This window comes from Bos indicus, chromosome 24, assembly GCF_029378745.1.
Source record: "Bos indicus isolate NIAB-ARS_2022 breed Sahiwal x Tharparkar chromosome 24, NIAB-ARS_B.indTharparkar_mat_pri_1.0, whole genome shotgun sequence".
Classification (NCBI taxonomy): Eukaryota; Metazoa; Chordata; class Mammalia; order Artiodactyla; family Bovidae; genus Bos; species Bos indicus.
Window position 1 is genome coordinate 33,831,831 of NC_091783.1, and position 144,179 is coordinate 33,976,009.

Sequence of the window (144,179 nt, forward strand, 5' to 3'; positions counted from 1 at the left end):
CCTGGATCAGGAAGATCCCTCAGAGAAGGAAATGGTGACTTGCTCCAGTATTCTTGCTTGGGAAGTCCCATGGACAGAAGAGCCTGGTGGGCTATAGTCCATGGGGTCACAAAGAGCTGGATACGACTTTGCAATTAAAACAACCATAACCACAAATTAGCATTAAAGATAGTCTGTTGAAAACTTAAAAAAATTTTTTTTCTTATTGTGATACATAAAAGCTACCATTTTAGCCATTATCTTAAGATTTTTAGCGCAGCTTTTAGCTTCCTTCTAGTGTAACTTCAACATGTGACTGACACCTTGAGGGGAAAGCTGAAGGAGGCTCCTCAGTCTCCAGTTCTGTCACTGCAGCCTTGGGAGACCCCCGGTGGTCCTGTTGGGCTCTCCCCTCTTCATGGAAGAGACCCTCTGGTTGGCGAGGTCTGGAGGCCTCAGCCTCCTCCCCAGGGAAACACAGATAGCAGAATGCAGCTCCCCTGTTGGCATCTCATCTCTCTAAAACCTTAGTATCTTCAGCCATTGTCTCTTCAGCTGCTCTAGGGCACTTAGAGATGGTATTTTTTCCAATCTGTCCCACTTGGAAACCTGAATTCCCTTCTCTCATTTAAATGTAGAGGATTTCCCTAGCTTGTCTTTCTCTCTTTTTCCAAGAATTATTGACTGAGGTTTGTTAAACCATTGCCTGGATTACTGGAAACCCCTTTCACCCTTATTTTGAGTCCACTTTTTTCCTCTCAGCTATCTTACTGAAGTAGATCGTATTGTCTGTATGGTCAGGCCACTCAAGATGGCTGTTGTCTTGTTCTTTGTATGGACTAGCATCCTGCTCACATGAATGGGATTGCCTTCTGCCCAGGCTAGTGATCATTCTGGTCTTTAGGCCAGAACAACTCCACCTGCTAGTTTTTGAAAGGGAAATATCTACCCTTGTGATGGTAGTTAACCTGAGGGGCTGGGAGAGACCTGCCCTGGTAGTTTGCCCTGGTAACTGATGAGCCAATCTGAGGTCAATCCCCCCTATAAATAAATGGTAGCCTCCTCCCCCAGGTGGCAAAGGTTGCTACCATGGCCCGCCTGCCCGGAGAGGGTGGAGAGTCACTCCAGGACCCTTTGTTTTGGACGTGTAAGATCCCCCTGTCTGATAAGTCATTGTCTCTGGGCTTTTTCTCTAGCTTCAAGTCTGGACAACCATAAGGCTTTCAGACCTTTGGGGGTGCAGCCCAACAATTGGTGAGCAAATGGGAGGCTGAGGAAACTTGTGTAAACCCTGAGATGGTGGGAAATAAGGATGGGGAATGGAACATTGCTGGGAAAATCCTGAGGTGGCCGTCTACTAGCATGTGGGGCCCTGTGGCAGCTGACCACGATGATGGAAAAGAAAGCTCTTCCATTATACTGATGATATCCTGTTAACCTCAGAGTCTCTTTGAAGTTTAAAAGTAGCAGCACCATGGCTTGTGGCTCATCTGACTGCAGGGGGATGGCTGGCGAATACAGACCAAATGCAAGGATCTGGACTGTCTATCAAATAATTGGGTGTTCCTTGGTCAGGTGAGACAAGCATACTCCGTTAGACCCACCATTCTAAACAATTAGACACTGGCTTTAGGGATATTAACCCAGGGCCAGGCTTGTGGGTGTGGCCAGAAGGGTCTGGTGGGGGCCTGAGGCAGTGGCAAAACAATGAATGCGCACTCTCGGGCTTCTGGTCCCACCTGTGAAATGGGGCAGAGCAGCAAGAGTGCGATGGGACAATGGCCATGTGTTGCCTACAGTGTGTCACAACAGGTGAAAGACGTTACAAAAGACCTGCTTGAGCTGTCGAGCAACACGAAAACCCACCATGTGGGGTCTAGAACAGCTGTGCACGACATATGGGACCCCCCTCCACCCACCACCACCACTGCGGACATAGACAGGGACCAAGGAGCCCACTTTACTGACCATGAAGTTCAGGAATAGGCTGATATTATCCCCCTGCTTCTAGGCAGTGGATGGGCTGCTTACTGAGTACTTACTGATGAGACAGGAGCCCGGCTCTCAACATGAGACGTGTCCCAGCAGCAAGAGTCCAGGAGCAACAGCCTCCACTGCGTTAACCCAGAAGCAACCTGTCAACACAAGCCGAGATCACCCGTTGACCACTGAAGGACTGTTGCCAACTGTTGGTCAGGACCATATCTTACCCTTGTCCTCGCTGTAGGCCTACCCCCCAGGGGAACATGTTATAAAGTGGCCTTGGGATTGGCAGGTAAGTCCCAGTGCTTTGTGTTTGTTGCCCCAGAGGAAGAGGATTAGAAAGGGACTTACAGGTTTCACCTGTCTTCTCCTCGGCCCCACGTAAGACTGCTAAAATAACCTAGGTCCACTTTGGGAGAAAGGCGCCACTGTACAATATTAGCCTGTGGCTGGTTGTTATACCACCTCTCTAGCCTTCGGACTAAGGGTGGATGAAATGTGAGGACTAAGGGCAGCGATCAATGCAAAGAAATAGAGGAAGACAATAGAATGGGAAAGACTAGAGAGCTCTTCAAGAAAATTAGAGATACCAAGGGAACACTTCATGCAAAGATGGGCTCAATAAAGGACAGAAATGGTAGGGACCTAACAGAAGCAGAAGATATTAAGAAGAGGTGGCAAGAATACACAGAAGAACTCTACAAAAAAGATCTTCATGACCCAGATAATCACGATGGTGTGATCACTCACTTAGAGCCAGACATCCTGGAATGTGAAGTCAAGTGGGCCTTAGAAAGCATCACTACGAACAAAGCTAGTGGAGGTGATGGAATTCCAGTTGAGCTATTTGAAATCCTGAAAGACGATGCTGTGAAAGTGCTGCACTCAATATGCCAGCAAATTTGGAAAACTCAGCCATGGCCATAGGACAGGAAAAGATCAGTTTTCATTCCAATTCCAAAGAAAGGCAATGCCAAAGAATGCTCAAACTACCGCACAATTGCACTCATCTCACACGCTAGTAAAGTAATGCTCAAAATTCTCCAAGCCAGGCTTCAGCAATATGTGAACCGTGAACTTCCAGATGTTCAAGCTGATTTTAGAAAAGGCAGAGGAACCAGAGATCAAATTGCCAACATCTGCTGGATCATGGAAAAAGCTCTTTATTGACTATGCCAAAGCCTTTGACTGTGGGGATCACAATAAACTGTGGAAAATTCTGAAAGAGATGGAAATACCAGACCACCTCACCTGCATCTTAAGAAACCTGTATGCAGTTCAGGAAGCAACAGTTAGAACTGGATATGGAACAACAGACTGGTTCCAAATAGGAAAAGGAGTACATCAAGGCTGTATATTGTCACCCTGCTTATTTAACTTATATGCAGAGTACATCATGAGAAACGCTGGGCTGGAGGAAGCACAAGCTGGAATCAAGATTGACAGGAGAAATATCAATAACATCAGATATGCAGATGACACCACCCTTATGGCAGAAAGTGAAGAAGAACTAAAGAGCCTCTTGATGAAAGTGAAGGAGGAGAGTGAAAAAGTTGGCTTAAAGCTCAACCTTCAGAAAACAAAGATCATGGCATCTGGTCCCATCACTTCATGGCAAATAGATGGGAAAACAGTGGAAACAGTAGCTGACTTTATTTTTTGGGGCTCCAAAATCACTGCAGACAGTGATTGCAGCCATGAAATTAAAAGACGCTTACTCCTTAGAAGGAAAGTTATGACCAACCTAGACAGCATATTAAAAAGCAGAGACATTACTTTGTCCACAAAGGTCTGTCTAGTCAAGGCTATGGTTTTTCCAGTAGTCATGCATGGATGTCAGAGTTGGACTATAAAGAAAGCTGAGCACCGAAGAATCGATACTTTTGAACCGTGGTGTTGGAGAAGACTCTTGAGATTGGACTGCAAGGAGATCCAACCAGTCCATCCTAAAGAAGATCAGTCCTGGATGTTCATTGGAAGGACTGATGCTGAAGCTGAAACTCCAGTACTTTGGCCACCTCATGCGAAGAGCTGACTGATGCTGGGAAAGATTGAGGGCAGGAGGAGAAGGGGACAACAGAGGATGAGATGGTTGGATGGCATCACTGACTCGATGGACATGGGTTTGGGTGGAGTCTGGGAGTTGGTGATGGACAGGGAGGCCTGGCGTGCTGCGGTTCATGGGGTCACAAAGAGTCAGACACGACTGAGCGACTGAACTGAAGTGTTTCACAATATAAATGACGTAAAGCTAGGGTCTCTTCCCATTTCCAGTAGACCCCATCCAACTGATTCTGTTATGTCCCTTGTTACCACTGAGTTAGTTATCAGCTCACTGAGCAACTGTCATATTCATCTTCATATCTTCCCTCAACTGCCAAGTTCTGGTAATAATCAGTAAGTGGTGGCTTAAATTTCTTCCCCATTCTTACTGCCATGTTCTTGGCCCAGATATTCTTCATCCTTGGTGTGCATGCTAAGTCTCTTCAGTTGTGTCCGACTCTTTGTGACCCTGTGGACCGCAGCCCACCAGGCTCCTGTCCATGGGATTCTCCAGGCAAGAATACTGGACTGGGTTACCATTGCCTTCTCCAGGGGATCTTCCCAACCCAGGGATCGAATCCACATCTCTTATGTCTCCTGAATTGGCAGGCGGGTTCTTTACCACTAGTGCCACCTGGGAAGCCCGATTCCTTGGCAGATTACTAAATTTGTTGTTGTTCAGTTGGCCAGTCGTGTCTGACTCTTTGTGACCCCATGGACTGCAGCACGCCAGTCTTCCCTGTCCTTCACCATCTCCTGGAGCTTGCGCAAACTCATGTCCATTGAGTTGGTGATGCCATCCACCCATCTCATCCTCTGTCGTCCCCTTCTCCTGCCTTCAATCTTTCCCAGCATCAGGGTCTTTTCTAGAGTCAGTTCTGTGCATCAGGTGGCCAAAGTATTAGAGCTTGTTTCAGTCCTTCCACCCGGACACCAGTAGCAGTAATGCGCGTGATCACTCCTTGTCCCTCACCAAACTCAGCTTATGTATATGGCGGCCCGATGACTGTATCTAAATGAACACATTACTACCCAACTCAATCTTTTTGTCAGAGAATGCTTGAAAGCTCAGCATGTTGCTATTTAGTTTTTGCTGTTGTCTTAAGCAGTATTTCTTAGATTTGACTCATAATAATCTGAGAATTAAAAAAAATGCTCAAGCTACACCTGAATCAAAATTCTCACAAGACGAGCCCAAGAATCTCTATTAAGTATCTGGGTGACTTTCATAATTAGGTACCTGTGGTTATTATACTAGCAGCATTAGTATCATCCAGGAACAGTATGAAAATGTAAATTTGGGGCACCTTCTCACTTTGGGGTTGAGAAATCTGATTTAATAAATCTTCCATGTGATTCTGATGTACACTAAAGTTCAAATACAGTGTAACTAGGCTGCAACAGTGACTTAGGGTAGTGGTTCTCAGATGTGGCTGCACACTAGAATCACCTAAGGAGGTTTAAAAAAAGACCCAGAAAACTCATGCCTAGACCATACCCCAGATACTCTGATTTAATTGAATTGGGGCACAAGGAGCATTTGACTAGGATTTCATGGATGCTGAGGCTGATGTAACCAGCCGTCCATAATTCATCTCAGAATTTTGTGTTTATCTAACCTCAGTGATTGGGGCTTCCCAGGTGGCTCAATGGTAAGGAATCTGCCTGTCAATGCAAGGAGATGCAAGAGACGCAGGTTCGATCCCTGGGTTGGGAAGATCCCCTGGAGTAGGAAGTGGCAACCACTCCAGTATTCTTGCCTGGAGAATCCCATGGACAGAAGAGCCTGGTGGGCTACAGTCCATCGGGTTGTAAACAGTCAGACATGATGGACGCATGCGCACACACACACCGATTGGATTTATAAGAGGACAGATTGGAATGCTTAACATAAATATGTGCATTTAAAATACTGATTACTGATATTCTATGTAAACTGATTTAATGTGAATAATGGGATCTGCTATTAACAGTTTGAAAACCACAGGACTATGGACTCAAGTCCAAACTCTATATATAAGACTTGCCTTTAAAACATGTTTATTGCCTGTCTCATGAATAATGCCACATGGCCCTCATCTCAAGCTCTAATTTATCTGTGGGCAGTATGCTTCAAGGTGAAAGAGCACCAGACCGAGGCCCCAGACTAGTCTTGTTCCAGGCTGTTAGGACCTTGCAAGTCACTCTTTGGGCTTTTCTTTCCTCATTACAAAGTGAGGGGCCAGAACCAAATTATGTCCAGAGCTCCTTAGTATTTTAGCATTTCCACATTTGGGTTCATTTCCCAACTTAGATTGTGTTGTCTCTTCTTCTCGAGGTTAACTCATCCGAAGGCATGGTTCAAGTTCTAATTATCTTTAATATTTCTTTGGCACTCAGTCCAAGCTTCTTTGACCTCTTGGGCATCTTTGTATGTTGATGTCTGGTCTTCTACTGGATAATAACTGAGGTCACGTATCTCTTGTATATAAATGCGCAGTGTGTAAGTTCAGTTCAGTTCAGTCGCGTCTGACTCTTTGTGACCCCATGGACTGCAGCACGCCAGGCCTCCCTGTCCATCACCAACTCCCAGAGTTTACTCAAACTCATGTTCCTTGAGTTGGTGATACCATCCAACCATCTCATCCTCTGACGTCCCTTTCTCCTGCCTTCAATCTTTCCCAGCATCAGGGTCTTTTCCAGTGTCAGTTCTTCGCATCAGGTGGCCAAAGTATTGGAGTTTCAGCTTCAGCATCAGTCCTTCCAATGAATATTCAGGACTGATTTCCTTTAGGATGGACTGGTTGGATCTTCTGGCAATCCAAGTGACTCTCAAGAGTCTTTTCCAACACCACAGTTCAAAAGCATCAATTCTCCAGAGCTCAGCTTGCTTTATAGTCCAACTCTCACATCCATACATGACTACTGGCAAAAACAAAGCTTTGACTAAATGGACCTTTGTTGGTAAAGTAATGTCTCTGCTTTTTAATACATTGTCTAGGTTGGTCATAGCTTTTCTTCCAAGGAGCAAGCATCTTTTAATTTCATGGCTGCAGTCACCATCTGCAGTGATTTTGGAGCCCCCCAAAATAAAGTCTTTCACTGTTTCCACTGTTTTCCCATCTATTTGCCATGAAGTGAGGGGACCAGATGCCATGATCTTAGTAAGTACATGTTTGTTATTTTTTTGTCAGGACCATGAATTATTTGCCTGTCATTGGTTTAATCAACAGCAACTATGCTGAAAGCTTTTTGCTAAGTGAGCTCACATTACTGTACCAAAGGTTTCTAATTTATATATCCTATTTAGCCTATAAATTTTCTTCTATGAGTGTTCAGCCCGTAGGTCCCATTATTTTCCAAAAATAGCTCTCTTGTGGCCTCTGCTGGTTTGACAGCAGACAACTTCTTCACTAATTCCTTAAGTGCATAGTGAAGAATCCAAGTGCAAGGACACTTCAGTTTTCTAAGGAACCATTCTAACAACATCAACTCAGCAAAGAGAAAGATTTTGAGATGTTTTAAACTGCTAGGGTTGCTGAGAATACACACCTGAATGGTAAAACTTGAGTTAAATGCCTATTCTGAAGTGGCATTTTTCAGAATTAAACTCATGCTTGTTAGGGTGTCAGGAGTAACTGATTCTCAGGTGTGTTCTTTAAAACTTGCCCCATCGGAAAAAAAAAATGTCAAGATTTGCCTGATTCTAATACTTGTATGTCGGAGAAGGCGATGGCACCCCACTCCAGTACTCTTGCCTGGAAAATCCTGTGGACGGAGGAGCTCAGTAGGCTGCAGTCCATGGGGTCGCTCAGAGTCGGACAGGACTGAGCTACTTCACTTTCACTTTTCACCTTCATGCACTGGAGAAGGAAATGGCAACCCACTCCAGTATTCTTGCCTGGAGAATCCCAGGGACAGGGGAGCCTGGTGGGCTGCCGTCTATGGGGTCGCATAGGGTCGGACACGACTGAAGTGACTTAGCAGCAGTAGCAGTAGCAATACTTGTATGTATTATACCTGGTAAAGATAAAAGTGCTTTGATGAATGCTTAAGAAACGTGTTGTTCAGTCACTAAACTGTGTCTCTTTGCAAACCCATGAACTGCCAGGCTCCTCTGTCCTGCACCATCTCCCAGAGTTTGCTCAAATTAATGTCCACTGAGTCGGTGATGCTATATAAACCTACCAGTGTTATGTAATAGCTTTTTGCAACACTATTTCTTTTTGGCAATTACATTATGAATTAAAGACGACCTAAGGGAAAAATCTTTGCAGTCTTTCAGAGTTGTTTTAGAGGGCTTAAGAATGTTCTCCGATTTTTTAAATACATAAGCTAGATGCAATTTAAATTGAGTTACGAATATGTTAAGCCTACTAATAGCTGCCTTTCCAGTTGAATTTGGGGAAATTTTTCAGTACATGAAAGGTGTTAGGAATATTCTTCTGCTTCACTCGTTCTTTTCTCTAGGTAGCATGTTATTATCTTCTGTATGTATCTGGGTACCATGATTAACTCATTTAGACTGCTACCTCTGACAACCTTAGGTTTCAGATGGTTTAATCAGAATGCCTGTCAAAGGCAGGAAAGGTGTTAATCTAATTTTAAGTGCCAACAGAGGTTTTGCATGTTTTCAAAGGTTTAAATCACAGGTCTTCAACTTTGAAAAGCTCACTGGGCAACTTGAAACTATGTAACTGCATACAGTGATTGATACATGTCTGTATGAAAATACTGTTTAACATCTATGATGCTTTACAAATGAAGACAGTCTTTTCATACATATTAAATACCAAACTGCACTTTTCCATTTAAATGTATGTGACAAGTGTTTTTAAAAAGTGTCTGTTACTTCATTTAAAGGTAGAGCTGATCAACGGTGGAAAGAGACCTCAGCTTTCCCAATCTCACAGAGTGAGGAGAAATGAAAAATGCTACTTAAGGGGTTGGAATGCTATCAAGCCACTATCAGGTAGACAATCTCCTATTGTCTCTGCTTATGTTACCTTTTAAAAAACCAAATCACTAGACGCACACAGCTGTAACTGCTCATCCTGTGGTGCCCTGTTCCAACTTGGGTGTTTCTGACTCCCGCCTGTCAGAAGCGCTAAACAAGCTGATTCTTCAATCAGGCAACCCTGAGCTTGAACTTCACCTGTTATTAGAGGTAGCCGAGTCACTGGAAAGGGCCTTCTGGAAAACTTTTTAAAGAGGGACAAAAACAAATGATGTGTGCTTTTTTTCTTTTCTCTTCTACCTGCCTAGAACATGGACATGATGCTAGAGGTGGCATAACTAATAAAAGGATGGAGGCCACATATAAAGAATGAAACAGCAGAAAGCCAGAAGAAACCTGGGTCCACCACGAGGGCACAGACCAGCTTTGGACCACTGATCTCCACACTTTTCAACATGAGAAAAAAAAAACTAGTCATTTGTTATTTAATCTGATTTGGGGGTTGATTTTTTTTTTTTACAGCTTAGTATTGATTCATACATTCACAAGATTATTTGAAGATTAAAAGAAAAAAACTATGTGAAGAGTACAGCACCGTTCCTGGCATATAGTAGGTGACCAGTGAGTGGCTATTATTGGGTGAGATTAGTTGACTGCCAGCAGAGAACAAAAATCAAACACAGGATAAACAATCTGGGAAGGGAAGAGAAGAGAAGTGCTGAATAGAAGCTATGATAGAGCTGTTTATAAAAAGAACTAAGATCACATTCAGAGCCAAACAATGTACAAAGAGGGTCTAGCATATAAGTAGATACTACATATCAGTGATTTCTAACCCTGTGAAAACATAAAACTGATGTCATTTAATTCACATGAAAACCCTGATCAATGAGGAAGTTGAGGCTGGAGTATTATGATCAGAGGATGTTAATCTATAATACATGGCAAAGGAAAGAAAGTTATCTGTGGTCACTTTGAAAGGACTTCACTACAGAACAGTGTGTGCATGCATGCTAAACGTCTTTAGTTGTGTCTGACTCTTTGCAACCCTATAGACTGCAGCCCACCAGGCTCTTCTGTCCATGGGGTTCTCCAGGCAAGAATACTGGAGTGAGTTGCCATTTCCTTCTCCAACAGAACAGTACTTCAAGTTGAAAAGTTAAAGGAATATTAAAATTTAGCATTTTAAAAAAGACTTGAAAGTTGGGGATTAAAATGATCTACATAGGAGAATAAAAATCTGTAATGTTAACATGAAGTCACTGCTGAATGTGAACAGCAAGGGAAGATGGAGTAAAAAGAAGAGAGGAAACAAATCAGACTACAACAAATGTATTTTCAAAATTGTAATTACATGTTACCAAATAAAGTAATGAACAACTCTTAATTTAGAGTGCAAAATAAAAGCCCCTTGTTATTTTCAAGGTGCAAAAGCAAGAAAATACAACATAAACTTATCCACATTTTTAAATAGTTGTCTGTGTGATGAGTAAATGCCATTTAAAAACACTTTCAATAGAAAAATGATTTATAAACCAGTTTACAGGAGATCAAAAAAAAAATCAATGTTTAATACCAACTTTAACTATAAATAACTAAAAAGAAAATTGTCCTCTCTTCTGTTTTTGCTTCAACATTTATGTCTTCTGCTCTTTGCCTTTTGGAGAAAACATTGCATTGTAAGGCTGCCGTCTTTTTGGACGAGGACAAGGATCAAGGTCTTCTTTAATGTAACCTTAAAAATAAATCACAAATTTAGACTATATTTGCAACATACATATTTTAGCATATATCCAGTCAACATCTGTCTCATGTCATGCCTTTTAAGTTCACATGATTTTTCTATTAGCCGCTTGTGATGATGAATGACTTAGCATCAGCTTTCTCATTTGTACTAAAAATAACAGCAGACATTTATCAAGTGTGCTGTATACAACATTGTCTGGGATAACTCATAGTCCTCTGCAGTAGCTTCCACTACGCGTATTTCACAGCTGAGCTTATGGAGACCCAGGGAAGTCCGATAACTCGCTCAAGTTCCTAGAGCTGGGAAGCAAGTGAGTGGGGACTCTGCCAACATCTGACTCCAGAACTGGGGCTGTTCGGCACTTTCCTATTCTACCTCCCATTGGGTGCAAATTGGGACAAGTGTTAAATATTAGGATAAATTTAGGTGCTTTTCAAGAAGACTTTTTTCCAGTAGCTATTAGATGCGATGACATGGTCCCTATACTCTTCAGACTATTTGATTCTCCTAAGGGTGTCTCCTCCATGATGTAGTTTTCAGGGAGGACTGTGTCTGCCATACCCTGATAGGTTCTCAAACACAGGCTCTATCCAGACTAATTCTATCTGATGAGCAAGCAGAGACATCACGTCGAAGAGGACCTGCTAAAAGGGAAAGTGCAAGTATGGTAACAGCTGTAATAGACTTTGCATCTTTTGGAAAAGCTTCTTACAGCTAAGAAACCTGGAGCTTTAAAGCTGCATATGTTCTTTGATTCTATTAAATGTAAGTGCTGTATTTGAAGGAGTGAGTTGCATGTTAACAGTTTCCCAAACAAAAGTCTTTTTTACTCAAATATGGTTTATAAATAACTAGCATTCTTGATAAGTGAAGTTTTAACATCCAAATTCACAGCAGCCTCTTAAAAAAAAAAAGATGCTTTTCAACAATGTAACTTTGGCAACTTTTGTAAAGTTACTTTATTAAAAGTCATTTCGATGACTAGACAGAAGAGAAATTACTTTCTTAAATTTGAATGATTAAAAAAAGCAGGGTAACACATACACAGTTCATTAACATGCTTGTAAACAATGATTCCAATGAAGTTATTTGAAGAGTTAAACGTAAGCCTTTTATCTTTAGGAAACTGTATTTGTGCCACAAAACTGGCTCTCAACTTATAGCAGAAGGTAGAGAACCATGAAGAAAAAGTTCAATGTTTAGACTTGGGTATATATATTATACACAGTATTTTTTTAAAAAGTTCCAAAATGTCATAAGCTATACTCTCACCTCTTTCCATACAAGTCTGAGTAGAAGGAAAACCAACTTCCCAGAAATTCTCTGGTGTGTTGGGTGGAATGTAGCGAAATCGGTGTCTTGAGCAGGAAGCCAACTTCTTTTCTCTTTCTTCTGCTGGAAAATCTGCATAATACTGTAATAAAACTGGTTAGGTTTTCCACTGAGGAATAATAAATGGAGTGTTATGCTTACTGATTAAAAACCAGAAGCTAAAAAAACTACTAAAGTATTCAGCATGCTAAGGAAAATGAATTTCTATGGATAATATTAGTAAGTTATACCACTTACCAGTAAATTACTACCTATAAATTACTGATAATAATTAGTGGTCTGTGAAATGTTTGCTCCACAAAGAAGAGGGCTTGTATCTCACTGTAAGGCAACATACTGTATCCTTCATCAATAGTATTACAACTAAAAAAAAAAAAAGCCAGCTGAACTTTACAGTCAGTGTGCTCAGTGGTATAGCTACATACAAACTATTACATACATACAAACTATTAATTTTTCTCAGACCAGTAACAAAAAAGCCAAGGCCTGTGCTCTGAACAGCACATTTCTCAACTGTTATTTGGATATAGCGTATGTTTTGAAGTGATTTTCCTTTCACTATTTTTTAAAATAAAAGTTAAGCTTTGAAGGTTGTAGGCTTCATGACTTTGCTCTTTTAAACTACATCTATCAATTAGGATCAAAGGCATATTATTTTTTGCAGCTGTGACCAAAAAGAACCTAAACTTCGTGCAAAGAAAGATAAAACTTCTATGTGAAAACTATACAGGTCTTCAAGCTCTAGATCCAAAGAAAACAAAGCAATGGTGTAAAGTTTGATAAAACACGGATGACTGGATCACACAATCCAGCTAATTCTGTTTTACACTTGAGGAACTGAAAATCCAAGTGATATTTTATCAAAGATATCACCTATTGCAAGTGGCAGACTAGGATCAGAATTTTTTTTTAAGTGAGGGTTTTTAACATATTTCTCTTTCACACAGACGAAACAACAGTAGGCGAGGGTGGCTGTAACACAGCGAGCAGGTGGGAGAGCGCCAGAAGATGAAGTCAGAGAGGACATGGGGTGTGAGCTTGTTGTCCTTGATAAGGGCTTTGATTTCATTTCTTAGAGGAGACGACATTTAAGGATTCTGGGCAGAAGACTGACGTGATTTAACTTTTATTCTAAGAAGATCATTTGGAAGAAGAGACCATTTATTGCTGTGTTGAACAGACAATCAATAGGATTTGCTGATAGATCCATTACTGAGATATGACAGATGAAAGAAGATACCTAAAAGATCTCTGGTTTAAACAACTAGGAGAATGGACATATAGAAGGCTCAGAGGTAAGGTCTGAGAACTGGAGGTAGAAAGTGTATGCTCGCTTTATGATGTGAAATTTGAGGTGACTATTACACAGCCACATGTGTATTGCATGTTCACTGAATATTTCACATGGAATATGAAATAGGAAATATTTCAGAACTGTAAGCAGACAGACAGTATTTAGATACATGTGGCTGGCACTTTGACTCCTGGTCATGAAGGAATAACAGGGAACAGATTTACCCTCTATATTAAAAAACTAAAAAAAAAAAAGAATAAAACGCATGAAACAATGTTTTCAGACACTGGATAACAGCACAAAAAAAAAATGATTTCTGAGAAGGAAAGTAAGAGTTACCAGTGAAAGAATCTTTTCTAATTGGTAATTTTAGTTCTAGTTATAAAAACTGGAGGTTCAGTTAGTATAGATCACATTCCTTAGTAAGAAATCATGATATATTCAATTTGTATTATGAAAACTCATGATACGATACATTTGTTTGTTATCTCTAAACTGCTTTCCAAATTAGTGATCTCAATTTACACTCTCACTTGAGTTTATGAGAGCATTTGTCTCACCAAATGCTTACCTGCACTGTAACCTATTCACACATAACTTTAATGTGCTTGTGTGTATGTGTGTGTGTGTGTGTGTGCACGCAGACAAAGTCACTTCAGTCACGCGCGACTCTGTGTGACCCTACGGACTGCAGCCCACCAGGCTCCTCTGTGCATGAGATTTTCTAGCTATAGTTTTTAAAAATAAAATTTAAGGGGGAAATAAATACATTGCTGGAAACAAGTATCCAACAGCTAAAGGACAGCAAGGGAAGAAACAAAAAGAAGAAACAAAAACTGCAAGTTTCGGAAAAACACAGAACCTGCCTAGGACTCTTCAGTAACAGGACAATTAGTACAATCTACTTCAAGATACACATCTAGTCCAAGACACCCAAAGTAAACAAGGGAAATGCAGGTGGGTTCTAAGGATGGAGTGGAATCTGTTCATTGTATTTTTAGAAAGGAAAATGTTTAGGGAAGAAAAAAAAGAGCTTATGGTTGTACTGGTTATTTAGAAAAACAATTATGAGTATACCTCATTTCCTGAGAGTGCTGGTGTTTAAGTAAAAAATATTACAGCAAAGTTTCTGACTGAAATATCGAAAATTTCCCCAACAGTATATGTATTAAAGTCTCCACTATAATATAACATGAGGGGAAAAAATTAAAAGAAATACAAATAAGTAGAGAAAAAACAAACAGCGTAAATGTCTTAAGCTGGAAGTAAGAACCAGTACTGAGGCCCCTCATTCGCTTACAGAGACTCTAAGAGAAATGGAGGCTTTTCTCTCCATTTCTCTCTCAGGTCCCAGCCAGTCTGTATACTCTATGTACTTACTCTGTTATTCTTGGCTCAAGCTTGTTTCTAGATACAAATATGGTTTATATCTATGATTTTAAAATCATGCACATGAAGTCATAACTTCAAAGAAACCCCATATGACAGAGTTTACATTTGTACTTACAATTTCACACTCCTTACATGTGTGTCCAAGCAATTTTCTTCTCTCTTCTTTTTTCCGAACCACCTCAATATGAGGAAAATTTTGTAATTCAGTCTCTCTGGGGAAAAAATAAATTTATCTGTTACTATAGAGACCTTTGGCTTACATTTTAAATTAGCAAACGTGAGCATGCAAAGGAAAAATAATCCCCATTCATTCATTTTATTTGAAATGCTTCCTCAGTATGTGAGAGACAAAAGCATTTCTTCATTCTCTCTTCACTAAAATATTAAGTGCCTACTACATATCAGGTATTTTTACAGATACTTTTTTCTAACTGAAAAAGATAACTATTACTTCCTATTTTTGCCTCTGGCTGGCTGAAATTAGTTATTAGGTTGTGTGGTAAAATATAAAACAACCTAATTAAAAAGGAATGCTGTATTATTAAACTCGGTAACTGGTATTCAGTAACATAACTGAGAGAGACCACTGCCTCTGGTAACTCAGTTTCTAGTACTATGAAACCAGGTATCAGGGCTAACCTGCTTCCCCCCAAATAACAGATTCATTTGTCTGCATGTAATTTGCTATTTTCTCTAACACTTTCTTTTGTTGCTTCTGTCCACCTTAAATTCTTCAAAACGTTAGGCACAACTATCATTTGTGCTTGGGTGGCTCAGATGGTAAAATCTGCCTGCAGTGCAGGGGACCTGGGTTTGATCCCTGGGTCTGAAAGATGCCCCAGAGAAGGGAATGGCTACCCACTCCAGTATTATTGCCATGGAGAATTCCATGGACAGAGGAGCCTGGTAGGCTACAGTCCATGGAGTTGCAAAGAGTTGGACTGAGTGACTAACACTTTCACTTTAAATGGATCAGATCCTACCGTGAACCACTGGAAACCCAGGAAGGGTCAAAGCTACTGAGGTATTATGGATTAATGGGTATGTGGTACTTTGGTCAGAAAAAGCAATCAGGAATCTTTATTAATATACTTGTATCCTGCTTTAAGAAGCCCAATATAGAAAACTCCAAACTTACAGGTAAGCGAAGACTTATGTAACATCATAATTTGTTTATAATAGAAATAACCCCAGTGAATTTAATCAGTCTGAATCAAAAAAACAGATATTTTAAAATGACTTGTGGGTATCACATCTACTCTTTTAAGGTATTTTGATAGTTGGCAGTGCTGTTCTTCAAAGGAAAGCTTTAAGTGCTCTATTTCAAAACGTGTAAGATTCTAGGTCCTTACTGTGCTTAAATCCAACAACTCTCAATTATGGATCAACAGTGAACTTAAAAAGGAAGACTGAGAAAGAAGTGATAAAACAATATTGCTACAACTATATTTTCTTTCAAAAAGTTTATGGACTCTTAAGTTTATACAGAATTTAGTCATGTCCTTTGCTCAGAATCTCATCTGTTTCTGTTTAAATTTTTTTTAAGATTTAAAAATTCTCCTAAAATAACTCTGAAGCACAAACCTAAGGTCTGCCACCCAGTTAGTGAGTGAAAGTCACTTAGTCGAGTCCGACTCTTTGCGACCCCATGGACTATACAGTCCATGGAATTCTCCAGGCCAGAATTCTGGAGTGGGTAGACATTCCCTTCTCCAGGGGATCTTCCCAACCAGGAATCGAACCCAGGAATCGTTTCCCACATTGCAGGAGGATTCTTTACTAGCTGAGTCACCACCAGGGAAGCCCAAGTTACAGTATTCAACAAATTCCTGAAATTCAAATAAAGTTCACAATAAAATAGGGTAAGAATAAAGTATGTTGTAATAGAGCAGAAAAAATAACTGTCACCACCATTCAAAAAAGAATGTGATGGTAAAAAAAGACTTCCTTATTTTAAAAATTTGTCATTTTTTATACCTGAGTTCCATTTTTGTTATGGTCGGAAGGTAAATAATATGCATTCTATTTTAACCAAAGTAGCAATTTTCACAGTTCAGAGATGTTCTGACAAAGATAGTTCTGTTGTACTTCCAATCATATTGCTGGTATTAACCAAGGCCGACATACCTTTCATCACCTTTAAAATATGGCTCCACAAATGCTTTCTGTTTGACTTTATCTTGTTTATCACCAGGAGCTGTAAACAAAACAAGCATACCACAAACTTAATGTAGAACTTACTGAAAAGTAATCTGGTTTTTTTGGGGGGGGGGGGGAGAAAAGACATATGCCAAAACATCTGTTTTTATTGGATTTCAGACTCTAGGCCCTAGGCAATTAGTTTAAATTCTCTGTAATGAATTCTTTCCTTTCTTTTTCATCTGCCTAATAAGGAGAGTGCTGATTATCTCACCTCAGAATTACTGAAGGGATGAAAATCATAACCATAAAAGTATTTTAGACTTTAAAAGAACTACTCAGATGCCTATTATCATTTGGCTCCAAATGACAATAACAAGATGGGTTTTAATCTGTACACTTATTAGTACTGTTGATTTTTATAATGTGACTTTAAGGTAGTTGATAAATAGGAAATAAAATGATTTTAAAATTTTATTAGAAAACTGGTGACAGAATAAGAATGAAAGCCCAGGGACCTGAATTTCAAGTTGTCTAGACTCAAATAGCTAATTGCTATCATCTGTTCAAATTATGAAAATTTACTGAGCATTGTGCCAATGTAGAACAGGGAGGCCAGGTCTGCCGTCCTCATGGAATTTACACTGCATGAGGGAAACAGGTGGCAGGAATACACAGAAGAACTGCACAGAAAAGATCTTCACGACCAAGATAATCACGACGGTGTGATCACTCACCTAGAGCCAGACATCCTGGAATGTGAAGTCAAGTGGGCCTTAGAAAGCATCACTACGAACAAAGCTAGTGGAGGTGATGGAATTCCAGGTGAGCTATTTGAAATCCTGAAAGATGATGCTGTGAAAGTGCTGCACTCAATATGCCAGCAAATTTGGAAAACTCAGCAGTGGCCACAAGACTGGAAAAGGTCAGTGTTCATTCCAATCCCAAAGAAAGGCAATGCCAAAGAATGCTTAAACTACCGCACAATTGCACTCATCTCACACACTAGCAAAGTAATGCTCAAAATTCTCCAAGCCAGGCTTCAGCAATACGTGAACCGTGAACTTCCAGATGTTCAAGCTGGTTTTAGAAAAGGCAGAGGAACCAGAGATCAAATTGCCAACATCCGCTGGATCATGGAAAAAGCATGAGAGTTCCAGAAAAACATCTATTTCTGCTTTATTGACTATGCCAAAGCCTTTGACTCTGTGGATCACAATAAACTGTGGAAAATTCTGAAAGAGATGGGAATACCAGACCACCTGACCTGCCTCTTGAGAAACCTATATGCAGGTCAGGAAGCAACAGTTAGAACTGGACAGGGAACAACAGACTGGTTCCAAATAGGAAAAGGAGTACGTCAAGGCTGTATATTGTCACCCTGCTTATTTAACTTATATGCAGAGTACATCATGAGAAACACTGGGCTGGAAGAAGCACAAGCTGGAATCAAGATTGCCAGGAGAAATATCAATAACCTCAGATATGGAGATGACACCACCCTTATGGCAGAAAGTGAAGAGAAACTAAAAAAAAGCCTCTTGATGAAAGTGAAAGTGGAGAGTGAAAAAGTTGGCCTAAAGCTCAACATTCAGAAAACGAAGATCATGGCATCTGGTCCCATCACTTCATAGGAAATAGATGGGGAAACAGTGGAAACAGTGTCAAACTTTCTTTTTTTGGACTCCAAAATCACTGCAGATGGTGACTGCAGCCATGAAATTAAAAGACACTTACTCCTTAGAAGCAAAGTTATGACCAACCTAGATAGCATATTAAAAAGCAGAGACATTACTTTGCCAACAAAGGTTCGTCTAGTCAAGGCTATGGTTTTTCCTGTGGTCATGTATGGATGTGAGAGTTGGACTGTGAAGAAAGCTGAGCACTGAAGAATTGATGCTTTTGAACTGTGGTGTTGGAGAAGACTCTTGAGAGTCCCTTGGACTGCAAGGAGATCCAACCAGGCCATTTTGAAGGAGATCAGCCCTGGGATTTCTTTGGAAGGAATGATGCTAAAGCTGAAACTCCAGTACTTTGGCCACCTCACGCAAAGAGTTGACTCATTGGAAAAGACTCTGATGCTGGGAGGGATTGGGGGCAGGAGGAGAAGGGGACAACAGAGGATGAGATGGCTGGATGGCATCACTGACTCAATGGACGTGAGTCTGAGTGAACTCCAGGAGTTGGTGATGGACAGGGAGGCCTGGTGTGCTGCGATTCATGGGGTCACAAAGAGTCAGATACGACTGAGCGACTGAACTGAACTGAGGGAAACAAACATTAAGCAAGTAGACAGCTAAGCCTACCTGAATATCTCAGGTAATAACTGATGATTAAAGAGAAGTCAGTCATGACAAGAATACGAATGGTGAATGTTCTACGTAAAGGTCCTCAATGGCAAAAAGTTTGGTATATTATATGATGTAAAAGGAGGACAGTGTGATTAATCTGCCAAAAAAGGGAACTGTTGGGAAAGACGGGGGCAGGGTTAGATGTTGGGTGGGCAGGTACCAGACTATGATGGGCCTTGGGAGCCAAAAGAAGGAGTTTGAATTTTAAGTGCACTGGGAAACCACTGAAGACTTTAAAACCATCTACTTTACTGAGGCATAATTTACATATACTTATTTTAAGTGCACTGAGATGAATTTTGACTAGTGTATATTCCAGTGTAACTGCTACCCAAATCAAGATAGTGAACATGTCCACGCAAGTTTCCTATTCTGTTGTCTCTCATGCACAAGAACATTCTCTTCTGTCTCTTCCCTCCCCTACAGTCACTCATTTAATTTCTATCACTGTAGCTTAGGTATGTCTGTTTTAGAACTTCATATCAACGAGATGATGTACCATATATTCTTCTCCATCTTTTGCATTTGTCTAGCCCAACAAATTTTGGAGACTAATCCACATTGCTGAGTCTAGTAGTTTTTGTTGTGAAGTAGTATGAACATGTTTTCATTTTTTGTGGGTATATACTGAGCAGTGGAATTGCTAGGTCACAACACAGGTATATGCTTAACTTTACAAAAAACTGACTGACCTCAATAAAGCTGTTTAAAAAGCCCCCTGCTGAACTGGTTTCCAAAGTATAACCAATTTTCTACTCCATCAGCAATGCGAGAGTTCCAGCTGCTCTTCACCCTTGCTAGAGACACATGTTATCGAACCACTTCTGTGGATGTGAAGTATTGTCACCATCCCTGATGTTCAAGAGTGTTCACCAGCTTTTCATGTGCTTACTGGCCATTCAAGTATCTTCTTTTCATTGAAGCATAACCCTCTGAACTATTTTTGGTAACTCTTCTATTAATCTGAAATTATCTTTAAAAAAAACTGAAAAAAGATTTATTCAATAAACATGGTTTTAATTGTTAAGATACCTCATTAGGCCTCTGTTAATAAGATTGACAACTTACTTTACTAAAGTCAGTGTAATGGGAAAAAAACACAATTTGAAAGAAAACTGCCTTACTGTTTGGTTTTTTTGTAGTAGTTGACAATTCCTTCTCTTTATCTGCTACCTGGGGGAAGCTCTCCGCCAAACAGGACTCATATTCTTCATGTGTCGTCCGATCAAACATATCTTCCAAGCTATCATTCATCTTTCTTTCTCCATCTGTGCGAAAGAGCATTGGCTTAGGCCACAAGTAAGCGTTTTGCTTTCTAGGTAGACTAATACACAGAAACTTGTAAGAACTGCTGCAAAATAATTTAGATGTGTATTAGGCAAGAATAAACCCCAAGTCTGGGTAATTACTGTACATTTCCAAAGGTTTTTAATGTTATGCCTTCAACTGTCCTTTATTTATGTGACGAGAATGCTGGTTTTTTTGTTACTGTCATTATAAATGTTAAAACATATTTTTCTATCAGCTCATATATAATTCATAGTAAACCAAAAGGAACTACCAAAGGAATTGTGAGGAAGAGAAAATACAGCATAATAAACGGTGATAAATATGAAGTTTAAATAAACTGTGTATAAATAACTGACATAAAAACCTCTATAAAGTTTTGTTTAGTTCTTTATTTTTCTAATGTATCAGAAAAGTATCTTCTTGCATTATTATGAACACTTGGTAGTTCAGTGTTATAGAAATAATGAATTCAATTCCATATTTGATATGCAAATGCTAATTTCATCTTCAGAGTACTAACTGTTAGGTGGGCCAAAAAATTTGGGTTTTTCTGTAAGATGGTATGGAAAAACCCGAATGAACTTTTGGGCCAACCTAATACATTTCCACTGTATAATCACATTTTTTAAAACACCAGTGTACCAAAAATAGAGAAATTCAGTTGGCTAACAAATGTGACAAAACTGGAACCTGCCAAGATCACTCTATATAATCACTACCAGCCACCTCCCCCAGTGCAGACGCTCTGGCACCTCACCCTGTTTTATCTTTCTCCAGCACGTACCATCATCTAGCACACAATACTTGTTTCTCCCCTATTACAATGTAAATTCCATAAGAGGCAGGTACTTCTGTTTACTATTTGCTCCAGTTCCTGATATAGAATTGTGTCTCCATAATTACTGAATGATGAAACATTTGTTCATTTTTCATTCTGAGGATCAAATTTAGTAAAAATAATTCCTGTGCACTAGGCATTCCCAAAGCATTCTGTATATGCTGTCAATAAATCATAGTACGTTAATGATTTATTGATTTCTTTTTGTTGCTGACTTCTGACTGTAAAATGCTTGAGGACGGACTACATTCTTTTTTGATATATAAGGATATATATCTATCATAGCATCTAATAAGTTGAACACAGATATAAAAAATTTTTTTTGAATTGAATATTAGCAGTATCATTTAATGGTATGTTTCATCTTTAAGTTTATATTTCATCAATTCTAAGTATGAAAAAAATCTACCTTATGGGTAAAATGTGCAGACTGTTTTTTCCTAAGTACGGGCTCAACAATATCTCCTATCCCACCTTGCTGTTCTCATAAATGTGACAGTGGCACTCCTACTGAGCAACTACTGAGTCCAGATCATCAAAATGCTGTGCACTTCTACACTGCTCTTTGGGGATGCTTACTCTGGGAACCTAGTCTCTGTGCGGTAAGGAAGCTCAAACTAGCCCACATGTAAAGACTATATGGCGAAACCCTGAGACTGAATGATGAGAGAGCAGCCAAGAGTCTCCCATCTGTCTAGTTCTCTGCTGTTCCAGCTCCAGCCACCATCTGTATGAGACCCTGAGATAGAACCACCCAGCCCAGCCCTTCCTGAATTCCTCAGGCACAGAAACTATGAAAGATAAAAAAAATTGTTATTGTTCTAATCCTCTGATTTACTGGAGTGACCTACTGTGCAGCAACAGTATTCATTATGCCTTATTTAGCCAAAATTATCTCCACTCATTAGTTTAAGTTCTAATTTCACCTTCATAAGTTACTTGTTTCAAATATATTTGGGAAGCTATCATCTTCTTAGATTAGCTAGATAAATTAGAAGCCAAAGCTGCCATACTTTAGTTTTGCCCTTTTCTACAAAATAGGAAAACATCAGGAACTGGTACCAGGAACAAAATAATCTTAAAAGCAAAGTCATCTTCTTAAGAAAAAAGTTATGTGTCATTCACTATAAAAGGACTAAATCACTGTTAAGGTTCTCCTTTTAATAACTATTGTCCTTTTCACTGTAGGCAGCCAGCTATTTGATTGTATAGATAATTATTCATTACTAAAGAACAATGAATTAAGGAAAAGGCTGTTAAAATTTTCTCTCGTTTACTGCATTTACTGCAGTGAGAAATAAGGCATTTTATAAGAAGCAAGAACAAGACCTGGGACCCCGAGCAGGCAGACTGGAGAATTCGCAGCAGAATACAGGAAATGCACACACAGTCTGAGTGTCCTCAGTTTCTAACAGAGGACCATTGGGAAATGCCTCTGCTTTTAGCCTTGCATCCCGATGTGGCAGGTCCTAACTGTTCATCACGTGAGGGCGATGAGTGACAACTATTCAGTCTAGTTGTCTCGTGTCACATGCCTCTGTAGTCAGAAACATTGCTAAGGTGGTGCCAACCCAATCCTTCCACGCTCCCACCGCTTTCAGAAAATCAAGGCTTTACATAAAGAATTATCAGTTTCTTACTACAAAGGGCTGTAGACCCCTAGTTTAGCCAAATCTTTTCTACAGAAAAAGAAAATGGCAGAATCACTCATCATATACACTATTAGTCTGAGTTTACTGCTTATTTGCAAATCTGTACTAATACTTTTCAAAAGAGTTGGACAAAACTTAGCAACTGAACAACTAATACTTCTCAGCAGAATCCCCCCTTTTTCTCCTTATCAAATTGCTTTGGAAAATAATATTTCTAAAACAGGACTCTCAATATTCCCTTTACAACTTTTATGAAAAAATTATCTTAACGAGGGATCAGGAAACTTTTTCTTAAAGGGTCAGACAGTAAATATTTTAGGCCTGTGGGGCCATAAGGTCTCTGCAGAAACTACTCAATTCTGCTGCCTTGTCACACAAGCAGCCGTAGGCAATAAATTAAACAAGTGAGTGAGGCTGGGTTCCAGCAAAAGTTTACTGACAAAACTGGCAGCTGGTTGAAGTTTGCTGACCCCTGGACACAACTTGAATTCTTTTGAAAATAAAAATTATTTTTACTAAAGTTTTTTTTTTTTGCTGAAATATGGAAACTAAGCTTTACTAAAGAGAAGTCTACTATTAGTAGAACAGGGGAAAAACTGGTTTATGGTGAAAAGGTCATTTATGCTCTTCCGTGCAATGGTATGACTATAAACTTCCTTCCACTTTGTATTAAAATTAAAAAACAAAAACAAACACAAATCTTACTTGGACTCTCTTCTCCCTTCTGCTCTTGCTTCTTCAGTTTTAAGAGCATGGTTTCACTAACCAACGTACAGTCCATGTCCACTGTCTCTCCTGCTAATCTTGACTGACTGCCATCCTGAATAAATGTTTAAAAATTCAAAATTTTAACTGTTATCCCTTTATGACCTTATAGTTATTTTGGGGGGGGGGGATGGTAAAAATATACGTAACATAAATGTTACCATTTTAACCATTTTTTAAGTGTCACACTTACACTTTAGTAGCATTAAGTAATATTTACTTTTACTCAAAGGAATATAGATATATTACATTTTACAGGCATTTAAACCTAATGTATTATCTTTGATATACAAGCATCATCTCTCAAGTCCAGGAAAAGGACTGCTGCCAAGGAAGAGAGAACTGTATATTACCAAAATCCCTGAAGCTTCCTTTCTTCCCTAATCTGCTTCCCAGAAATGAACATCAATGTTCACTGAAAAGTTCGTAAGTCAAATTTGACTTCTTGATGGCTATGGATTAGTCTCAGTTCAGTTCAGTCGCTCAGTCGTGTCCAACTCTTTGCGACCCCATGAATCGCAGCATACCAGGCCTCCCTGTCCATCACCAAGTCCCGGAGTTCACTCAGACTCACGTCCATCGAATCAGTGATGCCATCCAGCTATCTCATCCTCTGTTGTCCCCTTCTCCTCTTGCCCTCAATCCCTCCCAGCATCAGAGTCTTTTCCAATCAGTCAACTCTTCGCATGAGGTGGCCAAAGTACTAGAGTTTCAGCTTTAGCATCATTCCTTCCAAAGAAATCCCAGGGCTAATCTCCTTCAGAATGGACTGGTTGGATCTCCTTGCAGTCCAAGGGACTCTCAAGAGTCTTCTCCAACACCACAGTTCAAAAGCATCAATTCTTCAGCACTCAGCTTTCTTCACAGTCCAACTCTCACATCCATACATGACCACAGAAAAAACCATAGCCTTGACTAGACGAACCTTTGTTGGCAAAGTAATGTCTCTGCTTTTCAATATGCTATCTAGGTTGGTCATAACTTTCCTTCCAAGGAGTAAGCGTCTTTTAATTTCATGGCTACAGTCACCATCTGCAGTGATTTTGGAGCCCAGAAAAATAAAGTCTGACACTGTTTCCACAAGAGGCAGATCAGGTGGTCTGGTATTCCCATCTCTTTCAGAATTTTCCAGTTTATTGTGATCCACACAGTCAAAGGCTTTGGCATAGTCAATAAAGCAGAAATAGATGTTTTTCTGGAACTCTCTTGCTTTTTCCATGATCCAGCGGATGTTGGCAATTTGATCTCTGGTTCCTCTGCCTTTTCCAGTTTCCCCATCTATTTCCCATGAAGTGATGGGACCAGATGCCATGATCTTCGTTTTCTGAATGTTGAGCTTTAAGTCAACTTTTTCACTCTCCACTTTCACTTTCATCAAGAGGCTTTTTAGTTCCTCTTCACTTTCTGCCATAAGGGTGGTATCATCTGCATATCTGAGGTTATTGATATTTCTCCCGGCAATCTTGATTCCAGCTTGTGCTTCTTCCAGCCCAGTGTTTCTCATGATGTACTCTGCATATAAGTTAAATAAGGAGGGTGACAATATACAGCCTTGACACACTCATTTTCCTATTTGGAACCAGTCTGTTGTTCCATGTCCAGTTCTAACTGTTGCTTCTTGACCTGGATACAGATTTCTCAAGAGGAAGATCAGGTGGTCTGGTATTCCCATCTCTTTCAGAATTTTCCAGTTTATTGTGATCCACACAGTCAAAGGCTTTGGCATAGTCAATAAAGCAGAAATAGATGTTTTTCTGGAACTCTCTTGCTTTTTCCATGATCCAGCGGATGTTGGCAATTTGATCTCTGGTTCCTCTGCCTTTTCTAAAACCAGCTTGAACATCAGGAAGTTCATGGTTCACATATTGCTGAAGCCTGGCTTGGAGAATTTTGAGCATTACTTTACTAGCGTGTGAGATGACTGCAATTGTGCTGTAGTTTGAGCATTCTTTGGCATTGCCTTTCTTTGGGATTGGAATGAACACTGACCTTTTCCAGTCCTGTGGCCACTGCTGAGTTTTCCAAATTTGCTGGCATATTGAGTGCAGCACTTTCACAGCATCATCTTTCAGGATTTGGAATAGCTCAACTGGAATTCCATCACCTCCACAAGCTTTGTTCATAGTGATGCTTTCTAAGGCCCACTTGACTTCACATTCCAGGATGTCTGGCTCTAGGTCAGTGATCACACCATCGTGATTATCTGGGTCGTAAAGATCTTTTTTGTACAGTTCTTCTGTGTATTCTTGCCATCTCTTCTTAATATCTTCTGCTTCTGTTAGGTCCCTACCATTTCTGTCCTTTATCGAGCCCATCTTTGCATGAAATGTTCCCTTGGTATCTCTAATTTTCTTGAAGAGATCTCTAGTCTTTCCCATTCTGTTGTTTTCCTCTATTTCTTTGCATTGATCACTGAAGAAGGCTTTCTTATCTCTTCTTGCTACTCTTTGGAACTCTGCATTCAGATGCTTATATCTTTCCTTTTCTCTTACTCTAGCAACTGTTAAATATTTTATTAATATGCTACCATGTGCAAGAGAACTTCTCAAACTATGTAGAACCTAAATACAAGCCAAAAAATAATTTCTGCTATGAATTTTAACTCAAAAGAAAATACACAGCATTTAAAGAAACAGCCAACTAGGAAAAATGAAATTTACTTCTTGAAGGTATGTTAAGTTAATCAATGCATACAATAGATTACTTTGATAAAAAATAAAGTTATTTAATATGTAATTAGCATTTGACATTATTTTAAAACTATTTTTCAGCAAACGTCTCTAAAAAGTCAGAAAGTATTATTACCCATTCAAAAATACCATAAAATTGGAAAATAAATGTTATTATTTTGTATGTTTCTGAATAAATATATGGAGGTTATAGGAGGTGTGTGACTGTCTCAAGGTCACAGAATGAATCGGGGGGCAGGGTGAATAACAACACACGGGAATGACCACACGGGCTCTGGTTCTACTTTCTAACTCACCTTTGTATCATCTACAGTGACACCCATTTTATATTGAGAAAGGTCTGCTCCTGGATCTATACTCCACTGGATATTTTCAAAGGATACATCTTAGATAAGGAGAAAAAAACACACAATTAAAAACAGATTTTTAAAATTCTCATCACTTTAAAACATTATAGGACTCACAGAATGAGAAAAATATTTCCAAATCATGTGTCTAATAAAGGACTTGCACTGAGGATACATAAAGAACTCTCACAACTCAATAATAAGACAATTACTCTGACTGAGAATAAGCAAAGGATCTGAATAGACAATCCTTTAAAGAAAATGAAAATGGCCAGTAAGCACATGAAAAGAAGCTCAACATCATTAGCCATCAAAGAAAAGGCAAACCAAAAGCACAGTTGAGACATATCAATAACTTCACACCCACAGGATGGCAAGAATCAAAAAGACGGACAATGAAAACAAGTGTTGGTGAGAGTATGGAGAAACGGGAACTCTCACATGCTGCTGGTGGGAAATAAACTGATGTAGCTCCTTTGGAAAAAGAAATTAGCATGCATGTGCTGTGCTTAGTCGCTCAGTCCTGTCTGACTCTTTGCAACCCCGTGAACTGTAGTCCACCAGGCTCCTCTGTCCATGGGGATTCTCCAGGCAAAAATACTGGAGTGGGTTGCCATGCCCTCCTCCAGGGGATCTTTCTAACTCAGGTCTCCCGCATTGTAGGCAGATTCTTTACCGTCTAAGCCACCAGGGAAGCCCCAGAGTTAGCATGTGGCCCACCAATTCTACTTCTGGCTATAACTCAAGAAAAATGAAACTTGCATCCACACAAAATTATATATCAATGTTCAAACCAGCATTACTTGTAACAGTGAAAAAACTGAAATAGTGAAAGAAGTCATGAAATATCATATATTGTACAATTCCATTTATATGAATACTTCAGAATATGCAAATCTATAGTGACAGAAAGTAGATTAAGTGGCTGCTTAGGACTGAGGAAGACGAGAGAGAAATGGAGGGTGACTGCTAGCAAGGAGGTACTGTTCTTTGTATGGTGATGAAAATGTTCTAAACCTAAGAGTACAGTGATGGTGACACAATTGTGACTACATAAAACCACCGAATTGTACACTTTAATGACTGATTTTTATTTCAATAAAAAAAAATTTAAGTTAAAACTGTAACACTGGAGGAGGTTTCAATGTACATTAATATACATGACAACTACATAAGGTACAGTTATAGAGCATAAAGTGGTACAGTATAAACTCAAAAGTAGATTGTGAAAGGTTAAGTATACCACAATCCCTAGAGCAATCACAGAAAAAATAAAAATAAAAACAAAAAGATTAAAAAAAAAATCAGGGATAAATGTTTCATATAGAGACTGAAACCCTCACTGTAAGAATTACTAAAGAATGAGCTTCAGGAAAAAAGGAAAATAAACGCAGATGAAGGAATGTTTCCAATACGGAATAAATACTGCATATGAAGTACAGAAATATTTGGGAGCTAAAAAAACCAAAAAGACTTCAAAACACAGCAAAATTATGAAAGGGCAAACAATGTTTTCAAACAACAAGTTTAAAAACCCGTATAAATTTGTATATACAACTAGTTAAGAGATATATATATATATGTAAATACAAAAAAAGGACTGGCTATCTATATGGTGAGGAACAAGGTTTGGATGATAAATTTCTACTTTTTATATTTTAAAAATCTGTATAGTTTAAATTTTTAAAGCTTTCTTTTTGTAAAGAAAACAAGAAACAACTACATAAAAGAATTAAATCTATAAAATCACCTATAAAAGTAGGTTATTAAAGATTTAATCAATTTATTTAATCAATTTATTAAAATCAATTTATTTTTTCAAAAAGTAGAAGAGCAGGAGAATTTTAAGGTGAAACCAGTAAGAACTGTGCTATAAACACAGAAACACACAGAGATAAACTATTTTTTCCAGAAACAATGAAATCTATCCAAAGAATGTAAATAATAAATTACAATACTCAATATAAATTCATTAAAAAGAGAGTGGAAATGCTATTTATAGTTTACATACCTTGGTTGTTTTGTAGAGATTTTGTTTTAGCAATTCTACATGGATTTAACTGAAGAACTGATGCAACTTCACATGCTCCACGGACTGATCTGGTTTTTATCTTTATAGGCTCATGAGAACCAGCACCCTAAAACAGAAAAAATTATTAGCATCTAGGAAAAATCACAAACTACCATTTTAATCAAAATCTTTGAATATTGAACACATACCTTTGTGTCATCAAAAAGATTCTCTGTCTCAAAACTTTCACGTGGACGAAGAGGGATTTTAAATACTGGGTTTTCTTCCTTTATTTGTAACAGTGTTTTATTATCTGGAGATTTACTCAAGGACTGGAAAAGGGACTCCTGTAAACAGGGCTCTTCTGGGGAGTCTTTGGTTAGCCCACAGCTTCCGCTCAAGGCCTTGCGGCTTGAGGAAGAGTCCCTTGGAATGGGCTTCAGAGCCTCATAGAGAGTCACTTGCCTAAATCTGATTTTAGAGTTCTCACATCCTTGGCTTTTCTCTTGACGTTGGATAGCTGAAAAGCGATCAGACAGATCCAGAGGTTTATCCATCACATAGTCTCCATTCATGGAAGAATGACTATCCAGTGGAAAAGGAAAAGCATTTTCTTTATCAAAGGAGGCTTGGGGACAGATTACTTCATCTTCACTTTCTTCCTCAATTTTCTTCCTTTTGGTTCTGCCTCCCAGTGACTTCAGGGGTACCACATGTTTATCTCTATCAGTATCTTTACTGTGACCAATATTACCCTGCTCACTTATGGGTTCACTTGTATTTTTATTTATAAGCATCTGCTTATTAGAAGATGACTGACTAGGGATCTTGTTCACTTCAGTCCCAAGAAGATGATGTGTGATGAGGGTTCCATCTTCAGATTTTGATCTAGGTTTCTCTGGTCCAGGAGCAGAAGTATTGCTGAGGGGCACTGTTTTCAGATGGGTTTTTTTCCCAGTCTCTAAAAGAGAAGGGGACAAACTTGTATTCAAACCTAAACTACTTTTCACGTTAGAGGGAGCTCCAAATACAGGAGATGATACCCGAGTAGTCAATTCTTCTTGAAAAGGAGTCTTTGAATCTGAAAACCTAAAAAAATAAAGAGTGGTAAAACTTTTTTCCTATTAAAGAAACAGGGTAAAAATTAAAAGATAAGCATAATGAGAAAACTTTTGCTAATACAGAATTATTAACAGTAAGGTTTTATCCACATATTAGAAGCAGATCATTGACCAAAATTTAAGATACAATACAGTTGCTGGCTTCTCTTTATTTGGCTGACAGAAAGCAGAGGGAAATGATACAGCAAACCTATCTCAGTAACCATGATATTCCTATCCATAAATATTTTTCCTAAGTAACTTAAATAAATTCACTATATAAGAAAATATTTGAACAAATCTCAAATTCTTTTGTTGTTATGAAATCTTATCAAGAGTTAACTCAAAGAAACAAAATTCTTATACTACAGAACATAACTCATGACCCAGCCTGCCTGTAGCAGAGGAGACATCTGGGGTAGTAGAAAGATCATTAGGGTTAAGTCTGAAGAAGTGGAATGGCTAAGAGCCCCAACTTTCTTACTTAATAGTTGTGCGTGCAGGCTAAGTCGCTTCAGTCATGTCTGGCTCTTTGTGACCCTACGGACTGTAGCCCACCAGGTTCCTCTGTCCATGGCATTCTCCAGACAAGAATACTGAATACTGGAGTGGGTTGCCATGCCCTTCTCCAGGGAAAATCTTCCCAACCTAGGGATTGAACCCGCATCTCTTACATCTCCTGCAATAGCAGGCAGGTTCTTTACCACTAGCACCACCCGGGAAGCCCACTTAATAGTTGTGTGGCCTTAAAGACATTTAACTTCTGTGTGGCTGCATTTATGTTGACTGTAAAATATGGGGGTAATAAAACCTACTTTAATGACTTAGTATAATGACAATTAAATGTGATGTATGTATTTAAAAAAGAAGCAAAATGCTACATAAATATAGTATTGTTAGTTAATGGATGTTCTAAAATCAGTAAAAGCAACAGTGTATCCCAATCTTGAATGCTCATCAGAGCTAATGATGGATTTCATACAACATTCAGTTTTAGAAAATACAAATCCAGGAGGGATGACTGGATCCTAAAAAGAGATGAGGCTGGGACCTCTGAAGCACTGCTTGACAGAAGTACAGAAAGAACCTAATAGTAACATCCCGATCTCTATAGTAACGCAAAAAGCCCTCAACAGGTCATAAACTGGAGGAAATATTTTTTTTAAATAAAAATACAACCAGAATGACAAGCTGAGGGAGAGAAATAGTTTAAATCTGTGGAACTCGCTGCAATGGAATTTCATTAACAGTTTATAAGTTTTTACCAAAGTGCCCCAAATTACCTTAAATTATCTTCACTATTTCTTCTACATTCCTCAAAAGCTTGCTTTTTGTGATCTCCTTCCAGACAATGGTAGAGCTCATCACCAAGAGGGCTCTGAGGGCCTCGAGATTCCTTCAGTAATAAAATATAAAGTACATAAATACAATGGACGATTATTCTTAAAAAGGAATGAAATACTGATACATATTGTGATGCAGATGAACTGGAAAATAGGCTAAGTGAAAGACGCCAGACCCAAAAGACACATATAATTCCGTTTAAGTAAGTTATCCAGAATATGTAAATTCTTAAGGACAGAAAGCAGACTGATAATTGCTAATTCTAAAAAACCAGATTAGTTAGATGAAAGGAAGGGAACAGAGATGATTATTTATACTTATAGGAGACAAATTTAAAAGGATATTTAAAGAGCAGTGCTTCCCAAACTTTTGCATACACACAGATCAACTGAGGGTCCTATGAAAACATAAGTTCTCTTTCAGTAGGTCTGGGCTGGGTTTAAGATTTTCTCTCTCTCACAAACTTCCAGGGATGAAGATGCTGTTGGCCTGTGGATCACACTGAGCAGCAAATCTTTAGAGATCAGTTCCCTCAATAGATTTGGTATCTAAACTACTGACATGCCAAGTTTACTGGTAGGAGGGGATTTTAAAAAGTTAAAACATGTTTAGAGTTCAAAAGGTAAAAACTAACCACCATCACTTGAAGTCAATTTTAAAACTAGAAAGAACCCCATCCCACCCTGCCCCCACAAAAAAAAATTCAAATGTAGTCAAAAGTCAATTCAATTTTGGAAATTCAACAGCAAGAAAACTTTATTAAAAGCCTATATACCTTTACTGACTAAAGCAAAGGGATATGTTTCAAAGCTGTATCAAAATGAAGCTTCCTTAAGATTGATGAATTCAAGGCTTCCATTTTTTAGAGATTGGTTAAGAAAAATAGTGAATGTATCTGATATAAGGAAGCACTAAATAATGAAAAGAAAATCATGGGGTTAATTTCTGACTCAATCCCTAAGGATGTGGTCTAACTGGACTGGCATTTGTAAGGACAAAGATGAATTAAAACATTTGTAGTAGACCTAAGAATTTAGTCTGTTTTCCAAATCAAAGCCCAGTTTAAAGGATGTCAAAAAGACCCAATAAATTCTGAACTCAATCTAAAGGTTTAAATCTTCTCTTTAAGTTGGAACAGGGTAGGGAGGACAGAGGACAGGGAAGAGGTTTAGCTAAATCCTCTAAGCTAAGTTTTTTTTCATTATTTAACTTTTTATTGGAGTATAGACAATTAACAATGTTATGATAGTTTCAGGTGGACAGCAAAGGGACTTAGCCATATATATACACATGTATCCATTCTCCCCCAAACTCCCCTCCCATCCAGGTTGCCATATAACACTGAGCAGAGTTCCCTATAAATTCTGACTCAACCCATAACCTATATCCCAAGAATTCTAAAGACTTGTAGAGTTTTCTGCAACTGCCTGGATTGAATAATATAAATGGGCCTTTTCTAGTGACATCAATTTTGTTCTATTTATCTAATAATCTTTGGATAAAAAATTTTTTCTCTTGCTTAATTCTCTAAAAACTGACTTCAAAGGACACTAATTCATATGTATTACCAAACCAAACAATTACTTACAGATTCTTCTTGAACACAAAGTCCAAGTGTTTCAGCAACTACTGTAGCTAAATTATCAGGAGTATAACTGCTTTTTCCATGTGGTTCTAAGTTTAAGGAAAAAAACACAATCATACAATTGTAGAAACTAGCCATATGAAAACGTACAAAAAAGCAAATAAAAAGCTCAAAGGACCACTTTACAAAAGGGCACTGAACAATTTTAAAAATTTTGTTTTATAAAGCCAGAAATACTATAAATTGCAGTATGTTGCAGGCTTATTGCCACTGAAAAAATTATCATTAAAAATATATAATTAAATGGATTTCTTGTGCTATATTAAAATTCCATGGAGGAAGTAATTGGAGGGGGAAAAAAAGTCTAAAACGGCTTTTAGACTGGGAGTGACAATACAATACAGTTGAGAACCACTCCTTTCCATGATGGAGAGCCTTGTGTCTAAGTATTGGAACTACTTCTCCCATCATCATTCACTTGCTTGGCAATCTCACCCAGTCTCATGGCTTCAGATCTCCCCTACATGCTAACAACCTCTATCCTAGACTCATCTATACTGACATTCACCTACCCATCAAAATATTTACCTGAATGTCTACTCAGTATCTGAAACAATATATTTTCAAAAACAAACTCCTGATTTCTAACCAACCCTCAGCTCCATCCTGCAACCCTCAGCTCCATCCTGCAAACCTCCAGCTACCAGTCTCTTTCCTCTTGAGTTGCCCAAAACAATCTCCCGTTCACTCACTCTGCCCTGCCCACAAAGAGCTCCTTAATGTTCTTCAAACAAACCAAAGAGCACCCTCACATCAAGGCCTCTGTGCTCACTGATGTCTCTACCTGGGATGCCCTTTGCCCTGAAATCCACATGACTCACCTTCTTCCCTCAGTCTCTGCTCAAATGTTACTTTTTTTAAGGTGAAACTTTCTAAAATCTCTTCTTACCCTGCTTTATTTTTCTTTAGAGTCCTGTTTCCTCTAACATATATTTACTTTCATTCTCCCCCAACGAGATTGTAAGCTCTATGAGGTTAAACATTTTGTTTAGTGCCCGGTATACAGTAGGCACTCAAATACTTGTTGAATGAATGAGTAAACCATAGTAAAGCCTTATTTACTTAAAATTACTAACAATTTGTATTAAAATGGATAAGGCTTCTCAGTCCATTGAATTTTCCAGGCAAGAATACTGGAGTGGGTAGCCATTCCCTTCTCCGGGAGATCTTCCTGACCCAGGGATCGAATCTGGGTCTCCTGCACTGCCAGCAGATTCTTTACCATCTAAGCCACCAGGGAAGCCCATGGATATTAATATGAACTAATAACAGGATACATTACTTTCCAATGTGAAAAAGACTACTAAACAAGTAATACAAACAAAATTATATGGAAAATATTTTAAAATATTGTCTAAATTTACATGGTTGGCCACTCTTGCCCACCAATTTATAATCTTAGTATCTTGCTTACTAGCCACTGGAGCTTGACTCTGATCACAAGTGTCAGCCACTAGAATTTCACTTTCCTTAGGTTTATGTTGTGGATGAGCTGAAGACTTTGGTACTGTTCTCAATTCTAAGGGAAAAAAACAGGAGAGATTATAAATAAACAAACAAGCATGATAAAATTAACATGCCAATACAAATCTATCTTTAAATGCACTGGAAGTTTATTTTATTGACATAACTTTAACAGTCTAATAAAGAGGTTATTCCTTTAGTTTCACTAAGAAAAAAAGTTGGAAGTTAAGACAGTGGGGGAGAAGAGGACTGGAACAGATAAACTTCTTCTGACCTAAGCCTTCTAGTGTTGTAATATTTTAAGGTGACCTTTCCTTGTGGAAATCAGTGGGTTCATTTGCAATGAATACTGCATCATATCGCTTTTCGTCTTTATTTCAGAGTTTTCATTTTCTGGAAGGAAATCTGAAACATGCTTTATCAGAAATCATTCCACTATTTAAGGATTTAATTCAAAGAAAACCAAAAGAAGGACAAAGTAAAGGGGAATAGATTTTTACTAATTATAACTAGAACTTATCCTTAAAAAGCACTAAATGGCAACCTACTCCAATATTCTTGCCCAGAGAATTCCATGGCCAGAGGAGCCTGGTGGGCTATAGTCCATGGAGCCATAAAGAGTCGGACATGACTGAGTGGTTAACACACAAACACACATTTTAAAATAAACAAGCATGGGTATTAGACAAAGAAAAGGAGTAACTAGTCATTAAATTAGTTTTAAAATAATTTGCATGGCTCAAAAGTGATATTTTAAAACCAAAATTTCATAGTCCAAGTAAAAATGATCAGAACAAGATTAAAACTGACATGGTTTTAAACAGTTACAAGTTATTCTCATATAACAAAGAGATAAACCAAGAGCATTTGTACAAGATGACTTTCCTGAAAAAGAAAATTGCTGTGATTTGTTTTTCTGGATATTCTTTCAGATAGATTTAAACATCATCTAAACTATGCTGATGCTTATCTGTGGTTATTCATGTCCTATATGATACCAGACTAAAAGGCCCACAAATGTTCATTCTAGATCCAAGATGTTACATTTTACTTTAGCTCCTAATTACGTGTTAAGATTTTTAACAATGCTTTTGTTTTCCACTAGATGGTGATGCAAGCTCATATAAAATGGGGAAAAACTGTGTCAATTTTCCAATATCAAAAATTAAGACTACTATTTTCTTTTAAAGGCAGAGCTACTGTCAACAATTTATCTGCATTATAAAAATATCTCTAAGACTAGATATACTCCTTCTCCTCAAATGCTTTCCTTGTTACAAAGAGTTTAGGTTAAAGATGGAAGTTCTAATTACTGATTTACTTAAATATTAAATAAATATTAAATTAGAATAAATATTAGAAATAATTAGAAATAATATTAGAATAAATATTAAAAGGAATGAGCACTGTGACACACCACAGGATAAATTTCAGGACTACATGAAAATGTAGTTTCAAAGCATTTACCAGAAATGGCGCCTAGAATTAAGAAATATGCCACTGATAAGCCACAAACTAGAAACATTATAAAACCATTTCCTGATTTACCACCAAGTACTACACATTAGAAAAATTAAAAATAGGTAGTTAAAGCTTTGATGGGAGTAGCTATGGATAATACTTCCAAAGTACAAAACTTTAGAGGCAGGAAGATCTATATTTGAATTTTGACGCATCCACTTGACAGTCTATTTAAGTCCTTTTAGGAACAAATCTTTCCTCATCTATAAAACGAAGATGCTAGAAGCTACCCCACAATCCTGTTGTGAGAGTTAAAATACAGTAATAATGTATTCAAATCACTCAGCATAATAACCACCATACAGGAGGTGGAACTCAATGTTAGCCTACCTTCCTCTTTCATTGTATCCCACTCAGATATACACATAGGGATATTTTTTAAACAAAAAGGAAAAAACTATTCCCTACATTTGTAAAATGCTGAGTGTTTATATATTCAGATGAGCAAATCATGTCTATACATAACACAGGCAGAAGATACCTCCCCAGTCACTTCACTGACGGAAGTTAAGGTTATAGTTGTAATGTACGTTACCCTGAACAGGGACTATCTTCCTAACAATAGATGAAAACTTTTTTTTCTTTTTTTTAAACAGAACTGGGTAACTAAGCTACAACTCTAATCCTCACCATGTGCGCAGCCAGAGTGCTCCAGTTTAGCATGTGTTTGCTCTATATATCGGACGCGGAGGTTCTCCTTTCTTCGTAGCCGATTAGTGCCAGAAAATGAAAAGGTTGTTATTGGTGAATCTGGAATAACATCTTCCTCAGATTCAAGATCAGTTGCTTTATGTGGTTGATCATTCCTAGTGGAAAATAAGGATAATTAAAAGAAAATCAGTTCAATAAATATTTATTAAAACATCTACCGCATAGTATGAGCTATAGCAGAACACTCTCAGGAAGATCCTCTGAAGGAGGAAATGGCACCCCACTCCAGTATCCTTGCCTGGAAACTCCCACAGACAGAGGAGCCTGGTGGGCTGCAGTCCATGGGACTGCAAAAGAGTAGGACATGAAGACTGAGTGAATAAACAACAGCAGCCAAACACAGGTATGAAGTTGGAAGAGAAATAATTCCTTGCATCTAACATTCCTAAATACAAGGATCAGAGATATACTAGAATACCAGGTGGAAAATATTATTGTGAGAGGTGAAGTAGAAAGTGTAGTTGGTGGTACTTCAGGCGAAAATTAAAAGAATTTTAAACGGCAGAGAAAATCCATAGAGGATCCTGCAAGTTTGAGAAAGGCAGGCAGTAGTACCGTGTACTTGTGTTAGAGAGGGACATGCTGGAACTACATGAAGGAGAGCCTCGAGTTAAGTATGCACATCATTTAGAAAGCAAGAGGAAAGGAATTAAGGTTTTAGAGATGGCAGTAATGTGACAGTCTAGCAGCAGGACTATGCAAGATTGGCTGGGACAGAAAGAAAGGGGGCAGTGGCTGTAATAGTCTAGGCAGGAGCATCTGCAGGTTTGAGCTGGAATTCTGAAGATAGGTATGGAAAGGAAGGGACCAGTGTTAAACCCTGACAAGAGAATCAGTAAGTTTTCATTTCAGTTCAGTTTAGTCGCTCAGTCATCTCCGACTCTTTGAGACCCCATGGACTGCAGCACACCAGGCCTCCCTGTCCATCACTAACTCCTGGAGTCTACCCTAACTCACATCCATTGAGTCGGTGATGCCACCCAATCATCTCATCCTCTGTCCTCCCCTTCTCTGCCTGTTCTCAATCTTTCCCAGCATCAGGGTCTTTTCGAATGAGTCAGCTCTTCACATCAGGTGGCCAAAGTATCGGACTTTCAGCTTCAACATCAGTCCTTCCAATGAACACCTACGACTGATCTCCTTTAGGATGGACTGGTTGGATCTCCTTGCAGTACAAGGCACTCTCAAGAGTCTTCTCCAACACCACAGTTCAAAAGCATTAATTCTTTGGCACTCAGCTTTCTTTATAGTCCAACTCTCACATCCATACATGACTACTAGAAAAACCATAGCTTTGACTAGATGGACCTTTGTTGGCAAAGTAATGTCTCTGCTTTTTAATATGCTGTCTAGGTTGTCTAGGTCATTAACTTTCTTTCTAAGGAGTAAACGCTTTTTAATTTCATAGCTGCAGTCACCATCTGCAGTGATTTTGGAGCTCAAAAAAATAAAGTCAGCCACTGTTTCCCCATCTATTTCTCATGAAGTGATAGGACCAGATGCCATAATCTTAGTTTTCTGAATGTTGAACTTTAAGCCAACTTTTTCATTCTCTTCTTTCACTTTCATCAAGAGGCTCTTTAGGTCTTCTTCACTTTCTGCCATAAGGGTGGTGTCATCTGCATACCTGAGGTTATTGATTTTTCTCCTGGCAATCTTGATTCTAGCTTGTGCTTCTTCCAGCCCAGTGTTTCTCATGATGTACTCTGCATATAAGTTAAATAAGCAGGGTGACAACATACAGCCTTGACGTACTCCTTTTCCTATTTGGAACCAGTTGTTGTTCCATGTCCAGTTCTAACTGTTGCTTCCTGACCTGCATACATCAATAAGATTGGCAAATGACAGATTAAGCGTCTTAAATAATACAAGGCTGTATACTGTCACTCTGCTTATTTAATGAATATGCAGAGTACATCATGAGAAATGCTGGGCTGGATGAAGCACAAGCTGGAATCATGATTGCCAGGAGAAATATGAATAACCTCAGATACGCAGATGACACCACACTATGGCAGAAAGCAAAGGAGAACTAAAGAGCCTCTTGACGAAAGTGAAAGAGGAGAGTGAAAAAGTTGGCAACTCAACATTCAAAAAACTAAGATCATGGCGTCCGGTCCCATCACTTCATGGGAAATAGATGGGGAAACAATGGAAATAGTGACAGACTTTACTTTTTTTGGACTCCAAAATCACTGCAGATGATGACTGCAGCCATGAAATTAAAAGACATTTGCTCCTTGGAAGAAAAGTTATGACCAACCTAGACAGCATATTAAAGAGCAGAGACATTACTTTGCCAACAAAGGTCCATCTAGTTAAAGCTGTGATTTTTCCAGTCATGTATGGATGTGAGAATTGGACTACAAAACAAGCTGAGCACCAAAGAACTGATGCTTTTGAACTGTGGTGTTGGAGAAGACTCTTCAGAGTCCCTTGGACTGAAAGGAGATCCAACCAGTCCATCCTAAAGGGAAACAGTACTGAATATTCACTGAAAGCTCCAACTCCAATATTTTGGCCATCTGATGAGAAGAAGTGACTCATTTGAAAAGACTCTGATGCCTGGAAAGATTGAAGCGGGGAGAACAGGATGACAGAGGATGAGATGGTGGGATGGCATCACCGACTCAATGGACGTAAGTTTGAATAAGCTCCGGGATTTGATGATGGACAGGGAGGCCTGGCATGCTGCAGTCCATGGGGTCGCAAAGAGCCGGACACGACTGAGTGACTGAACTGAACTGAAGTAATACCAACACTGATAGCACCGATGTTAGTTGCAGGCTTGCAATGGCAGGCACTCTTCAAAGTGCTACATGTATCAGTTTAAGCATAAGGTATTACTCTCACTTTACAAAAGGAAAAATGAAGATATAGAGATTAAGTGACTTACTAAAATAAAAGTAAGTAACAGAAACAAGATCTAAACCCTGGCAGCCAGACTCCCAAAGACAATACTGTTATCCTTGGTATAGACCATGGGACTAATGACTGACTACAAGTAGGACTCAAACAGTTCCATTAAAACAAGTCATACTATGTCACTCTTCTGATTAAAACCTGCCATGTCTTCCCACTTAACTGAAAACACAAGCCAAAGTCTTTACAATGATTGATTTATCTCCCTCCCCTTATTACCTATCTGATCCCTTTCAAATTATATTCTACTCCAGCCACCCTCGCTTCCCCAAGGCTCCACACCAGGCACATTCCTACTTTATGTTCTTTGCTCCAGCTGTCCCATCTGCTTGGAATGCTCACACCCAGATATCACAAGGCTAATTATCTCATCTTTTCCAAGTGTTTGCTGGAGTTTTACCTTCTCATCATTGCCTGCCTTAAACATGCTATTTAAAACTGCAAGCCCCTTCCCACACCCTAGTACTCCCATTCCTTATTATTATTCCACTGTTACTTTAACCATAGCACTTACTGCTTTCTAACTTAGTACATAATTGATTTGTCTACTGCTCATTGGCCAGAATTGTGAGCTCCAAAAGGCTAAGGCTCTTTTTGGCTCACTGATACATCACGAGTATATGCAACAGTGGGTACCTGGTACATGCTCAATAAGTATTTGTTGAATGAATGAATATGGAAGATTCCTGATTCCACTAGAAAAATAAATTCATGCTGATCCAGGCATATGTTCTTGCCCAATTCAATTCAAGACTGAAGGTACACAAAGATTGGGTTATGACTGAATTGTGGGTATTGAGTAAAATAAATTCATTTTAACTCAACTGACTTTCCCATGTCAAACCATTTTGACCTTATTTGCCAATAATTTTTATCAGTCTGTAAGACATTTAAGTTTTACATGACAAAACCAGTTTTTTCTAATATAGTCCTATCAATTTGTATGACTATGTATTTCCAAAGAATGAGATTTTTATAAACTATGACCAAGTCTTTTTAATTGAGATTAATTTTTCCTAACAGATTTATATCTTAATTTTCTAGATAATATCAGTATTATTGTGGTCTATAATCCTATGCTCCATTCCAAGGAAAATCTTTATAGCTAATATCTACCTACAATTACCATTTTATTCTGGAAAAAACAAAGCAAGCTAAAGTCATATGAGAAAGTCTTACAAATTAATGGAGTGTGAAATCTATCTGACCTTGCTTTAACTAATCACGTCACAGGCTACCTGTCTATTAGTCATAAAAATTCAACCTGAAACATGAATGAGTCACGAGAAGAAACTGATTTCCTGGCAGTCAATCTAGAAGTAGCTGGGATCACAAAAGGGAACCCCCCCAAAAAAAACCAGCTCTAACTAGAGGTGTCTAAACTAAGTAAACAAGTGCTGGCTTTGTCCTCCTTTGTCCTTTGTCATAAAAGAAAAAGGAAAAATACAGCTTTCCGTATCGTCATTAAATTTCTTCTTTAAAGCATTTCATCTCATTCTGATTTTCTGAGAAAAGTTAAAAGTTTATGCCACACCTTTTGGTTAATTAGGGATTGAACACAGGTCTCCTGCACTGTAGGAGAATTCTTTACCATCTGAGCCACACTTACTAGTCATGTTGTGTAAGTTAACCTTTCTGAGTCTCAGTTACCTCATCTATTAAATCAGATACAGTACTGTACTTTCCTACTTCATTTTTCTGGAAAGGTTGAAAGAAATGATATATGTAAAAACGTAATGCAATGCCCAGAAAATAGTATTTAATCAATACTGCACTTATTTTACAATGAAGACTCCTTTGATGTAAGGTTTTCACAAACAACTACTACAAAGTCATGACTCTAAAGTCCTGTACTTTTATACCACCACAAAAAGTCTACAAGTAGAGGATAGGGGAAGACTTTGACTTGAAGGTTCTAGTTAGCAGTAAACCCAGTAAGGTCAAAATATACCTATCTTGACCACATTAATATTAGGGCTTCCCAGGTGGGTCAGTGGTGAAGCATCTGCCTTTCAATGCAGGAAATGTAGGAGATGTGTGTTTGAGCTCCACACCAGGGAGATCCCCTGGAGGAGGAAATAGCAACCCACTCCAGTATTCTTGCCTGGAGAATCCCATGGGCAGAGGAGCCTGGTAGGCTACAGTCCATGGGATTGCAAAGAGTTGGACATGACTGAACAACTGAGCATGCAGCACACACAATGTAAGTAAAAAGATACAGAAAAATGGAGTGGGCAGTACTACTCTACTGGTCAGACTATACCTAGAGGATTGACTTAATTAAAATATTGACAAACTGAAACATTAAAAGAGAAATAATTTGAAGAGTCTTCAAGTAATGTCTCATGAGGAATAGTTAATGAACAGAAAATATTTACTCTGCATATTTACCTACTTATGATGAAGACTCAGGAAGGCCCCATACCTATCTTTAAAGCACACAAAGGGCCATCAAGTAGAAGGAGGGGTAAACTTGTTCCAGATGGTCCCAGAAGTTAAAATCAGAATCAGCAAGTATCACTCCGTAAAGTGATCTCTACCCAGACTTAGAACTTACTAACAGTATCATCTCACTAAAATTAAATACACTTGGGAGACAGCGAACCTATATAAAAGGTATTTAAATAATGGCGCTTTAAGTTATACAAGGGATTCAGTTTAAAAGAGAACACTGAGGGAATTTCCCTGGCCCAGTGATCAGGACTCTGCACTTCCAATGCCAAGGGTGAGGGTTTAAAAAAAAAAAGACTCCTTTGACTTTCACTCACCCAGGACATTCATTTCCCAAAACAAAGTGAGTCATGTCCTCAAAACTTAATTATTTTCTTTCTGTGACTGGTACAGTTGAATATATATTTTAAATTTCCTAACAGCAAACCTCTTTCTGAATAATTCACTATACTGTCACTGAACAACTGTCCTACCTTAAAAGGTATCTGTAACATCTAACCCAGATTAGGTGAATCAGAATTACCGCATTTAGCAAGAAAAAACATAAATAAAATAATACTTTTTTTTAAAGTTCAGAGAAACTTCAGACAAGATAATACTTGCTTTTTTTCCAATTGAAAGCAAAAGAGAGTATGTTTGAGGAGAATAAGCTGGCTTATGTGAATAACTGTCTTAAATTTCAGGAGAGAACTTAAAGACACAACAGATTATCCCCTATACGGTCCTGAGGGAGGCATGTACTAAATAAAAGATACATGCCCTAAACTCATTGATATGATTGGGGTGACCTTTACATCACAGAACATAAATTAATGTAGGTCAACCACCACTCATCTGAAATCTTTGAACCAGATGCAATTCGGAACTCAAGTTTTTTTTTTAAATGAAGGGTAATACAGAGAATATATAGTTTGTTACAAAACACTTTCAGTGGAGCCTGAGGTATCACCCTGCAGTCAAGCACACTGATACAATCACAGTAAAGCACAGGAATGCTCACAGGAAGTGGGACAAACAAGGAAGACTGTAATAAAAACTGGGCTTTCCCTGGTGGCTCAGTGGTAAAGAATCTGCCTGCCAATGCAGGAGATGTGGGTTTGATCCCTGGGTCAGGAAGATCCCCTGGAGAAGGAAATGGCAACCCACTCCAGTATTCTTCCCTGCTAAATCCCAAGGATAGAGAAGCCTGGTGGGCTACATTTCATGGGTCACAAGGAGTCAGATGTGTCTTAGCAACTGAACAACAATAATAAAAAGTATCTTGTCAGTTGAGGTGAGGGTATGTTGTAACATTTCAAAAAAACCATTTGAGGCTTTGGAATCATATAGAAATGATTGTGAATTTGTGTTCTAGCCTCATTTCAATATTCAGCACAAGTAAAATCAGTAAGTGCTGATCTTCATACACACTTGTTTAATAACCTCAGTCTGGCCCCAAATCCTTCTTTCCTCATTTGTTATCCCCCCTCAAAATTCTCCTTGGCTACCAATATTCAGTGGACTGCTAACATGGCAAAAATATCAAAATCTTTTTGGACACCAACTACTTAAAAAAGGCACTGATATGATTAAAGATGCTAATTCCACTTGTGAGATGTGTTTATACGTAAGACAATAACTAAGGCAAAATCATGTTATGTCTACATAGTTTAGCAAAGTTTTTGCAGATGTCCACTTAAATTCAACAGTCTTTAAAAACCTTGGAAACCATTAAGACTATCCTGAATTGTAACTCTTAAAAAGATATTACATAAACTTGACATAAATGGGAACTAAGAACTGGCCATATCTCTTGCTCTGTATCAGACTAGACCCAGAAAAACAGATTCTTTTTTTGAGACACTGTCAAATAATGGAGAGAACAGAGTCTTCTAAGTCAGAAGATGGGGTTCTGAGTGATGTCTCGTTATCTACTAGTTGTGAGGCCATGGCAAGTTATTTGACTTCTGTAAGACGTGGATTCCTTGTCCATAAAGTAGAGACAATAAAACTACCTTGAAGAATCACAGTGAGGATTAGAAATAATAAACACAGAATACAAAGAAGAGTAACTGGTATACAGGATAAAAGTTATTATTTTTATTAACAAAAACTGGGGGAGAGGGGGAGAGGGAAAGGAGGAAGTTCTCCAGGCCTGAGAAACATGTAAGAGGAAATAATCATTCATATTACTTTTACTAAGTTTCTAGGACAGAGCTGGAAAGGTGGTAACAAAACTCAAGTATTTATTTAAAATAGAAGTATTTCAAATAATTTATTTGAATAATTTATTTATAATAGTTATAAAAATGAAAATGCTTTAAATTAAAATGTTTTGATAATTTATACATTCACATGTATACTCTTGTGAGTATACTCATACTTTATACTCTTTATAGTATATACTCTTTAAAGTATATACTTTATACTCTTCTAAGAGTATAAGATAAGAGATGCATACAAAGTCTTCATATATACTTCTGAAACAAAAATACAGTGATTTTCCTTGTATTTTCAACTGCAGAATACTTTATAATTTTTAAAAAAGAAATCTTTGATTCTTACTATACCTTTACAGTTTGCATAGCTAAGTAAAATGAAGAAAGAGAAGGTAGGGGAAAATACTCAATTTTCTGCCACAGTTAAGAAAAAATACTTACTCAATTTTCTGCTGCAGCTGTTCAGAAAGCTTTTTATTTTCTTCCTGTAGAGTGTTCTTTTCATTCACTTAAATATAATGTGAAAAGAAAGCATAAATTATAGCTATATTAGGATGCATGTCAGGCTCTTTCAATAATTTCAACAGTCATGGAGAAATTAGGATTTCAAATTCTATGTCGTATGTTAGGGTTAATGCTACTATTCAAAACTAATTTGTTACTAGGTAGTGATTACTACACCTCACACTGTGCCAGTTGCACATAAATGATTAACTGATAATTTTATGTAATGCTTGTGGGCAAAAAAGAAAGAGGACCTCATGTCCTGGGCAGTAGAGTTTAATTATTCATACTGAGGACAAGAAAGCATTCCACCCGGTTACTCAGTCCTACTAATTTAAAATACCATTTTAGTGAGTCATTTATCTCAAAATAAATCTAATCATAAAATATAACAGTGAATATCAGTATAATTTTTTATAACAGAAGCACACTTAAGTAGATTTTCTTCCTTAGTCATACTGTATGTTGCATGAATAATTATGGTATCAATAACTTAATATACCACTGAAGTAGCATCTCCTTGTTTGACTCTACCTTGACTAAATTTTCCTATCCATCCTTATTTATAAAGCAAAAACTCAGTTTGGAGCTATAATTTCTATGGCTGCCAGAACAAAATTTTTATTAATCCTTGATATTATGTCACTGGTTAAGCATGTGTTTTACTTGGAGGAATATATCAAAGAGATCAAGTCAGAATAAGTACAATTAACCTCTAATAAAGAAAGTTAATCACACTCCAAAAATCTGTTAATAATTTAGTGGTTTAAAAATCTCAACATATTTTCTTACATTGAGTAAATAAAAATTTGTTGACTATATACAATATGTGAGGGCTACTAAACTGCCTCCTTTGGAGGATCGGGGAAAAAACTCTACAAAAACCTTAAGCTATGACAGTGACCTAAAGGAAAGTATAGTCTAATAAGACACAAGATATTATATAAACTTTTTTTTTAAACTGCTGAAAGTAACAAAGGTGTTAAGAGAAGCACAGATAAAATACTAAATGAAATTCCAAGGAAAAAAAGGTTTACTTTGTCCTGTTAAGAAAATCAGGAAAGGATCCGAGAGGACACCTGAGCCAGACACAGAAAGAGACATCCAAGAGACTCCCACAGCACTGCCACAATCAACAACAAAAACAAACTGTGAGTGAAATCCAAGCAGAGTCAGCAAGCAGTTGTTGGTATCAGCATTGATGGAGGAACTGAACTTGAAATTTCCAGTTCAAGCCTGAACTTCTGGAATGGAGCCAGAGTGATCCTAATTCAATGACCACTAGAGTCAGTAGAAAATGACTCATATATAGATTCCCAAGTATTTCAGATAACAGCATTACTTTACATAATAATAAAATGTTTAAAGATTTAAAAGACGGAGGGCCTCGAACTAACATGATAGAAGCGATTACCAAAAGAGAGCAGGCAGACAAGACTGAGGTAATCAGTATCGATATAATAATTAACATAACTGACACACTAAATACATAAAATTCCAAGTGTCTATTATGCTCAAAACAGAGAAAGCCCCACTCACCTCCAAAGCAAAACAAAACATAACATATGCAACACACAACACCTCATTTGTCACCATTGTAGGTAACTAATATATAAGATCGAATTCTGAAAACTGGAAATTAAAGGGAAAATATTAAGATGTATCATACCTTTCTAGTAGGAACTACATCCTACGGTAACCAGTAGCCCTAACTGATGAGGGAGAATTCTTGTTTACAGAAAAATGTCAGCTGATGAATGTAAGAAGAATAACAGAAATGGAAAATTATCATTTTGTAATCTGTAATTAAATAATTGATTCAGGCCAGAATCACCAATGGATACTAAAATTATTAAAGATTGAGGGAGAACTGTATTTTTGCAAGATTTCAAAATATCACACATCCATCCTTTCAACTCAGACTACTTGGTACCAGGGGAAGATTCAACTGTATAATGGAGAAATCTAACAATCAACCCCCAAAGAGTGGAAGAACCTGACAATACCTATATCCTGATAGGATGCAATATAAAGTAGACAATTTTACCCATGAAGTACGGTTGTCAAAAAGGTTTAATCTGGACCTATCAAACTTTCAGATCCAATTTCTATTTTATAGGAAATAAACAAGGTAAAGAAAATGATGAGGATTATTCAGAGGGTGGCATAATTTTAGAAAACAGTCCTACTTCTTCAAGAATTCAATGTCATAAATGAAAATGTAATACTTTTCTACTCACTGATAACCTTATATTCCTAAATAAATGCATGCATACAAGTATTCATACACACCACAAAATCTATGGGTCTAAACCTGGCTCTTGAGAAACCTGTATACAGGTCAGGAAGCAACAGTTAGAACTGGACAGGGAACAACAGACTGGTTCCAAATAGGAAAAGGAGTACATCAAGGCTGTATATTGTCACCCTGCTTATTTAACTTATATGCAGAGTACATCATGAGAAACGCTGGGCTGGAGGAAGCACAAGCTGGAATCAAGATTGCCGGGAGAAATATCAATAATCTCAGATGTGCAGATGACACCACCCTTATGGCAGAAAGTGAAGAAGAACTAAAGAGGCTCTTGATGAAAGTGAAAGAGTAGAGTGAAAAAGTTGGCTTAAAGCTCAACATTCAGAAAACTAAGATCATGGCATATGGTCCCATCACTTTATGGGAAATAGATGGGGAAACAGTGGCTGACTTTATTTTTTTGAGCTCCAAAATCACTGCAGATGGTGATTGCAGCCATGAAATTAAAAGATGCTTACTCCGTGGAAAGACAGTTATGACCAACCTAGATAGCATATTAAAAAGCAGAGACATTACTTTGCTAACAAAGGTCCGTCTAGTCAAGGCTATGGTTTTTCCAGTAGTCATGCATGGATGGGAGAGTTGGACTATAAAGAAAGCTGAGTGCCGAAGAATTGACGCTTTTGAACTGTGATGCTGGAGAAGACTCTTGAGAGTGCCTTGGACTGCAAGGAGATCCAACCAGTCCATCCTAAAGGAGATCAGTCCTGGGTGTTCATTGGAAGGAATGATGTTGAAGCGGAAACTCCAATAGTTTGGCTACCTGATGTGAAGAGCTGACTCATTTGAAAAGACCCTGATGCTGGGAAAGACTGAGGGCAGGAGGAGAAGGGGATGACAGAGGATGAAATGGTTGGATGGCATCACTGACTCAATGGACATGTTTAGGTAAACTCCGGGAGCTGGTGATGGACAGGGAAGCCTGGCATGCTGCAGTTCATGGGGTTGCAGAGTCGGACACGACTGAGTGACTGAACTGAACTATATAAAGATTTCTTACAGTCCAAAACAACATATGTCAGAACAAGAAGAATATTTTGGAGATGATCCTATTAAAATTTAAAAAAGAAGAGAGAGGAGGGGATAAAGTGAGGGACAGAGGTAAACAAAAGATAGATAAACTTGGACCTGGAAAGATATTTATTATGTTCTTAATAGTAGTTATCTCTGGGAGCAAAACAAAACTGTGTTTTTTCTATCTCATTTTATAATAATGAGCATATATTCATATATTCTGCTTGAGTAACCAGAGGACAGCACTATAATTAATAGAAAAAAAATAAAGTCAATATATGGAATTAATTTGGAAAGGAAGATAAATGTAAGGAAATCCTACATGAAATGGGTAAGTAGACTAATACGAAAATGATATACTTGTAACAGTGTAACAGTGTGTAAAAAAATAGTGAAAATCAGGAAAGTATACATCTTTGTAGAATTCTACATTGTCTGCTTTGTGTCTATACTTACTAAATATAAATAATCAAATTACATGAAATAAAACCAAAGAAGCAAATATGGATATATACAAAGAAAATGTGCTTCTTGTCTTACAGCTGGTAAGACTTTAAGGCCAACATGGACAGTATTTGTACAACCTTTCTACACCCTCAAAAATTCCATGGACAGAGGAGTCTGTCCAGTGGAGCTACAGCCCATGGGATCACAAAACAACAAACAATCTATACCCTATTTCTTACTAAAATAAGCATGAGATTAAATCTACAAAAAGGGAAAAAAATGACATCTGACCTTGTGTCTAAATGAAGAAAACATGTAAACAACCCATCCGGTTGTAACCAATTTAATAATAGGTGTTTAACAGTAGCATACTATGTTTTAAATACTTAGCAAGTGAAGAAAGGAAACTCACTAAGCTCTGTGATAAGTTTAAGATTCTGCTGCCGAATATTTTCAAACTCTTGTTGCTTCTTCCGCATATGTTCTTCAGTTACTGCACAGCGATCACATAATCCTGCTCTTAATCTATGAAACAAAAACAAAGTATTTTTACAATAGAACTAAAATGTTCTTATCAAAAAATAAACATAAAAAATATGTGAGGTGATGGATGTATTAATTTACTGAAGGCAATGGCACCCTACTCCAGTACTCTTGCCTGGAAAATCCCATGGACGGAGGAGCCTGGTAGGCTGCGGTCCATGGGGTCGCTGGGAGTCAGACACAACTGAGCGACTTCACTTTCACGCATTGGAGAAGGAAATGGCAACCCACTCCAGTGTTCTTGCCTGGAGAATCCCAGGGATGGCGGAGCCTGGTGGGCTGCCGTCTATGGGGTCGCACAGAGTCGGACATGACTGAAGCGACTTAGCAGCAGCAGCAGCAGGGATCCTTTCACAATGTATACATTTATCAAATCACCATGATAAACATTTAAAAACAATTTATTTATCAATTATGCCTCAATTAAACTGAAATAAAAAACATTTTTCAACTACTAAAAGATACTGTTCCATATATTAATTTCAGGATTTTTATACTTTAGGAATAATTAAAGAATTGACTTGGAAAATACAGAGAAAATTAATTAGTTATAATGCCTTTCACATATTCCCATATAGGCTGAAATCATGCTATATCATTTTCTACAGGCTGCAATTCTGAGTGCAATTCTATAAAAATCTGCTAATTTTAAACTCTATTCGAGGGGAACTTATTTATTCCTTGTTTTTTAATTTATTAGACCCAAAAATTGCACGCAGTCCAGTACCAATGGACTGGATGCAAACTTGCATCTGCTTTGCCTAGCACAGCATATCACACATAATGAGTGTTCAACAACTTTTTTAGTTGAATGAATACTAAAGGTCAAAGAATACAAAGTTTAAAAAAAAGTTATGTTCTTTCAGTTTTAAAAAGATTCCAGGAAACAACCTAGATTTCCATTAGCAGACGAATGGATAAGAAACCTGTGGTACATATACACAATGGAGTATTACTCAGCCATTAAAAAGAATACATCTGAATAAGTTCTAATGAGGTGGATGAAACTGGAGCCTATTATACAGAGTGAAGTAAGCCAGAAAGAAAAACACCAATACACTATACTAACGCATATATATGGAATTTAGAAAGATGGTAACGATAACCCTGTATGCGAGACAGCAGAAGAGACACAGATGTATAGAACAGTCTTTTGGACTCTGTGGAGAGGACGAGGGTGGGATGATTTGGGAGAATGGCATTGAAACATGTATATTATCATATGTGAAGCAAATCACCAGTCCAGGTTCGATGCATGATACAGGGGATGCTCGGGGCTGGTGCACTTGGATGACCCAGAGGGATGCGGTGGGGAGGGAGGTGGGAGGGGGATTCAGGATAGGGAACACATGTACCCCGGGGCGGATTCATGTCAATGTATGGCAAAACCAATACAATATTGTAAAGTAATTAGCCTCCAATTAAATAAATAATGAAAGACTCCAATGTTAGATTACGAAATAGATTTTAGTAATTATTTTGAGGGCTGAAGGGAAGAGGGAATACATACATGAAAGGGGTGGGTGATGAAAAGAAAGGTATTTTCCAAAATGTTACTAATAGTTATCTTGTAAGTACCAAAAATATAGAAGATTTTCTTCTTAGTATTTTGCTTATTTTTCAAAATTTCTCTAATTTTATTATTTATATAACCAGGAAAAAATACGGTTGAAAAAAAAGACACACATTCCACTTTAGGAATTTAGCAAATATAAATTCTACATAATTTTTTTTTCATTTTTTTTTCTACATAATAATTTTAACTCAATAACTTAATAAGATACTAAATATACATAAATGTCTATGGAAGTAATAGCATTGTAGGACATGCCATGAATTTTAAAACAAGGAGATAAAAACATGAAAACTAGACAACTGAAACAAAAAGAACCTAGAGATTTTTATGTAAAAGTAAAACTCATATCAACAAGTATTGATATGGATATAAAAAATAAAGATTAGAGATCATAGGTTGCATTAATAGGACTAAAATGTCTAGAACAAAGGATAAAGAACTGAGTGTCAAAACCAGAAGGGAAAGAGACACATGTACCCCAATGTTCATCGCAGCACTGTTTATAATAGCCAGGACATGGAAGCAACCTAGATGCCCATCAGCAGATGAATGGATAAGAAACCTGTGGTACATATACACAATGGAGTATTACTCAGCCATTAAAAAGAATACATTTGAATCAGTTCTAATGAGATGGATGAAACTGGAACCTATTATACAGAGTGAAGTAAGCCAGAAAGAAAAACACCAATACAGTATACTAATGCATATATATGGAATTTAGAAAGATGGTAACAATAACCCTGTGTACGAGACAGCAAAAGAGACACTGATGTATAGATCAGTCTTATGGACTCTGTGGGAGAGGGAGAGGGTGGGGAGATTTGGGAGAATGGCAATGAAACATGTATAATATCATGTATGAAACGAGTCACCAGTCCAGGTTCGATGCATGATACTGGATGCTTGGGGCTGGTGCACTGGGACGACCCAGAGGGAGGCTATGGGGAGGGAGGAGGGAGGAGGGTTCAGGATGGGGAACACAGGTATACCTGTGGTGGATTCATTTTGATATTTGGCAAATCTAATACAATATTGTAAAGTTTAAAAATAAAATAAAATTTAAAAAAAAAAAAAGAAGGGAAACTTAAAAAAAAAATAAAGAACTGAGCGTCATAGTTTAATTGGAGTAGATTCTATAAACAGGAATTAGGACAATTAAGATCTACGAAAAGATGACAAAGTGAACATCTGCATCTATTATGGCTCTTTCCCCAAATCCCACTACACACACAGACACACAGATACACACACACACACAAACATATATATTTTTAAAGACACAAGACAATGAAGACGGAAAATGGGAAAGAAAGCAAACAAACAAATTGAAAGCAATGAGCTGGTAGACAAAAAGAAACTAAAAAAAATACTTCACATTTCATATTTCTCTTTCAACATCTATTCAAATTAATAGCTTGGGCTTCATGCAATAACATTCAAATAGTTCTGATTACAGGTAAATAATTTATTCACTCTAAACTATTAAACTCTAGAACTATTAAATCTAGAGGCCAAAAAGAGCACTGGCATTGAAAGGTCACTGAAAAACACTGAAGGAGCTAAGTGGCATTAATCAATTCTAACAAAGTATTTTTTAAACATTACCCTACCATTTTCCTTATTATTTCCAAGAATTCAACTCTGATATATCATGGAACACAACCTCTTGAAACCCTTAGTTTCCAAGCTTAAAAATGTCACTGGTAAAGGCAGTTATAAAATGAAGCAATATTCCCCAGCTTGTTTATTACTTCTAGTTTTCTCCAGTGTACTGCCACTTTTAATATTAAAGTATCTGTAAAGAGTCAACTCCTGATCGTTCACTGATCCTAGCTTAAATTTAAATGGATGTGAGAAAATAGGATAGTTCCTATTTCCATCAGTAGGATTCCACTTCTTTCCTTTTGCCTACCTTTTACTGCTGCTTCAGAGAAAGAAAAAACAGCCTCAATTTCACAGGAGAATGCAATTTCAGTAGCTATAAGCAGGTGAAAAGGGAAAGAAGAGTAATTCCTACTTTTAACGGCTGAAAAGCATTAGGCATTCTGAGTTATATTCCAGCTTGTTCATAGAGATGAAGAAATAAAAGCGTTCACTTTGCAGTAAAACTTACCACATAAACAAGTATGTTCAATTGTTTGCTATACCCTAAAAAGATTTCCTCAGATTTATTCATTTCATTCAAAAGGGTTTCACTAAACACCTATAATGAGTACTGTCCGTGCTAAAATACAACAGTGACCAAGATAGTGTCACTTCTTTTAAAGAAGGGCTTACAGTCCACTAGAAACAGACAGACAATAATAAGTATTTAAAATAAAGCATGACTAGGTGGCACAGAGGTAAAGAATCCACCTGTCAATGCAAGAGATGCAAGAGATGTGGGTTCGATTCCTAGGTCAGGATGACCCCCTGGCGCAGGAAATGGCCACATACTCCAGTATTCTTGCCTAGAAAACCACAGGAGCCTGGTGGGCTACAGCTCATGGTGTCACACTGAATTGGACACGACTGAGCACACACACGCATACATAGGATTCACAATAAAGTGGAAATACAGGATACTATGAAAGCACTGCTACTGCTACTGCTGCTAAGTCGCTTCAGTCGTGTCCAGCTCTGTGCGACCCCACGTACTGCAGCCTACCAGGCTCCTCTGTCCATGGGATTTTCCAGGCAAGAGTCCTGGAGTGGGCTGCCGTGAAAGCACATAGCAGAACTAAACCTAGTCTAGGAAGTCAGGGAAGGTCTCCTAAGGAATACATTTAAATTCAATTCTATGAGTAAGAAGACTTAGCAAGACAAAAGAAGACATTTGGTTCAGTATTTGAAAACTAGAGAACCACAAATCCTCTGATTATGAGTACCGATTTTCCCTTTTAACAACAGTTGAAACATGCGTTTCCTATGACTGCCAAAAGAGCTTTTAAAGATATTAAAATCTATCAGACAACCATGGTTTAACTGCTTAGTTCAGATTTTTAAAAAAATATCTTCTATCTACTTCTTTAGCACAGTGACTGTTCGTTAGATTAAGGGAAATACTTTGCTTCCTTGAAGGAAAGTCTATAAATATAATATAATAACAGTAGTAGTAAAACACAAACAAGCAAGCCACATTAAATTAGAACATTTTATTATCTAATTTATCTTTATTGTATTAATTCCTTTCATCTAAACATCTCTTGCTGTTTTCACAATATTAGGCTAAGAAGAATCACTTCATCTTATGAAAAGTAAACAGCAAGTTGCAGAATTACCATTAAGAAATTTTAATGAAATACATGTTATTTTTTAAAGGTCTCAGAAAAACTTGCTCTAGACTATCATTCATTCTTACATATGACATAAAATTAAAGTAAAATTTTAAGTAAGTAGAACTTTACTAAATGGTACCTACTTTGACATTTAAAAGTAGCATTTAGTTAGTAGCAATTTAAAAGGAAAATAACCAATAACAAACCAACCTTCCAACAAAACAAGACTATGATAACAGGCAATGTTGAAGACTTAATATTTCAGAGTACTTGTTTTAGTAACTTGATATCAAACATAAATACTCTGAGATAATCAGTTAAGTTGTAATTTATTTATACAACATTGATAAAATTAAGACAACACATATCAAACAGTAGAAATCGGGAAGTTTGGGGATCAAATTTAACCTAATTACTCATTAGCTACGTGATCTTGGGAAAGTTTAACTCTTCTTCAGTATTGTTTCCTCATTTGTAAAACTGATTTATCATCTACCTCACAGGGTGAAGGTGAAGATCAAGTGCTGGATACCTGGGTATAACGTGAGCCCTCAAACCTATCAGATCCTACATTAAAAAAATAATGGTCAGATCTACATCATTCTCAGTTTCATTAAATGAAGCTTCATAAAATGAGGGACAAACCTTAAAATAATCCCAGAAGGAAATTTTAGAGTTGAAGAAAGACGAGAAAAAGCATGTGAATAAAGGCATGAGCTACCCTCCTTGTCCCACCCCCAAATTAACACCATGTAGTGAACTATAGGTTCACCTGCCTAAAAATGTAATGGTGATCAGAATGAAAGGCAACAAGAACATTTAGGAATAAGAAACACTGGAGAAGTGTAACACCCAAATGAAATCAGTTACCATAGCCCATAAACAGAAAAGAATCATTTTTAAAAACTGCAGAATAAAAATGGTAATTTTAACAATTAAATGTATTCAACAAATAAAGGAGAGTAATGTAGAAAATACTTCTCTGGGAAAGGGGCACTCATCCACTGTCATTTCTTCTCAGAATGAGCCCAGAGAAGAACAACTCACTTAAGAAAAGAAGCACAAGATGCAAAGAATAACAGAGAAGCGAAAACTTTAAACCACAAAGTGAAGAAATGTTCTGAATATGTTACAAAGGAATATCTTCAAAACCTAAAATGAAAGACGACTATAGCTTGGGGATGAAATGGAGAGCCAACTGTATTAAGCCAATTCATGCAAAACATAATGAAAACTTTGTCTTGTGGTTTTTTCTTCAGTGTATTAATCTTGAGTCCTAAGCAATTTGTGAATGATCAACTAAACAGAAAGAGTGCTGGAAATAAATACAATCAGTCTTTGAGTGTGGCAACCACGAAAACATATCTCCTATTATAGGAAGTAAAATCACTGGCTCCAACTGTTGTGCTCTGAAATCCTTCACCTGTTCAGACAGGTGAGCACACCAAGCATCTCAGTCAGAAGCCAGCCAATGAATGAGCAGAGCAGAACCACCCACTGGCCTTGTCAAACCTTTCCTAAAATACAATGCAGCCTAAGACCTTCCTTTTCCCCTTTTTTTTCAAAAGGGTTAGATATATGGATATTTGACAGGTCCAATATGCTACTGGAGATCAGTGGAGAAAAACTCCAGAAAGAACGAAGGCATGGAGCCAAAGCAAAAACAATACCCAGCTGTGGATGTGACTGGTGATAGAAGCAAGGTCTGATGCTGTAAAGAGCAATATTGCATAGGAACCTGGAATGTCATGTCCATGAATCAAGGCAAATTGGAAGTGGTCAAACAAGAGATGGCAAGAGTGAATGTCGACATTCTAGGAATCAGCGAACTGAAATGGACTGGAATGGGTGAATTTAACTCAGATGACCATTGTATCTACTACTGCGGGCAGGAATCCCTCAGAAGAAATGGACTGGCCATCATGGTCAACAAAAGAGTCTGAATTGCAGTACTTGGATGCAATCTCAAAAACGACAGAATTATCTCTGTTCGTTTCCAAGGCAAACCATTCAATATCACAGTAATCCAAGTCTATGCTCCAACCAGTAACGCTGAAAAGCTGAAGTTGAACAGGTATATGAAGACCTACAAGACCTTTTAGAACTAACACCCAAAAAAGATGTCCTTTTCATTATAGGGGACTGGAATGCAAAAGTAGGAAGTCAAGAAACACCTGGAACAGGCAAATTTGGCCTTGGAATACAGAATGAAGCAGGGCAAAGACTAATAGAGTTTTGCCAAGAAAATGCATTGGTCATAACAAACATCCTCTTCCAACAACACAAGAGAAGACTCTATACATGGACATCACCAGATGGTCAACACCGAAATCAGATTGATTATATTCTTTGCAGCCAAAGATGGAGAAGTTCTATACAGTCAGCAAAAACAAGACCAGGAGCTGACTGTGGCTCAGACCATGAACTCCTTATTGCCAAATTCAGATTTAAATTGAAGAAAGTAGGGATAACCACTAGACCATTCAGATATGACCTAAATCAAATTCCTTATGATTATACAGTGGAAGTGAGAAATAGATTTAAGGGCCTAGATCTGATAGATAGAGTACCTGATGAACTATGGAATGAGGTTTGTGACACTGTACAGGAGACAGGGATCAAGACCATTCCTATAGAAAAGAAATGCAAAAAAGCAAAATGGCTGTCTGGGGAGGCCTTACAAATAGCTGTGAAAAGAAGAAAAGTGAAAAGCAAAGGAGAAAAGGAAAGATACAAACATCTGAATTCAGAGTTCCAAAGAATAGCAAGAAGAGATGAGAAAGCCTTCTTCAGTGATCAATGCAAAGAAATAGAGGAAAACAACAGAATGGGAAAGACTAGGGATCTCTTCAAGAAAATCAGAGATACCAAAGGAACATTTCATGCAAAGATGAGCTCGATAAAGGACAGAAATGGTATGGACCTAACAGAAGCAGAAGACATTAAGAAGAGATGGCAAGAATACACAGAAGAACTGTACAAAAAAGATCTTCACGACCCAGATAATCACGATGGTGTGATCACTGACCTAGAGCCAGACATTCTGGAATGTGAAGTCAAGTGGGCCTTAGAAAGCATCACTACGAACAAAGCTAGTGGAGGTGATGGAATTCCAGTTGAGCTATTTCAAATCCTGAAAGATGATGCTGTGAAAGTGCTGCACTCAATATGCCAGCAAATTTGGAAAACTCAGCAGTGGCCACAAGACTGGAAGAGATCAGTTTTCATTCCAATCCCAAAGAAAGGCAATGCCAAAGAGTGCTCAAACTACTGCACAATTGCACTCATCTCACACGCTAGGAAAGTAATGCTCAAAATTCTCCAAGCCAGGCTTCAGCAATACGTGAACCATGAACTTCCAGATGTTCAAGCTGGTTTTAAAAAAGGCAGAGGAACCAGAGATCAAATTGCCAACATCCACTGGATCATGGAAAAAGCAAGAGAGTTCCAGAAAAACATCTATTTCTGCTTTACTGACTATGCCAAAGCCTTTGACTGTGTGGATCACAACAAACTGTGGAAAATTCTGAAAGAGGTGGGAATCCTAGACCACCTGATCTGCCTCTTGAGAAATTTGTATGCAGGTCAGGAAGCAACAGTTAGAACTGGACAGGGAACAACAGACTGGTTCCAAATAGGAAAAGGAGTTCGTCAAGGCTGTATGTTGTCACTCTGCTTATTTAACTTATATGCAGAGTACATCATGAGAAACGCTGGACTGGAAGAAACACAAGCTGGACTCAAGACTGCTGGGAGAAATATCAATAACCTCAGGTATGCAGATGACACCACCCTATGGCAGAAAGTGAAGAGGAATTAAAATGCCTCTTGATGAAGGTGAAAGTGGAGAGTGAAAAAGTTGGCTTAAAGCTCAACATTCAGAAAACAAAGATCATGGCATCCAGTCCCACCACTTCATGGGAAATAGATGGGGAAACAGTGGAAACAGTGTCAGACTTTATTTTTCTGGGCTCCAAAATCACTACAGATGGTGACTGCAGCCATGAAATTAAAAGACGCTTACTCCTTGGAAGGAAAGTTATGACCAACCTAGATAGCATATTGAAAAGCAGAGACATTACTTTGCCAACAAAATTTCGTCTAGTCAAGGCTATGGTTTTTCCTGTGGTCATGTATGGATGTGAGAGTTGGACTGTGAAGAAGGCTGAGGGCCGAAGAATTGATGCTTTTGAACTGTGGTGTTGGAGAAGACTCTTGAGAGTCCCTTGGACTGCAAGGAGATCCAACCAGTCCATCCTGAAGGAGATCAGCCCTGGGATTTCTTTGGAAGGAATGATACTAAAGCTGAAACTCCAGTACTTTGACTACTTCATGCGAAGAGTTGACTCACTGGAAAAGACTCTGATGCTGGGCGGGACTGGGGGCAGGAGGAGAAGGGGAAAGAGGATGAGATAGTTGGATGGCATCACTGACTTGATGGACGTGAATCTGAGTGAACTCTGGGAGTTGGTGATGGACAGGGAGGCCTGGCGTGCTGCGATTCATGGGGTCGCAAAGAGTCGGACACGACTGAGCGACTGATCTGATCTGATCTGGTATACCTAGAGGGATGGTATTATTCCAAGTCCCTAGAGCAAAACCTAGAATGTGGTACAGGGCTCAACTATTTATTGTTAAATTTAATTAAGGCTACAGTGTGAAATTAGAATTCAAATTCATATCTCTGATTCTAAAGCATATGGAGTTTTATATATTCCAGAACAGGCTGCTTATTCCAGTAAGTGTACATCCACAGAAATAGTAGTCGTGGATGACAGAGTACTCAACTTCAGTTTGCATGCATACGAAATATTAGATTATTCCTCCAGTAAAGGCACAGCAGCAAAATCAAACCACCAGCCCTCTTGTAACATACACAGAAATGATAATAAAGGAAAAACATTAACTATAAATAAAGCAAGAAGAGACATGGTTTTTTGTACATAGTTCAAGGTCCTAAATAGCACTTACAGTTCAGACAAGGGAAAACAGCAAAATCTCAAAGTCTTTTCTAATGTAGTGTTAACTTCATAGAAGTGGGAAAAAAGAAAGTTGATAGGTGGAGGTGAATAGCATTATCTTGGGAATTCTCAGTAAAAAGAATCCCTAGAACGCCTGAAAGTGGAGAAATATGCAAGGAAGAAAAGCGAATGGCAGGACAGGAGTTAGATAGGAATGAACTGTGAAGCAGTTGCCACTTATTCAGAAGTAAAAATGGAATTAAAGCATCAAATGCATTAGAACACTGCTACCCTTGAGCTTGTCCTACATCAAACACCAGATAAAGAAACATCATTTAAAGGATAAACAGATGTGGTTGCTGTAATTAATGAAAAAACAAACCTGTAAGAGAATATCCTTAATTTCATAAGCTATTTATCCAAAGTTGACCTAAAGTTGGAAAAAAGATCACTTTAATTAAGCCTCAGAACTGATTACAAATGAACACCAATGTATATTCTCTATTAAGAGGGAAATCACCTCTTACTCAAGAGGACCCAAAGAACCAGACTCACCGATCTTCTAACACTTTAATGGTTTCATGAAGGACTTTCTGTTGCTCTCTCAGCTGTTGATTTTTGGTGAAGAATTCTTCTAGTCTTTGTGCATCTCTGAAAGTCAAGCAGTAAGTTGTTTTTTTCCTTTTTAAGGGAAAAACACTCTTAACAAGACTATTCTGTCATTAAGAACTCCAAAGCATGATCTCACCACTTAACATATTATGAATCTGTTGTATCAAAACACAAAAGGTGAGATTTGAATATTTGGTTAATCAGAGATCAAATTATACTAGAATTTGCTCTGCAGTATTTTTATGTTCTATAGAAGTATCTTCCTAAGCACCAGATATTCATTACACAATGCTAGAACACAGAGTGAATTCTGATGCCACCACTGACTCAACATAGTCAAAATTGCTATTAAACTGTACACTTATTGGTTATTTTTATTATTTCATATACATTTGCCAATATAAATAGCAGGTAACTCTACTCACATTGTTTCTATTCCAACTATGAGGGATCGATACTTTGTGTTTTTACAAAGTTTTGTGTTGCTTAAACTTTTACCTGGTATCACTTTTAAGCCAGGGTCTACTGTGAAGTAGATGCAAACCAATCCTATTCTGATGCCTCCTAGGTTTGAATCTCAGCTGCCAGGTACCAACTGTGTGACCTGGTGCAAGTAACCTAAACTCTCTGTACCCCAAAAAATGTGGATACATTAGTATCTACCTCATAAGGCATTTGCAAGGACGAAGTAAGTACTAATGAATATAAAGCATGTAGAACAGTGCTGGCAAATAGTAAACTCTATTTAAGTATTTACCATTTTGATTATGGTCAAGAAAAAACAAAGACATCTAAAATTTTCTTCTAGTAGACTATCTAGTTATTTCCCAAGGCTGTGCCATATTTTACCCCTCTGTCATTACATTTCAGAAAATAAAAAACCACATATATAAAATATGCATTTATTTTATGAAAACCCATTAGAAACTGAATTGGGATTCTCTGTGTGATGTGGAAGCTGAAAATACAAGATAATGGAGTGGTTCAAACACCTTCCCCAAGATCTCTCAAGGGTCAAAAATATCAAATCAAATAAAGGTGACGAAAAAGGAGATGTCCATATGATGGTATCAAAATTGCTAATGAATGTAGTATGAGCAAAAAACAGATGAGCTGAACAACTAAGTCAAAATGTCAGATACCAATGAGGGTATGTCTTAAATACTGGTTGAACATTTGATATTGAATGACAAACCAATACATCTGAGAGTGGTCTCCTGCTATACAACAAATATTGTTCTGGTAGCATATGTATAGATACTAAATTTTGGAAGTAACAGATAGCTGAAACTAGTAATCAAAAAACTTCCAATACTTCTTGAAAATATATTTAATTCAGAAGCAGCACTAGGTTTTCAATGATCCTATTTTGGAAGCCTTCAACAAAAATTCAACAGTCAACATTTCTACATGTATCATTTTGTAAATGAATTTGTGTAAAAGAGAAGCATTAGCTATGTACAGAGACAACATCAGAACACAGGCCTAAAGCAATTACATGATAGATAAATATACTATAGTTATTGATTTCTTTGCTAACTGCTTCTTCTAGGTGGGAATTTCTACGGACTGAGATATTTTACAAATAAAGCTGTTATAACAATATGGAGACCAGAGATCTTGTTACTGTACCATGGAGGTCTACTGTAAAATATACTTAGAAAGGGGGGTTATGGTAACACAGGCAAATCCAAGTTCCTGGTCCCACAAAGAAATGACCTAGCCTTCTGAAAAATGAAGCATCCTTTTACTTCTCTGATAACTCAGAAGGATTTACTTACTTACCCATGCTTCCAAAATGTGTAACCCCAAGTTACCTAAGGTAGGCAAGGCACAGAGTAATCACACTATATATTAAAAGGCTGCTAAGAAGATCAAATGACTGAACCATATAGTGAAGTAAAGCATAGATTTAGAAATGTTATAGGTGACTTTTAAGAAAGTAATATTCAACAGTCATTTACAAATTTAAGGTTTCTTATGTGGTTGTTTGGTTAGACATGTGGAGAAATACCTCTTGTATAAAAAATATATCCTAACTAATAAGATACACATCCTGAAATTTAAATGTTTAAAATGACATCTTTAAGGTAGGAACATGTTGACTTTCAACATGCAAAGTATTTAAAAGTGCCATTAATCAAGAAGAATCATAAAATTATTCTTAAAAAAAACTTTTAAAAATTTATGATTTCATATTTCTGTATCTAAGTCATCTTCCAAACATCACTTTCTAGTTGTAATGGAAAACTTCACAATTTCCAATTTCAGATTATAATAGAAAAAATAGTGAGGCATGTTTTGATGAGCGGTTGGTAACTCCAGCTTCTGGTTAAGGCCTTGGAAGATTCAGGAATATGAAAGAAATGAGACCTACTGGTATATATATTATAAAGCAAGTACAATATTATTAGTCACAATGATGTTAAATTTTGTCATGAATAATAATATTCCACTACGCCATCTGTTTCAGATTTCTGAATGTAGACGTTCTAAAAAACCAGGAGTAAAATCTGCTCCTGACTTAGAAAATCAGATCTGATTCTGGGGTTAATAATCAAAACAATTCAGGGGAACTGCTGGGAATTTCAAACTAGTTAAAAGGGGTCTCAGAATATCCATTTAGTTTCCATTTCTTATGAGTTAGAAATCCCACAATTATTCTGCTCCCCATCTTGTAGTATCTTAAATTCATAGGTGAGGAAAAAAATGCCATTAACAGATCAAAATGATATATAGATCAGTTTCCATCTTAATAAGTATAAGGAAAAAGATTATATATTAAAATTATATTAAAATATAAATATATTAAAATAATACCTAAGGCTATACTCTTATTACTTATAATTATTGATAAATTATTATTACTTTTCCTTTAGAATTTTGGGAGAAGGCAGTGGCAACCCACTCCAGTACTCTTGCCTGGAAAATCCCATGGACGGAGGAGCCTGGTAGGCTGCAATCCATGGGGTCGCGAAGAGTCGGACACGACTGAGCGACTTCACTTTCACTTTTCACTTTCATGCATTGGAGAAGGAAATGGCAACCCACTCCAGTGTTCTTGCCTGGAGAATCCCAGGGACGGGGGAGCCTGGTGGGCTGCCGTCTATGGGGTCGCACAGAGTCGGACACAACTGAAGCGACTTAGCAGCAGCAGCAGCAGCATACAAGGTTCACACTAAGTAGGTCAAATAGGACATCAATATCAGTTACCTTATAAATAAGACACCAGTATTATATATACTGATACTTACAAAATTCGTTCCTTTTTCAGTTTGGTTACTTTCACTTGTAAACCTGAAAAAGAAAAAAAAAAACCCACAGTATTTTATTTATACATTTTATCATTTCTAAAGCAGTTAATCTAAGTTTCTTTATGACTCTAATAACACTATTAAATCACTTGAGTCTGGCCTCTGAACAATGAGCCAAGTCCCATTAGTTTGAAGAATATACTTCCCTTATTCGCACCCTGAAGTCACAAAATATCTGCAACATTGTTGCTCCGAGTCTATTGTATGACAGCCAAATAGAATGAAATTTTCTCCACCTAAAGTTACTTCCTAATAGCATGAGCAAGCATATAATTAGATGTTCATTATGAATGAAGGTTTATGTTCTGGCATAGCCTATGTATTTTGCTAACAGCAATACTGCTTATATAGACTCAAATCTTCTGGGATTAAAACAGATTGGGTCAGGAAGTCCTGGACTAGGAACACAACTGCTGACAAGGTACTTAACAAAAGGCACTACTGTATCTAGTTCAAGATATGTATTACACGTGTTATATGTATTTTTAATTTTGAGTCAGATAACAAAATATAAAACTACTCCCTATGCTACTGTGCTGTGCTCAGTCGTGTCTGACTCTTTGCCATCTCATGGACTGTAGCCTGCCAGGCTCCTCTGTCCATGGGACTTTCCAGGCAAGAGACTGGAGCGGGTTGCCATTTCCTACTCCAGGGGATCTTCCTGACCCAGGGATGGAACCACGTCTCTTGCGTCTCCTGCACTGCAGGTGGATTCTTTACCACTGAGCCACACAGGAAGCCATACAAGATGTTATTACCACTGGGGTAAACTGGGTAAAGGGGATACATACAGTGTGAGTCTACAATAAGTTCATAATAAAGAAAATTTACGGAAAAGTATTGAGAGGGTTGGAACACTGTGAAAATGTAAAGCATTATAATAAAAGGAAAAAATTTTTAATGTTAAAAATAAAAACTGGTATGATCTTTTGATTTTCAAAAAGTCTTTTCCATCTGTCAAGTTAGTTCCCTAGCTGGGGAAGATTTCTTCTTTTTCAGGTGATGATGACTACTCAGAAGACCTTTAAAGTACTTAGTAAAGCATTAACTCATTTTTGAAGAATTAAGAAAAGAACTTGTGACCCGACTAGGCCAAAGACTAGAGTCAGCAGTTTTCTACTTTCTTCTACCCTCCCCAAAGTGTGTGAAAATTTAATTTTGGCTGACTTCTAAAACTCAGGTCTGCCTTTAAAAGTGAAAAGTAGCACCCAAGATGAAATGGATTATTGCTATGAACCATTTTATGAAAAGGAACAATGAGATAGAAAATCCTTAAAAACTTCAAAAGAAAATTCTTGGGAAACATGGAAAGACTACTCTTTTATCTTATAAGCGTTCAACACCTGCGAGGCATTTGTTCTGTCATGCAGACCAGCCCTGAAGCAGGTTTATGTTTGTATGTGTATGTATGTGTGTTTAAATTTTAGCATTTGCTATTCATCAAGTCAATTAGGCATCCACAATTAGAACCCCTATAAAGTGTGCTTTAATCCTGCTCCACACCCATCGGAAGGAATGAGGCTATACGACAAGGCAGCTCCTGTATGAACAGGCAGTCTGTTCAAAAAAGTATTTGGGATTGTTAACACTGGAAACTTGAGACACCTAATGAGAAAACAGTGCTCAAAAGACCAAAAGCACTGTACACCCAACACCCACGCATATATGAATTTTGGACAAAATGAAACAATTAAGGGCCCACATGTGTACTCACATACCAGAAGAAACAAATTTAAGAATTCGGAAATAAGGCAAGAATTCAACTTGTCATAAACAAAATCATTGCTATGTTTATACTAATTTTTGTTTGCTGAGAACAAACCATTTATGTATATACTGTCACTATAAAAAAAATTATTTACGGTTTTGAATGATAAATTGTAAGTCTAATAATATTTTTCTTGACAAATACTGGCTTTACATATGGCTTAAATAATTAAACTTCTACCAAAAACATTACTATTTCGGTAACTGCCTAATCAATTTCAACTCCAAAGTAAAGACATTTGTCTTTATAAAATGCAGCTACTTTTAGTGTGTGTTTAGTTTACTTTTAAGATTTAATTATATCAAAATGGGTAAATTAATTTTTTGCAGATTTTATTGAATTTATGTTAATACAAATGGAAAATAATACATGTGACAGTTAATGACAGTATTCTTTTTTAAACTGAATTATAGTTGATGTACAATATTATGTTGTTGTTGTTACAGGTGTATAATTAGTGATTCCCAATTTTTAAAGATTATACTCCATTTATAGTTACTATAAAATATTGGCTGTATTTCACGTGTTGTACAATACATACTTGTAGCTTATTTTACACCTAATAGTTTATACCTCTTAATCCCTTATCTTATATTGACCCCCACTTACCTCTCCCCACTGGTAACCACTGATTTGTTCTTTTTATCTGTGGATCTGCATCTTCTTTTTGTCATATTCACTCATTTGTTTAATTTTTTAGATTCCACATAGAAGTGATACCATATAGTATTTGCCTTCCTCTGTCTGACTTCTCTCACTTGGCATAATACCCTCTAAGCACATCCATGTTACTGCAAATGGCAACGTTTCATTCTTTTCATGGCTGAGCAATATTTCAGTGTGTGTGTGTGTGTATTTACACACATCTTTATCCATTCATCTGCTGATGGATACTTACATTGTTTCCGTATCTTGGCGATGGTAAATAACACTGCTATGAACACTGGTGTGCATTTACCATTTCAAATTAGTGTTTTTATTTTCAAATATATACCCAGGAGTGAAATGGCTGGGTCATAGGGTAGTTCTACTTTCAGATTTTTGAGACACCTTCATACTGTTTTCCACAGTAGCTGCACTGATTTATATTCCCACGAACAGTGTATGACAGCTCCCTTTTCTCTACGTCCTCACCAACATTTGTTATTTGTGTTCTTTATAAGTCATTCTGACATGTATGTGGTGATGTCTCATTGCCCTTTTGATTTGTACTTTCCTGATGACTAGCTTGTCATAATAATGAACAGGACACTGATGTTATGGACCAAAATCACTTGTCATTCCTTTCATTGCTAATTTGTATAGTCTTAACATGAATTTTATCTTTTTGGAATTTTTGATGAAACATGGGAAAATAAATGGAGCAATCCAAAAGTGAATCAAGACATATTTATCCTGTCATATTAGAGCCTCCGCACTTTCCGTTTCTTCAAAGGGGTCCAATTCTGTCCTCACAAATCTGCCTCACTTTCTATGAAACTGATTACCATATTTACCAGATACAGAAAATATTATGAGATGTTGATGACAGAATGTAGCATGGACAAAAAACTATTTATTAAAATGGTAGCACTCTGAAAAATATTCTAAATTTCATCTTATAACTTGTGCTTTTAAAATAATAAACCAGATACTGACAGGGATTTTAAAACATGAAAAAAAAACCCAAAACCCCTGCATTCAAATGAATTCAAATGTATTTAAGTTTGTATGCATATCTAACAAAAATTATGTAACTCAAGTATTACATTAATAACTTTTCCATTTTTTTTAACCTGGACATGAAGTTTTAGAAGTAATGAGTCAATTTTGATTCCTGTATATACTTTAAAACCTGCGAAGTCTGGACAAGTCCATGTTTGATGTCTTTCAAGTGGCCTCTTACACTGGGTTTCTCCAAATGGATCCTCTACTTTCAAACAAAAAAATAAAGTATCCTCAGGCATGTCTTTGATCTTATAGTAAGAGTCAAAGGAACTGATTTTACACAGAATGATGTGGAACACATTGACAAGGGACTGTCAAGAGTCTTCCTTTCAGCAAATTTGCCAGGCCCCACCAAAATATTTTTAAATAACATATGTGTGCTTAGTCACTCAGTCATGTCTGACTCTTTGTGACCCCATGGACAGCAGCCTGCCAGGGTCCTCTGTCCATGGGATTCTCCAGATAAGAATACTGGAATGGGTTGCCATGCCCTTTTCCAGGGGATCTTCCCAACCCAGGGATCGAACCCAGGTCTCCCACATTGCAGGTGTATTCTTTGCCATCTGAGCCACCAGGGAAGCCCAAATACTAATTTTTTAAAAATAGTGCTCGATCATTTAAAATCTTTAAGAATCCGTAAGTAATCTCGAAATTGGTAAAAGTTGCCTAATCAATATATTAAAATATGCCAGAATTTATCTTCTCTCAACTCAAACATATATCCAATGTTAGGTATGTTTGATATATCATGTATATCAAATTCATAAAGCACAGATATTAATAGAGTTTCCTGAAGAATCTGAAACACCAAGAAACATGAAGAAATCTACAAATATTTTATCCCTGTTATGAGCCTAAAAAATAAAACTGTCCCAGTTTTAAATGGGTATGCATAAAAATTCTAAAATGATGATGATTATGTGCCACATGAAAAACAAGCAGTTTGGTTAATAATAACAACAAAAATAAGTCACACATAAAACAGTATGTATATGGATCACAACAATACAATAAGCTACATGCATTTCTCTTAAAACTAGAAAAGAATAGACAACTGTCATTCTTATAAAATGATGCTTTTACAGTATCACCAAAAAATAAAAAATTTAAAGTAAATGAGTAGTATTTAGGGTTTCAGAGACAAAAAATTTTGATATTTTCATATCTTATGGAAATTTTTTTTGGCCATGCCACAGGCTTGTGGAATCTTAGTTCCCTGACCAGGGACTAAACCCAGGCCACGGCAGTGAAAGCTCTGAGTCCCAACCACTGGACTGCCAAGGAATTCTCTTATGGGATTTTGAAAACTTATGTTCAAGAAAATGCTCCACTGATGCAGATATAAACTATGCAATTCATTCAGATACCAGTTACTAATTTCTTACCACGTGCCAAGCACTTTTACCTATGGAAATGCAAGTAGAAAGATGAGTAAGATCTGGACTCTGTACGATAAAATTTTAATGATCTTAAAAAGCAGTTATACAACAGAAAGTAATTATTTGAAGGATAAAGAATTTAGCCTTATGCTTGAAGATGGCATAATGCTAATTCTCTATCAAATGTTTAATAAAAACTCAAGTACGTCTGGTCCTATTTAAATCATTTGGAGATACTATGTTTGTTTTACCTCCAGGTCACAAAGAATAAGCTTTTATATAGTGTATTGCTCCCATAATAGCTTAAACTTCAAGTTGTTCCTACAGGTAAACTTGCATGGTGGGGTCACAGTATAATAAACCAAGAGGAAGATAAGGCTGGTCTTCAACAGAAGTTGGGAGATGTTATTATTCCTTTGTAGATTTAAAAGCTCATGCAGCTGATTATATTGTTATTATCTGTAACCAAGACAGACTGTCTTATATTTGGCTTATTTTTGTTATCACTTTGTTATATAATTATACTGTATTAGTATTTTCCTAAGGAGAGATGAATACAATGCTCTCCAAACCCACTGTATCTTCTTCATGGCTATATTGTTAGCAACTGCTATGATTCCCAGTATATAATTCAGTAACTACTCACTGAATGAACAGCAAGTCAGTACTAAAATTCAGAATCCTTCCTCAATGTTTCACACTATATTTTCTGGGGGGAAATAGTGTAGTCAAGTGAAGAGTAGAATTAATGTAAAATACTCATATTTGTCCCTGGACATATGACCACAAGCATAATCACTTTAAAATCATATCTTTATCATTAACAACAAATTTGAATTTCTAAATTTTTAAATATTTGAAGTCAATACCATGCCTCAGATATAAACAGCTCCTATCAATTGATAGGCAAGAGGCCAACAAGCCAATAATCAGGTATATAAACAGTTCTTAAAAAGAAATGCAAACCACCCTCAAACATAAGCAAAGATGCTTAATTTCACTCATAAGGGAAATATAAATTAAAACTACACTTTTCAGTAGATATGTTAATAAAATACAACATGGAGACATGTTTTAGATACAGATTAGAACAAACTAACTATAAACAGACATTTTAGGTACCTGAGTAAAGTTGAACATGACCACCTAATAGGTATGAGATGACATTAAAGAATTTATTTAATGTGATAATGGCATTTTCTGGTTAAAAAAGACTCCTGGAATATACTAAAATGTTTATATATGAAATTATGTCAGAAACTTCAAAATAATTGAGTGGAAGAGGGATAAAGATGCAAATGGAATATGGGTAAAGACTGGCCATGTTGGCTGAAGCTGAGTGATGGGTAAGTAGGAGTTCTTTATACAATTTTCTTTACTTCTGTAAGTGAGTAATATTTCCTAAAATTAGTCTTAAAATTCAAATAAAAAAAAATAGAAAACAACACAAAAGTTAATAAAAAGTGGTTACCTTTAGTGTGTGGGGAGGAGAGGGATAAATTTTTACTGTTTATTTTGTACTTTGACAATTTTAGAAAAAAAGTTTAATAATAATTAAAAAACACAGTAAAACAAGAATAACTCCACTGATACCCAGATTTCTAAATGAACACTAATGTACCTAGACTACATCGGTAATCCTAATATGCTGAAAGAGAGCTTTAAAGGAAACAGATCAGAATAATTTATCAAAGAATGAGCATAACAGAGCAGTAAAGTATGCAAGTGAACTGGGAGATGTATTGAAACTCCAACCTTTCATAATAAAATTAAAGAGTTTTTAATGTTTATCTCAGCCATGAATTTAAAAACTACAATTAAGAAATAGTTTCAGTAAAGTTGTATGATACAAAGTCAACACACAAAAATCAGTGGTGTTTCTTTATATTAACAATGAGCAATCTGAAAAGGGAATCAAGAAAATTCCATTTATGGTAGCATCCAAAAGCATCCAATACAAAATTAAGGAATAGGCTTAACTAAGGAGATGAGACTTGTATGATGAAAACTACAAAACATTGCTGGAAGAAATTTTTAAAAGTTAAGACATCTTATGTTCATGGAACAGAAGACAACACTGTTTAGATGTCAACACTACTCAATGTGATCTATAGATACAATGTAATCTGTATTGAAATCCCAATGATATTTTTTGCAGAACTAGAAAAATCTGTCCTAAAATTCGTATGAAATCTCAAGGGACTCCAAATAACCACAACAATCTTGAAAAAGAACAACATTGGACACCACATATTTCTTGACTTCAAAACAAAATAAAAAGCTACAATAATCAGAACAATGTGGTACTGGCATAAGGACAGACATATAGACCAATTAGAATAGAGCCCAGAAATAAACTCTTGCAGATATGATGAAATGGTTTTTGAGAAGGGTTCCAAGACCATTCAAAGAGGAAAGGACAGTATTTTCAACACATGGTGCTGGGCAAGTGAAATATTCACAAGCAAAAGAAGGAAGTTAGACTCTTACATTACACTAAATACAAACTTTAACTCAAATGGATCACGGACCTAGACATAAAAGCTAAAACTGTAAAACTCTTAAAAGAAAACACAAGGGAAAAGCTTAATGGCAATGAATTTGGCAATGATTTCTTGGAACAAAAGAGAAGTATAGGCAACAAATGAAAAAAGTAAATAATTTAGACTCTACCAAAATTTAAAACTTCTATGCATCAAAGGACACAATTGACAGAGTGAAGAAGCAACTCACAGAATGGCAGGAAATACTTGCAAGCATGTATTGGATAAGAGATTAATATCCAAAATATACAAAGAACTTCTACAACTCAACTGCCACAAAAACCAATCTGATTAAAAATAGGCAAAGAATTTGAACAGACATTTCTTCAAATGTACACAAATAGCCAATAAACAGGAAAAGATAATATAGCCAATAAGCATGAAAAAACAACATTACTAATCATTGGGGAAATAAAAAGAATATGGAGTTTTCTTAAAAAGCTAAAAAAAGAGTTACCATATGATCCTGCAATCCAACTCCTGGGCACACATCAGGAGAAAACTAATTTGAAAAGATACATACATCCCAATGTTCACAGCAGCACTATTTACAATACTCAAGATACGGAAGCATCTAGTGTTCACTGACAGATGAATGGTTAAAGAAGATGTGGTACAGATATACAATGGAATATTACTCAGTAATAAAAAAGGAATGAAACAGTGCCATGCAGCAACGTGGATGGACCTAGAGAGTACCATATTAAGTGAAATAAATCAGAGAAAGACAAATATATCACTTATACGTGGAATCTAAAAAAATGATACAAATACAAAACAGAAATAGAGTCAAAGACACAAATACCAACCTTATGGTTACCAAAGGGGATGGATGGGGTGAGATAAATTAACAGTTCGGGATTAACATATACACATTATATACTATAAACAGGTAAACAACAAGGACCTACTGTGTAGCACAGGTGACTAACATTTTATAATAAACTATAAACCTAGAATACATATTTACGTATAACTGAATCACTATGCTGTACACTTAAAACCAACACAATTGTAAATTAAATATACGTCAATTAAAAAAAGAAAAAGCTATGTGACTTACAAAGCACTGTATTAGCAAACCTATGGTGGCAACACATAATCAAGAAATACATGTAAAACAAAGCATTTCCACACATGGGACAAATGTATTACATTAAAGTCAGAGAATTAGATAGGTATACTAAGGTTTAATATCCAACTTGAGATCAGCTTTCATAGTACATTTTCACAATCACATGTAATATTTATATACTTATCCAACCACAACAGCTCAATCGTCTGTATGCTCACTACATTTCATATAAATATTTTAGTTCTTATTACACTGTAATTATCTGTTAACATGACTTTATCTCTACCAAAATGCAGACTCTCTGAAGGCAAACTGCTATTTATTTTTGGATCACAGGGCTTGGTGGCAAACCCAAGCACTGAGAAACAAATTCTCAAGGTTTGTTGAACTTAAGAAGTGTATAAAAAAATCCTGTAAATAAATTCACAGAAGAAAATTAACTGTAGCGGTTATATAACTTGGCTGAGATCACAGAGCATGTAGATAAGTGAAATCAGAATTCAAATCCAGATCTTCAATCAACCATTTCTATGCCCCTTCCACCACACCATACACATTAACACAAGTAACTACAAGTTGTGCAAGAGCTACATCCTATGGTAGTTGTCTGTAGTCAAAAAGCAACAACTCAACCATAAATACGAATCCCCCAAAATTAGAACAGTAAAGGTCCCTTAAGAAGGAGATCTTTGAACTGTCGCACAGACTAGTTATTACTACTATGTCTCAGCAGAATAATGCTATACGTATTTAAGAAAAAAATTACCTTGTACTTCCTTATCATGATACTCCTTCAATTTTGTCCAAAGATCCTTGAAATCATTAGATACATCTGCAGAACTAGGGCTTCCACAACTGCTTCCTGAGAGGTTCATCTTGCTTAATACGCTCCACGCTTCTATTGGTTAATGTTTCCTGAACTTTTCTGTTACATTATATACGTCTGAAGTTGCCTTTGGCCAGTTGAAATACCTGAAACAACAGATTACAAAGTAAATGAATTCTACATTTATCTTTATGTAATTTGAAACCAGGATGACTTCAAGCCCAGCCAGCTATACTCAAGTTTTCCTTCTTAACCTATGATCAATCACTTTAGAATTTGAGGTGCAGAAGTTAGGAAAAAAAGATGATTATGGAAAGAAAAGTCCCAATTTCAGTTATCTGGCCTTAAATCACGCAAATTTTTTTCAGGTGAATTTTTTCTTATTCTGTCAAAAAGGAAGTGATTACCTACATTGTTTTATATTGAAAGGACTCTTACATAGAGAGGTTTATAATCATTCATGGTCAGAACCAATTCACCATTCTTAAAGAATTTATTGCTTTTTAAACTTCTGAGCTGATATGGAATACAACATTTTGAACCAAAAACTGGAAAGCATTCTGAAGTATTCTTGACTTAGGCATTCACACCTAGACATACACGCACACTGTAAAAGAGCAAGAAAGATGATTGACATAACACAAGTATCTGAACAGCTTTTTCATAAGAGAAATCCGTGAGCAAGAAACACAGCAAAGATCTATGGAGACAGAAACAATAATAAAGCAACTAGGGAAAAGTTATTTTGTGCCTCTCAGAGTAAAGGTGAATGATCATTACTTGTGTAACCCCTGAAGGAAGCAAAAGGCTATTATTAGGAAGTTCAAGTGAATTAATAAATATTTTAATATGTGTTCTTAAACTGAAACCATTAACTAGTTACTACTAAAAAAAAATTAAATGATTAACAAGTCTACTAAACCTCACATCTCGCTCCTTAGCCAATGCCTTACCATTGCTAACAAGTGCCCAAATAGATTTAAGTGTCTCTTGCTATTTCTTGAGGTCTCTGATGAAGAGGCTAAGATAAGCAATGGCCATTTCCAAAGGGAGCAATATATGTGCAGAGTCACTTGGTAAACTATAAAGCACTAAAGAAATAAAAATACATTAAGGCTTTCCAAAATCGTGACTACACTTTTTAAAAATAGTGAAAACTGAACAAGTACTAGATTTTAGATAATGTTAAGAATTTTTTAATTTTCTTGTATATGATAAAAAGAAAGCCCTTTCTTTATCTATTAAAGTGATAAATAATGTAGTCTCTATAGGTAAACTGAAGATTCACTGGGACTTGCATTAAAATACTCCAGCGAAAATAAGTAAATGTTGGGTGGACAGATAAATCAAGAAGGGCTGAACTATCACAATTATTGAAGCTGGGCAACCAGATAGGTATATGAAGGTTTCATAATTCTAGTGTTTTTCTAGTGTGTATTATTATTTACATAATATACATCATATTAAGTATATGATAATAATATTATGTATATTTACATAATATACATCATATTAAGTATATAATATAGTAATGCATTACTATATTATTTATACAATAAAGTTTTTAAAAGTGGGTCCATTGAATTAATACAGCTTTATCTTCAAAGAGGCCTGTTCTAAAAGATAAAGCAATGGGTCTCTTCTATCATCAATATAAGCCACCATTTATTAAGTGTTCACTATATACCATTGGAGAAGGAAATGGCAACCCACTCCAGTGTTCTTGCCTGGAGAATCCCGGGGACGGGGGAGCCTGGTGGGCTGCCGTCTATGGGGTCGCACAGAGTCGAACACGACTGAAGCGACTTAGCAGCAGCAGCAGCAGCATATACCATGGAGTGTGCCATTTTCTATTCTCTTTTAATTTAATCGTCAGAGCAACTGCATGAAACAGCCACTATTACTAATTTCATTTTAGAGCTGAAGAAAACAGGCTTAAGAGATTAAATGACTTGCCCAAGGTCACACTACGAGGCTACATCAAGGCTGGAACTCAACTTGTGATGTCAGTGAACTCCAAAATACTTTTAAGAAGCCAAAAAAAAAAAAGTAAGTTAATTACCTATATTAATCAAAAAGTTCAAATCAATATCTGTTACTTTAATGAACAGTTTAAAATTGTATGTTTTAGTATTAAATGGTTTAAAGCCAATAGTGTAAAATAAAACTTCCTTTAATAAATATATCTATCTTCAGAGATAGTAAAAAGGTTGGTTTTTTTTTTTTTTTGCCCCGCACATAACAATGTATCAATACTAAACTTGCAAAGTCTGGATCACAAAACCCTCTCCACTCTAGTTTGCAAGCGTAGCACTTATTGCTGGCATCTCTTTTGATATTGAACCGTTATTTATTGGCACGACGTTGCCCTTCAATTTCTCAGAAATGTGCATCTTTCCTCTCAAGTTGCATTCTGGGCTGAATGGTCGGCAATCATTTAACACATTTCTATGCATCCTGCTGCAGTGTAAATCATAAATCACAACACTGAACGTGCTCAAGAGATTTCTTTCCTGTCACACCACGCATATGCTTACACAGGTGACCTAAGAGCGGCACCTCGGGTCACACAAGGGTTCTGAACACATTGAACAGGGACTCTGAGTCGTCCTCTCGCGGGCAGAGCAGAGATCCAGAGTCTCCCATCCCAGCACCCTTTGCCATCAGCCGCTTCTCCCGCGGCTCGAAGGGCTGGTGGGCCGCCCTCACTTAAGGGATCCACAGGACTGGCGCCGAGACCGCGCGAGGCCACCCCGGGCGCAGGTCCACGCATGCGCGGGCGGGCTCGGCGCCGGCAGCCAAGCTCTCAGCTGGTGAGGAGACCCAGAACTGCACCGAGCGGTATCCCGTCAGGGCTCAGGTCCACCTCCCCTGAGTTTAGGCCTGCCCCAGCCCGCTCCTCGACTCAGACCGATGACCAAACAACCATCCTCACCCCGGGGCCAAACGCCTTCGGTCAGACCGCAACTGCGGACCGGAAGTAGTCGCTAGGACCCAGCGCTCTGGGTCGGGGGAAAGGGATTCCTTCTACTCACAGCTTACAAGACGGTCTCGAGATTCTCCGAAGCCCCCAGCTGGGAAGCAGACACGCTCTGAGACTGGAAAGTCTGAGACGGCCGTTTGCTTTTCTCCTCGTTCCCTGACTAACCTACCAAACTGGCGGCGGCCAAGCCGCCCCCTCGGGGCAGCCCGCGCTTTCCCGGGCTGGGGGAGGGCCCGAGGGCTGCCAACCCCGCTCGCCCCGCCCGGGCCTCGCGTGACGTCACGCAACGTCGCGTGGGAGTTCCCGCGACGTCACGCCCCTTCCTCCTCCTCTCTTGGCGGTGTTAGGCGTAGCTCCCAGGTTGGGAGCAGGTCGGCGAGCAGCTCCACCACGGTGGGCGGTGACTGGCGAGGTGGGGCGCCGCCTCCGAGCGGTCGGAAGGGGCTCCGAGAGCTGGTGGCCGCCACAGCGGTTTTGAGATTCCCCGGAGAAAGCTCACGCTGTTCTGACTGCGGAGCTTCGAGTTCTCCTGAGGCAGATTCAGATATGTCGGAATTAAGTCCGTTTCTGGGAAAGCATGTTTGAGTGGTCTGTACCAAATGGAAAGTTAAAGATAATTGCGTTAAGGGACACGTATCAGTCTAACGTCGCTCTCCGCCACGTAGCTCTTACCTACAGTCTAGTGATGCGACGTGACAGGACTGGGTGGCGAGGCCGTGTAGCAAAATAAACGCTGTGTATATTATGCTCAGGTTCAAAACGGTTTCTGACGAACCTGGAATGAGACGGAATCGGAAGTTCCTCATTGTTTATTGGAACAACATGAACATGCTGTTAGATAATCTTTTTAAGTCGACGTTTTCTGTCGATGCTTGTTTGTAAACATTGAAATTGTTAGTATGTTTTCCTATTTATTTTGGTTTCCAAAAGAAGCGTTTTTAGTATCAGAAATTCTAAAAATAAAGATGAAGAAAATAAGCAGAATAGACAAGAATCACAATATCTTTTAAACTAGTTAAATACTTTAATACTTAAAAGACCTGGGAGGAACACAGAGGATAACATAATAAACTTAAAAAAGTTAAGTTGTTAAAAAAAAAAAAAGTTGTATTTAGGAAATCATAGGTATAAAATGTAAAGGTAATTTTCCCATTCTTTCCCAGTCATAAGGGATGAATATCGCAGTTTACTCCTTGCAAGTGAGCATAACAGGACGTTTCTGTACCATGCTAGCAAATGCTGTTGGGGCTGCTGAACATTCATTACCCTGTTAAAGCAATTCTCATTCATTTCCAAATTTTATCTTGTTTTAATCTTTTTGATTAGATCCTCTTACAGCACCCTGTACTACTGACACTTATTACAGTTTTCATTATTTAATTCTGTCTCTCCACCAGACTCTTAAGCTTCCTAAGATCAAAACCACATCCTGTTCACTTTTTTTTTAATCACCAGAAACTAACTCAGTACCTGCCAGAGAGGCAACCTCCGTGTAAATATGGATGAATTGGGCATCCGTTGAGGGATTCCTCTTTTTATTTAAGCAGAGAGTATCTTTGAATCCATTCAAAATCCTTAGATTCTCATTATGGAATTTTAGGATAATCACTTTACCGGTGGAAACAGTGGGCATACTCTAGATCTTTGCCTCCAATAAGGAGCTTTAAGACCCGCATGGTGGAATAAATTACTAAATCCTGAAGATCTCTGAGAAAACTTCTTTAACAGGGAAGCACATACTTGAACTCTTTGTAGTATTTGCGTTTCACAAACTTTATGGCTTAGAACAATGTTTTCCAAGCTTATTGGGTACCTGGGAAATGAACACTTGTATTACCTGTTGTAAAACCGATCAGACTGCTTCTACCCAGAGCAACAGAAATTAGGATTCTAGCGACCTCACGCCCAGCACTGCCCTCTTGAGGTCTGGGAGTTTAACGTCCTACTCTTGCCTGGAAAATCCCATGGATGGAGGACCCTGGTGGGCTGCAGTCCATGGGTCGCTAAGAGTCGGATACGACTGAGCGACTTCACTTTCACTTTTCACTTTCATGCATTGGAGAAGGAAATGGCAACCCACTCCAGTGTTCTTGCCTGGAGAATTCCAGGGACAGGGGAACCTGGTGGGCTGCCGTCTATGGGGTCACACACAGTCGGACACGACTGAAGTGACTTAGCATATGTATAATCTATTAGAGGCCCTTAGGATGCCTGATTTTTAAAGTGTGTAAAGGGGTCGCAAAGAGTCGGACACGACTGAGCAACTGAACTGAACTGAACGTGGTTAAATCATATATGTACATTTAATCGAAATAAGAAAAATCATGCACTAAAAACTCTAGGATTCTTAGACGTGTACACTTTTGAAACTGTAGATTTTGAAGTCATCTGCATGCATGCTCAGTTGCTAAGTCATGTCTGACTCTGCAACCTGAAGGACTGTAGCCTGCCAGGCTCCTCTGTCCATGGGATTTCTCAGGCAAGAATACTGGAGCAGGTTGCCATTTCCTCCTCCAGGGGATCTTCCAGGGATGCAACCTGTATTTCCTGCATTACAGGTGGATTCTTTACCACTGAGCCATCAGGGAAGCCCTGGAGTCATCTAACTCAAGCCGTTTTACAACTGAAACTCTTTGTTGATTCATTCTACAATCTGCTTAACTCCTATAGCTGGGTGGTTGAGGGTTGTGAAGGAAAAATCACATAACAGATTAGACTGACATCACTAAAATTACATGGTTTCAGACCTCATATAGGGCACCAGTTAATCTCTCATGTAGCCTTTATTCAGTTCCTTCTGTTTCCTTTGCCATCTTCCAAACCTTCACTGTTTTCCTCAAGCCTCTACAGAGTACTCATTCTCAGCTAACACCTTCACCTCCTGGTTAAACAAGACAGTTAGTCTCTATAAGTGTGATCTTCCTGAACTTTCTTTTTCCTTTCTCAACTCTGAATTAGGCAATACCATTTTGCAGTGAAATTGCAACCCTAATCCAATTGCTTCTCATCACCTTGTCTGTATCCAATCTGGGCCTCTCCACCATCATCTCAAGCATATTCTGAAGCAGTACATACTCAGTTGCTAACTCATGTCTGACTCTGCAACCCCAAGGACTATAACCTGCCAGGTACCTCTGTCCATGGGATATCTCAGGCAAGAATACTGGAGTGGGTTGCCATGCCCTTCTCCAGGGGATCTTCCTGACCCAGGGATTGAACCTACCTGTATTGCAAGTGGATTCTTAACGACTGAGCCATTTGTGCAGCAATAGCCTTCCTTTAAAAAAAACAACTATCTTTCTACTTACACTGTTTTCCCTTTACAGTGTATTCAGCAATAGCAGTCAGAATGATTCTTTAAAACCTAAGTCAGAACTGATACTCCCCTGCTTAAGACATTCCAAGGTCTTTCCATCACTTTAGAATAATAGCAACTCCCTTTCTATGGAATCAGGACAGGTCGATTACTGTATTCTACTGATGTTATCTTCTAAATAGAGTCCTGAACTAGTGCTTTCCTTTCCTCCTCACTCTTATAGCCCTAGCTTGGGCTCTGATATTTCTTACCTAGACCATGCTTCCAGTCTTGCTCCTAAATGTAGTTTCCACACAGCTGCCAGAGAACCCAACTATTGTTTCTGATCTTGGCACTCCCTTGCTTAAAACCCTTCAGAAACTCCCTATTACCTAAAGATTAAAATCAATCCCAGGGACTTCCCTGGTGGTCCAGTGGCTAAGACTCCATGCTTGTAGTGCAGGGGGCCTGGGTTCAAACCCTGGTCAGGGAAATAGATCCCACATGCTTCAACAAGAATTGAAGATCTTAAGTGCCGCAACTAAGACCCAACATAACCAAATAAATAAATAATAAATATATTAAAAAATTGACAATTTAAAAAAATGTCAAAGAAGTCCCTCTTAACCTTGCGCCTCTAACCACCACATCATCCTTTCCCTCTAAAACAGGTTGTTGTTGTTGTTCAGTGGCTAAGTTGTGTCTGACTTTGTATGACCCCATGGACTGCAGCTCCCCAGGCTTCCTTGTCCTTCACTATCTCCCGGTGTTTGCTCAAATTCACGTCCATTGAGTCGGTGATGCCTTCCAACTAGGGAGACTGCTTATATTCCTCCTTCCAGCTCCTTGCTATTTCTTTGTCTTGGCTCATATAACCCTCTTCTCTTGAAATGACTTCCACCCAGATACTTTATATCTCTACGTAGCCTTTAAGACTTAGCTCAGGCAGTGCAGCTCCAGGAGACCACCTTAAGGTCTCTCATCACTGCTCCTTCCTACCCTCTTCCTTTAATAGCCCTCCTCATTCTCCCATACTCCTCTTTGTATGTATTTTATCACTGCATTTAATGCCGTTATATTGTAATTATTTTTACAGCTTTTACCCAAGTAGACTGCAAGGGGTTCTTTGATAGCAGAGACTGTGCTTTCTTTATTCTTCTCAGTATTCCTAGTTCTTACCAGAAAGTCTTGTGTGTGTGTGTGTGTGTGTGTGTGCTTAGTTGCTCAGTTGTGTCCAACTCTTTGTGACTCTTTATATAGCCCGCCAGGCTCCTCTGTCCACGGGGATTCTCCAGGCAAGAATACAGGAGTTGGTTGCCATGACCTCTTCCAGGGAGACTTCCCAACCCAAGGATCAAATCCATGTCTTCCACATTGCAGTTGGATTCTTTACACAGTGAGCAGTTGGATTTGCAGTTGGATTCTTTACACAGTGAGCCACCAGAGAAGCCCATGAATACTGGAGTGGGTAGCCTATCCCTTCTCCAGTCTTAGCACAGTACTATCTAATAAAGCCACATATATGATTTAAAATTTTCTAGTAGCCACATTTAAAAATACAGCAGGTGAGATTAACTTAATATATTTTGTTTAACCTAGTTTGTCTAAAATATTATTTCAGCATGTAATCCATGTACAAATTATGAATGAGACCTTTTACATTAATTTTCTTCATTAATTTGAGTCTTCAAAACCTGATGTGTCTTTTACTGTTATAGGACATTTAATTTGGGTTAGCCACATTCCAAGTGCTCAAAGCCACATGTGGCTAGTGGCTACCATATTGGATAGCCCAAGACTATCATATATAATGAATAAATGAGGTCCTATGGTTTACCTGATGAATCAGGATGGAGCTGATTCACAGTCTATTTCTGCTATTTGTGCTGGCCATTTCCCATCTCTTCTCCCTCTCTATACTTCATCTTCTCCTCCCCTCCCAGCACTGAGGCCTGTATCCCCAGGCAAAAAATTTAGTGATTAAACTCATTATGATTGTTTAAAATAAAGTCCAGCACTTCTAACATGAACACACAATACTAGGGGTGAGCTGTATCCCTAGAGTCAGAACTATTTTAAGAGCAAAACAAAGGAGATAATAAGACAGAGATAAAAATAATGAGGTTAAGTATAATAAGAGAGATAAGAGGGGAGAGAAGTATTAACATAATAGAAAATTATGTTAACTGTCAAAATTTATGTCAACCTAAATGAACACTTGATTTAATTTTTAAAAAGTTGTTTACAGTAATTATTAACTGTTGTTTGGGGGTAGGGGTATACATCAATTAGTGATCTTGCCCCAAGTGCCAAAATGTTTAATGATTTGAGTGGATGGTGCCAAGATTCCAGTTAGGTTGAACAGTTTTGTAATTGTTTTAAAGATATATTTAACATTCATGGAGGATGTCAGTATCATAGTTTTTATTTTGATAGTCTTAGGTGGTCATTATAACAGACATTAAAGATTATACATTGCTTTCTAATTAGAAAAATTAGCTTCATTAGTCTAGCCAACTTCCAACTTTATTTTGGTAAAGAAGCTTTATTTATTTTGATTATCACTATGGCTACATAGAGCATCTTCATTTCCCATGATAAGCTATTAAAGTTGTTTGTGTTTTTAAGTACTTAGCTACTTCATTTCACATCAGCAATGGGCAAAGTTTTATTAGATACATAATTTTCCCAATTTCAGAACTATCTCTTTATACTTGATAGTCTTATACAGTACACCATGTGCTTGCCTATTGGCATAGGTTTAAATGATGGTGGGCTGATCAAGAATGTTTATGATCTGGTACTGCAAAGTGATTTATTGTCAAAGGAAAGGGGCGTCTTTTTCTTCCAGATCATCTGTTTCTATATAGTGGCTGCTTGGGCAATATTTTATATCTCTGCATATGGATTTATAAAGCCCAGAAATTTTGTTGGATAGGCCTTAGACCCTTTTTTTAACACTGACATTTGTAAGAACCTCAGAGCTCAACTGCTACAGAGATGATAAAAGAATTTGAGTGATCACTAAGACTGTAGGGTGATCTATAGAGATCAAAATACAAATGAATTGTATTTTCGGAATCTTGAAAAACTAATATTTTAATTCAGCAGATGTTGTTCTATACAACATTGTCCTGTGTATGGATATATATATACACACACATATTTATGTATAATTTATACACACATATATATATACATATATTTATGAAAAGTTTATGATGATAAAAATACAAATATATATATATGTATATAATGTGTATATATATATGTGTGTGTGTGTGTGTGTGTGTGTGTAATGCTACCATGATGGCAGCTGTGGGAACAATATTTATTTACAGTAATGTAAGTAGAAAATAATATGAACTGTAGGAACAAATCACTGACACTTGGAGTCTATTAATTAAAGCATTCCTTGATAGGTTCACAAGAGCAAGCACATTTAATAGTCATTGCTTTGTCCACTAAAAATACAATGATTCACATCTTAAATAATGGTTTTTCCATCAGTAAACTGGTGAATTTATTCACTGATGGCAAATAGTTTTGACCTTTAATGTGTTCGTGCCTCACAAATTACAGATATGTCTTCAAACACACTGGCTGACTCCCCCCCACATATTTTCCCTATTCTAACTATGTTTGAGAAAAATAGACTTTTAAAAAAATAATGTCTTTTTCCTTTTCCTAATCCATGTGTTAGTCATAGGTTAAGGAAGCTTTGATTGTTACCATTCCAAAAATGTTTTATGTTCAAAATTCAGCTCTTAGAGACCTTCAGTTTTAGCCAATACTTTTAAATTTTATAAGTTATAATCTGAACTATTTATTATAAATGAAAAGTGAAATTAAATTATGTTTTAATTCACTTCTCACCCTTTAGGACAATTTGTTTTTGCAGGCTATTTAGAATAGATAGAATTCCTCTTCCCAAATCTAGTACACTTCTTATATACAATGCTCATATGCCTGGCTTACCATCAACAGTTCTGGTTAATGTCTATTCTTCTGGCTTAGCTATTAACATGGCTCCCATTTACTATAAAAAATATCCTGGTTTGAGTGATAAGTCAAATGGTCAGAAGGTTTAGGGAATTTGAAATATAGCATAATAAAAAAGGGAAGATTCAAATGACCCTTTGTTGGCAGGAATATTTCCTTCTCAACTATATACAGATCTGTCTAAACTTGTTTTAAAGAATATTGTGATATAGATAATATAAGCCATAAAAGAATTACACTTTTTGATTTATTGATAGTACTTTGAAATTCCCATTAGTTGAGAAGTGGTTTATTTAATTCTGTTAGAAAATGGATTTAAGAAAAGTTTATGATGATAAAAATACAAAGTACTGTTCCTACTTATCTTCTCTTTTGAACCTAAAAATAATTATGTCATAAAGGTAGAACAGGTGCAGTTTTCATCTTTTCAGAGAAGTTGATAAATTAGGTGGCGTGACTAGTACTATATGTACAAACTGGTAGATAAGTTTACCCAAGATTCCAAACCAAGTTTTCTGGACATGAGTCCTGTATCTATGATCTTTTCAGTACACTCTGCTATTTTTGAATAATAGACTCTATATGAAACTTACTCTGTGCTTTTCTGTTTTTAATTTAGAAAATAGTTTTGAGAAAATAACCAAATAAAGTTTCTGAAAAATTATTCAGAAATTATTATTACCTAAATGCTAATTTACAGTTCCAGTGCATTTTTCTATTTACTTCAGAAAGATTTACATTATATGAGTTTACTAAAAGGACTTTTAAATTTGATAGCAATTTAAGTCTCATTGAGAAAAAGGAAAATAAACAGGGTTCTCTTGGTCAGGGTAGGAGTGAAGCACTTTTATCTCAGTTTTTAAAGACTGTTTTGCAAAAACAATTTTATTTCTTGGCACATGTGTTCTTTCACTTGGCTTACAGTAGACATGGACATTTGAAAGAGGAATATAAATTGATTTCTAATGGAATTAGTGAAAGTGTTTATTCTAGCTTTCCTAGCTAGATTTTTCATGTAGTAAGATTTTTCAATCTATTTGAAAACTAAATAGATTGAAGGGCCTTGAATTATGTTGTAACCTCAGAAGGGACCAGAGTAGGAAGTGCTCCAAAAAGCTGTAGCCTTGTTCTACAGTCATTGATAGCATATGGCCATATTCCCAGCCTGTGTTACTGTGTGAGTCCTGAGCTGAGAGGTGACCAGGATTTATGCTCTGGCCCTGCCTCAGGTTATTTGTATAATTCCTAGTCAAGTCTTACTTCCTCAACTGGAAAATGAGAATACTCATTCTTACTGTGTCCAAAAGGGTTGTTGTAAAAATGAGACATTATTTGTGAAACGTCTTAGAGAACACATCACAGAAGTTTGAAGCAGCTTGCCTATCAGGAACAGAGTGGTAGAAGGCTTTCTAGGCAGAAGGCATGTGCAAATGTTCTGCTATGGAAAATCGCTGAGTTGTGGAAACTGTAAGTGTACCATAATGTATTAATGTGGGCTTCCCAGGTGACGCAAGTGGTAAAGAATTTGCCTGCCAATGCCAGATATATGAGGGACACAGGTTGGGAAGATACTCTGGAGGAAGGCATGGCAACCCATTCCAGTATTCTTGCCTGGAGAATCCCCGTGACAGAGGAGCCTGGTGGGCTAAGTCCACAGGGTCACAAAGAGTCGGACACAACTGAAGCAACTTAGCATGCACACGTGCAATGTATTTGTATAGGTTGATAGTGGGAAATCAGCAGCAGCTCCACCTAGTTTTTTGAATGAATTATAATTTTTAACTATAATCCTCTTTAAAGCAAGTAATTTAACCTATCTGTGCCTCAGTTGTTTATCAGTGATATGACGATCATAATATATACCTTGGATATTTCACAGGATTGTTAAGGACTGAATGGTTATACGTGTTGTGCTGTGCTTCAGTCTTGTCCAGCTCTTGAAGACCCCATGGACTATAGCCTGCCAGGCTCCTCTGTCCATGGCGATTCTCCAGGCAAGAATACTGGAGTGGGTTGCCATGCCCTTCTCCAAGGGATTTTCCCAATCCAGGGATCAAACCCAGGTCTGCCACATTGCAGGCAGACTCTTTACTGACTGAGCCATCAGGGAAGCCTGACTGGTTATATGTATGTATTTAGATACTAGAAGAAACTGTTAATAATAGATAAATTTAAGAGCTGTAGCTAATCAAAAAGATGTTTCCAATTGCTAATGTTATGTAATTGTAGTGAAATTGTTGAATTGGTATGCAAATTGTGAGAGATTTATAACTATAGAAGGGATTAAATAATAATTTATTAAGTGGTATTACATATCTTACTTGATTCAAATGATTAAGTTTAAATAAGTCAGGTAGTTAAATAGTCAGGTAGTTATTATATTATTATTTCTGTTATATTCTAAGTGTTAAAGTGTTAGTCACTCGATCGTGACCGACTCTTTGAGACCACATGGACTGTAGCCCACCAGACTCCTCTGTCCATGAAATCCTCCAGGCAAGAATACTGAAGTGAATAGCCATTCTCTTCTCTAGGGGGTTTTTAACAACTGCCCAACTGCAGAATTGTAAGGAAAGGGGAAACTAATTTATTCATTTATTTCAGAAATTGATTGTTGTAAGGAATCATTTATTTAACAGAGATTTATGATCTATTCAGCTTCTTGGGAAAGGGAACATTGGGATCAAGTTGATTGTGATCTGAGCTAATTTAGTGAAGATCTGAGTACATTTGATAACTCCTTTTGAAAATAGTATCTGCTATTTTTGGACTTTGTTCAGCAGTTTATGTTCCCACTTTTTCTTGTTTCAATGCCTTCTTCAGTCTAGTTTCCCTTTTTCAGTTCACTAGCTAACCACTTTCTAAGAAAGAGTTGTTTTTAAAAAATTCAGATAATTATTCTATTCTGACATAGTTCAAATTAAATGAAAAGAGGATATGATTTTAATCAGATTTCTTTTTCAATTGTACCTATTTCTTCCTCATTTTCTCTAAGCTAAGTTTCTATCATTATGCAGACAAATATGGTATTTACTCAATTAGAGCATATAACTAGCTATTCAGTTTTCTATTTTTAATGAACTTGATTAGAGCCTTCATCTAACATATTTTTCAGAGCCATGCTCCAGGATCACATTAAATGTTATAATGAATTAGTTCTTGTAACCAGACCCTATTGAAAATAGTCCAAGACAAACTTGTAGTATTCAAAATTCTGTGTTTTACTATAGTAGTAAGTGTTATTTGAGGATGCAAGGTTTACAGTTTTACCAATGTAGACTTAAACAACAGTCTTCAGATCAATGCTGGACATAAAAGTATTTATAGAGTACATACTAATTGTTCATTCTGTGACTGTTTGGCTCTTTAAAAACTGGCAGCCAAATTCAGGAAATGAAATGTAGTTTATTAGAAAATACCTTTCTCACAGAAGATCAGGTTTCCATGCAGCTCAGGTTTTGTGGGAATGGATCAAATACATCAGACAAAAATAGGCTAAAGTTCCTCACTTTCCATTTGAAATTGCTATACTCATTTCTCAAACAATCCATTTTAGTTGTAGAGTGTATTAGTTAAACATATATTGTTAAACTAACGAAAAAATAGTTTTACCGTATTTATTCTGTAATGGATCTGGACTGCTCTTGGGCCCAGGTCGCTCCAGTCATGGCAGTGCCAGCAGTTTCCTGTCAGGTCAAACCTGACAGCCCTCATCTGACTTCTGGTTTTAACATTTAGTATTAACATGTGGTTTGTTGTGGTACCAAAGGAACTGCTGAGAATTTAATTTATACTAATGTGTTTAATTTACACCTACTGGTGGAACTAGAATGACATGTCATTCATCTTAACAAGTAAAACTGTGGGAAAAGAGGTTGGTATTGTTGTGCTGAAATGGACTGAACAGCTTTTCATGCTGAATGGCCTATTGCCAGTTTCCAGGTCCAGGGTTCAGGTTCCTGGCCAATAGTCAGTTCCAGTGGTTGGTTCTATATTATAGTTAAAAGACATACTTGTTCCTGAGCAACATTTATCTCTTTTAACTTTCGTCAAACGAGTTCTTGGACAGTGACTAGAGCAGAAGATAAGGGCTCACTGAACTTCTATGTAGATGTGTATTTACCATTCAGTACTTATTTGGGGGGCTTCCCGGTGGTGCAGTGGTAAAGAATCCACCGGCCATTGCAGGAGATACAAGAGATGGAAGTTCGATCCTTAGGTGGGGAAGATCCTCTGAAGAAAGAAATGGGAACCCACTCGGTTACTCTTGCCTGGGAAATCCCATGAACAGAGGAGCCTGATGGGCTACAGTCCGTGGGGTCTCAAAGAGTTGGACACAGTTGAGGACTGAGCACACGTGCACACTTATTATAATATATGATTGAAAATTGATCATAATATTAATATTTTCAAAAATGCAAATAATCCTTTTATCTCAGAGTGCATTTCAGCTACTTTCAGTTAGAAGACCTCCAAATGTAGACCTGTATGGATGGTCCTTGACTTAAGATGATTTGACCTTAATGATTTTTTGACTTTACAATGTTGTGAAAACCATATGCATTCAGTATAAGCCATAATTTTAGTTCTGAATTTTGATCTTTTCCCGAGTTAGCAATATGCAGCATGATGTTGTCTTTATGATGCTGGGCAGCTGCCTTGAGCCGCAGCTCCTATTCAACCATGTAATCATGAGGGTAAACAGTTGGTGGACTTAAACCATTCCATACCCAGACCAACATTCTGTTTTTCTCTTTCAGTACAGTATTCAATAAATTATTTAAGATATTCAACACTATTATAAAATAGGCTTTGTGTTAGATGATTTTGCACACCTGTAGGCTATTTTAAGTATTTTGAGCATATTCAAGGTAGCCTAGGCTAAGCAATGATGTGTAGTAGGTTAGGTGTATTAAATGCATTAAAAAAAAATTTTTTTTTAAATTATCTTCTGGCCACACCACGTAGCATAAGGGATCTTTGTTCCCCAACCAGGAATTGAACTTGTGTAGTGGAAGCAGAGTCTCAACCACTGGACTACCAGGGAAGTCCCTAAACGCATTTTTGACTTGTGATATTTTCAGTTTACAGTGGATTCATGGAGACTTAAGTTGACGAATCATCATAAGTTGAGGAAAATCTATATATGTTAAATGTAAATTTTTTCCTCATCACAGAACTCTGTAATATTGCTCTATGTCCATGTATATTATACTGCAAGCTACAGAAAGTTATCAATCATAATTTCTTAACGTTATTAAAGTTATCAAAACCTTATTTCTTAATGTTTCAAGATTCATTTATTCATTTCAAGAAATTCATTCAGTTTAAACTATTTTCACATTGGAAGTGTTTCTCATTCCTAATTTAAATCATTGTAGAGACAGATGCAGAACCTTCAGGGGAATAGACTTAGGAGACAGAACTTTGAAAAAAAATTTTCCATGTAAGTTGTATTTCCACTTTGTCAATAATACATAATTTCTAAGTTAATAGTTTTCTGATTATTTTTAAAACCATATGTCTTTAACATAATGAGCTATACCATTCTCTAATTCCCAGTTAGTTTTTGATGCATAGCAAGTTTGGTTGTTAGTCCTGTATTATTCCAATTAACTATTTATAGAGAAACATTTAAAAATTACATGTGTGCTTTTCAATTGTTTAGAGTAATATCCACTTTGAATGTATGAAAACTAAATGGAAATTAAATGCTAATTTAATGAATAGTCATATAAGGTTAAATTGCTTATGGATGTAATAGTTTTAGTAAGAATGTATAGTTAGTGGGCTAAATTGGTGAAGTGGTTTTTTTGTTTTTAGGTATACACATGAGCTTTTCAGTTTAATGCATTTACCATGGATATAAATTTGAATTATATTGTTCCCATAAAGCTTATTTGTATAGCAGTTAAACATCTTTCAGGAAGTTAAAGTTGATTGCAAAGGCCCAGTAAGATCAGTTTGTGTTATACAGTGGATCTATTTGTTGATTTTAATATCAAGTCATAATCTCTTTCCTGTTCCTTCTTCACACATTGGAAGATGTGTCAGTTGACCCAACTTCCATTAGATAAGCTTTTAAAATGTTTTATCATACTATTCTGAACTCCTTTCTGACTGATGAGATGAGATATCTCATTAGTGAACTTTGTTCATTGGCTCCATTTCCTAATCAGTTTATCAATCTGTGGCTAATTTAATATTATTTTTAGAACCTGTTGAATCCTATTGTATCTTACTTCTTACATCCAGTTTTGGACACACTCTTCCTATCATTATCTACTATCAAGGGAATGCAATATACATTACAGTAAATTAATTCATCAGAGAATCTTTTGGAGGAAAAAACATACTCTATAGCCCTGAAGAAATAATTCAATCAGTAATAGAAAGCACAATCCTTAGAACACATAGAAATCCTTGGCCAACTAATCTGATGTCGTGTTAAATGATATATATAAATAGATGTAAAATGCCTTTGAAGAACAGATACTAGGTACTAGTAAGGCATAATTTGCACTATCTTTGTCACATCCTTCCTTTGGTAGACGGAGAAGGCAATGGCAACCCACTCCAGTACTCTTGCCTGGCAAATCCCATGGACAGAGGAGCTTGGTAAGGATGACTGAATTTTTAAAAATTATCCAAGCCTTTAATCACATTGGTATATTGCTCTCAAAATACATTTAACAAAGGTGTCTTTGAAATGATTCTTTAATTGGGTTCAATTATATGGGTTTTTAATTTTTTAGATTTAACAAGATTAAAATATTAAATCTTAATATTTTCCAAGATTGCTGATTAAATTTTATCTCTGACAAAAATGTATATTCTAAGTTAAAGCTTTGACTTCTCTTACTTAAGCTATTTGTTGAAATTTATTATATATTCTATTTAAAAAGTGGGAAGAATATTGACTACTATACCTACTATGTTCTAGAAACTCTCCTAGGTATTTACATACAATATCTCATTTGAGTCTTCCAACTACTCTTAGAGAATGATTTCCATTTTCTTCATTTACAGATGGAGAAAAGAGAACTCAGCATTAAATAATTCCCAAGGGTAAACTAGTTTGTAGTAGAGTGAATATTCAAATCCATCTCAGTTTGGGCCAAAAACCCATATGTTTTTCAATATACTACCTTTTCTCTTGAGTATAAAGATAAGAAACAAATTTTTTTCCAGAGTCCACTTGGACTGAACTAAATTTACCAAATTTAGAAACATCCCCCTGGTAAGATTTTACCTGTGAAAAGATAAAGAGCTTAGAAGAATTAACTTTTAGCTTGAAGAATCAGAATTGATAAATTTCAGCCTTTTTTTCTCGAGCTTTCTGTGGTCCTATTACCTTGGAATTCCTCAAGTTAAAAACACTTAGAGCATTTTTGAGTGCTTGTGTACAAAGCGCTGTATTAAGATATCACCCTTTATATAACAGGTTCTATCATCTCTAAGATGGGTTTTGAGTCCTGTAATCCTGGGCTTCATCTACTTTTTGAAATGTTTTTGTCAGTTTTAACCATATTTTAGAAGTACAACCTTCTTAGGCAAATCCTAAACTGTATCCATGTAAGAGTGACTAAAACAATAAAAAAATACATATATACTTATACACATACTAAGAAAATAAACAGTTGAGACAGTATAAAGTAATAATAAGTTAAAAATGACAGCAGTATCCACAAATAATCTGGATAAAGATGGAGTAATGTGAGATACTCATCAGTTTGATACAACATTTTGTGATGGCCTTATGAGATTAGGGTTTGAAGAGGCAGTCATCTTCCTTACCAATGGCAATCCCATAAATTTGGCCACTATACCAAAAAAAGTTCAGGGGCAATAATTAAATAGATTAAAATACAAAAGCAAAGAGTTTCTTGGTTCAGCAGAAACTCCTTAACATAACTTATACACTTTTACCTTTTTACGAATCTTTTAGAACACAGAGTAGATTTTATGTAGTATTCAGAAGAATCAATGTAGAGTGGTGAAAAAATATTAGTCTGAGCTGGTATCAGGAAGCTGGGATGGTCTAGTACCACCTCTACCCTTAGACTATGTTATTCAGCTACATTTTGGGGCTTTTCATTCAACTAAAAAGTGAATTCATCAGTCATTCTTAAAGAGTCCTTCTAGCTCAGAAATGTCATGATTCTAAGGGCTTTTGATAGGAAACCCATGAATACATTCAGGAAAGAAGGAGGTTATAGGTGTTAAGAAAGCTAGCATGGTTGACAACAAGAGTCATTGTGTGAAACTGTATGGCCAGCAATAAAGATAAAAGAATGCATCCCCAGCTAGACTTAGAGAGTAAAAAGGTTATTAAATGACTAGAACAGTTTTTGACCTAGGCCCTCAGATAATGTAGGGCTATATAAAATATATATGCATACACAGATTCCTAATTTGATTGATAAATCTGTATATTCTTAATTTTAATCAAAATATCACAATGTATCAATATTTTAAAGTAATCAATTTATGGAAAATATATAAAAGTCATATTTAATAGGAAATCATATATTTGAAACTAAAAATTCCATTAAGTGAAAACTGCAGATCCCTCTCCAACATGTAGCATTAGATTTGAAATTTTACCCACAAATTTTATATGAAATATATATCTACTTCCTAAATAGCTTTCCTCAAAACCATAAACATAAAAAATGCCTAGTAAATAAGCTGGAATCCCAAATTAAGTTTATCTTTAAAGAATAAGCTCTGTATTATAAATATAGTGAGATTTAAAAATTTTAAGTTACTAGGTATAATATATTTACCAGAAACAGTGTAAGTATACACTATTGACATATATCTATATTTAGCCTGAAAACTAATTTAAAAGAGAAAAATTCAATCAACTGAAATTTTTGATCCATAGTCTTCAAAAATTGTCATACTACAGTTTATGCTGAATAACATTAATTTTTTGCTTTGCTGAATCAGCACATTCCTTTTGCAGATTCAACATTACATAGCTTTTTATAAATTCAGCTGAATATCAGAAGCTTTATGCAGAATTGCCTTGGAGTAGGCAAGCATCTAAAAGGTTTCCCTGCAAAAACTGAATCTCATCTGAACATTTAAACACTTAAAAAAAAAATTCTTTAGTATCATCCTGAAGAAACTCTTATAGCCTTTGAATTTGAAAATAATGACAAAGTGAAGACTCTAAAGGGACAATGAAAAGAATGCATCAGTCTTGCTCAGTTGAAGGTGAGTCATATGATGATCTGCAGATAGTCTTTGAGAGGAAAGTAGTATAAATCTATTTTTTAAAGTAATTTTTAATTCCACGATAAAGTTCATATATCAGCTGTTATATTAAATTGCCCAGAAGATGTGTGCATTCAGTTCAATCTAATACTAATAACTAAAGAGTAGGTTGGTATGCCAACATAAATCTAAAGGGATTGGTAACTTTCATTTTAAATGACACAAATTACTAAAATAAATTAATTGGATCAGTGAAAAAGAGAGGTAAAAGAATTATTTTAAAATATATACTAAAAGAAGATCCAAATATTCTTTAACCTAAAAAGGTTTTCAGACCTAATAGGCATGACAAAACCTGTCTTCATTCCTTTCTATTCAGCTCAGCAAGTGCTTTTGAGCTCCAATAGTTAATCAGTTACCAGATTCCACAATCTTTGTTTTTCGCACTCCTCACTTGCTGTGAATTGTTCTTTTAATGTGCTGAGGATCACCAAGAAGAATAGCACTGTTTTGTTTTTTTTTAATGCCTTAAAAAGGCAGTTATTATTTTATCCACAATTAGATTTGCCATATAAAATGTTACCATATAGCAACAGCCTGTAAAACATAATAGTATATTATCAAAGGAGTAGATGGCTTAAGATGAATCATTACATTAATAGGCAAAATATATTTAGCAAAATTATTCAACCGAGCTTTCTTAATGACCATAGCCATGCATGACTTACCAAAAAAGTATAGAAAAGTATATTATATGGCAAGTAATCTTTATTCAAACAAATCAATGAAAATATATGTATGCAAGTACTATAAAACAATATTTAAGCAAATTTATATAAAAGATACAATGCAGGTATTACCATGTTAAAAAGATATCATCTTAAACTTAATTTCTTAACCTTCTAAAAGTGCATAGAAAATTGAGAAAGAAAAAAAAATATATTAACTTACCCTTCAATTTATTTAGAAAGCTTCTGCTCTTGGTCAAAAGCAGAAGGTGTTTCACTGCGGACTTTCCCTGAAGCTATGAACTTCCACAGTAATCAGTGGGAGACACCTCTCTGGACCATGCTAGAGTTTGCTAGACACCACTGCTGTGTGGAAGAGTTCTGCCGCATCTAAGCTATATAAGGTGTGCAATGGATAACCTAATATGCCTTTCATTTAACTGGCTGGGCAGGTTTCTGCCGTCTGTGGAACATGGAATCAAACCAGAATATGTTGGCACAACAGGCCAGTCAGACCGGTTCTTCTGTAGATCCAGAACCCGTCCAACCAGTCTGCATCAAAGGCTAGCCCAACAAGCTGCAGCGGCTCAGCTCTGCTAAGCTCGTACAGGTGAGTTATCCCCACCTCCCGTCAACTCCCAACATACTGCTCAGAATGTTGTAGCCTGCAGCAAAATAATTCAGAGTTCCAGTGGGAGGGGAAGATCTGTGTCAGGTACAGCAACAGTCCATTGTTACAAACCTCTCATTGTAGATAACTTGAGTATATCTCATCCTCAGAGGTAGGTAATCCTTTTTAAAAATTCACTTCAAGGCTCTTCGGACTAAAGCCTCTAGAAAGAGATTACAATGAAGAAGAATCCATAATGCCTGACCTTTCCACCTAGTCCACTTGGTCTAGCTCAGCCTTGAGGGGGTGTTTATATTCCCCAGGAGGGCAGTGGCCCTGAGAGTTTGAAGGAAGCATTTCTAGAGGGAGGAAAACAAGATATGGGTGGACCAAACATTTGCTTGGGGTTTTATCTTCCTTGTACTCAAAGATCCTCATACCATTCCAGTCTAAAATTGGAAAAACTCCTATTCTACATACTAGGACAACTTAGAGAGGTTTTACTTTGGATAGTCAACAGTTGAATGCAAATTCTTGATAACTACTATGTGCCAGACTGTGCCAGGTACAGGGTTACAACGGCGAAAAAGGACAAATTTGGTAAGAGATGGGGAAAATGTCCAGGTTCCTAGTGAAGCTTGTCTGTTAGTCTTTTGGATGGAGGAAGTGAGCAACACTCACTTCCAAGATCACAAGATCACATGTTATTTTTAACTTTTCATGGGCTTCCCCAGTGGCTCAGTGGTAAATCTGCTTGCAGTGCAGGAGATGCGGGTTCAATCCCTGGGTCAGGAAGAGCCCCTAGAAAAGGAAATGGCAATCAACTCTAACATTCTTGCCAGGAAAATTTCACGGACAGAGGAGCCTGGTGGGCTACAGTCCATGGGGTCACAAAGAATCAGACACAACTTAGTGACTAAACAATAACAACATAACCAATAAACAATGTGATAGTTTCAGGTGGACAGAAGTGTGACTCAGCCATACATATACATGTATCCATTCTCCTCCAAACTCCCCTCCCATCCAAGCTGCCACAGAATGTTGAGCAGAATTCCCTGCGCTATACAGTAGGTCTTTGTTAGTTATCCATTTTAAATACAGCAGTGGGTACATGTCCATCCCAAACTCCCTAGCTATCCCATCCCTTCACTCTTCCACCCTAGTAACTCTAAGTTTGTTCTGAGTCTGTTTCTATTTTGTAATTAAGTTCATTTGTACACGAGATCACCTTTTGATAGAAATTGGTTTGTATTAAGGGAGATCATGTGAGATTTGTTCTTACGCTTTCATAATACTTGCACATTTAGAAATAGTTTTTCCTATCTACTGATGGAGTGATTCTACAACATTCCTGCTAAAGTATAATCTGAAGTTTATACTGGACCGTACCACCACTTACTTACTTACGTCTTCTCTGGTGGCACAGACAGTAAAGAATCTGCTTGTGATGCAGGAGACCTGGGTTTGATTCCTAGGTTGGGAAGATCCCCTGGAGAAGGGAATGGCAACCTACTCTAGTATTCTTGCCTGGAGAATCCCATGGACAGAGGATCCTGGCAGGCTACAGCCCATGGGGCTGCAAAGAACAGGACACGACTGAGCAACTAATACTTACTTACACTTCCAGGGATTCTGATAAGTAGAGATTTACCAAAGTAGTTATAGTGATCCTGCTGCAGTTGTTGTAGGCACATAGGCTCAGCCTCCATTGCTCAGCTTCTTTATATTGTTGTACCTAATTAAATAGATTAGATATTAATAACAAGTTGCCATACTCATCTTTATATTTCTGGTGTCTAGCACAGATGCTTAGAAAGTGTTTAATAAATGCTTGTTCAGTAAATATGTACTCAGGGGCAACATTGCTAGATCCTAGGGGGAATCACAATTAGTGTTATGTGAATCAAACTGCATTAAGTAGAATAATTAGAATAATTAAGATAGGAACAAAGAAAAGGGAGCCAGTGTGACTGAGTATGGGAAAGACTTCACAAAGGAGATTGGTTTAGAGACTTTCCTTTTTAATCATGACCAAAGATTGCTATCTGCAGGATAACCAAAGGTTGAAGGAACAATAAAAAGAATGCCTTTGATATAGCAACAAAAGTTGTAGATACCTGAGTACACCATGACCTCAAAACTTAGTAATAAGGTTATTTTCTGTTGCAGGGGTCAGCAAATTTTTCCATAAAGGATTAGAGATGAGATATTTTGGGGTTTGTGGGACAGATTGTGTCTGTTTTAGCTATTCAAATCTAACATCGTAGCTCAAAAGCAGATATAAAGGGTAGTCAATGAATGAGGATGGCTGTGTTCCAATAAAATTTTATAAACAAAGCAGGCTGGATCTGACCCCTGCTCTAGAGTGTAACTTGTGAAAATTAGCAAGATTGCATAATTGGTTAGGAAAATAGGCTTGTAAGTCAAAAAGACTTGGATTCCATCCCAATTCTTTTCCATATTAGCTTTGTCACCTAAACCAGGAAACCCTTTTATTTATAATATGTGAATGAAAGTGTCAGTAACTAGCCCTTAGGGTTACTGTTAAGTTCAAATAATATAATTCATGTGAGGCTTTATCCAAAAATTTAGTATACAGTGTGTGAGTGCACTTGTGCGTGCTCAGTCACATCTGACTCTTTGCTTAGTATACAGTGAGGGTCCAATAAAAGTCAGCTAAAAATAAGACCAGTTAAACATGGTAGTTGAACATGGATGTTTATTTCCATTATTTCATAAAATTTGATAAAACGATAGTAAAGAATCAAAACAGCATGAACTCAGACTTCCCTGGTGGTGCAGTGGATAAGTATCTTCCAGCCAATGCAGGGGATACAGGTTTGAGCCCTGGTCTGGGAAGATTCCACATGCCACAGAGAAACTAAGCCTATGCACCGCAACTACTGAGCCCTCATACTGCAACTACTGAAGCCCTCGCGCCTAGAACCTGTGCTCCACAAGAGAAGCCACCGCAACGAGAAGCCCGCACGCTGCAATGAAGAGTAGCCCCTGCTTGCCTCAACTAGAGAAAGCCTGTGCAAATATCCCAACAAAGACAGACCCAGTGCAGTAGAAAAAAAACACCACACATAGAAAAGCAGCATAAACTCTTAAGGCTCAAGAAGAATGAGAGAAGTAACAGGCAAGAAGTGTCCATAAATTTTGAAAGAAGGAATGAAGATGAGTGGTCATTGATATAACAGGATAGAGAAAGAGGAAGTCTACTTGCAGTAATAAAAGCAAGTCCATCTCCTCTGCAAAATCTTGGAAACCTTCAGGAATTGGAGGTACAGGTACTTCTAAACAGTTTGGGGTATAGGTGGGTGGGGGGGGGCACACTCAAAATGGAGGATTAGTTGAAAATATACTTAAAGAACAGTTTGCTCCCTAGATCCCTTCCCAGGCCAGAAGCCTGGAGACTGCCCCTCTTCAATCTTGATGAACAATAGGTGGCATTTGTTGAATCATGCTGGAAGAGATTGTCTCAGGTTGGTTTTGGACTTAAGAATAGCAGACAGAGCTGAGGGTGAATGGTAATGAAATTGTATCTGTTTCCTATGGCTGCTGTAACAAATTGCCAGAAATTTAGTGGTTTAAACAGACCCAAATTTATTATCTTACAATGCTGGGGGTTGGAAGTCCACAATGGGTCTCACTGGGTTGAAGTCAGCAGGGTTGACATTCTAAGGTATAGTGAGTCAGCGAGGTTGAGTTCTCTTCTGGAGGCTCCAGGGGAGAATCTGTTTTCTTGTCTTCTCCAACTTCTAAAGGCTGCCTGTGCTTTTGGTTCATGGCCTTTTTCTATCTTCAAAGTTAGCAATGGCCAGTCCAGTCTTTCTTACATTGCATCATTCTGACATTTGTTCTGCTGCCTTCCTCTTTCATATTTAAATCCAATCGTATATTCTGGTGTATTCTCCCCATTTTAAGGTAAACTGATTATCAATCTTAATTTCATCTGCAATCTTAATTCTCCTCTACTGTGTGATAGAACATATTCACAGGTTCCAAGATGAGGATGTGGACATCTTTGAGAGACCATTTTTCTGCCTCCTTTAGAGATTAGGTCAAAGTTTCTCTATTGAGTGGTGAGATGCCCAGATCCATTCCTCTGCTTGGCTTCTCAATGCTGATGACCAGGTTCATGTTCCTCACTCCAAAAGCAGAAAACAGGAGAATTTCCCTCCAAAAATCAAAACTCTCATTACCCTAGATCAGATCAGATCAGATCAGTCGCTCAGTCGTGTCCGACTCTTTGCGACCCCATGAATCGCAGCACGCCAGGCCTCCCTGTCCATCAACAACTCCCGGAGTTCACTCAGACTCACGTCCATCGAATCAGTGATGCCATCCAGCCATCTCATCCTCTGTCGTCCCCTTCTCCTCTTGCCCCCAATCCCTCCCAGCATCAGAGTCTTTTCCAATGAGTCAACTCTTCACATGAGGTGGCCAAAGTACTGGAGTTTCAGCTTTAGCATCATTCCTTCCAAAGAAATCCCAGGGCTGATCTCCTTCAGAATGGACTGGTTGGATCTCCTTGCAGTCCAAGGGACTCTCAAGAGTCTTCTCCAACACCACAGTTCAAAAGCATCAATTCTTCGGCCCTCAGCCTTCTTCACAGTCCAACTCTCACATCCATACATGACCACAGGAAAAACCATAGCTTTGACTAGATGAACCTTTGTTGGCAAAGTAATGTCTCTGCTTTTCAATATGCTATCTAGGTTGGTCATAACTTTCCTTCCAAGGAGTAAGCGTCTTTTAATTTCATGGCTGCAGTCACCATCTGCAGTGATTTTGGAGTCCAGAAAAATAAAGTCTGACACTGTTTCCACTGTTTCCCCATCTATTTCCCGTGAAGTGATGGGACCGGATGCCATGATCTTCGTTTTCTGAATGTTGAGCTTTAAGCCAACTTTTTCACTCTCCACTTTCACTTTCATCAAGAGGCTTTTGAGTTCCTCTTCACTTTCTGCCATAAGGGTGGTGTCATCTGCATATATGAGGTTACTGATATTTCTCCTGGCAATCTTGATTCCAGCTTGTGTTTCTTCCAGCCCAGCATTTCTCATGATGTACTCTGCATAGAAGTTAAATAAACAGGGTGACAATATACAGCCTTGACGAACTCCTTTTCCTATTTGGAACCAGTCTGTTGTTCCCTGTCCAGTTCTAACTGTTGCTTCCTGACCTGGATACAGATTTCTCAAGAGGCAGATCAGGTGGTCTGGGATCCCATCTCTTTCAGAATTTTCCACAGTTTATTGAGATCCATACAGTCAAAGGCTTTGGGATAGTCAATAAAGCAGAAATAGATGTTTTTCTAGAACTCTCTTGCTTTTTCCATGATCCAGCGGATGTTGGCAATTTGATCTCTGGTTCCTCTTCCTTTTCTAAAACCAGCTTGAACATCTGGAAGTTCATGGTTCACATATTGCTGAAGCCTGGCTTGGAGAATTTTGAGCATTACTTTACTAGTGTGTGAGATGAGTGCAATTGTGCTGTAGTTTGAGCATTCTTTGGCATTGCCTTTCTTTGGGATTGGGATGAAAACTGACCTTTTCCAGTCCTGTGGCCACTGCTGAGTTTTCCAAATTTGCTGGCATATTGAGTGCAGCGCTTTCACAGCATCATCTTTCAGGATTTGGAGTAGCTGAACTGGAATTCTATCACTTCCACTAGCTTTGTTCATAGTGATGCTTTCTAAGGCCCACTTGACTTCACATTCCAGGATGTCTGGCTCTAGGTCAGTGATCACACCATCGTGATTATCTGGGTTGTGAAGATCTTTTTTCTACAGTTCTTCTGTGTATTCTTGCCTAAGAATTCATCACCCTAAGGCAGGGGTTATTAACCCGGGATGATCTTGCCCCCAAGTGCCATTTGGCAATATCTGGAAAAATTTGTTATTGTCAACAACAGGGGAAGTAGGGGAGGTGTATGGTACTGGCATCTATCAGATGGGGGTCAGGGATGCTACTAAACATCTTACAGTGCACAGGACAGCATATCCTCCACCTCCCTCACTACCTCCTCATGTGATTATCTGATCCAAAATGTCAGTGGTGCCAAAGGTGAGAAACTCTAATGTTAAGCCTACCAGTCAACACCACCCTAATATAAATAAGTCCCGCCTTGGCACACAAATTTGCAAATCAGCATTTTTGTGCCTCATTCTAAGATATAGAGAGTATCTAACAGGAAGGAGACAAAAAGAAACCTGTAGATAAAAAGAACTTACAGAAAATAGTCAATGTAGGGAATAGAATAGTAATAATTTTAAATATCTACTATATTAATTTCTTCAAGGAAATAAGAGGAGATATTGATTACATGAAATAAGAAGAGAATCTTATCTAAAAGTAGAACTTCTGGAGGATAAAAAAGAGATATTGGATGACCTAGAGGAGTCAGTTGATGGGGGTGGGAGGGAGGCTCACAAAGGAGGGGGTATATAAACATACAGCTGGTTCACATTGTTGTACAACAGAAACTAACACAACATTGTAAAGCAATTATGATCAAATTAAAAAAAATAATAGACTGCTAAAAAAGAGATATTGGAAAGTAAAAATATGATGGCAGAAATTAAGTCCACACGAGTTGGAAGATACAGTTAAGGAAATCTACCAGAAAGTAAAATTAAGAAGGTACTGAAAGATGTGTCACAAAATAAGAATAAATTGGAAAAAGTGAAAATATGGAATCTGGAAGTAGCTCCATTTCTTCTCTTTGCTTAAAGTTCAACATGGCCAACTACCAGTTCTAAGACCACAGCACACTAGTAAGTTTGAAGTGTGAAGATTCCATGACTTTTACTTCAAATTCACATTGTCTATGATTGAGGGAAGAAAAGGGAAGGGGGCCAGAGGGAGAGAGACAGAGAGAGAGAGGGAGGGAGAAGAGAAGAGAAAGAGATCTGAGGATTAGTGTTCGGTTATAGATTTAAATGTAAAAGGTTTCTTTAAATGCAAGTAGTCACTTTACATTTTACGAAGGGTTAATATCCACAGATCGTAAAATGAGGAAAGCAGACCAACTGGTACAAGTACAAACCTGCACCTGCAGAAAAAGTTTGCACAAACATTCATATCTGCCAATGTTCATAAGTAAAGGTTTGCAACATACTATCCAACAGCTAGTAAAACCTGATCACAGTGAAATTAAGAGCATGTTTTACTTGTATAAGGCCAAATCAGGAAACCCGATTTTGAAACTTGCCTCAATTGTCCTTAGAGTATGGAAACATGGGTTAGTTATTTATTTCATATCCTGAGCCTCAATTGCTTTGTTTATTAAAAAAGCGAGTTCGATTGGATATATTCTAGGTATCTATTCAACTCAACACTTTTATTCTAAAGTTCTTTGGGGCAAGGGAACAATCCAAAAAGTGTGAGAGCAAAAGCAAGATAGACCGATCAAGGAGACATTTTACAGAAGAGCAATTTAAAAATGCAATTTAATTTTAGGATGTTTTCTCCAAACGTTGACACTTAAGTATGTACTCAAGTACAAGTGATTTATTAGAAATGTGCTCTGATATGAAGCTAGTTAGGGAGACAGGAAGGCAGGACCAGAAAGGAGAATAAGAAAAGCAAGCGTATGATTTCAGCATCAGCCTGGGCCCAGGGAATTCTGTAGCGTAAATTGTAAAGAAAGAGTTTATCCTATCTAGAGGCAAAGGAACAGGTTTTCATACCCCTGAACCAGTCACTGGGTCCTGGGTGCTCCAGAAATTTGTAGACTTCCAGGCACTTTCATTTCTCCACTAGAAGTGGTTCTAGTAACCTGAGAATATGCCTTTGAAGAAGGTTGTAGGTGCTATAACATTAAAAGTGAAGGATTAAGATTTCTCCTTCCAACAAAGATGGAGTTATAGGAATCAGATTTACCCTTACCATCTAAAAAAAAAAAAGAAGTAAAATGTATAAAACAATGGTTTTCAAGACATTGTACATCAGTCAACAGAGAACAGCTATCTCTAGAGAGTAAACAAATGAGTCCCACAATCACTCCAGCTCAAAGAATAACTCAAAAGGGAACTTATAAAATCATAAAGCAAATGAAAATGGAAACACAGAACACCAAAATTTACAGGACATGGCAAAAGGAGTTCTACGGGGGAAGTTTATAGGGACAAACACTTATATTAAGGAAAAAGAAAAAGCTCAAATAAAACAACCTAACTTTACATATTAAGGAACTATAAAAAGCCCAAAGTTAACAAAAGGAAAAAAATAATAAATATCAAAGCAGGAATAAAGCAAATAGAAACTAAAAGGGCAATATAAAATATCAATGAAACTAAGAGCTATTTTTTCTTAAGATTAAAAAAAAATTGACTGACCCTTAGCTAGACTAAGAAAAGAAGAGACCACTCAAAATCAGAAGTGAAAAAGGAAACATTAACAAATCCTAAGAATCATTAAGAAACTACAATGGGACTTCCCTGATGGTCCAGTGGTTAAGAATCCACCTTGCAATTCAGGGTACACAGGTTTGATCCCTGGTCCGGGAAGATCCCACATTCCCTGGAGAAGGAAATGGCAACCCACCCCAGTATTGTTGCCTTTAGAATCCCATGGACAGAGGAGCGTGGCCTGCTGCGATCCACTGGGTCGCAGAGTCAACCACAACTTAGCAACTGGGCAACAACGACAACAGTGTCAGTCTTCCAACTCCCTCGATGTTGTATTGGGATGATAAATTTTTCATAATCACAACTAATATTTTAGCATGTTTGCCATTTCTAAGCAATTTTTATATAGTAACTCAGTAATTAACGTAAAACATTTTAAATTAGTCATTATTTGGAGTGCCTCACTGGTGGCTCAGATCGTAAAGAATCTGCCTGCAATGCAGGAGACCCGGGTTTGATCCCTGGATTGGGAAGATCCCCAGGAGAAGGGAATGGCAACCAACTCCAGTATTCTTCCCCGGGAAATCCCATGGACAGAGGAACCTGGCAGGCTACAGTCCACAGGGTCACAAAGAGTCGGACACAACTGACCCGACTTAGCACGAAAGCATGTTACTTAGAGTGAGGAAATAGAGAAATTTGGCAGCTTATCGCCAGAACGCATGTGTTTAATCATTACACTTTACTGCCTTAGAGGTGAACTAGATTTTGGTCCTCAAATTGATTTTTCTATTATTTAGCTACTTTTATTTATATTTGTTATTTTTAAGGAGATAATTACTTTTAAAGTTCCTTTCAATAACATACCTTCTTTTTTTCTGCCACTCAATTAGTAGGAAAGAAAGGTTTTATATTCACCCCCTTCAAAAAAAAAAGTCTCTTCTACTGCTTACATGCTATTTATTCTGTGTTAGTATTTCCCAAACATATTTGACCTCAGAATACTTTTTTTTATAGCATACTGTCATACTTGTTAACCTCCTACCCACCACTGTGTGAAGTAGTCTGTGGGACACTAGTTTGGAAAAATTAGACAGCACCATTACTCATTGTATTGCTGTAATATCAAATATTCTCCCTGGAATAGCAGCAGGCATGATTTAAATCTCCCATGATTACCTACCTGGTTTTGCTGTTTATTTTTCATGGCCCTAAGATTTTACAGATCTTAGTTAAAATTCTTTTGTTATAAGTGAAACTAACTAGAGATACTTTAAGCCAAAAAAAAAAAAAGAAAAGCAGAGATTTATTTTGAGGTTATAAAGGTATCCTAAGAAGAATAAAGAAACGTAGGTATTTCAAAAGCAGGGAGTCAGTCTGGTCAAATGAGGAATTTGAACCAGGAAATAGAAAGCCTCATGACTCTCATTTTCTCCCTTTTTGGAGCACATGATCTTTCATTTCTTCACTTATCTGCTTCATTTTTCTTTCTTCGCAGATCCAAATGTCAGCTAGAGTATCCCAGGATCTGAGATTTAGATACTGTTGGCATGAACCACATTCCGCACCAGTGGAGACTCTGGAGGCCTCCATGTGACTTCTACCGATTTCTGAGTGAGGGGCAGTGAGATAAGGGGCTGGGGAATGTCAGACTGATGCTCTCCTGGTCACCCCTGGCTCTCAGCCCCTGTTTCCACATGTCATAGACTCTGTTGAAGACTGGGGGGCGGTTTACATCACAGCAATATCATCAGTACTGTTTGCTCAGAATACCTACCTTGAACCACTCCTGCAGAAATTTCCTTTGGCCCTTCACTCACCATAGTCCTTCCACTTCAAACTTCCCCTGCTGAATTCTTTCTCCGTCTCTTTTCAGGAGGGAGTAATTTTTTCTTATGTCAGGCCTAGTAGCTTTACTATTTCCTTTGTTTCTGTCTCTTCTGATACTTACTCCCTCAGGGTTCTTAAAAAACATTTATTTGTTTGGCTGTGTCGGGTCCCAGTTGCAGCCGACACATTCCATCTTGCAGGATCTTTGGTTGTGGACTGTCTAGTTGTGGCGTGTGGGTTCAGTAGTTGTGGTGTGTGGGCTTAGTTGCTCTGGGGCACATAGCATCTTAGTGCCCCAACTAGGGATCCCCTACACTGCAAGGTGGATTCTTAACCAATGGACCACCAGGGAAGTTCCGGGGTTTTATGCTCTGTCCTAAGCAACTCAAACAAAGACACATTCCTTTATGGTTTTATTAGTTTGCTAGGATGAGATGGTGAGAGAACATCACCGACTCAACAGGCATGAATCTGAGCAAGCTCCAGGAGACAGTGAAGGACAGGGGAGCCTGGTGGGCTACAGTCCATGGGGTCACAAAGAGTTGGATACAGCTTAGCGACTGAACAACAAGGGCTGCCGTAATAGATAGCACAGACTAGGTGAGTTAAAAAACAGACATTTCTATTCTCAGTCTGTAGGCAGGCTTGGTTTCTTCTGAGGGCCATGAGGGAAGAATCTGTTCCAGGACTCTCTCCTTTGCTAGTAGATGGATATCTTCTCCCCACACCTTCCTTTTGTACGTATCTCTTTCCATATTTCGTGGTTTTATGAGGACACCCATCATATTGGATTAGGGCCCACCCTAATGACTTCATTTTAACTTAACTGCTTTTTTAAAGATCTGTCTCCAAATACAGTTACATTCTGAGGTACAGAGAATTATGATTTCAACACACGAGTTTGAGCTCGTGGGGTAGGGGACTCAAATCAGCTCATAGCACTGGTATTTGTCTCTAAAATAGTATAATTTCTACCTTTGTTACTTTTGCTTCTTAGTGTTTATTGGGGGGGAAAAGTCCTGCCTATAGGAAGTCAGTTTAAGCAACAGCTTTATCTGATTGGAATTGGGTTCCAATTCTAAATCCTTAGGATCAGATTGACAGAATTGAGATTATGAACATATCCATCCATGATCAGTCAGCATTGACCAGCATGAGATTATTTAGTACAAATCAGGCTGATGGGGCCCATTGTGGTTGACCAGAGACCAATGAGACCAGCAAAGTGAGAATAGTTAGGAGCCAGAGGAGCCTGGTAGGCTTCAGTCCATGGAGTCGCTAAGAGTCGGACACAACTGAGCGACTTCACTTTCACTTTTCACTTTCATGCGTTGGAGAAGGAAATGGCAACCCACTCCAGTGTTCTTGCCTGGAGAATCCCAGGGACGGGGAAGCCTGGTGGGCTGCTGTCTATGGGGTCGCACAGAGTCGGACATGACTGAAGCGACTTAGCAGCAGCAGCAGCAGCAGACAGTCTCCTTAAACATTATCTACCATTAAACAAGTCAATCCTAAAAGAAATCAACCCTGGATATTCATTGGAAGGACTGACACTGAAGCTGAAGCCCCAATACTTTAGCCACCTGATGTGAAGAGCTGACTCATTGGAAAAGACTATGATGCTGGGGAAGATTGAAGGCAAGGGGGACTTCCCTGGTGGTCCAAAATCTGCCTTCCAATGCAGGGGGTGTGGGTTCTATCTCTGGTTGGGAAGCTAAGATTTCACGTGCCTTGCAGCCAAAAAACCAAAACACAGAACAGAAGCAATATTGTAACACATTCAATAAAGTCTTAAAAATTTAAAAAACACAAGATATAAGAGATGTGAAAACCTTGCCTACCTGAATGACTGTGGTTTGTGGCAAAGACTGAAGGCAAAAGGAGAAGGAGGTGGCAGAGGATAAAGTGGTTAGATAGCATCATGGACTTAATGGACATGAATTTGAGCAAATTCCAGGAGACAGTGGAGGAGAGAGGAACCTGGTGTGCTTCTGTCCACAGGGTTGCAAAGAGTCAGACATGATTTAGAGACTGAACAACAACAAAACCATCAAAAACCAGCATAAATAGTGTAAATTAAAATGTACTTAGAATTGAAAAGGGCAATGTTGTATATGTTCCAATTTTTATGACTAAAACTAACTTAAATAATAGAACAAACCCTTGAGAATTTATTAGTGAGAACATTTTATGATTGATCAAGACTTAAAAGAGAAAGAATGTGAACTGGGTATTTTATATCTGTATTTAATGTTGATGTAATTGGTGTACTTAAACTTCTAATGTGAAGTCATGAAACTACAAAGCAAAATGAACTTATGGCTAAATATTGCAACTTGGTTTGTACAAAATTACCTAAGTACTACATAGGTGCTAATGAATTCTCCAACTTGAGGAGACATGCAATGAAAATTGCATCACTGTGGTTCTAAATGCTGCTGTAAGCAGTGATTTTTTTTTTCCACCCATAGTTTTTTCCTTTAAATTGCTACCTTGTGCCAAATTAAGAGATATGAATTTGCAAATAGCTTCACTTTACGTGCCAGCAGTAATTACTAGACTCACCAAGGAAAGGTAACCTCAGCCACCTTTATAAAAGTTCATATATCATATATATTTTTTTACTTTATGCCTGTGTATTTTTTGCTGTGACACATATTAGAAAGAGATTTCCAACGTCTGAGAGTGTATTGACCAAGTGTCTTTACTGCCAGAGAAGTTATAATTAGTTTGGAAACATGGCTGGAGGTAACATTTTCTAAGCAGCACCATGCTTTTATTTCTGGCTTAGAAGGCAGTGGCAAACTTCTCTCTTCCTACCACTTCAGGTCCTTCCTCCTTGGTCTTGTGCAGTTGTTAGGAATCTGGGCTTCAAAATGAGAAAGGCTTGGGTTCAAATCCCTGTTGAACCCTGTGTTAGTTGTTGAATTCTTAGGTAAATTATTGGGCTTCTGAGATTAGTTACATCACCCATGAAGAGGGATAATAAGATTATTAAAAGGCTTAAATGGGATATTTGCAATGTGTTTAGCAAGAGTCTGGCATGAGGTCAATGTTTTAAAAGTAGTAGCAAGAGTTACAAATAATACTAATTATTATTTTCAATGCTAGGCCTGGGGAAACAAAGATGCATGAAGCACAGTCCCCATCTTGAAGGAACACAGACCAACAGAGTTGGAGACTCTGAAAGTATCAGTGTAAATGTATCTTTATATAGGAAGGCGTTTGGTACTTGACAGTTGGTTCTTAGTTTTCCCATTAAGGCTACATGATTATTTTTAAAAGCACCTGTAAAGTTTATTCTTATCTTTAGATTTTAAGAACTTTATCCCAAGAGCAAATTATTGTAAATGACTCATTAGAACTATAGGTGTTGTCCTTCTTTGCCCTGTTCTGAGATCTGTCCCAGCTGCACGGGCTGCCAGGCTCTTTCCTAGGTACCAGGGAGAAGATGGCCAGGTGGGTATCAAAATAATGAACCATATAAACTTAAAAGATTGGCTCTGGTCCCAGCTTTGGAAGTTGAGCTAGAATGTGAGAAGGAAACTCAGGCAACCTATCTAGAATTGAGGCAAAGACAAACAGGTGTCAGACTGTTCAGTTGGTACCCGACACCAGACTTCCTCCAGGCACCTTGTGGGAAGAGGGAATAGAGAAACTTAGGAAATCAATGGATCTTTCTGAGACTGAAGTTCCAATACTTCTGCCACCTGAGGTGAAGAGCTGACTCATTGGAGAGGACCCTGATTCTGGGAAAGACTGAAGGCAGGGGGACGACAAAGGATGAGATGGTTGGATGGCATCACCGACTCAATGGACATGAGTTTGAGCAAGCTCTGGGAGGTGGTGAAGCACAGGGTGTGCTGCAGTCACAAAGAGTCGGACGTGACTGAGCAACTGAACAACAACAAAGGATCTTTGAAGGCTTCTAATGAATCAAATGTGGGAGTAGGGTAGGGTAAGAGAGCTGGAGAGAATGGTGCTAGCACAGTGGTCTCTAAACCTTTCTGATTGTTGATCTTTGTTGTTGCTGTTCAGCCACTGAGTTGTGCCTGACTCTTTGTGACTGCATGGATTGCAGCATGCCAGACTTCCCTGTCCTTTACCATCTCCCAGAGTCTGCTCAAGTTCATGGCCATCGAGTCGGTGATGCCATCCAACCATCTCATCCTCTGTTGCCCCCTTCTCCTCTTGCCTTCAATTTTTTCCACCATCAGAGTCTTTATTTATTCATAAACTATATACATGTAGCTGTATTACTAGTAAAATCTCAGTGCATAATAAAATTCATTGTTAATGATAATTGGAATTATTTAAATAATTTAAGAAGTAATTTAAAAATTATTTTGGCTGGCTTCTTGCCAGATTTGATTATATTGTTTCTGTTTTTAAATGAAGGTAGGACTGGAAAAGGTCAGTTTTCATTCCAATCCCAAAGAAAGGCAATGCCAAAGAATGCTCAAACTACAGCACAATTGCACTCATCTCACACACTAGTAAAGTAATGCTCAAAATTCTCCAAGCCAGGCTTCAGCAATATGTGAACCGTGAACTTCCTGATGTTCAAGCTGGTTTTAGAAAAGGCAGAGGAACCAGAGATCAAATTGCCAACATCCGCTGGATCATGGAAAAAGCAAGAGAGTTCCAGAAAAACATCTATTTCTGCTTTATTGACTATCCCAAAGCCTTTGACTATGTGGATCACAATAAACTGTGGAAAATTCTGAAAGAGTTGGGAATCCCAGACCACCTGATCTGCCTCTTGAGAAATTTGTATGCAGGTCAGGAAGCAACAGTTAGAACTGGACAGGGAACAACAGACTGGTTCCAAATAGGAAAAGGAGTTCGTCAAGGCTGTATATTGTCACCCTGTTTATTTAACTTCTATGCAGAGTACATCATGAGAAATGCTGGACTGGAAGAAGCACAAGCTGGAATCAAGATTGCTGGGAGAAATATCAATAACCTCAGATATGCAGATGACACCACCCTTATGGCAGAAAGTGAAGAGGAACTCAAAAGCCTCTTGATGAAAGTGAAAGAGGAGAGTGAAAAAGTTGGCTTAAAGCTCAACATTCAGAAGACGAAGATCATGGCATCCGGTCCCATCACTTCACGGGAAATAGATGGGGAAACAGTGGAAACAGTGTCAGACTTTATTTTGGGGGGCTCCAAAACCACTGCAGATGGTGACTGCAGCCATGAAATTAAAAGACGCTTACTCCTTAGAAGCAAAGTTATGACCAACCTAGATAGCATATTCAAAAGCAGAGACATTACTTTGCCAACAAAGGTTCGTCTAGTCAAGGCTATGGTTTTTCCAGTGGTCATGGATGGATGTGAGAGTTGGACTGTGAAGAAGGCTGAGCGCCAAAGAATTGATGCTTTTAAACTGTGGTGTTGGAGAAGACTCTTGAGAGTCCCTTGGACTGCAAGGAAATCCAACCAGTCCATTCTGAAGGAGATCAGCCCTGGGATTTCTTTGGAAGGAATGATGCTAAAGCTGAAACTCCAGTACTTTGGCCACCTCATGCGAAGAGTTGACTCATTGGAAAAGACTCTGATGCTGGGAGGGATTGGGGGCGGGAGGAGAAGGGGACAACAGAGGATGAGATAGCTGGATGGCATCACTGACTCGATGGACATGAGTCTGGGTGAACTCTGGGAGTTGGTAATGGACAGGGAGGCCTGGTGTGCTGCGATTCATGGCGTCACAGAGAGTCGGACACGACTGAGCGACTGAACTGAACTGAACTGAGGCTGATGAAGAAGAGACTTATCTGCTTCCTTGTTTGGTTTTATGTTTGCTTTGTTAGTGTTACTTCATTTTGCCTTTCCTTTGCCTTTAAAAGCCATCATTTGAGGGTTATGTTTAGTAATCCATAAATGCACTCAATTAGGCATGTATAGATGGAAATATGAAGGCAATGGCAACCCACTCCAGTACTCTTGCCTGGAACATCCCATGGATGGAGGAGCCTGGTAGGCTACAGTCCATGGGGTCTCAAAGAGTCAGACACAAGTGAGCGACTTCACTTTCACTTTTCACTTTCATGCTTTGGAGAAGGCAATGGCAACCCACACTCCAGTACTCTTGCCTGGAGAATCCCAGGGACAGAGGAGCCTGGTGGGCTGCTGTCTATGGCGACTGAAGTGACTTAGCAGCAGCAGCAGCATACTGAAATCTAGTAAAAAAAAAAAAAAATAATCTGTTTCTGTGTGTAAAACTTCTGCTCCTCCCTCAGGTTACCTCGCATATCATACAGAACTTGTTTCCTCTCCTAACATTCAAGGGTGAAAGTTATGATATAATCCTTTTGCTTTTTGTGAACTGATGTTAGAAGAGTTTGGGAGGAGTTAGGGAAGTAACACTCTCCTTTTTATAAAGGAGAAGAGAGACAGATTGATGTGTAAGGGCTGTAGAGAAGAAGAGAAGGAGTAGAGCTTGAAAAGATATGGCAATTATTAGAGGGAGTGAGTTTTGGGAGAAATAGATTAATAAAGGACCTTTTCAGGGGGTTTTCTATGTGAAATTTGTGTGGCCTGTCCTTCATATCTCCTTATCTTTTATTTTGGTTATACATTTTTGACTAAGTAAGAAGCTGCGTTCCTTAAAATTTCTTTTTTTTCCTTTTTCTCCTTAAAGTTTGTTAATAATAGAGTACATAGAACACTATATGCTCAAAATGCTTTTCCTTGCTACTTGCCTATCCAAATCCTGCCCGGCTCAATATCCACCTTGTGTTTACCCAGCTAAACATATATTTAACATGTAACCCAGCAGTCACACTCCTGGCATTTATCCCAGAGAAATGAAAACTTATTCTTCACACAAAAAACTTTACATAAATGTTCACAGTGCTCTCTATTTGTAAGAGCTCCAAACAATCAAAATGTCCTACAATAGGTGATGAGTTAAGCGAATGGTGGTGTATCCATACCAGGGAATACTAGCTAGCAATAAAAAAGAATGAGTTATTGACACATACAATAGCTTGGATGGATTTCAAGTGCATTATGCTGAGTGAAAAAGCATCAGTCTTAAAAGGCCACATACTATAGAATTTCAGCTATATAAAATTCTGGAAATGACAAAATTGTGAGATAGAGATAACAAATTAGTGATTGCCAGGGTTCAGGGAGGAGAAGACAATGGCATCCCACTCCAGTACTCTTGCCTGGAAAATCTCATGGACGGAGGAGCCTGGTAGGCTGCAGTCCACGGGATTGCTAAGAGTCGGACACGACTGAGCATCTTCACTTTTCACTTTCAAGCATTGGAGAAGGAAATGGCAACCCACTCCAGTGTTCTTGCCTGGAGAATCCCAGGGACAGGGGAGCCTGGTGGGCTGCCGTCTATGGGGATTGCACAGAGTTGGACACGACTGAAGCGACTTAGCAGCAGCAGCAGCAGCAGTACTACCTTTGCAACTTTTTTGTGAATCTGTGATTATTTAAAAAGAAAGGGTAAAAGAATGCAGAAGATAATTTAGATTAGACCCTCGTCAGCCTGTCTCCACTGTTTCCTTGCCCCTGGAAAAGGCAGCAGAAGGGTGTCACAGAGCACACCAAAAATGTTTTAAATTTACCCTGTGAGTTTTTTCTTTGACTTTAGTATTACATAAAATTGTGTTATTTAATTTAAAAATGTTTGTGGGTCTCCTAGATATCTTATTATAGTTAATTTCTAATTTAATTGTGTAAGATTTTAAACTTTTGGAAAATGTTGAGGATTTATTTATAGCCTACTACATATCTTACCTTAGTGTACTTTCCATGTACACTTGAGTAAAATATGCATTCTGTAGTTATTGACTAGAGTGTTTTATCAACATTGATTAGGTTAATATGATTTACCAGTTACTTCCTTTTGAGTTTTTTGTTTACTTGGCTAATCAGTTACTGAGAGACTGTTATTAAAAATGTCTAATACTGTTTGTGGATTTGTCTATTTCTTTAACAGATTTTTTTAAAATTTCTGTTAATTTTTGTTTAATGAATTTTGAAGCTCTCAGTAGGTATGTACTTTTTTAGATTGATAGGTCTTCCTAATGAACTGTCCTTTTATTTTGGCTGCAGCACATGACTTGTGAGATCTTAGTTCCTTGACCCGTGGTTGAACCTGGGCCCTTAGCAGTGAGAGCAGAGTCCTAACCACTGGACAGCCAGGGAAGTCCCCCTGAACTGTCCTTTTACCATCAGGAAATTTCCCACTTTATCCCTTGTAATATTCTTTGAATCTTAATTTGTCTAACATTAATATAGCCATACCAGCTTTCTTACATTTCCTATTTGCATAACATATATTTTCTCTTCTTTCACTTTCAACCACTTTGTGTATTCACATCATTTTTATATTTGTCCTTCTCGGTGTATAATTGCTGCTGATTTGTCTTTATGTTCACTGACTCTTTCAGTTGTCCTATCCAGTGTGCTGTTATGCTCATTTTGTGAACTTTTTATTTAATCCATTAAAAACCAATAGCTTTATTGAGAAATAATTCACAAAATGCAACTCACTCATTTAAAGTGTACAATTCAGTGGATTTTAATTTTTTTATTTATTTATATTTGACTGCGCTGGGCCTTTGCTGCTTTGCACAGGCTTTTCCTAGTTGCAGCTAGAGTGGGCTACTCTTCAAAGTGGTGCACAGGCTTCTCACTGGGACGGCTTCTCCGGTCACAGAAAATAGGCTCTAGGTGCGTGGGCTTCAGTAGTTGCGGCCCCGGGCTTAGTTGCTCCGAGGCATGTGGAATCTTCCAGGACCAGGAATCAAACCTGTGTCCCCGACATTGCCAGGCAGATTCTTATCCATTGTGCACCAGGGAAGTCTCTCAATGGATTTTAGATATGACACCAAAACTATGTGCATTAATCACCACAATCATTTTTGAAACCTCAGAAAGAAGTCCTGTGTCCTTTAACTATCACCCCCAGCACCCCACCCCCCTAAAGCCTAGACCATTAAGTTACTTTCTGTCTCTATGGATTTGCCTATTCTGGACATTTCACAAATTGAAACACAAAAAGGTTTTTTGTTTCTTTTTTTAAGGTCCGACCATGGTGCAGTGTTTATCAGAACTTCATTCCTCTATATTGCCAAATAATATTCCAGTATATAAATATACCCCATTTTGTGTTCTCGTTTGTTGATGGACATTTGAATTGTTTCTACCTTTTGGCTATTAAGAATATATTGCTAAAACATTTGTGGACAAGTTTTTGGGTGAATATATATTTTCATTTCTATTGGGTAGAAACCTAGGAGTGGAATTACTAGGTCATATGCTAACTCTATGTTTACCCTTTTGAGGAAGTATGTTTTCCAAGGCAGGTACATTATTTCATATTCCCACCAGTAGCACAGGAGGGTTCAGATTTCTCCACATTCGCACCAACACTTGTAGTAATTATTTGACTTTTCAAGTCATGCTAGTGGATGTGGAGTGATATCTCATTGTGGTTTTGATTTCCATTTGCCTGATGGCTAACGCTGTTGAGCATCTTTTCAAATGCTTGTTGGTTTTTCGTTTATCTTCTGTTCTGATCCTTGCCCATTTTTTACTTGGGATATTTGTCATTACTATTGAGTTGTAAGATATTTATATATTCTAGATATAAATCCTTTATCAGATACATGATTTGTACAGGTAACTATACTCAATATTCTGTACTTATGCAGGAAAAGAGTAGATGGGTGTATATGAATAACTGAATCACTTTGCTGTAGACCTGAAACTAATGCAGAGCTGTAAATCAACCATATTCCAATATAAAATAAAAAACTTTAAAAGTGATATGTGATTCATAAATCCTATACCTTGCTGTTCTGCAGATGATCTTTTTATTTTCTTAATAGGGTCCTTTGAAGCACAAACATTTTTTATTTTTGATTATTCCTAGTTTGTCTAATTTTCTTTTGTTGCTCATCATTTTGGTGCCATGTCTAAGAATCCATTGCCTAATCTAAGGATAGATTTTATTTTTTTTATAGCTTATGTTTTCTTCTAAGATTTATTATCTAGTCACATATTAAGTCCATATTCCCTTTGAATATATTTTCCTCTACATCACTGAATATGTTTACAATAGCTTCTGAAAATCTTCATTAAATCCAACATCTGGACCAAGTCAAAATTGACTTATATTTAAAAAATTGATTTATATTGACTGTTTAGTTTTGTTCTTGTCTATAGGCCACATTCTCTTGCTTGTTCTTTTACTCAAGGCCTTACAAGTTTAAAGATCCAGGTGTTGGCTGGACTATCTGTTCATCCAGAGCTGCGATCCTTTTTCAAGCTCATATGGCTGTGGCAGAATTCAGTTTCTTGCGGTTGTATGACTGAAATCCCCATTTCCTTGCTTGCTGTCCAAGTTTCTCATAGAAGTGAAATCATAGAGCATTTGTCCTTTTGTGACTGGCTTGTTTCACTTGGTGTAATGCCTCCAAAGTTCATCCATGTTGTAGCATATTGCAGAATTTCCTTCCTCTTTTAGGTTGAATAACATTTCATTGTACACTTATCCACTTTTGCTTATCTCTTCGTCTGTCAATGGACATTTGGATTGCTTCTGAGTCTCAGCATGAATAATACTGCTATAAACTTGTTCACAGTACTGTCTTATAATCTTTTTTGTTTCTGTGGAATTGGTAATAATATCCTCATTTTCATTTCTCATTTTATTAATTGAATTTTAGTCTATCTAGCTAAAAGATTGTCAGTCATGTTGATTGTTCTGAAGAACCAACTTCAGGTTTCATTGATTTTCTGTATTGTGCTTCTAGTCTCTATTTTATTTATATTTGCTCTAATCTTTATTATTTTGTTCATTCTTCTAGCTTTGGATTTAGTTTGTTCTTTTTCTAGTTCAGTAAGTTGTAAACAGGTTGTTGATTAGAGATCTCTCTCGTTTTTATTAAAAATTTTTTTGACATAAAGTTGAAACTTAGACATCCATCACATTTCTTTGTAGACAGTCCTCTGCAAGTATTATTCAGTGAGTGAGGTTAACTCTGCAAGTTAGTCTTGTATGTTCTTTTTCTCATAGTATTAGCAATTCTATACTTGATGAGAACTTGGCAGAGGTTTGTTGATTAGATTTAAGTTTTTTCATTCAGCAGATATTTTATTGAGCATCTTTTGTGAACCATGTACTGCTTTTTTTTTTCCAGTTGGAGTATAATTGAGATATAACATTATATGACCTTCAGGTATACAATATAGTGATTTGATATTTATATATATCGCAAAATGATTGCCATATGTCTGGTTAACATCCATCATCATATATAGTTACAGATCATTTTTGAAAGTGTTATCAACTGTCTCAGACCAGGTGGACCCCAACTGGTCCTTCTCTTGCCTGGTGCCAGTTGAGCCAATTGAATAAGACCAGGTTTGGCAAAGCAGAGCAGAAGCTTTATTCATTGATCAAGGAATGGAGAAGGGAGAGCTAATGCTCTAAAGACCCTTTCTCCCAGAAGGGAGAAAAGTGGGGAATTTTATGGGGTAAAAGGCAGATGTGTCATAAGAAATTGATGGAGAGAGTTAGAGATTTCCAGAAATAGCTGGGCCACGTGCAGTCCCTCAGGCTCCTTTGCATATGGCACTAATGTGCAAGGAAGATATCATGCCTATCAAGATACAAGGCCTTGGGCAGAGATCTTAGCAGAGTAGTGAAGCAAAGGCAACTCTTGGACATTTTTAGGATTCCTTTGCACTGGGGCTGCTCTTGCAAGTTAGGCTAGAACTGGTTCAGGGCAGTTGACTGTGTTTCCTTTAGAGTTGTAATTGAAACACTTTGACAAATATCAGGTGGTTTGTAACAAGAATAGGACTAGGTTAAAGCAGAGATCTTTGACAAATATCAGGTGGTTTGGAACAAGAATAGGACTAGGTTAAAGCAGAGATCTTTCAGTCCCATGGGATATGCATCGGTGACAGAACACTGAGCAATGTACTTCAGTCAGAAGACAACTGAATGCAGAAGAAAAGAGTGAAATGTATTGGCAAATTTTTATAAGTGCTAACTGTAAAAATATAATACTAAGAATACTCCTGTATGATAGTTGGCCCTCCATTTTTACAGCTGGAGAAAGGAGGGGAGGAGAGGTGAAGTATCACACTTGCATGAAGTCTCACAGCTGCAGAAGACTAGAGCCAGAAGAGCACTCCCTTGTTCAGAAATAGAGTGAGATCTAAAAAGCAGTGCTAGCAGTCTATGTTCAGTCTTTGAGTTAAGTTGTGACTCAGAGGGTTCTTGTGTCTATGAGCTCTAGAATGTATAAGAAAAATTCACTCAGGTATTATCCTTTGAATTAAGGAGAACATGGAGCAAGAAGACCCACTAGGACTTCCCCGGTCACCCAGTGGTTAAGAATCTGCCTGCCATTGTAGGGGACACAGGTTCGATCCCTGGTCTGGGAAGATTCCATATGCTTTGGGGCAATTAAACTCTGTGCACTACAACTACTGAGCTGTGTGCCACAGCTACTGAGGCCCACATGCCCTGTAGCCTGTGCTTTGCAACAAGGAAAGCCACCACAATGAGAAGCTGCCACTCACCGCAATGAAAGTCTACAAGCAGCAACGAAGACCCAGCGCAGCCAGGAAAAAATAATAATAAATTTAAAAAAGACCCACTCAAAATACATTGTGAAAGCTTATCTTACTTGAAATCACAATCATGCAGAATGATTTTTTTAGTAATTGGAGAAGGAAATGGTAACCCACTCCAGTGTTCTTGCCTGGAGAATCCCAGGGACAGGGGAGCCTGGTGGGCTGCCGTCTATGGGGTCGCACAGAGTCGGACACAACTGAAGTGACTTAGCAGCAGCAACAGCAGCATGATTAATAAACTTGGAGAAATATGGAATAACTGATGGCAATATGACCATATTAAGAAACCAAAGGCAGAGAGAGAAACCAGATTGAATCAACAAAATTACTGTATTAATAAAATTAGTAATGGCAAAACATAAGAGTTCCTCTGTATTTGGGGATAAATTCTAGACAATAAACACATATGAAGTATTTTTAAGAAAACATCACCTGATTTGTTCTTTAACCAGGCTTACAAGCTGCAATGTAATCTTTGAAAATTATAGGTAATTACAAGAAGGCACATTAAACCTCAGTTAATCACCGTTGTTTCAAAAATATGTCCCTTCTCTTAACAAAGCAGTAACCCAGCCAAAGCTTGGATAAACTGGCATTTTCCTAGATCACATGTTTCATTCCTAAACACAATGCTCCTTGTGTTCCTTTCAGGTGTCCACACTTTCTCTGAAGAATGGATCTCCCCTTCGAAAGCTTGAGTATTATCTGCTCTTTGTTTGAAAATAAACGCATTGTTCGTGTGTGGACTAGTAGCGCAGGTGTTTTACGGCTCTTTTTCCAGTCAGGCTGATTCTTAAGCCTCTCGTGAAATCAGTGAAGTTAAGTCTCTGACATCCACTTCTCACTGCCATTTCTCGTTATGGCCGTAAGATAAGCCCCACATACAACCAGGTTGTCTTTCTTTCCATTATGTTTACATTTTTTATTATCTCTGAAATTGCCGACGCTCCGCGTCTTTCTCAGTTCTTGAAGGCTAATTCCAGGACAAGGCCAAAGTTCTCATCAAGCATTAGCAGTCTGGGTTGCTTTCGCTTTTTTCTAAACTTCCAACTGCTGCCTAATAATACTGTGTTTGCTCCTATCACTGGAAAGCACTATCTGAAAGCTTTGCATGAAATTAAACTCCCTGAGGTGTAACCAAACTGAATGAAACCACAGAAGCGTGTACTGAAACAACTCTTTTTCCTGAGCAGGGCATGTGAAACACTGACATTCTTAACACAGTGAGGACTGGGATTAAATGTCAGGTAACTGATTCTGTCTTCTGAAGTATAAGGTTTCAAACCCTCATTTTATTTTCAAACAATCACTTTCATGTTATTCCTTGGAGAATGAGGATGGGTGCATATCAGATCACTGAGCAAGCTATAGCTGAGAAGGCAAAAAGGAGGACGGGACTACTTAAAGACTTCATCTCTTCAATGCAAAAGACAGCAATTGATATTACTAATCAAAGTTTCTATTTTCTAGTGTGTAATTTGAAGTTTCAAGCCGTTTCTTACTGTCACTCATATCTCTAGATTTTTTTTTTTTTGCATAATCCCCCTTTTCTGTCATTTACCAAGGTGTACTTCAGTAAATACAGGGCATATTTTATGATTTCATTATTCCTATTCCTTTCATGTCTAAAGGTATAAAAATTTCATCTTCCATTGTAAATGTTAGAAACTCTATATAAAAATAGTGAATAATCAGCTAGCCTCTTTACTCGAATTCCAGTGTTTTGCTTAATACAAAGTGCTCAATTCTTTGTTGGTTAAAAAGAGGACTGTAACACACTGGGGGATGTGTGTTATTGCCTCTTTGTTCAATTTACCAAATGTAACTGATCTGAGCTTAATTGTGAAACACATTATTCTGTTGTGTCTGTAGACTTGCTCTATAATGTTGCAACTTCATTTTAAAAAATAAGTGCACATATCTTCAGTTGTGTGAAAAAGCTGTTTTTGGAGGAATTAACAATTTCAAAATCACTTTTACTTGATATTTTAGGATTGATAATCCTGTAGCTTTTAGACCAGAGTTTGGTCCACAGTGCTGACATGGACTATAGAATGGAACCTACACGCAAGACAGTTTCTCTTTTTATAGTTGTGCTTGAGCAAAGTTCCTGATTTCTGCTTGAGCCGGCTGATTTCAAAACTCCTATTTAATGTCTGCTAAGTAAAGGTCCACACACTAGATATGTGGAGAATAGCACTCTGAACTCCTTGAGACAAAAAAAGGTAAAAACTCTATTTTTCCAATACCCTGGGGTTAATATTTGAATATATAATTTATACAAACTGTCTAAAGAGTTTTACTTAAGCTGTAAACACTACTGGTAAATTGACTTAGCAATTACGTTTTCCTTTTCAACTTCATTGAGGAAAAATTTATGCACAATAAGTACAATTTGTCTTGTGTCTCCATTCACTGTGTTTATTTAACCATTTATGTATGTTAGTAGTGACTAATGTATATTTATTTTATAGTTTGGGATTACAATCCAACACTGGGTTATTTATTTTGGTGCTCAAATAGTTCCAGCTTTGGCCAATGGGACCTCTTTCAGGTTGGCTCCTGTGTTGCTTTGACATGCCCCAGTCTTGTTTTTTGTCAGCTTCCTTACTTTCTGTTATTACAAGGTACTCCAGATTTCTCTTTTATTTTCTTTTCCTGCCCCCACTCTAGAATTAACCATTTCCCCAAGGATCCCTAGTTCCTTTTATTGGAAAATGGTATTTGGAAACCAAGAAGTGGGTTCTGCATTTGCTCTTTGCTGCGGAGGTGTGATTGTTTCCCGGACCTCTTAGTAGACTGAGCTGGGTAATATATTAATACGTATGCATACTAACCCATGTATGCACATACACTTATAATTGGTCTGTATCTATCTCTCTGTACATAAATTAATTGAAACATGAGTTCCTACTGATGTCTCAGACTCTGATCCAGCACCACAGGGTTCATTCCATCCTTCCCTTCTTGTTTATCTGCCTCTTTCATCTCTGACAGTGAGAAACCTGGCTCATCCACATTCTGTTGGCTTAATTGTTCAACTTCAGTATACATGTAAAGAGGTTACTATCAGCATCTTAAATGCGGTTCTGTGCCTAAGAATTTATCCTGCCATATATTCACACTGGTATGCAAAGATATATAGACAAAAACTCTTCATTGGAGCATTTAATTCTCCCTTTTTCTGTCTATTCCTTTTCTTTTAGACTGCATTAAATTATCTTTGATTAAAAGAAAAACCTTTTAAATTGTGGACATTTTCAAATATATACAATAGTAGAGAGAAAAATATTCTGAATCCTATGTCATTAAAGTTCAACTCTAACAATTTTTTGCATTTTGCTGTTTTCATTTATTTCTTATTCTTTTAGAATGCATTTTATTGCAAATATCAGATATCATGTTATCTCGTTTATAAATAATTCAGTAAGCATCTCCAACAGATTGCTTACACTAAAAACATAACCAAAATGCCATGATCATACCTAAAAATTAACAGTTCCTATATATGGTATTCAACCTATGGTCATATTTTCCAATTCTGTGAAAAGTGCCTTTTTAAACAGTTTCTTTGTTTGAATCAGAATCTGTGGTAGACAGAACAGTGCCCTTTTATCACCCACCCCCCCGCCCACCCCATCAAATGTCCACATCCTAAACCCCGGAGCCTGTGTTACATGGCACTAGGGGCTTTGCAGATATGATTAACTTAAGGATCTTGAGATGAGAACATTATCCTGGATTATCTGGGTGCTCAGTGTAATCACAGGGTCCTTATTGAGAGAGGTAAGAGGTCAGAGTCACGGAAGGAGATGATGGCAGAAGTAAATGTTGGGGTGATGTCATTGCTGGAAGGGTACCAGTGGGCAGAGAATGTAGACAGCTCTCAGAAGCTAGAAAAGGCAAGGGACTGGTTCTCCACTAAAGTCTCCAGAAGGAACACAGTCCCAACACTTTGATTTTTTACCATGAGAGGCCCATGTTTGGCCTTCTGACCTTCAGAAGATAATAAATTTATAAGATAATTGGTTGTTGTTATTGTTCAGTCGCTAAGTCAGGTCCAACTCTTTTGTGACACTATGGACTGTAGCCTGCTAGACTCCTCTGTCCATGGGATTTCCCAAGCAAGAATACTTAAGTGAGTTGCCATTTCCTTCTCCAGGGGATCTTCCTGACCCAGGGATTGAAACTGCATCTCCTGCATTGGCAGGCAGATTCTTTACCACTGAGTCACCTGGGAAGCCCAATCTAATCAGTTTGTGTTGTTTTAAAACCACTAAATTTCAGTTAATTTGTTACAGCAGCAATAGGAAAACAGGATCCAAAGTCTATGTATTGTGTCAGGTGGTTATATTTCCCAAGTTTCTTTTAATCTGTAATCGTCCTACTTCTTTGTCTTTTCTGATTAGTTGGACAAACCGGTTCATTCCTCCATGGAATCTTCTGCATTCAGCACATTTTTACCTCCTGGTGTCATTTAACTTGTTCTTCTATATCCTGCACTTCCTGAACACTGGTATTAAGTTATAGAGACTTGTTTACAATCAGGTTTGATTGCCAACATCCACTGGATCATCAAAAAAGCAAGAGAGTTCCAGAAAAACATCTATTTCTGCTTTATTGACTATGCCAAAGCCTTTGACTGTGTGGATCACAATAAACTGTGGAAAATTCTGAAAGAGATGGGAATACCAGACCACCTGACCTGCCTTCTGAGAAATCTATATGCAGGTCAGGAAGTAACAGTTAGAACTGGACATGGAACAACAGACTGGTTCCAAATAGGAAAAGGAGTATGTCAAGGCTGTATATTGTCACCCTGCTTATTTAATTTCTATGCAGAGTACATCATGACAAACGCTGGGCTGGAAGAAGCACAAGCTGGAATCAAGATTGCCGGGAGAAATATCAATAACCTCAGATATGCAGATGACACCACCCTTATGGCAGAAAGTGAAGAGGAACTCAAAAGCCTTTGATGAAGGTGAAAGAAGAGACTGAAAAAGTTGGCTTAAAGCTCAACATTCAGAAAACGAAGATCATGGCATCAGGTCCCATCACTTCGTGGGAAATAGATAGAGAAACAGTGGAAACAGTGTCAGACTTTATTTTTTTGGGCTCCAAAATCACTGCAGATGGTGATTGCAGCCATGAAATTAAAAGACGCTTACTCCTTGGAAGGAAAGTTATGACCAACCTAGATAGCATATTGGAAAGCAGAGACATTACTTTGCCAACAAAGGTCCATCTAGTCAAGGCTATGGTTTTTCCAGTGGTCATGTATGGATGTGAGAGTTGGACTGTGAAGAAAGCTGAGTGCCGAAGAATTGATGGTTTTGAACTGTGGCGTTGGAGAAGACTCTTGAGAGTTCCTTGGACTGCAAGGAGATCCAACCAGTCCATCCTAAAGGAGATCAGTCCTGGGTGTTCATTGGAAGGACTGATGCTGAGGCTGAAACTCCAGTACTTTGGCCACCTCATGCGAAGAGTTGACTCATTGGAAAAGACCCTGATGCTGGGAGGGATTGAGGGCAGGAGGAGAAGGGGACGACAGAGGATGAAATGGCTGGATGGCATCACCGACTCAGTGGACATGAGTTTGTGTAAACTCTGGGAGATGGTGGTGGACAGGGAGGCCTGGCATGCTGCGATTCATGGGGTCACAAAGAGTTGGACACGACTGAGCAACTAAACTGAACTGAACTGAGGATGTTTCTTGGATGGTGTCTTTAGCTTCCTATTAAGTCACATCAGGAGATGACTAACAATAGTCCTATTGTTAGTGCTGCTTGCCTGATCCACCCACTAGAAAACTTCTATTAGCTTTTAACCTAGAGTTTAGGTTAGCACCCATTGTTGGTTGTTGCTTACATCCATTATTTCACTAGGGTTCCAAAATGGTGATGGATTAGCTGGAATTCTATAAAGAAAAGCTTTCCCTTATCAATTTTTTGGTTCTCTAAAATAGAATTTATGTATGGAAGCAGGGTAAGTGCTTGGTTCTTTCCTTTTATTCATGATTTTTTTTTTCAAATAATACGTTTGTGTGCCTTAGCAAACCTCTAATGGTAACAAATTTTGTTTTTAAAATTAGTTTAATTATGAAATGATGGATTTATACATATTTGTTGGACTTTAACTGGTTGGAGACAGTATTATTTTTTCATGCTCAAAATGTCCTTTGTCCAGTGAAAACTCTTCAGAGTGACTCCTTTTCCTTTTGATGCTGTGAAATAAAGTACAGAGAAATTCTGTTCCCACGCCTTTTCATTAGAAAAGAATGGACATGTATCCTGAGCCAATTTCAATATGCACAAATTCATGCTATTTTAATTTTTTGTGCAATCTGAGGAGTGGATGAGCTCAGATTTAAGAAATTTTAAAGTATGTTTATTATAATAGGAATTTGTTTTAATACTGCAGCTTTCAATAAAGCTTGACTTGTGTTGCAAAAAAACCCAAAAAAACCTGTCCATTCCCAGAATATCTTTTATATTTGTTCATGGTTTGTGTTAGTCACTCAGTCGTGTCCTACTCTTTGTGACCCCATGGACTGTAGCCCACCAGGCTCCTCTGTCCATGGGATTCTCCAGGCAAAAATGCTGGAGTGGGTAACCATTCCCTCCAGGGGATCTTCCCTACCCAGTGATTGAACTCAGGTCTCCTATTCTTTACAGCCTGAGCCACCTCAGATGATAAAGAATCTACCTGCAATTTTGGGAGACCCGGGTTTGATTCCTGAGTCAGGAAGAGTCAGGACATGACTGAGCAGTATAACACTTTCCTCCTTAGTTTAGGGTTTCATTAATTCATGTTGAAAATGAAAGCAAGTGTGTGTATATTTTAGTATTCTTTCCTTTTACACAAAAATTAACATACTATATACAATGATTTGCACCTTGTTTTTAATTTACTGATATTTTCTGGAGATCTCTACAAAAAAATATAAAGAGAGATGCCTCATTCTTTTTCACAGCTAGTTCCATATTGAGTAATATTTATTTTGCTTCTGAAAGTGAAAGTGAAATTTGCTCAGTTGTGTCCAACTCTTTATGACCCATAGACTATACAGTCCATGAAATTCTCCAGGCCAGAATACTTGAGTGGGTAGCCTTTCCCTTCTCCAGGGGATCTTCCCAATCCAGGGATCGAACCCAGGTATCTCGAATTGCAGGCGGATTCTTTACCAGCTGAGCCACAAGGGAAACCCAAGAATACTGGAGTGGGTTACCTATCCCTTCTCCAGCGGATCTTCCCAACCCAGGAGTTGAAGCAGGGTCTCCTGCATTGCACGTGGATTCTTTACCGACTGAGCTATAAGAGAAGCAATACGTTGTTTCTAGTCTTTGGGAAAGAACAAGAGAATCATGTGTATACTTGTATACAAGTATCCTGTGTATACTTGCTGTGGTGCTTTAGGATCCTCAGGACCCTAGCTTCTCCTTTTATCAGAGAGTTCTGGTTCTGAGAACCGGCTCAGATATTAGAACCAACCAAGGGGTTGTATCTTTTTAATGGTGTAGTTACTCTCAGTCTCTTGTTTCATCCATCTTTGATTTCTTTTCATCATTGAGATTAAACAATACTTTTTTTGCCTGCCCATTTATCTAGCCCCACGTGTACTGTGCCCTATTAAAAAATTATATATTTCTGTGGTTCAGACCTCCCCCCACCTGCCAACTTCCACAATGAACTTGCTGTTCCTTATGATAACTGTGTCCATCTTGCTTCTACTAGCTTAGCTTCATCAGTTGGCCTCTGTAATTTGGGGGCCTGGCTTAAAACTCAATATTCAAAAAACTAAGATCATGGCATCCAGTCCCATCACTTCATGGTAAATAGATGGGGAAACAGTGACAGACTTTATTTTGGGGGGCTCTGAAATCACTGAGATGGTGACTGCAGCCATGAAATTAAAAGATGCTTGCTCCTTGGAAGAAAAGCTATGACCAACCTAAACAGCGTATTAAAAAGCAGAGACATTACTTTGCTGACAAAGGTCTGTCTAGTCAAAGCTATGGTTTTTCCAGTAGTCATGTATGTATATGAGTTGGACCATAAAGAGAGCTGAGTGCTGAAGAAGCGATGCCTTTGAACTGTGGTGTTGGAGAAGACTCTTGAGAGTCCCTTGGACCACAAGATCAAACCAGTCAATTGTAAAGGGAATAAGTCCTGAATGTTCATTGGTAGGACTGATGCTGAAGCTGAAGCTCCAGTACTTTGGCCACCTGATATGAAGAACTGACTCACTGGAAAGGCTCTAATGCTGGGAAAGATTGAAGGCAGGAGAAGGGGATGACAGAGGATGAGATGGTTGGATGGCATCACTGACTCGATGGACATGAGACTGAGCAAGCTCTGGGAGTTGGTGATGGATAGAGAAGCCTGGTATCCTGCAGTCCATGGGGTCACAAAGTTGGACATGACTGAGTGACTGAACTGAACTGAACTGAGCATCCCTGTTGCCATCATTAGGACTAGTTCTGTAACACTGTCTCTCCTACTCTCAGCTTTAGCCTGTAGAGGATAGTCATCTGGTAGTTCATCCATCAACTTTGGAAAAGAAGTTCCCCTCTGGGCTCTCACATGGAACATATTTAGCTCTGAGTTTCTGGTTTTGCATGATATATTCATTCTGGCCTTTGAGTATTTCAGGCACCTCTTACAACATACTCCAAGTTCTGACATTTCCACTTTAATGTAGGCCATTGATTTTTCTGCCTCTAAGAGTTATCCTGTCAGCATAGTAGCATTGTCTCCTGAGTTTTTGCCAAGTTGCTAAGTCCTGGGAGAGTGCTCCTAGGACAAATGGACATGGGGCAGTCCGTTTCCACTGATCCATTCCTTCAGAATTCAATCCTACACATGATTTCCTAGCTCCTACTGATACGTGTTGGCTAGGTCTTCTGGCTCCTTCAGCTTATAGTGCCTCACCTCTTTTGCAGGCCTGGCACTTCCTTTTCTGGGTTATACTGAGGCTTGACCTTAGTTATTGGTGATGGTTATGAGGAAAAGAGGAGTTTGATCTTGAGAGAAGAGGTTGGGGGGGCATGCCTTATCTCCAAGCAAGGGTGGTGGGATAGAAGGCTAGCTTTTCACTGAAAGGACTAGGCCATTTATGTAGACCCAGAGGCTAGATCTATATGTACTACTACACAAAATCTCTAAGATACATTAAATGAAAAAACAATTTGCAAATCAATGTATAGAGTTTGGTTTCATTTATATACAAAGAATATTTATATTTATATTTTTGAATTTTTGTAGAAAAATGCCTGGAAGGCTACAAAAGAAAAACATTCTGGGAAATGTGATTAGGCACTGAAGCAGGTATATTAATCAGGGTTATCCAAACAGAACCAATAGGAGAATAAATATATATGTTTGGTATAAGGAATTTACCTGGGTGACTATGGAGGCTGTTTTTTTTTAGCCATCCTCACACTCAGTTGCATCCAACTCTTTGTGACCCATTAGACTGTAGCCCACCAGTCTCCTCTGTCCATGGGATTTTCCAGGCAAGAATACTGGAGTGGGTTGCCATTTCCTCCTCCAGGGGATCTTCCTGACCCAGGGATTGAACCCACATCTCCTGTGTCTCCTGCACTGCAGGTGAATTCTGTACTGGATGAGCCATCGGGGAAGCCCAACCAGGGATAGAAGTCCCCAAATCTGCTATCTGCAAATTGGTCCTGGAAAGTCAGTGAAGTTTTTCATCTGAGTTTGAAGACCTGTGCACCAGGGGCACCATTGGTGTAAATCCCAGTCTAAGGGTGGGAGAAGACTAATATCCCAGCTGAAGTTCTCAGGCAGAAAGGGGAATTTCTCCCTTTTTCCACATTTCTGTATTAGTCAGGCTCTCAACTGATTGAATGATACCCACCCATATTAGGGAGGGCATTTTGCTTCACTCAGTCTTCTAATTAAAATGCCAGTCTCATCTGGCAACACCTTCACAGATACACCTATAGTTTTTTTTAAATGTTTATTTTTATTTATTTATTTGGCTGTGCTGGATCTTGATTGTGGCACACAGAATCTTGAATCTTCACTGCAGCATGCAGGATCTTAGCTGTGGCATGGGAACTCTTAGTTGCTTGCATATGGGATCTAGTTCCCTGACCAGGGATTGAACTTAGGCCCCCTGCATTAGGAGCATGGAGTCTTAGCCACTGGACCACTAGGGAAATCCCACCCATAGTGTTTAAGCAAATATCAGGGCACCCTGTGACCCAAGCCAGTTGCTACATAAAATTATCTAGTATAAAGGATAAGGGTACTTTTACTTTTCACTTTATACCCTTCATTACTGTTTGACATTTTTATGGCAAGTAGAATTAACTTTATTTGTTTCTAAAAATGATACTGCTATTCGACCAACCGATGACCATTTTTCTCCAGATGTTTGGAAACTCTCATTTTGTGCCACATCTACTTATTCAACCCTCTTAGAAGAAGACAACAGCCCAGAGTTAGCCCCCTGATCCCAGGCACTGGTATTGAGACTGTCGACCAGATTCACAGCACCCACTTTGCCTCAATTCTGTCTGAGATTCCACCCCACTGTGGAGGCCCCAGTATGTCTCGGGTTCACAGTGGCCAAGACAGTGGTTCGGGCTGTGCTGCTTCTGTGCAATGAGAGCAAAGCAGCTGTTTTCAGAGAAAGAGGTAACTAACATTGTGGATAGAATCGCTTACAATTGCTCATCTTTGGATCAACTTAATGTCTGTTACTTGGCCAAATAATACAACTCCGTGTGTTCTTTAGAGGGTATGGGTGCATCCATCCCACCTGCCAATGCAGGAGACATAAGAGATGCAGGTTTGATCTCTGAGTTGGTAAGATCCCCTGGAGGTGGAAATGGCAACCCACTCTAGTATTCTTGGCTGGAGAATCCCATGGACGGAGTAGCCTGGAGAGCAGAGTCAGACACGATTGAAGCGACTTAGCACAGCACATGTTCTTTTTCCATTTAACAGAGCATCATTTTGATTATTATCCAACTTTTAGAGAACACAATGTTAAGGAAGGCCTAATTTCATAGATGAACTCGGTGAACAGTAAAAAAACAAACAAGCCAAAAAAAAAAAAAAAACTGATAGAACTTGATAACTTTCTGATTGGAATAACTCTTTGGTTTGATTCTTAAACTGGTATTTGAAATTAAAGCGCTAAGGTGGTTGTAACCTTAGAAATTTGCCTATAAAATAAGTAAACAAAAAGAGAATATGCGGGTTAATAGTTACTACATCCTTTCTCCCCAGCAGTGTAGCACATGTAGGATTTTTGCGGGGAGGAAGGGTGAGAAGTGCTGTTCTTTATCTTGGAGTAAATCATTTTACAGTTTCAGCGTTAGATTCCCTTTTTCAGGGTACTGGTAGCCATCTTCTTTAACAGCTACTTGCCAAAAAAAAAAAAAGCTACAAAAACTATCTATTCTCCTAAAATTCAAGTGTGTGCACCGTAGCAGAGGGCCACGGTATAGGATGCCCTATGGAGCTCCCTGCTAAAAGACTCCAGGATCCCCCAAAGGGGATGTGGTCCAGCAACTAGGGTTTTGACCTAAATAACTGAGCTAAACCTAATCTGTCTCTGACATCTCATCAGCTTCTCCCCAGATCAAGTTGAAAGAAAACTGTGCACATCTTCCAGATTTTTAGAATCCCACACAAAATAAACAAAGAAATGCTGTGCATATTGAGTAGATAACTAAAACTAATGTTAAGCCTCCGAGGGGATAAATGACTTGTCATGTTTTTGAGAGCTTTTCATTTTTCATATGAAATAGGTGTTTTGAGATCTCTGTTGGAAATAGATGCAAGCTTTCTACTATCAAACAGATTAAACCATTAAAGTATTTCCAAGTAGGTCATTCATTGCTCTGACATACTCTTCTTTGTTTACTTATTACAGGGTAAGATTTGAGTTTTATATCCTATTTCTGCTTTGATAGGAAGGAGTCCATAGTCTTTATTTAGTTTTTTCAGGTTTCTGTCCCATTGTCTTTAGCACAATCTCTTTGTTGACTCTTAATGAAAACACAGTAAAGACCTGTAATGGCCAAGCCTGAGTTACAACTGATATACAACTGATCATGCACTTCAGCCCATATTTTGTTACATGTCTTGATTGACTCACCAAAAACCTAATAATGATCTCTTATAGTCAGGAAATTTGTAAGCATGTGTCACAGATTTAGCATCGAAGCTGTCAATTTCTAGATTTTCCTTTCCAGAGAGCACCCTAGGCTCTTGAACACAGGTACGAACTAAAAAACAAGGATCTTTACTGCTCTGCCCATCAACACCCTCTTTGCAGGCACCAATTATGATTGACGAGAGGTAGTCTAGACTAGTCATTGTCTGAAGTTTGAAGACTTTAAAGGGGCTGTTTGGGAGGTATACTGAAAACATTTCAAGCTTCTGTTTGCTTGCACCAAGGCAACAAAATAAACCTTTTAGCGTTCATGCAAAACAAAACAAACAAACGAGATAGCAAACAGGACAACTACCATCAGAGGCAGTTGTTTTCTTGACAGCAAACAAGTCTGTTGTCTTCAAACCTGCTTCCATTGTTCCTGTACTGGATATTGTCCAACTGCACTCTCCACCCTTCTCTATGCTGCTTTCTGTCCAAAGAGGTTGACTTGTTTAGATGAAATCAATGGTTTTCTAAGTGTGGCCTGAGGAACAGCAGTTTCAGTACTGGAGGTGGGCCCTTTGGGGGGTGATTAGGTCATGATGGTGAAGTCCCCAGAATGGAATTAGTGCTGTCATAAATGTGACCCCAGGAGCCCTCTGGTTCTTTCTGCCATTGTGAGGACACAGTGAGAAGACAGCCCTCTGTGAACCAGTCCCTCCTCACTGGACACCCAATCTGCCGGCACCTTGATTTTGGACTTTCAGCTTCCAGAACTGTGAGAAATAAATTTTTGGTTTTGATAAGCTACCCAGCCCATGGTATTTTGCTGTAGCCATCCAAACTGAGACAAGAGGTGTTACAGTGTCTTTGCTGTCTGCAGTCATAAGAAATCAAAATGCTAATGTCCTCAGTTCATTGCCTTCTCTCACCTGTTCCACCTCAGCTCCTTTGCTTCCCATTATTTAAGCTGGTTTCAGTGTTGATTAACTGATTTCAGATGGAGGAATTCTGAGACTCATAAAACAGTTTAACAGTTGGGGACCATGGATTAAACATTAAAACCCATTTTGAATAGTCTGATCCAAAATACCATTAAACTCAATGATCAAATAATGATTATTATCTAATTTGTAAAATATGTAGAAATGTTTTAATTTCCTTATCACAAACATCTATTTTGCCTCTTCCTTAATAGAATGACTGTGAACTTTGCATTGCTATTAAAACATCATAAAATGATTCATGCAATCACCTGAATTGATGAAAAATTTAGCAAAAGAATGTGAGGGGGTCTTCGCAGTGATTTTGGCTCAGTGTGTGTGTGAAGTGTGCAGTCACAGAGGGTCCTGCACTCAAAAGGTCTTTGGGGTCATTGTTCAGTTGCTAAGTTGTGTCTGACTCTTGAGACCCTGGGGACTGTAGCCTCCCAAGTTCCTCTGTCTGTGGGATTTCCCAGGCAAGAATACTGGAGTGGGTTGCCATTTCCTTCTCCAGAGGATCTTCCTGACCTAGGGATCAAAGCTGTCTCCTGCATTGGCAGGTGGATTCTTTACCACTGAGCCACCTGGGAAGCCCTCAAAAGGTCTTGTGCTTGGCTTAATGCTCTGTTGTGAAATTTAAAGAATTTTTGAACAATGGATCCACATTTTCATTTTGCAATAGATTTGATAAATTATAAAGCTGGCACTTGCCCAGCATATTCATATTTGTTCAAAACGACAAAGTAAATATGAACACTATCAAAAATGGGATCTGACTGTCAGTGTTATTATAGCTATTAATAATTGCTTTATTCATATTGTTTTCTAGATGAAAGGCGCTAAGCCCCAGGTCTTACGGTATTAAACAAATATGTCCCTCTCAAAGACTGAAATATAGTATCACCTGTATCACCATTTCTAATCAAATGTAATAGATAAGGAAACAAATGAGATCCAGTATGCAAAACCTTCAAAATTGTATTGGAAACGTTGAGAGGCTAACTTCAGGTGCTAATAGGAATTGCTTTTCTAATTTTATCAGGCAACTAAACTCTAAAGACTGACTCAAAATAGAGACCTAAGGTGAAAAATGTTTTTCTTTGAGAACAAAATAAACAGGAGATGTCCTTTGTAGCACATCAGCAGGTAAATATCATCTCATGCATGCATGCTAAGTTGCTTCATTTGTGTCCAGTTCTTTGTGACCCTACGGACTATAGCCCGCCAGGCTCGCTGTCCATGGGATTCCCCAGGCAAGAATACTGGAAGCGGGTTGTCATGCCCACCTCCAGGGGATCTTCCTGACCCAGGGATTGAACTCAGGTCTCCTGTACCTCCTGCACTGCAGGTGGTTTCTTTACCACTGAGCTACCAGGGAAGCCCAAATATGTAAATAATAACAAAAGTCAGAGACTGTCTTCCCTGAATAACCTGGAAGTGTTGCTGGAAGTATAAATATCTTGGGTTTGAGGGAAAACTTTTCTACAGGGTTGAGCCTTGGCTTTGGAATTAGACGTAATTTCTAGTGAAAAATTTATTTCCTGAAGGATTAAATGTCTAGTACCTGACATAAGGGTGACTCAGAATATCACTATTTCCATTTTCAGCATTCACTGCACAAATCTTAGCAAAGGCTGCGTGTGCCAGTTGACAGTCTTTTCCCAACATGGTGAAGAAGCAGGGTATTCAGTGATGGTTTGCACCACAAGCTCTGTCGATGTCTTTACTCTGACCAGTCCTAGTGGACAGGGCATAATATATGGTTCTGCTTCTGCTACTGCTTCTGCTAAGTCACGTCAGTTGTGTCTGACTCTGTGCGACCCTATAGACAGCAGCCTACCAGGCTCCCCTGTCCCTGGGATTCTCCAGGCAAGAACACTGGAGTGGGTTGCCTTCTCCAATGCATGAAAGTGAAAAGTGAAAGTGAAGTTGCTCAGTCTTATCCAACTCAGCGACCCCATGGACTGAAGCCTACCAGGCTCCTCCATCCATGGGATTTTCCAGGCAAGAGTACTGGAGTGGGTTGCCATTGCCTTCTCCGTGTCCATTCAAATACACAGAACCCTGACATGGCAAGTCAAGCAGTCTCACTACCTGAAGCAGCTGGAAGCTGAAGGCATGTTCGGGCTTGCAGGGACAGATACTCTGGAGGCTTACCATGTGTGGGTAGAGTTGTAAGGACTCTCCTGCTGGTGCCTGGTTACATCATTTAGAATTAAATGCTGAATTATTCATCTTTCAGAGCTTTCTTACACCTAGAATCTTGCTCCTTGAATTCCTTGACTGAATGCCCCAATAGGAAATCTGTAGTATTCAAACTTAGCATCTAGTTTTCTCATTGGGTAAACCACACAACAAATGTTGTGAAGGAAAAAGAAAATCAGAGTAAATGATACCAATCCTTTCTTATAAATCACTTCAGTGGATACTTTAGGGGGGTGGGGCTTTGGAGAGTACAGAGACTGTGATGAGATGGGCTTAGGGCATGCCCTAAGAGAAGATTTTCTGTCATTTACTAGACTTTAAAAGGTCTTGCTGTTGGCAGCTACCAGTGTGCCTTAGCAGAAATTCATATCTACCTCACAGAATTTATTAGTATCAAATTTCATGTTGTCCTGACACATGGGCCTTTGAGAAACTAAACAAACCACCAATGAAAATTTTGCAAAATGGAAGAGTTTAAAGATAAAATACACATAACTGTTTGGACCCAACTTCTGCTCCCCCCACCCCTCTTTTTTAAAGGGATTGAGAAGTTATGTATATTTGATTCCATACAGTAAAGTGCCTAGAATAAAATTGTTGGTGTGCATTCTAACAACTCAATGATTTGCAGTTAGATTGTCCAAAAGAGGAATAAGTCTATAATCATCCAAATTATTTATCATTATAAACAGTGCTGACTTTTTCTTTAGCAATCTAATTATATAAGAGATACTGAATTTGTGAGACATATGTGTAATTTTCAGGAGAAATACCAGATTTCATGGAGAGAGTATTTATTTACATCAGTTATATACTATAGTTCTCCCTCGGTATCTGAGGGAGATTGGTTCTAGCCAAATCCATGGATCTCAAGCCCCTTATATAAAATGGCCAGTACAGTTGGTTCTCCATATCCTCAGATGATGAATCCAAGGATACAGAGGCCAACTCTTTCTAAGATTAGCAGAAGACACCTTCCTCTGCTCAAGATGAAGAACAGAACACACTCTCTTTCTAGTCACTCTCCTGGATGAAACAACTAAGAAACAATAAAATCTCTGAGAATATAGTTTTCAGACAATGAACATCAGGTAGTGAAGCATAGTGATCACTGAGAGAAGGAAACAAATGAAGAAAGCCCTGAGAAGGCAAGAAGACCACATCAAGATCGAGGCGGAGATCACAGTGATGCATCTATCTATGAGCTAAGAGATGCCAAAATTTGCTGAAATTACCAGGAGGGAGGAGAGAAGCAAAGGACTGTTTCTCCATCAGACTCCCCAGAGGAAATAAACTATGCCAACATCTTGATTTTGGACTTCTGGCCTCCTGAACTATAAGAGAACAGATTTTTGTTGTTTTAAGTCCCAGTTTGCGGGAATGTAGTCTTAGGAAACATACACACAGGTAGAAAAAAAGCCTGAAAAAAAATCAGCAGTGATTCAGCAAACAGGGAAAATTTAAGCAGTTTAATATATTATGTGCTTGGAATCTCTAAAGAAGAGGAATGAGAGGAAGGAATAAAAAAATAATAACTGAGAATAATAAACGTAGAGATTCAAGAAGATCAACAGATTATAAGCACAAGAAAATATTAAACCAGTGATAAAAATCCTAAAGTCATCCAGTAAGAAAAAGACACATATGTCCAGAAGAAAAAAGGAATTCTTTATTGACATAAAGACTCAGATTGGATCCCTGGGTCAGGAAGATCCCCTGGAGAAGGGAATGTCAACCCGCTCCACTATGCTTGCCTGGAGAATTCCACAGACAGAGGAGCCTGATGGGCTACAGTCCATGGGGTTGCAAAGACTCAGACACAACTGAGCAACTAAGCAAACACAATTGACATAACGAATGTCAGTGACATTTTATGTCCTTATGACAATGACATAAGATTTCTAATTGGAAAAAAAAAAAAGATTTCTAATTGGAACAATGCAAGCCAGAACATAGTGGAGCAGCAGAAAAAAAGAAACTATCAACTTATAATTCTATACCAAGTGAAAATATTTTCCCGAAATGAAAGCAAAATATATTTCAGGTAAATAAAAGTTGAAATAATTAATCACTAACAGACCTATATTTTAGGAAATGTTAAAGAGAAAATGATATTGACTGGAAATCTGAATTTACACAAAGGAATGAGGAACACTGGAAATGGTAGATATTTGAGTAAACATAGAAGACATTTTTTTATTATTAGAAAATCTCTTTAAGAAATAACTGTTTAAAGCGGACATCAGTTCAGTTCAGTTCAGTCGCTCAGTTGTGTCTGACTCTTTTCGACCCCACGGACTTCAGCACACCAGGCTAACAAGTTCATCACCAACTCCTAGAGCTTGCTCAAACTTATGTCCATCAAGTCGGTGATGCCATCCAACCATCTCATCCTCTGCCGTCCCCTTCTCCTCCTGCCTTCAATCTTTCCCAGCATCAGGGTCTTTTCTAATGAGTCAGTTCTTTGCATCAGGTGGCCAAAGTATTGGAGCTTCAGCTTCAGCATCAGTCCTACCAATGAATATTCAGGACTGATTTCCTTTAGCATTGACTGGTTTAATCTCCTTGCAGTCCAAATATGTCATTAAATTTAATGTTATTTAAAGCAGACATAATAAGAACATATTGTGGGCATAACATATATATATAACATATAACATATGCAGAAATAAAATGTATGAAAACAAAGCACAAAAACCAGGAGGAGAGAAATAGAAGTATATTGTTGTATTAGTTGCATACTAATATGAAGTGATATAATATTACTTGATGGTAGACTTTTCCTAAAGGAAATCAACCCTGTATACCCATTGAAAGGACTGATGCTGAAGCTGAAGTTCCAATACTTTGGCTACCTAATGCGAAGAACCAACTCATTGGAAAAGATTCTGATGCTGGGAAAGATTGAAGGCAAAAGGAGAATGGGGCAGTAGAGGATGAGATGGTTGGATAGCTTCACGAACTCAATGGACATGAATTTGAGCAAACTCCGGAAGATAGTCAAGGGCAGGGAAATCTGGCATGCTGCAGTCCATGGGGTTGCAGAGTCGTTCATGACTTGGTGATTAAACAACAACAACAATAGACTGTGATAAGTAAATCCTAAAATAACCATCTACACACACACACACACACACACACACACACACACACACACACGAACAAAGAATTATATCTAATGCGACATCAAGGAGATAAAATGTAATCATAAAACTCATCCCCAAAATTATAAAAGGCAGAAAAAGATGAGTAAGAGTACAAAGAGCAGGTAGGCCAAGTAAAAATAAAACAAGACAGTAAAGTTAAATGCAATCAATTTAGTAGTGATATTAAATGTGAATGGTCCATAAGAAGTCTACTTTAGATATAAAGACATAAAAAAGGTTAAAAATAAGAGAATGAAAAAGCTATACTATACTTTAATAACACTACTTAAAAGTGACATATAGTAGCTATAATAGTATCCCAAAAAGTATATCTCAGAGAAAAGAAAATTACCAGGGATAAAGAGGGTCATTTAAAAAGGTAAGAGGGGAAATTATCAAGGGAACATAACAATTCTAAATGTTCATATGCCTAACAACAGACTTAGAAACACATGAAGCAAAAACAGATAGAACTGATTAATGGATACACTGTCTACTTTCCTATCTAACTCAGATATCAGATCAGATCAGATCAGATCAGTCGCTCAGTCATGTCCAACTCTTTGCGACCCCATGAATCGCAGCATGCCAGGCCTCCCTGTCCATCACCAACTCCCGGAGTTCACCCAGACTCACGTCCGTCGAGTCAGTGATGCCATCCAGCCATCTCATCCTCTGTCGTCCCCTTCTCCTCCTGCCCCCAATCCCTCCCAGCATCAGAGTCTTTTCCAATGAGTCAACTCTTCGCATGAGGTGGCCAAAGTACTGGAGTTTCAGCTTTAGCATCATTCCTTCCAAAGAAATCCCAGGGCTGATCTCCTTCAGAATGGACTGGTTGGATCTCCTTGCAGTCTAAGGGACTCTATTGTGGTATTATTGTGTCCTCCTAAAAACCTTCCTAAATCTGAAATATTCTTCTTCTCAGGGTGGAATAAAAGTCCTTTGTAAAGATATTCTGACTATAGTCAGGCAAGCCTTGTACTTAATATATTCCCTCACTTTTACACCAAGCAAGATCACACCTAACAATCCTAGTGACTTGTTGTCTGGGAAAGTTTCCATTCTGAAAAAATCAGCTCTCTTAGGGTCTTTCTATTTTGAAATATCTGAGGCTATGGAGACGTTGCAGAAAGGAGCTAATTTAAATGAATTTAATGTGCATGATAGATTAAACAGCTGGAAAGACCTCTTATATCCTTCAGCTCCTTTAACTAAGACTCAATTTCGCTACTAACCTGACAAATTTTCTTTGTTAGATTCAAGAGGTTACTATTAAAGTACAAAGAACTTTTCTCAATGGAAGAATTTATTCGGGGATGATGTGTCCCTTCTGTGGGTCTCTGAAATTCTTACCTTAGACAGAAATTCAGTTAAATAGTGTTTATATGCCACTTTATATTATCAAAGAGTAATTGGTGTTTTCCTTAGAATCCTGGCCAAATTCCAACTCTGATAAATACATTCTACTTCCCGAAATTTCCCCTGCAATTGCAAATGGATCCTGTATCCGTAATTACCTGTCCCAACTTGTTGCTTGGTATTGAAGTTCACCTATTAAGTAGCTACTGCTTTTGGCCTCAGAGACTTGTACCTTTTGGGATTAGAAGAAAAGATGCTGGTAAACTCGGTAAACAAGTATGTGTGTCTGAAAGGATGAAGGACTGTAATGGTTTTAGAAGTTAAATTTATCATCTAATAATAAAAAAATTGAAGACTTCCAGGGAGAGAAACATAGCCATTCCAGAACCATGAAGCCTTTCATTTGCTCAGTAAACTTTTATTAAAGGAAGTTTGTATGTGCGAGGCATTGTTCTAGATATTGTTGGAGATTCAAAGGTGAAGTAGATAATAGTTCTTGCCTTCAAGGAATATACACTCTAGTAGAGCCCACCAGGCTCCTCTGTCCATGGAATTCTCCAGGCAAGAATATTGGAGTTTGCCGTTTCCTTTTCCTGGGGATCTTCCCAACTCAGAGATCAAACCGGCATCTCATGTGTCTTCTAGCACTGGCAGGCAGATTCCTTACCATTAGCACCACTTGGGAAACCCCAGGGTTTGAACCTGGGTCTCCTGCTTTGCAGGCAGATTCTTTTTCATCTGAGCCACCAGAGAAGCCCCATGGAAATGTTATTGCTATTGAAGTATTGGGTCGTTCATATAAATTCAGATATCTTGACTCTCTAGGTAACAGAACCGTGGGTGGACAGCTCACTTATCCCATAAACACCAAGATTACAGGCGAATTCCACGCCCAAGTGCCTAGCAGGCTCTAAATCTTTCATTTACTAGTTCTAAGATAAAGATCATAAAAGGAGGAAAAGGAATTGGGACCTTCCTGTTCTCGCTCCATCATCTAACTTAAAATCCTGAGTGGTGTTAGGGAATGGGGTTTGGAAATTCAGACCTTTAAAGTTGTTAAAACAGAAGAAAATAAAAACTTTACTGTTTGACACTGGCACATATTCCAAAGTCCCTCCCTGTTTAACAAGCTTTAAGCTTTCATATGAGACATGAGACACTTAAGGGAAAAAGTATTGCCACAAGGCTAATGATGACAACAACTGCCAGCACACCTTCCATCAAAAGCAAGTGAAGACTTGAAACAAATCTGAGCTCCGGTTTGGTTTAGAAGCATCACTGTGACATGCCTGTGCGGGCAGAGGCTCAGAATGCATTCCTTAACACTAGAACTCTAAGACGTGCTGGGTGCCAGAAGCCCAGTGGTAATAAGAGAGCAATTGTGAGGCTTCGTTCAGATGGTGTTCCTTCACTGTGGGCGTGCTGGCTCTGAAAGTTTGGTTCAGGGATCCACAAGAAAGAATGGGCCAATTCCTCTCCTTCATCAGGGGTTACAGTTCAGCTAATCTTATTCTTTTATACCTTTATCCTTCAGATGTTTGTTGAGTGCCCATTATATTCAAAGGTGTTGGTGATTAATGCACACAGTATATTTAGATTAATGACATGGTGTATTTAGAACTGGCAGTAAATTATAAACTTTATATTCTATTCTTTCTGCAATTCAGAGAAAATCCACTGGAATACTTTAAAATGAATCAGTCAACAGATATACATAATATGATTATACAGTAATGAACTTGATTCATTATATTGAGGATTTATAAGGTAGAACGCCATTCTAGGTTCTGGGGAAATCCTAAAAATAAAATGACTGGACTCTAATAAGTAGAGCTGGTAGAGGAGCAGATGTCTTCACTAGCTCCACAAAGAGAAATCTGTGTATTTTTCTTTTTCTTGAGAATCACTCTGCTTATAAACAGATGGCCCCTTTAACTCTTACCTCCTACCTGTGTATCAGGTGCCTAGGTCATTCTAAAAACTCTAAATTGGTAATTGTGATCTCAACCTTCATAGCTATTTGTGGGCTTTCCATGTTCATTTTTGCTGTGATCACTTTCCTACTTTCAATTTGAGTGACTGGTGGAAGTCTATCTTCCCCCTTTCAGCATTTTAAAAAGATTATAGTTCTGTAAATATCTACTGGAAAAAGCAGCATGTATTTAGTGTCTCCATTTCAAAGTATATTTATTTTTCACATGTGGAGTGAGAAGGAGCTTTGGGAAAAGTTTGTACAGATTCTTTTTAAAATTTGTGCTATCCATCAAAGTTTAATTGAATAAGGAATGCCATACTAAGTAAAAATGTGCTGCATTTCTAATTTCTAAAATTATAGAAACAGAGGTTTTTATTAAACTATCATCATCAGGTTAATATGCTAAGATGGAATCATAAATTTTGTTCTCTTTGTTACCTGGAAATCTGGTTATATTCATTTGCAGTCACTCTTTTGCTACTGTATATTCTTTCTTTTCAAAAATTTATTTGGCTGTACTGGGTCTTAACTGTGGCATGTAGGATCTTAGATCTTCATTGCAGTATGTGGGTTCTTTAGTTGTGGCCTGTGAGGTCTAGTTCTCTGACCAGAGGTTGAACTCGTGTCCCGTACATTGGGAGTGAAGAAACTTAGTCACTGGACCACTAGGGCAGTCCCCTTACCATGTATTCTGAAGACAGTAGGTAAACATTCAACTTCTCCTCACTTCCAGCCAATTGCGTTGTCCCTTGAGAGATACAAAATCTACTTCTACCAGCTCTCTCTGCATGGTCTATCTTCATGTGTCTTTAATGACCAGGCTTATAACCCATATTCCTTTCTATCCTTGGCAACTCTATCTGCCAGGCATTATGCCTATCCCTATAGCATATATCAACAAAGATGTGGTTTCTGCTCTCAGATAGTTAGCACTCTATATATAAGACATGTGTGTTTCAGGAAAAGTAGCTCCTGCCTATGCTTCTTCCATGGAATTATCATTTCTTTTTGAAAGACTATAGAGGTATTAAAATTTAATAAGCATTGTATGCATGTGTGAAAGTCACTCAGTCTTGTCCAACTCTTTGTGACCCCATGAACTGTAGCCCTGCCAGGGTCCTCTGTTCATGGTATTCTCTGTGGGTAGCCATTCCCTTCTCCAGGGATCTTCCTGACCCAAGGATTGAACCTGGGTCTCCTGCATTGCAGGTAGATTTACTATCTGAGCCACCAGAGAAGCCCTTAATGAGCATTAAGTTGCATCAAAAAACTAGGCACATAAAAAGAGAAATATCTTTAAATGATTCAGCATCACGGAATGATTAAAAATATTAGGTGGTGGCACAAAATTCTTTAAAATATAGCTCTTTGTGTCTCTGGCCATTTAATTGGGTGGTCTGTAGTACTTTTGGACTTTTTATATTGTTGCTAGTGCTTTAAATGGCACAATTACACGGTCCAGCCATGCAGGGAGGGATTCAAGTTGCTGTCAAGTCAAGCAAAAAAATACTCTATTATTTTATTCTCCCAAATACTAATTTTGTCTTTATATAATTGAATGAATGTGCTGTAGTGTTTCAGAGTTCCCAGGTGACACTAGTGGTAAAGAACCCGCCTGCCAGTGCAGGAAACATAAGAGATGTGTGTTCGATCCCTGGGTTGGGAAGATCCCCTGGGGAGGGCGTGTCAATCCACTTCAGTATTCTTGTCTGGAGAATCCCATGGGCAGAGGAGCCTGGTGGGCGATAGTCCATAGGGTTGCAAAGAGTCAGACACAGCTGAAGCAGCTCAGCATGCATGTATTGTAGTCTTTCAGCCTGGTAAAATAGAAAACAGCAGGAGGTAGTGCAGACAACATTGGCAAAAGAAAATTAAAAAAAAATTATTAGTAAGAATGCTTCTGATGTCTGAAAGCAAAATAGTACCTCTAGTGGGTCAGTGGCAACAAACTTCACATGTGATTAAACTAGATTATTTATAGGTAGGCAAATGGAGAAAACAATTATGAGTTTACTGGAAGCAGTACTGCAGTTTTAATCCTTTGAAAGACTTTAAGAACAGAACTCTGAGACAGAACACAGTCCAAGTCAATTATTAGTAATTGGATAGACCAGAACTGAACACCAAGAAAATCTCAAACTCAGCTTTTTTCACATGTGCTGAAAGAAGTCAGAATATACGCTTGTTAAAATTTTTTAAAAATTTTGTTGTGGTAAAAACACTTAACATGAGATCTACCCTGTTCAGAAAGTTTTAGTGTATAATACATGATTATTGACTACAAGTACTGTGTGTGCGTGCTAAGTCACTTCAGTTGTGTCTGACTCTTTGTGACCCCATGGACTGTAGCCCACCAGGCTCCTCTGTCCATGGGATTCTCTAGGCAAGAACACTGGAATGGGTTGCCATTTCCTCCTCCAGGGGATCTTCCCGACCCAGGGATGGTACTTGTGTCTCTTAGGTCTCCTGTATTGGTAGACGGGTTCTTTACCACTAGCGCCTCCGGGGGGACCTCATGGGTACAGTGGTGTACTGCAAACCGTTAGATTTTGTCTTGCTTAACAGACATCTTTATGTCTGCTGAATAACTCCTCATTACTTCCTGAAGTCAGCCCCTGGAAACTGGCATTCCATTCTTTGACTCTATGAATTTGTGAATTTCTATACGTTCAAATAAGTGGAATCCTGCTGCTGCTGCTGCTAAGTCGCTTCAGTCGTGTCCGACTCTGTGTGACCCCATAGACTGCAGCCCACCAGGCTCTGCCGTCCCTGGGATTCTCCAGGCAAGAACACTGGAGTGGGTTGCCATTTCCTTCTCCAATGCATGAAAGTGAAAAGTGAAAGGGAAGTCGCTCAGTCGTGTCCGACACCCAGCGACCCCATGGACTGCAGCAGCATTTGTATTTCTCTGCCTGGCTTACTTCACTTAGCACAATGTCCTCAGGGTTCACTCATGTTACGCATTGCAAAATCTCCTTCTTTTTGAAGATTGACTAGTGTTCCATTGTCTGTATAACCATGTTTTCTTTACTGTTCGTGTGTTGATGCATATTTGGGTTGTTTCCACTACTTGACAACTACGAAAAATGCTGCAGTAAACATGGGAGGACTAATAACTTTCTGAGATTTGGATTCTAGTTTGTGTGGAATAAGTATCCAGAAGTGAGACTGCTGGATCATATGGTAGATCTATTTAAAAAAAAAAAAAACATTGGTTTTTAAAAATTATTTATTGATTTCTGATTGCATGGGGTTGCTGCGTGTGGGCTTTCTGTAGCCGCAGCAGGTGATCGGGGCCTACTCTCTGTGGTGGAGCACAGGCTCCAGGTTCACAGGTTTAGCAGATGCAGCGCATGGGCTCAGTAGCCGTGGCATGTGGGCTCTAGTCTGTGCAGTCTCAGTAGCTGTGGCGCATGGGCGCAGCTGGCCCATTTGTTGAAAAAAACAAAGCAGTTAAGCCAGATGTTTTGACGTTTTAGATTGATCAATTTATGAATAGATGAAATGCAGGAATGATTGATTTTATGTTTCTGGGTGCTGTCAGTGGTAGTTCAGAGAGTATTTGACTCTATTAAATTTAGTCCTTTTTCTCTTTCCCTTACTGTTCAAATGGCCTTTTAGCTGATCTTGATGACTCCAACTTACTCCATTCAAACTATCATCCACACTGTCATTCAAGAATCTCTCAAATTTTTCTAATTTGATTATGCTACTCTCCCACTTAAAGGCTCCTCAGTGGTTTTCTACTACATACAGAACAGTTCATATTCTTAAGCTGGCCTTACGACTTCAAAAGCTAGTCCCTGTCTACCTTGCCCATCTGACTTCCTTTAACATCTTTGCTCACACTCTGTACCCCATAGGTGTTTCCACCTTTCTCTGAATAAAGAACATTCTTCCAGGTCTTCATATTTTGCACATCTTGTTCTATTAGCCTCTAGTATCCATTCCCTACCCCACTCCCCACATCCATACTGTATGGAATTTATATCTTCAAATTCCAATTCAGATGTTGCCTTCTTCATGAATTAAGTGCACCAATGCCCCTCTCCTGCCATGTTATATATCATTATAGTACTTTGCACAAGTATTTTTCAAAAGTTAGTGGAAGTATTTGGGTTGGACAAAAGTTTGTTTGGGTTTTCCATATGATCTTATGCAAAAACTTGAATGAACTTTCTGACCAACCCCATATTTGTTTACTGGTCTGTTTTACCCAATAGAATGTGAACTCCTTGAAGAGAGGGACTGTTCATTTCCGTATCTCAAAGCCAAGCCCAGGGCCTGACATAATAAACACTCGGGCAGCATTTGCAGGATGAAGGATTGATTGCCTAAGAGAGTTAATGCACTTTAGTGGTTTATCGCTTATTCATAGGAGTGGGCACCTACCCTGGAGAATCTGGTACATTTATAATTTCATAAATCATCTGTTATAATGAAGTGAGTGCCTGAAAAAAGTTATGAAACTCTTGTGGCTCAGCTTGTTCCTTCTCATTCACAGACTCAGTCCAGAGCCTCCAGAGGGCATTGGAAGGAAATTATGACTGTGATTGTTAAGTATTCTACTTATAATTGATAAGCATGACCAAGTGTTTGACATACACAAAGTTAAATTTGGTTTAAAGCTCAAGGAATTCAAGCCCTCAAAATATTTTAGAGTTTTCTTCTCATAAATAGCCCAATAAACTCTATCATTTGCATATCATGCAAGCCAAGTCACTTCAGTCATGTCCAACTCTTTTCGACCCTATGGACTGGAGACTGCCAGGCTCCTCTGTCCATGGGATTTTCTAGGCAAGAATACTGGAGTGGGCTGCCATTCCATTCTCCAGGGGATTTTCCCAACCCAGGGATCGAACCCAGGTCTTCTGCATTGGCAGGTGGGTTGTTTACCAATAGCACCACCAGGGAAGCATATTATAATAGTGCCTATATTAGAGCTTTGCCCAAACTAGGTGTTCAATAAATACTTGTTAATGAATTATTTTCTTCTTTCTGTAGCAAAATTACTGTAGCAAATGACACCTATGCATATGTTCCCCTGTGTATATGTGTGTGAACTTGATCCTGTAGCTCTTAGAATCATAGATTATTAGACCTAGGATCTTTGAGCTCAATTTGTCAAACAACCTTAGGTTGTAGATGAAGAAATGGGGGTCTGGAAAAATGAACTAATACTTGAGTTGAACCACGTGAAATTGCTATTTTAGTAGGTCCAAAATGGACAATTTCAATTGTTGTAACCTAAAAAGTCAGTGTACATTTGGTGTCAGTGGACAGAACTTTCTTTGAGGGTGATAAGAAGTGAGGGTATTAAGTGAAAATGAAACATCAAGTGGGTTAACCTCCAAGCTGTAGAAGAGAAATTATCTTTGCCCCAAGTTAGTTACACATGATCAAAAACACATTGGGATTATATGGTAAAAGGTAATGGCTTGCCCTGAATGTCAGGTTGGAAATCTTATTAAGAAATAATTGACTGATTTTTTTTTTTTAACTACCGAGCTATACAAATTTCCTTGCTGAGTGTTTTAAAAATGAGACTTAAAAACTTTTGACCAAGTTTAACTGGTGGGGCTGTAAGTTATATTTCTTTATTTTAGGTAAGATCTAGACTGTTCAGGGAATAGAAATCCTTTGAGAAATTTTGGCCCTTTGAAAGAAAGTGAGGATTATTTTGTTGACTCTGTCCTGCCTTCATGGGAAGCTAGGCTTACCATGGGACTGCATTTTATTTTCAGAGTGAGCTTTCAACAGGAAGCATTGTGCTCATGCATGCATGAGAGGAGAGGAATGTGCCCTGAGATAATGATATTTTTACCTAAGAGTGAGGTTTGGCTCAGAGATGTCTTTGGGAAATTTCTTTATGGTGTTTTTTTTTTTCCCTCGACATAGGTGATTTCGTTGGCACTTTCCTTCATAAACACATACAGTTCAACCCAAGCCATTCTCTGAACCGCTCTCTCCTTTTCTGTTGTTTCTGTAGCCTTTCTGTTAGAGGAAATGTGACGCTGGGCTTGGGGCCAGAGAGGCTGTTGATGTGCTTCGAGTATTCAGAGATTTCTAATCTTAGCATTTGGGCCTGTGAAGATCTGTAGGTGAAAAGGGAATGTGGATGCGGTTTCCTAGACAACTAAAGTAAATGTGTTGTGTTCGCTTTACTTTTAGATTAGATAATTATTTCGGCTCTTACCTTTACCTCAAATGTTCAGGTAATTATCTCTGCTTTCTGTTTTGCTTTATGTCTGCTGGAAAAAAAAAATCAGTGAGAAATGGTTTAAAAATATTGGTTACGTGTTTCTGATTTTCTTAATGAACATATTTAGATTTACTGGATAGCTATCCAGTTAATTTCATAGACAGTTCAAATAAAAGTTTTATAATATAGTAAAATATATCTGTATTTGCAAATATAGCCTTATGTTTATGTATCTGTATTTGCACAATCTTTAAATTCTATGATAGCAGGAATTGTCTGTTTTGTTAGCTGTCAGATCCCCAGCTAGTACTCTGCCAGGCTCAATATACATATCTGTTGTATAATTGAATGGAAATGAAGATATTTAACCTGATCTCTGAAAGACATAGTTATCTAAACTTACAGAAGTTAACCTAATGAAATATTCAAATATAGAGATTAGAGAAAATATAAAAATTGTTATTCAGACATGAAACAGAGTCCAGGAAGGCAAATATGTGTGGGAGGACTGAACCCCAATTCTTAT

The 144,179-nt window shown here is 38.0% G+C and overlaps 1 protein-coding gene and 1 long non-coding RNA gene across 4 annotated transcripts; one reads left to right on the top strand and one right to left on the bottom strand.

Moving 5' to 3' along the window:
* Positions 1–6,664: 6,664 nt before the first annotated feature.
* LOC139179426 (uncharacterized) lies at positions 6,665–12,411 on the top strand. The gene is made up of 2 exons (XR_011563794.1): positions 6,665–8,956; positions 9,250–12,411. It is a non-coding gene; the product is annotated as an uncharacterized lncRNA (long non-coding RNA).
* On the bottom strand, positions 10,275–92,629 carry RBBP8 (RB binding protein 8, endonuclease). 3 transcript variants are annotated; one of them, XM_070778840.1, is made up of 20 exons: positions 92,445–92,629; positions 75,644–75,746; positions 71,929–72,134; positions 62,631–62,673; positions 59,320–59,415; positions 48,837–48,949; positions 44,587–44,653; positions 36,494–36,669; positions 34,293–34,397; positions 32,822–32,907; positions 31,173–31,285; positions 28,999–29,878; positions 28,790–28,916; positions 26,728–26,816; positions 23,682–23,796; positions 20,321–20,464; positions 16,834–16,903; positions 14,822–14,918; positions 11,961–12,102; positions 10,275–10,676 (listed from the first exon to the last, which is right to left on the bottom strand). In XM_070778840.1, exons 3-20 carry the CDS (start codon positions 72,035–72,037, stop codon positions 10,579–10,581), a joined length of 2,670 nt encoding a protein of 889 aa, XP_070634941.1. In that variant the 5' UTR covers positions 72,038–72,134; positions 75,644–75,746; positions 92,445–92,629; the 3' UTR covers positions 10,275–10,578. The 3 variants fall into 3 exon arrangements, with proteins under 3 accessions (XP_070634941.1, XP_070634942.1, XP_070634940.1); XM_070778841.1 differs by lacking the exon at positions 75,644–75,746; XM_070778839.1 differs by lacking the exons at positions 75,644–75,746; positions 92,445–92,629 and adding an exon at positions 75,024–75,239.
* Positions 92,630–144,179: the final 51,550 nt, after the last annotated feature.

Excerpts from the sequence above, each read along its gene's own strand:
- RBBP8 (XM_070778841.1), bottom strand. The coding sequence starts at position 72,037 with ATGAACCTCTCAGGAAGCAGTTGTGGAAGCCCTAGTTCTGCAGATGTA. Across the intron at positions 32,908-34,292 it reads GAGTCAAGCTCCAGTGGCTA|AACCACATGGAAAAAGCAGT; the intron begins GTAAGCAAGATA and ends CCTTAAACTTAG. Across the intron at positions 28,917-28,998 it reads ATCTTTTTGATGACACAAAG|GGTGCTGGTTCTCATGAGCC; the intron begins GTATGTGTTCAA and ends TTTCTGTTTTAG.